The following is a 144,179-nucleotide window of genomic DNA, read 5'->3' as shown; positions in this document are numbered from 1 at the left end:
CTCCATTTGCTCCACCTCCAACTCATTTTGCTCCACCTCCAGCTCATCAATATCCACCACAAGCTTATCAATTTCCACCTCCAGCTAATCCATATGTGCCTGCAGCCCAGCCACAATTTCCAGCTGCACAACAATACCCTCCTGCTGCACCTGCTGGTGCTGCTGCGATGGTTGTACCAGCTTTCCAGCCAGCCCAACTGAACTCAACTTGTCTATGGCTGACATCTACAGGATGTCCTGTAGTGTCAAGAAGTTCAACCCTCGACCAGGTAATTCATACCCGGTTGACACATACCTGAGTGACCTCCGGCATCACTTTCAGCGATGACCGGGAATGACCTTGGAGGACAAGATCTTTTTAATAAGGTTAACCTCTGATGTTGTGGGTTCGTTCATCAATCGCAAGCGTAATGCAATCGCAAATGATTACGACAGGCTGGAAGCTGCAATTCGGAAAGAGTACACTTACGATGCTAAGGAGGCTGGTGTACAGTTAGCTTTGTCAGTCAACCAGGGTCGTGCTGAAGACCCACAAGCCTTCTATCTATGCCTCTTCGACGCATACTTTGGTACGGAATGTAAGGACGGGATGGAAGAGGAAAAAGGTTTCAAGGAGATTTTCCTTGAGAATCTACATGCTCAGTATAGCCATACATGGGTACGGTAGACATTAAAACCACACCCATGGATGAGCTCAGGAGAATGACGAGTTGTGCATTCAGGCGGTTTAAAGACTCAAATAAGAGTTTGCACGCTCCTTCGGCTCTGGCGGTGGGGGCAGACCCTTCCACGCTGCGACTCGTAGGGACTGCATCAGGGACTCGTAAAAATGATAACTGCAACAATGGGTCTAAACAACAGGCCCAGAATTCTAATAGCAACTCCAAGCCAAAAGGCTTTCCAAATAACAAGCCTCAGAATTCAAACAGACCTCGGACGGAGGGGACCCTAAGTCACCACGACTCGGTCGCGATAAACATTGTGTTTCTTGTAAAGAAAAGGGGGGTTCATCATACTCCTCCAGGAGAGATTCGCCTCGCTCAGGTGAGAGCCGCGCTCCTTCTGGCTGAAACTCACCGCGTAGTGCTCGCAAGGACTACAGTCCTGCCCCAAGGCGGAGAACTGATTCTGGGAGCCGATCTCCTGGAAAAATTCACGCTCTGGGTGCCGCACTTCTTGACCAGTTGAAAGATTCAACAGAACGTGAGTCGGTTCTGTGCATCTCTGCGGTAGCACATCCTCAACCTGCTTGTGGCTCAGTTGTGGAAGCAGGTCCTGCAGAGGTGGAGCCTGACACAACGATGCATACACTGACACCTGAGACCTCGGCGAGGTCTGGTGTGGTCGCTTCCATCAGCGCTAGTCCTCTAGCACCCACATAACCTGCCACCAGACCTGGCCAGCCTAACTCACCGAACAGACTTCCACGATGGGTTCTCTGCAGTATCATCCGTAAAGGTCCTACTGATAAACCTTACATTCTGGTGACCCTGGAGGGGGCGCTGGACTGTGAGGGTGTCTTGGACTCCGGTTAAGATTTCACCATCATGTCCAGCTCTCTCTGGGAGCAGGTCTGCATGGCTATAGCTGCACAGGGTCACGTCATAGGACTCCGCGCCTTGAGACAGCTGGGCACGTCTGAACAACGGACTATGCTGGTACTCAACACTCATGGCGACATTTTGCATAAAACAACTTCCGCTGTGAATGAGTTACATTCCTTTGTGAATGTTGACTATGCTCATACACAGATGCTGACCACTTGCCTGTCCAACTATGGTCGGGACGTGAGCACTTCGATCGATACCCTCCTCATGGGGAGGATCCCTCCGTTCCTCATGTCCCTGGCCATGGTCCGGTCTGCGATTTCTCGTGTGAACTCGAGGGACCCGATGGCCCTTCAGACTCACTTGGCTTTCTCATTGGCCAGTGCTATCCCGTTAAGTGTCAATCCAGATGCTAGAGAGCTAGCCTTCATCATCACCTTACCTATTGTGTCTCCAGATGACATCTGTAGATTTAGAGATGTGGTAAATGTAGGTAACTGGGTTGACGACACTCATGTCAGGTTACATACGCCTCCGGTTGTCGCGTACCATGAGGACATGCCGCACGTCCGGTTAATCCCGGACCTGCGCTTGTGTTCTCTCACGCGTGGCCTACACTTCTTGTGTCCAGGTACACCTTTTCTGCGTTGCGGTGCCACTGGTGTGTGTGGCATTGATGAGTTGTCAGGTGATTCAAAATGTCCTATGACTGTAACCCCACGTTCGCATGTTGTTCAAACTACTGCTGCTGTTGTTGGTGACCGTTGGTTAGTTAATACCCCTGCTCGTGAAGCTGATGTTTTCTATGAGCGTCATGGTGTGTCCACACATGTTGTGTTTCCTTCTCAAACTCTCTGGGTAACAGTTCCACATAGTACTACGGTCCATGTAGGTGAGGTCTCTCTATATTACTTGGATCCTGGTGAGAATAAGTCTGTTGTGGAGTTAAGCGCTCGCCCCGTAATCGGAAGGTTGCATGGTCGAGCCCCGCTCAATCTGTCGCTGTCATTGTGTCCTTGGGCAAGACACTTAACCCACGTTGCCTGCTGGTGGTGGTCGGAGGGACTGGTGTTCGTGAAGCACCGGCCGCCCAGGTGCCTCCGCCTGTGCCGGCCGGTCCTGTTCCTCCGCTTGCACCTCCTGCGTCTTCAGTTAGAACTTCGAAAGTGGAGTGATTTCTATTGCCCAGACTCATCGGTTCCATAGTGCTCTATTTCGAGTTACACAAGTTTGTCTATGTTGGTGTGTAAGCATGGTTGTCTTTCCCGTTTATACATGACGTGCAGACTTGGGTGAGTTGAGATGGTCATGCTGTGGGTTCCTGAAGTCAGGTAATCAGTAAGTTAAAAGTTAAAGGGTTTATTCCACATCTTGCTGTTATCCAAATTTGTTTTTATTTTCACTAATCTTAATTCCTCATGGGTACATTCACATATAGGTTGATTACTAACTTCACTGATTTACATTTTTAGTGCTCTTTGACACTCATATATATCTATATTTTTATATTATTTTACTTACAGTTGATTAAGTTTTGAAACTTTATGATTAACTTTGTTAATTTACCATTATGGGCTACAACCATTTTTGCCCTCATTTTGATAAAAGTTTTGCTTAGTAAAGTGATACTATTTCGCCCATACATATAGTATAGGGTTTTGTTACTTTATTCTTTTTTGCACCACTTTTTCCAGTACACGTAGTGTATTGCATTCATTTCTTCACTTGAACTCTGTTCACATAATTTGCTTCACATAGTACATCCAGGTACACATACTGTAGTGCCAGGTTTCTTTTTCTTTATTGATTTACATCAGACACCTTCTTGTTGTGTCTACATTGAAGTGCCGTGTTGTGCTTTCTCTCCTCTGCTGAGTTTCGTCGACGATCCTCGATTCCTGGGTTGGCCTATGATTCGTCTTCGGATTCTACTGCCGCTTGGTGTTCCGGCTCGCTGGGATCTGACCCGTTGCTGCTGTGGCTTACTTCACTACAAGATTACTTAAAGAACATTTAAAACAGTAAAATACATTAAATCTCTAACAGCCACCTAAAACCATCTCACTGTAGCACCTACCTGCACCTCAGCAGGTCTGGCTCTCCCTGTCTCACCATCATTTTCCTGCGGAACTTCCTCTGATCTCTTATATGAAAAAAGTGACATGAATAAGGTTCAAAAATAAAATTTGATGAGAATGTCAAAAACAAGCAACAATCTCTCTTACAAACTCCATTTTTATGTGAGATTCTACTTTTTAATTTATTTTGTGTCAAATAGTTTTTGTCTGTTACTGTAAAATTCACCATTTTTTGTTGACTAGTGATGTTATTTAATGTTTAATGCTGCCTAGTGTAATGTTAATAAATAGTATGTTGGGTTATGTAAATTGCTTGAAGAGCTATATATATTATTAACACCACTTGTGACCAATAAGCTGTGATACTCTTATTTAAATATAGAACATCGCCTTGCCTGGTCTTTATTTGTTTTAGTCAGAAGATTCTAAGATTTTTTTATTCATTAAGGGATTGTACACACTTCGTTTTTATTCAAGAAGCAGTCAGGTTTATAAAAATAACAATTTATTCTACAAACAATTAAGACTTGACAAATTGTTTAAACTATTATTTAATGTGAGTGGATGCAAATTAAAGGATGGTGTCTGGAACATATGTGTGAATATAATGTAATGGAGTCAGAATCTCCGTTTCTCAGAGAGCTGAGTTCTGGACATAAAAGAATTTGGTTTGCGTTAAGCTATAAAGTTGTTATTATCAAAACCACATACAGACGCTATCTCGCATGTGTTCTACCTCACCCGTTCTGGAGACCCCGTTTGGATCCGAGATGTCAAGGAGCCGACGACCACAATGCACGTGGTTCGTAGAGAAACCTCGATGCGACCAAATCAGTCCTGAGATGTTTTCGGGTCACAACGATAGATGAAACCGAGCGTCTTAAAATGAACTCTAAAGGAGTTTTTGCATCAGCTTTGTACTGCAGGTACCATCTTTGTGTTCTCAGCTTCACAAGTGCGAAAAAGGTTTAAAAAGGTTTTGGCAGACATGTCAAAATCCTTGCTGGTTAAAGAGCGGGTCAAGTGTGCCTCAGAGTCCTTCTCCACCCACGTATCAATTTTAAAAACTGCAACATTAGTAGGCGTTGCCTGGCGGACCGAGAGGGCGGAGCCGCGGCAGTGACGAAGACGATGGGTAACGAGACGATGCTAGCTCCCTTCACTCTGAGCAGTTATTAGAAGTGGAGGAGGTTCCACGGCCCTAGAGAGCTAGTATTCAGCATGTTTTAGAGATTTATCTGCTTCAACACACCTGGTTTTAATCAGCAACAAATGGCTGAGCTGCTTAACAGCTAATCTAACCTGTTAAAGCAGGAAAACCACTGAAACGTGCTGATAGCAGCTCTCCAGGAGCCCCTTATTTGTTATATTAATTAAATAAATCTCAATTTATATATTTCCTGTTTTTGTTCATGTCCGTAAATATTTAAACATGCTTGAAATTAAAACGAGCTTTTAACAGTGAGGTGCTAGTTTAATTCATCACAATAGAGCTAGTTAAACATGCAACAATGTGATAATTCAATTAATGTAATTTATAAATATCCATTAAAATATCAAAACTGGAATCTAAATGAGATATTTGGCAGCACAAAAAACTTGTCAAAAAAATTCTATTATAATAATTGTAGGCAGACAGGAGACAGAGCTGATGGAGGTTCTCAGTCATCGAAGGATGGCTGAAGGCTTTCCAGGAACAGGAGATGTGGTGTTGTCTCTTCTCTCTCTATTCTGCCAGATGAGCTGATAGGTTACAGGTGTGTGAGGACATCCTCATGCTGTCATAACCAGATGACATGAGTTATCAGGTGATCAGCCAGGCTAATGATGAGATGCAGAAAGAAAACAAATCCAGGACAGTGTACAATAATAATAATATGTGGTGTTGCTCACCTTATGTGCTCTTATAGAGTATTAACGTGTGCCTGCCTCATGGTGTAGAGTCCATATTTTGCTGAGTGTCCTGCAATAATGCAGGTTATTAGTTAATTTACTTTTGATAGCAAATAACAAAATATTTAATGTAGAAGTTATTTACCAGGTGAATCAGCTCACACGTCACCACCAAGTGTCACAGGGGCAGAATCGGTAGCCTCCTTCATGATGTCATGATGTAATCACATACTTATTTTTAATATCTTAAAAATTCTGAAATGTTTTAATTTTTTTTACCTTGAACAGTTCACTGAGCTTGCACTGTCACTGAGGTGGAAGCTGGAATCAAGAGCAGACACCTCACATCTTGGTCTTTTCAGGGGTGTGGCCGCTGCTCTGAGACTTTCTGGAAGATGAATTTCCATCATGGTCCCCGTGGGTCACCAGACAAACTGTGGCTGTGAGCTATATTCTGGGTGGCTATGTAAAAACAAAGAAGCAGCACATTTATAAATGTTTAAAAGAGCATAAAATCACGTGTAACAATAATCTGTAAAACTAATTAAAACTAGAAGGTGATAATAAAATGTTTACATAGAAGATTATTAAAAATAATTCACCTTTGCTACGCTGGTAAGGCTTCACGTCTGCCTGGACAAGTGCATTCTTGAAGACTACTAAATCAGTCTGACAGCCAGTGTCTTGGGTAGATTTAGCCTGAAAAAAAATTGAAGCACATTGTTGTTGGTTTATAAAGTCAGATAATATACAAAAGAAACTGTCCTATTTAGGCACTTTATAACATTCCTTGTGTGTGATGTTATTATACGTAAAAGTCAGTCACATATGATGTGAAGAGAGCCTGAAATGTGACCTCCTGAACAGAATTCCTCACAGAATCGGGTCACGCTGTGCTGGATTTCACGCTGTAATGCTGTCTGTCAACTAGTGCTGCGTTAGAGTTACTGTTGCAGAATTACCGACTGACACAAAAACAACCCGAATTTTCTCCGAGCCTGACAGTAATAGTCATGTGGGCCATTTCGTCGGCCAGGGCTTCGAGATATGTTCCGATTCGCCGCTGATTCTAACCTTACATCCCGTTCCACATTTTGTGAACTTGACAAATCTGCCCGAAGGCAGTGCAGGCTGATATTAGCTAAATGAAGTGAATCACGTCTCTCAAACTTTGCATTTAGGTAGGGAATTGTCTTTAGAAGATGTTAACATTTTCATTTAGCTCACTCACCTCAGACTGGAGCCCGCCATGGTGGGGGAGCAGAGTCGGTGGGCTGCATCTAAATCGCGGAAGATCCATGGTGGGCACGGCCTCACTCTTAAAACGGAGACGTGCAGAATAACCCAGTTCAAACTCCATCATGTTGGCGAAGGAATCGCGGGTAAAATGCTGGTTGCAAACTACAGCACCAGGCAGGAGCTGACTGTTTTCCAGACACCAATTGCGCGCAATCACTGGCACCTAATTTCTAAGTCCAGCGGAAAGGAGTGCAACCCCACAGAGCCACCGCAACCACACTACTCCACACCTTCTCACCATACTAACACCATACTAGCACTAAACCCGAACTACTTTCCTAATAACACTAACAGCCAAACACTAACTAAATTACAATATCCAACAGCCAAGCTAACACTAAATAAGTATGTATAACACTAAAAGCTATGCTAAAGACTAGGATATGCTAATGCTATATGCTACTGCTGAACTACGGCTAACCTCCTACACTCGCTTGCAAATCCAACTCCCAACTCGCCACAAGGCGTGGCCGAGACTCTCGATGCTTTATAACTTTGACACAGAGCTGCTACGTAGTACTCTACTGGTTTACGTAGTATCTTACTCTTTAGCCATTAGCTAAAATTTATTCAAAATGACTCAAACTCTGTTTTAAGCTGAAGGTGGCGCTATACTGTGGTATTTAGGCAGAATTTTTAATTTTTAAAGAAAATGCACCAAAATGCTAAAATAATGAATACACACATTTTAAAACACTATTAAGACACTCATTTATACAGTTCATCAGCAAAAAAAAAGTTTATTTAGACGTTACTTGCTCTTTAAAGAGGTTTGCTCAGATGGCCGGTCTAAAGCTTTTCCTCTAGAACTGTTGAACTGTTCGAACTGAAGGAAAAACCAGAGTAAACTACTTTTAATAGATTGATGTTATATTGAATAGCCAACCAAAAGTTGACAAGTTTGAAGATATTACCAGGCATCTCAGAAACACACACTCTTTGATCTGGAGACAATGAATCTGGGCAAAAGGTTAACTGTGTCATGCGTTAACTTAACTTTACTCTGTCTTTGTGTGAGTGCAAATGTTATGACCTCATCCAGTAAACATGCTAAACATATCATTAAGCACAGATTAATGAAAGATGTCATTATAATTATTATAAGTAGCAAAAAAAAAGTTCATTCAATGATTATTTTTAATTATAAAATCTGCTTTCTTCTTTCATCTGGGAATAAAGGAGTTTATTTTATGAGTTATTCTGTAAAGGGGACCTTGGTAGGAGAGAATGTTATTGTTTATCTTATAATCTCTCAGAGCTGCAGTCCAGCTTGTGTGAGGAAGCAGGCTCTGATTAAAGGGACTACGTGCAGACTTCCAGTCTCCTGAGTGGAAATTATTGTAGGTTGTGTCATAGCCAGGGCTAAGTTGACCTGGCTGTGAATTTGACCCATGGGATCTCAAAATCATGCCATTTTGTGATGTTACACTAGCAATATGTTTACATTTGTCAGCCAGTCTAACATTTGACCAGAAATACAATTATCCTTATTACCAACTCACATTTCCTTTCTCTTTTTTTTTGCCCATGAGAAACTGGCTGAGCTGCTGCTGTCGTCTCATCTCTGACACCTGTGTCTGCGCCCCGGCTCCGACTACTGCTTCACTCAGCCAGCCTGATTCCCTGTGGATGTGTGGATTTTTGGGCTGATAATTACTATCTTCTGGTTGGAGTGGGAGAATTTCTCATATTCTGGAAAATTGGAAAGATGGGAGCGATTGAAGGGCACCCCGTACCCATGTAAAGTCTCTGTGTGCAAGCTGCTTAGACTTGGACGTTACTCGAGGTGAATCGTAAGCTAGAGGTTCTAGCTGCGATCCCAGTGTAAGTGCGCAAAATGGATGTGATCTTGGCAAAAGTCAATGCATGGTATGGGCAAGTTTAAACCCAAAAATTGGACTCACTGAGGGACTGGAATGATCAGTTAGACTGAAAGGCAGAGAGAAAATTATGTCTGCCAGACCTAAACAATTCTTCTCATCTGAATCTGGCGCTCTGGTAGCCTTGAGCTGCGAGAAGAAAAATCCCCCACAAAGGAATGCAGACAAATGATGTGAAAACCTGACCTACCCTCCCATCTTTGGATTGGTGGACTTAGGCCTGGCGAGGTCATAAACTGAAGGAGTCAATGTACTCTTCACTCTCCCTCAATCTCCCTCCAACCTGTGACTCAACAGTGAACAAGTGCCTCCAAAGATGGCTGCTCTCTCCGGAGAACAGGTTCCCACCGCGTGGGCCATTTAATGGCAGATAAAATCCTTAAGTAAAGATGGAATGAAAATAAATAGCAAAAATAAAATATCAATCAATTTATGGCACAACTACAGTGCACAACACCTGATTCTGATGAATTATAAACAAGAAAATGTTAATAGACATCTTCATTTAAAATTCACGAGGTAATTCACAAGTGTTGTGTTTTTTTATTCACGTGTCACTGTTTTGCTCACCTCAATTGAAATAATTCTGTGTAATTCAATCATTTTTAAGGGGTTTATGCCATCAGTTTGGCCAATATGTAACATTTAAACCATAATACTCTTTTTTTTTAACAAACTCTGAAGGTGATGTACTTAAAGATATAAGTGACTCAGTTCTTTTATTGTTTGTTCAGATTATTCATGTTTTATTTCTGTTCTTTAACTACTTAGTTTAAAGCATTTACTGATAATCATTTGCATTTTTATAGATAAATGCAGAGTTCCAAAGGTGCACTGCTGTTCCTCTACAGTCTACATTCATGTCTTAGCTGGATAAATGTACTCCAAAGCTCCTGGATTTGTTCAGTGCCAAGGGAGGAGCAGTTGGTCAGCGCATCAAGAACTTATTGATGGAACTGATACAGGTGAGTTAAAAAATCATGGTATTACATTAAGTAATCTGTATTCATGTTAGTTTGAAGTTTTAACTTTGGTTTCAAAGCCCTGAACAGTCCACCTGTCTGAGCATCTAACCCCATACATTGCTCTCAACTACTGAGGTCTGCAGATTAGTCGACTAATCACGTCATGCAAAAAAGTATAGCTTTTTCCACAAGGATGTTTAACATAGCCATCATTAGCTAGTAGTTTGAAGTATGATCAGTTATGTGCCATCTAATAATAAAGACAAGATGATAGCTTATCAAACAACTTTAAATAACTTTCTAACCTGTTAATACAAATGCTACACAGTAAAGGGAGGTAGGCACCAAAAACCAAAATAAATTGTATTTTTTTAAAAAGGCGCTCATAGAATAAACGTCGACTATTAAATTTGTAGTCGACTACTTTGTTTAATTTTATTTTGTTGTCATCGTGACGAATTGACTAATCGTGCCAGCAATAGATGTGATCTAAATTGTGTGGGGCAAGGACTTTCTTGTTTGCCAGCCACAATTTTTGGAATGTACACATATGTGCAGCGGACTTGATTGCTTGCTTGGTCTAAATCCATAACGAAGTTATATTTCAACCATTTTGCTTTAGGTCAGTGATCTCTACTTATTTATAACTTTTTGCTTATGTGTGGCTGTTTTTCGATGCTCTGCTTCTTTCTGTGGAAATTTGGTTATTATGATGCTTTTTTTTGTTTGTTTGTTTTTTTACTCGCTGTCATGTTTTTTGTCGTCTACATTTATGTTACTTTTTTGTCTTTCTGTGCAGTACTTTGGTAAGTTGTCATGATGTTTTTTAAACTGATGTATTGTATGGAAGCTTAGTTAATAATGCTAAATCAAAAGTTCCTTTCTTACTTCATAAGATCGCAGGTGCAAAAGAAAGCAATTTGATGTAAACAAAAATTAATAAAAATAATGCTAAGTCTAAATTATGTTAGACCTTTTCTATTGATATCAACCTTTTACTGGGAAATACCACTACACACATTTTGTTTGAATGTGTATATGTATCAAAAAATTGTGGGTAGTGTGTCAAAAATACTTTTTTTCTGTTGTCAGAATTTTAATTAATTTAATGACTTTTTCATTAACTTTAGGACACAAATGTCTCCACTGTGCAGAAGAGAGACGTAACTCTGAGATGCCTCATTGAGTACATGGGAGAGAGTGGACAGGAGCTCATCTCGGACTACTATGTAAGTAAATTATTAGGGCCAAGATTGAATCAATCTGTTGCACAAACTGGATTTGATGAGTAATAAAAATAGGCTACCCTAGTTTTGCATAGTTGTTTTAATAAACATCCACAAAGTATAAACTCCAGGATGATTGAGCACTGAAATTCAGCCTATGTAAGGGAAACACTGATGTGTGCAAAAGCATCTGTGTGTCTGCTCTGATTTGACAAATATCCAGTGAGTTATGGGGAATCACTGTTCACGTTAACAAGCTCACTTTAACGTTGATTGGTCAAATATACGAGCAAGTTAAGTTTACGTTTACAACAAAATAAACAAGTTTACAAATCGTTCAGTGAACTCTTTAGGCACAACAATGCCATGTTGTAATTGTAAACCTTTCCCTTCTCAGTCGTACATTTGCAGGATTTCTCCCAGCACTTTATAAGCCAGGCTTTGCTTGGCCACCTGACACGAACGGCACAACAAAACTACAGCCCTCCATCATCTTATACTGGTGAGAAACAGCTGCGGAACGTGTGCAGGGAACTCCAGCAACAAAGGAAGAACCCAGCACATTACAGTCCTAATAAATATACATATTAGAGAAACATTTAAACCAAAAAACTCATCTATGTTACTGACTGTTGATGTTGAATTACATTTCAAATTCCATAGCCATCATCCCACACTGGTGAAATTTATCTCCGCATTTGACCCATCCCGATGAAGGGGAGTGGTGAGCTGCAGCAGTGGCTGCGCTCGGTAACTATTTGGTAGTTTAACTCCCCAATCCAACCCATTAAAGCTGAGTGTCAAGCAGGGAGCTCGGTACCATTTTTAAAGTCTTTGGTATGACCTGACCAGAAATCAAACCTCTATCTCCAAGTTCCAGGGCAGACACTCTCCCACTAGGCCAGGGGTCGGCAACTCGCGGCTCTGGAGCCGCATGCGTCTCTTTCATCCATCTGATGCGGCTCTCTGCTTGTAAAATAATTAATGAATATTTAATTACAATGTATTTTATTTTACTGCATTCATTTTTTATCTGTAGCCAATTCTAAATGTAAAGATTGTCTATGTAAACCTGAACAGGTCATCTGCTTGTGCGTAATCAAATGTCTCTAGGCGCTTTCTGAGCTGAAGAGGATGTGAGGTTCTGGACTGTTCCTCAGACAGGCTCATGGATGCATCGTAGTGTTGGAGACAGGAACAAGCGCTATTAAGCCAAAGATTCATAATCAGGGAACATTTTCTAAGTGACGAGTCTCTCAGAGACCGGGTTTAGAAAACACTGAATCTTCCTGCATGGTTCTGGTTCTGCGATGCGCTCCAAGCCTCCGATCTACACATCTTCAGCTTGCTGTTCACCATACGCATGCGCTGACAGTGAGCTGCGCTGAGCTCAGTGTCCATCTCAAATGTTCTGATGGGAATCTTTTCCTGATTGATGTAGCTACCTCCACGATGTGCGTAACGATAAAAATGTCAGCGCATCTGTAGGCTTGAGATTTCTCTGTCAAAATAAACAATCAAATACGGGAAATATCCCGTCCGTGCGAACCCTGTCATTTAACTGTTTTGCCTTCTTGTGAAGATAGTTGCAAACAGAAACATTAAACCTGATAAACACCAGAGCCACGCACACTGCGCCGTTATCTCAGTCAGTGCAAATGAGGAAAATAACAGAACTGATTGGATCCTTGGGTGTGAAAGGTTCGGGGGGCCACAAAGAAAGGGCTCGCGGGCCAGATGTGGCCCGTGGGCCACCTATTGAGTACCGCTGATGTAGATGAACACATACAATTTAAAGCTTTTTTAAATTTATTTAATATTAGCTCTTCAAGTCATGCTGCATTTGCATTAAAAATGTCATAGAAATTAATGTTACTGAGACAAAAATAATTCTGGCTAAAAAGTCAGGAACTGATGATTTTGGTATTTGTGTTAATTTTTTTAATTGATGTTTTGCCATTGTCTTTGTTTGTCATTAAGGGAAGCCCAGAGACCAGTGTGCATGAGGACCTAAAACTGCGCAGCATGATGATCTACATTTGCCATGATCCAGATGCTGTAGGAATAATCGAGGGAGTGCCGGTGCTCACTAATCTTGGCAGTCTAGCCAAAGCATGCAGCATGCTTCTTGATCTGACATACGCCCTGAACCTCCAATATCCTACCAAACTTGTCAAAACGTTTGAAGTTTTTCAGAGACTTCTTGTGGGTCTTGATACACTCCGCCCAAAACCAAGCTCCAGGTACATGACTGAAAAACAAACTTCTGACCTAGGCAGCCAACTTGAGTGTGGCCCCTACACTTCTGAACAGCAGGTCTGTTGTGTTCGTTCAATATTAAAATGTGTTTGTCAATGACAAAAGGCAATTGTTCCAGATATTGCTCTGGGTTGTCATGTGACAGTTTTTTTAAGCTGAGACGGGTTCTGTTTAAAAGTAGTTTGGATAACACTTAGAAAATTACTTGTTAAATGACTTGTACTTTAAAGTGAAATGTCAAGTATATATTAACAACAAAACACTATAAATTTTGAGAGGTTCAGCTATACTTTATGCAAATGTGTTCATGTATTTTTCGATCAAAATGCTTCCAGATTTTCTGGTGGAAAATGCTTCATGTTGTCATTGACAGAATGAGTTTTGTGAGCATAGGTCTCACACTGTTCCTGTTTTTACTGTGATGTAAATGTTTTACAGTTATATGTGTATGGCTTGTAAAAATCTTTACAAAAGTTGTAAGATTTAAAATTTACAAATACTTGTTAGTATTTACTTCAATGCCACTGTTTCAATGATTTAGGAAAAATAAATGTTGAAAGTGGACTATTTACAGCTTCACAGTATTTATCATTATTTACTCTTTACATTTTAAAAACTGTTTCAGTATTGAAAAGTTGAATTAAATCTAAATAATTTCAATTTTTGGTTTATTTTTTAGAATAACATCAAAGAAAGGTTTCAGTTCATATAAAATAATGAAATTATTAATTTTTCCATAGTCCAAATAGTAAGTTTAACAAACTTTAAAAATTTGTTTGGGAAATGCTGCCTTAATTATTTTTTGAATAATTTAAAACTCACAGGTTTTAGTGTAGAAAAAAGGTGAAATTATTAAGTTGTACCTACTTAAAATAATAGTTAGTTGACCAAACTCAAAAAAATTGTTTGGAAAATGTTGACTTAATTTTTGGGAGTAATTTGAAAGACACAGGTTTTAGTGTAGAAAAAAGGTGAAATTATTAAGTTGTACCTACTCATATTGCTGGTTAGTTGACCAAACTTACAAAATTTGTTTGGAAAATGTTGACCTTATTTTTTTTTTTTGAGTAATTTTAAAGAAACAGTATTAACAGTGCACCTTTCAGCGAAATTCACTGTTTTGAATCCAAAATGGGTCGCCTCCTTGATTCATGCAGATCCGATGAGCTAATATTTGGGGAGGTCTACAATTTTGCCATCTTCAATATTATCCATTGGGGGAAATATTCAAGAAGATTTTAAGACACCCTTAACACCACCAACATGTGAAAAAAATAAATCAGTCGTACAAGCCGCATCTCGTTAAGAAGGTCTTCTGTCCTGTGTGGACCTCCAGTCGGCTCTTCTCCACTTGTACGATCCGAGCCTGAACAGAGTAAGCCCAAAAGGTCAGATCGGACTTAGGTTGATTAATAATTAGAGAGAGAGAGAGAGAGAGAGAGAGAGAGAGAGAGAGAGAGAGAGAGAGAGAGAGAGAGAGAGAGAGAGAGAGAGAGAGAGAGAGAGAGAGAGAGAGAGAGAGAGAGAGAGAGAGAGAGAGAGAGAGAGAGAGAGAGAGAGAGAGAGAGAGAGAGAGAGAGAGAGAGAGAGAGAGAGAGAGAGAGAGAGAGAGAGAGAGAGAGAGAGAGAGAGAGAGAGAGAGAGTGAGTTGAATTTATGTTCAAAAGCATGTCTCTGTATTTATGTCTTCTCAAAGGCAGAAGGTAAACAAAGGCTTTGCTACTCGGAGTTAAAACAAGAAACTCAACTTCATTTGGAATCTGGTTTGTCTGAGCAGGGGCTCATAGAAAACATGCCACCACAGTAGCCTTCAAGGTACAGGTCTGCTCCCCCCTGTTAATGCCTACAATTACTGGCACTTTCACTTGTAGCAGGTTCACTTGCTGAGGAGTGTGTTTGTGGGCGTACCCCGATGTGGAGTTTCCAATCCTGTGTGCGCGCATGTGTGGGTGGGTATCACATTTTTCATGCTTGACCCATTTTCACGTTTGTGTTTTACAAATTAATTAATTGCTGATGGGATTTACCACTGAGGTGGTAAAAAAATACTCCTCAGTGGCAAGGCTCCAGGGGCAGATAAGATCTGCCCAGAGTCACTTAAGGCTCTGGATGCTGTGAGGCTGTGTTGCTGACGCGGTTCTGCAATATTGCGTGGACATCGGGGGCAGTTCCACTGGATTGGCAGACTAGGGTGGTGGTTCCCCTGTCTAAAAAGGGGGACTGCCGGGTGTGTTCCAACTATAGGGGGGTCACACTTCTGAGCCTCCCTGGTAATGTCTATTCTGGGGTTATGGAGAGGAAGGTCCGTCGGATTGTCAAACCTCAGAATCAAGAGGAACAATGTGGTTTTTCATCCTGGCCGTGGTGATTCAAAGTGATATCAAATGAGACAATGAATGGACGCTTATGAAACATGACCTTATATGTTTTAAGAGCTTCACCTAGTGACTCAGAAAGAGGTGATGTCTGGGTTTACAAAAAAAATGGTTGTTTGTTGGAGGTAATTTAAGAAGTTACCAAATTAATATCAACCACTCTGATGCCATCAACTAGCCTACGCACCAGGATAGTGGAAGTTCTTGGGGATCCGGTCTGCAAGCAAAGCTGTTCTCGGCAGAGCGAGTGAATGGACTTCTGTTTCAAGTCTGATGAGTTGGTGGTGGATTGAGCAAATAATTGATATAATAAAGGATGGTTCTTTAAGCCGCTAACATTATTCCACTGAAAACTTTGGTTGATTTCCCATAGGAACTTTTAAGAAGTGTTTATAAACCTTGACCAATCAATCTGAATATTTTGTATATGCATTCACCAAGACACTCAGACACCAGACATTCCTCAGGTAACCAGAATAAGCTGGGTCCACTTAATGTGAAATAAATCTGTTAAACATTCATTTATTATTTAATGGTAATAATATATGGTGGTAACTGATAATAAATCAAGTCAACTCAGAGTATTTAAGATGTGAAAAATGTCATGAACATTTATGTTGATCATTTATTAAATCACTTTAGACAACACATGATTGTAAACAACCTGTAGAATGAAATAAATAATTTTATGAGACCAAAATAATAATTTTAGTCAGAGTAATGTCTCGTCCTCTGCATGAACCTTGGAGGTGCAGCTCAGATAAGGGAGTCAGGAGAAAGAATTTATTAAGGCTACCTTCTGGTGCAAGGTTACAGACAGCCTGTGTCTTGAGGTGAAAAGCACACAGTTAACGCTTGATGAAATCAAGGTCTGGTGACCTCTGACATTACAGTGGACAAATAATCTTGTTGGACTTTTCCAATGCTACACAGCTGAATAAGGAGCGCTAGTTCATCTGATCTAGCAGGAAAAAAGATGGCAAACCTGTTAAGTTTTACTTGGACTGATGTGATTTTTACACAAAAAGATTAATAGCTCAGAAAACATCTCTTGATATAAAACAATATGAAATCATTAATGCAGTCAGTATGAACTACCACAAAGTGCTTTGGATTCTTCTGAAATCTTGATGAATTCCTCACTTAAATTCAAACATTTATCCATCAATAAAATATTTCCTGGTTTTTATTCCTATTCAAGAATTTAGCAGGTGTGTCCCTCGGAGCATTCTTTCATCAAGGCACTTCTGCAAACTTCTTTCATGTTAATTTATTTATGAAAAATAACACATAAAAGATCAACCTGAAAGCAGCGTCATCTTCCAAGAAAACCCTTAGGACTTACTACTCCTTAGAAACAAGGCACCCAAGAGAAATGCCACAAAATCTAAATCACCCACATGTTGGTCGGATTATTCTTCCCCAAGTCAAGTCCAGATAGGATCACTGGAGGGCTGTCTCTGTCCAGGTGAGCACTTAGTACACCAGATACTTGAGTTCTGAGTAGATGAGTGGAAACATGACGGTGCAGGCCCGGTACAAGATGGCTGCACTTTTAAACACAGCTCTGTGTTTGGTGAACCAGGATTCAGACTTGAAGTTAAAGTAGGTGGCATACAACGCCACGGCAAAGAAGTGTCCAATCAGGGTCATGGGTCTAGGAGTTAGCCTGAAGACACAAAAAAAGTGTTAGTCTTCAAACTGGGGAGAACTTCTTTTTACTACAGTAACCTTACTAGTGGCTTTTACCACTTTCAGACTGAGAATGAACACTTGTTTTTATACATTGTTTTGCAAAATTTAGCAAGATGTGTGTAGGTGGTGGTGGTGTGGGGTGTGGGGGGGTGGGGGGGACAGTTTCTAAAGTATATAAAACTCCAGTTTAAAGTAAAATATTTGGTGTGAGGATCCTTTTCCTTCAAAGCAGCATCAGCTCCTCCATACAACAATAACTATAAAAGAAGGTTGTTGTAACCATTGATCTAATGTCTGAAGCCACTCCCAGGTGAAGAAGGATCTATTATCCCTCCAAAGAGTTCTGGATCTATCCAGGTGTCTCCTTCCAGTTGGAATTAACTGGAAAACTTCCAGAGACAGACAACTGGGAGACATGCCAGACCGACCTCAGCCAATGCTACTCTTCCATCTGTGAAGATGATCCCATCAATCCATGGAAGAAGCTTATTCTATCTGCTTGTATCCATCTTCTCATGGTCATGATTCATGCTCACAAGAGTTGGAATGCAAAAGGACCAGTAGATCAAGATAGTCTCCTTTCTTTACCACAAAAGGCCAGACAAATACCTGATCTGGTGGTCCATCTTTCCGTCACAAAGATCATGGAACCCAGAACTGTTTTAAACACTTTATTTGGTTTGTCACACATCTGAGTTTAATCTCTGACTTTCTGCAGAAGAACTGATGCTGTTTCAAAGGTAAAATCTGATCAAACAGAAGAAGCTCCTGGTGGGTCATTTTACACTTCGATAAAAATTTACTTTATATGTTTTTTTTACTGTATTTTTCAACTCAAGATTTGCACTACATAAAATGTAGGAAACAAAATATTATTTGTTTGTTTCAGCTTTAATATTGCCAGCATTAGAAAACTTGTAACAGGTAACTGTCTGAAAAGACCCTTCAAACTCATGTCTGTACAAATCAAATTAGTTTGTCTCCTGAAGAGCTTCTCAGGGTTTAGTCAACAGGAAACAGGTACCAGTAGCATGTGTTCTAGCTCTAATGAACACTGGTTGTACGTACACAGAGAGGAGTCCAATGGGCCCTGTGATGCACTCTCCACCAAGCTTAAAGTACTGAAAACAGGCCTTTCGTAGTTCATGGAGAGAATCTAATTAAAACAAATGAGAACATGAGTACAAAATGAATGATTTTTGTTCAACAAATATATAAGCCTTTATGTGATTGTATTAATAAATGCAGATGGAAACTCACCGTCAGAGGCTGAAAACAGCTCATACAGGGCCTGGGCCAGCACGTTCACAACAAAAGAATGTGAGGACTTCCGCTTCCAGTAAAAGTTTCTCTTTGCCTGTTGAGATGAGGAGAGAACAATGAGGGTTTTACATTAAAGTGGTGAGATTTGCTCAAAAAAATGACAGCAACACCTTAAACACATAAAATGTCCTCTCATTAATGCCAACATTGATTTGCTAATTGGGACAAAAAGGTTAATGGAACCATGGGAGGTGATCAACAGCAGAGATGTAGGACTATTTGCAGTAGAACCCTCCTGGGTTGGGTTATTAATGGACCTTTATATGGAAACAAGACTGACCAATGTAAGAATGGCTGCATTGTAGTATATGTTAACCACATTGAAATTAATTCACTGGAGCACATGTTAATGAATCAACACAGACATGCCTTCAATTAAAGTTTCTGTAATGAAATGGAGGAAATGTCTGAGGAGGAAAACTGGTTTGCGACCATAAAAGAAAAGTCTGTTCAACTTGATGATGATGGACACAAACTAAACCTGCCTTTCAAGAATGAAAACCCAAACATGCCCAACAACCTTACTTTAGCAAAACCAATGCATGAAACTACTAAGCAAAACATTTCAGAGAAAAAGTTTTCATGAAGAGTTTGCTAAAAGACACGTGAAGGACCCTGAGATGGTGAGAAATATGATTTTCAGGTCTGATGAGACCAAGATAGAACTATTTGGCCTTAATTTTAAGTGGTATGTGGGTATGTAGAGAAAACCAGGCAGTGCTCATTACTTGTCCAATACAGTCCCCACAGTGAAGCATGGCAGTGGCAGCATCATGATGTGGGGTTTATTTTAGCTGCAGGGACAAGGTGACTGTTTGCAATCGAGGCAACGATGAATGCAGACAAGTACAGGCATATCCTGAACAAGAACCTTCTCCAGAGTATTCAGGACCTCAGACTAGGCCGGAGCTGTGTGGTGCCCTGAATATTTTCCGTACACAATGTATTGCTATCATGGAAGATATCCAAGCAATGTTTCACCAAGCTGAGGTGGCAGATGACAACTTGAACTTTTTAAGATTTTTGTGGTGGCAAGATGGAGATTTACATAAACCATGAACTAGTACCTTATAATATATGACTGTGCATATCTTTGTTACATTTGCTCTGCGTTCCTCATCTAATTACATTTTCTGGTTCTGTATGCTTGTACAAAGTGTAAATAGAGCTTGTTACTACTTTTTTGCTGACAAGTTTCAGCAAGCGTTAGTAGTCTTCTTCAATGTTGGTGGCATCACTTTCGTCTCCATTTCTATGCTGGCAGCAGAGGATGATGTCACCCTCTACTGCCCGTGCCCTCCTCACTGATGACCATGTACTATGAACGGTCCAGTGTGTAAAACCATTAATAGAACTAATAGCAAACTCTACATAGTTCAAATATGATGAAACCATTTACAAACAACTGGAAGGCTTTACCATGTAAACCCCACTAACCGCAACTCGGTGAATTTTTCATGAAAGACTTAAGAGAAAAAGGCAACAACTAATATATATGAGCATAGATGGAAATGCTGGCTGGACGATCTAAAATGGACAAAGATTTTACAGTAAGAGGATGTTTCAAACCTGAAACAGCTCAAATGGATAATTATGCTGATATCAGTAAAAATGCATACGGCACAGGCACCCAATGTTACAAAACAACATTAACAGGATCTATACTGTTTTAATTCCTGGAAAATGTCGGGGTTTTCCACTCAAGCAAATTACAAGTTCACGTCTGGAACTGACAACTGTAGTTCTTGCTGTCAAAGTGGACAAAATGCTACACTCAACTGAAACTAGTGTCAACGCAATATTAGACTGGCAGTGCAACAGTAATGAAGAACTTGAAAACTGAAAGACAAAAGATTCCACACCTTTGTAGGCAACAGAATCAACATGATCAAAGAAGCCTCTAATATTGCAAATTGGAGGTACATCCCATCATTACAAAACTTTGCAGATCTGGTCACAAAGGGCCAAAAAATGGATTGTTTGGCTATAAAAACGGCTCACAGGTCAAAGTTTTTTGTACAGGAAAGAAGAGGAATGGCCCATTCGTCATCTTCAACTAACAATTGAAAACAATCTACAGCTCAAAAGAAATGTGGCAGTAAATGCAGTTACTGTAGAATGCTCTGCTACTCATAAACAAATCACATTCTATTTCAGTTGGAAAAGGCTAAAAGCTTTTGTTACATGGATTCTAAGATTAAAAGACATTTTTGAGCCTCTGTAAGAAAAGAAAGGGGTTGCAAACCTTCTACAAAGAAGGGCTACACACTATATTGTGTAAAATAGAAATGGAAGTGGATTTTCAATGACCACCCCATTACAAGACTATCTGATGATCCCAATGATTTGGAACCACTTATTTCAGTTTTTTGCTGAAATAAAAATCAGTTCTTCCACCTGGATCATTTAAGAAACCTGATCAAAATCTAAAGATGAAAGCAGATCTAATATCTTGGCAGTCGCAAACAAATCTAGGTGTCACCGGACTGGCTAACTTTGGGCAACGGCCCACTGGGAAATGCCGGTACTCCAGATGGCCAATCGACCCCTGGTGGAAACAAGTGAATGTTAGAATTTATGGAGAATTCAATTTTTGAATACTGGGGATTGAAACTACATTTAATTCTCTTTTTTGAGGAACAAGTAAAAATAATAATAACCCTTTTATTTCAAAGAAAAGACTGAAGAGCAGTAATTTTATGTGCGTCAAACTATCCATCACCACTGTTCATCACCACTGGTGGATGAGCTTCTACTGGAAAAACTTTGGCTCCACTTGTATTAATTATTTTAATGTAACTTATTTACTTACCTTATGACAATTTCAATTATAACTATAACACATTACATTCCTTTTTAACAAATTCAAGACTTCCTTTTGATGTTTATTTCAGTGAAGTAGGATTTTAAGCTGAATATAAAAATAAAGTAGAACACAAAAGCGTTCCTTTAGTTCACCTGCAGCAAAGCCACATCATCATTCAGATCTGGGATCTTTCTGAGCAAACACCTCCAGATGCAAATGTCATTGAGAGCAACACTCATTCCTCCCCCCGTCAGAGGGTGTCTCATGTTGTAGGCATCACCCAGGAGTAAAACACCTGGAAAATAAAGAAATATTAGTTTTAGATCTAATGTTTACTTATTTTCAAACTACCAAACACTTTCAAAAACATTTCATATTCAAATATTTAAAAAACAAAATACCAGAACCATATATTCATACACAAGTCAACAGCTGGCACTCAACTGACTTGAATAGTGTCAGAAAAGATGTTTTTCTATTTTCAGCTAGAGTAAGTTAAATGAGGTAACCCTGGTTTCACACTGAAAGCATCAGCGGGTCGAAATGGTGGTCCTTTTCACACCAGGAGAGTCTTGGCAGCGGCACGGCTTCCTCGCTGTGCTCTTTGCTGGACTCGCAATATCACAAGATCCCTCGAGACTTCAGGTCACGGTTTATCTATGTAATCTGCCATTAAACCACAAAGAAGGAAATTACGTTGTATGATGTGATTTATGATATTGTTCCTCTCCACTGCCACGATTAAAGCCATGAAAAACACACTGCTGCACTTCTGGAACGATGCTGTGAGTAAATAAGCCATTGGGTCACACGTAAGCTTCATAAATATGAAATTGCATTGCTGCAGTACTTTTATTTTGAAAATTACCGGGGATTTTACACTGAAATTGTGTGTGATTTCCTGTCTAGCCCTATGTTAACTGCTGTTTTCCCTGGAGATAGAAGCAGTGGCGTAGCACCAAATTCTGGGCCCTAGGTACAAGTCATCTAGGTGGGCCCCCATGCTCACTTCTTTAATGTCTTTGTGCATATTTTTTGTCATGCTATCAGAGAAGATAATAAATATGATCTTAGTTTAACCTCTATATTGAGCAAATACAATCACAGTGCTATCTGCATGGGTGTCAGAAGCATAAAAAATATGGAGAGCACAAAAAAATAAAAATGGTGTAGCTATCATTTCCTGCATTCTGGTGTATTTACACAGGTTGTTACACCTATTTTACCTACAGCAGTAAAACCTTAATTCAACAACTATTGTTCAGCACAAACCTCTCGCTGTTTAATGCAGAAAATATGAAAACACAAAAAAGACACCTCTAATAAAATGCTGATTGTGTGTTTATAGTATGTTTATTCTTATTGTTAATAAGAATACCAGCTGGTGGCTATGGACTGAATTTAAATTTAAGTCTCCATTTTAACATTTAATAACAACCCCCCATCTTTGTTATATCTCTGTTTTACAAAGCTACAATTTCATTTATCCCAGTCTTAATAGCCAAATGGAAAATACAGATTTCAACAAGTATTTTAGTAGTAGAAATTGTATGTATCCAACAACTGCACTGATTTGAGACATACTCAAATCCTTAAAAAAAATCTAAGCAACAGATCAATGTTTATTATGCAGTGTTACAGACATCTATGAATCTGTTGTTCCAAGTACATTTTCATATTCCAGATATTCATGATAAAATTTTTACTATCCATAATGAACACTTCATATTTCTTAAATCTAATCATTCTTACGACAAATGATATCACATTTCCCATTCGTGTGTAATGGGTTTGCTGCACAAGACTGAAGTTCTGCTTATCTGAAATGAAAATAGTTCTAGTTTAAATGTAAACTAGAACTATTTTCAATAGTTCTAAAAATAAAAATATTTTATCAACACACACACACACACACACACACACACACACAAACATTATGGGGAGAAGAAAGTTTCAAAAGATCTGTGCATGTGTGTCTAGATTTGTGCGTGTGTATCTAGATTTGTGTGTGTGTGTGTGTGTGTGTGTGTAACTAAAGATGTGTAACTTGTGTTTATATTTTCGCGTGTAACTTCAGCTCCTACACATACAAATAATTGAATACACACACAAAAATCCCCTGGTAAACTACATTACACACAGATCAGTTTACAAGTACAAAAATTCTTTTGAGACTCTTTTCTCACCTGACTGATTTGTGCGTACATGGTGCATTTGAATGCTGGGTGGAAGTTGGGAAATTTGAATTTCCTTTGGAATTAGTATAAATATGTTTTTCTGTGGAAAAATATAGTATCTGTTACGAGCCCTGGGTTTTGCTGTCCCATCCTGAGAAGGTCCAGCGGCCCCATGGTCTCTTAAGGCTCGTTCTGTCTATGCCCAGAGGATCAGCACCCTGGAGAGCAGCGCTCCAGCTCACACTCAGCATGATCAGCACCATGGAGAGCAGCGCTCCAGCTCACACTCAGCATGATCAGCACCATGGAGAGTGACACTCCATGGATCCTACCAGGCCCAGCTGGAGCAAATCAGCTCTTGATGAGCTGCCTTTAAAGACTTGTGTTTGTCACCCATTCGAGAAGGGTGTCAGATTCTGTCTGGTGCTCTCCACAGCCACAGCTACAGGGAGCTTTGTTCAGGAGAGACTTGGTGACTGGGATAAGTTCCCTTTGTGTTATGAGCTTTTATGAGCTGAAATGAACGTTTATGCTCTATATGTGCCTTTTTGAGCTCTTATGAGCTCTATCAGCTTTGGCTGTGTCTGGTTGTTGGCTCACATTGTTTAGTAGTTCCTGCCTTAAGATTTACTCACTTGCTAACCATCTCTTTCTAGTTTAATCTGTGTTGTGTTTTATAGCAACCACCTTTAGTTATATCCAGTATATTTAGTTTAAGAACCCTTTTTGCGTTTGCCCTCTACCTTTTGTAGAGGGGCAATCTAGGTTTAATAAACCTTTTTCAAGCAGAGGCTACGCCTTTTTCATTATTTCCTTTGGTGTGGATCTGTTTTAACTGTGTTACCCCCTTCTAGGATCTCCTAGCCTGGGAAGGGATGTAACATTTAATTTTTAATCATCTAAAACTGTTTATTTAGACGTATGTGTTTGTGAGCCATGAAAACGTAGTCAAAAGTTTAAAAGAAATTACTAATAAATGACAGAGTAACTCTCTGATTGGAAAAAGCAGGCTTCAAACCGGAAGAAGACACAAGAAGATGGTGCAGTGTCCTGGTGATCTTTCCTCTGAAGTAAGTAAAAGTAAATCCAGTATGCTTTGCAGTCAGGTTATAATGAGACAACTATTATTTTAGTCAATTTAAGATGTTTTATAGGTCTGAAAGATTGGCACACTGTCCCCAGACAAGGAAGTGGCTCTTGGGCAAGTTTCTGTGTGTGCACAATAATAAACTATTTAAATGAAAATTAATGATGGGTGTTTCAACCACACCAGTCACAGGTTTATGGTGGTTCTTTCCTCCTGAAGAAAGGATTTGAAGTTCGCTGAACTTACAGCCATTTTCCCTCAGTTTTCTCTGTTTCTGGTTTGATGACGTCACTTCCGTGAAGCACATTTGTACTCCTGGGTTTGTTTTCACACTAAACATAAAATAGTGTTTCCCCTCGTTCAAAAATAAGCAAGTTCTAGGTATCAAAATGTGTCGTTAAAATTCACAGACATCATATGTGAAATCCATGGCACATAACAAGTGGAATTAGAAAAGAGCATTGCATTGACTTGCATTCATTTTTTAATTCTTCCAGGGCCCGAAAGTAGATGTATCACTTAGGCGCCCTATGACTCCGTACCATCTTCTCATGCCTTCTCTGCTTTTGAACCCTGCTTTTTTTCAGTCAGAGAACCACTCTGCCATTTATTAGTCATTTCTTATAACCCTTTCATTATGTGTTCATGGCTCACAAACACATATGTCTAAACAATTTTTGATTATTAAAAATTAAATGTAGGTCTCTTTTATAACTACAGGATCCTGAGATACTATATTTTTCTACAGAAAAACATATTTGTCCCGTCAACACAAGTTTAGACTAAATCCAAAGGAATTTTTAATTTCCCAGCTTCCACCAAGCATTCAAATGCGCCATGTACGCACAAATCAGTCAGGTGTAAAAAGTCTCAAAAGGATTTTTGTACTTGTAAACTGATCTGTGTGTAATGTAGTTTTGTTCGTGTGTACCAGATTATTTGTGTATGCGTATTCAATTATTTGTATGTGTAAGAACTGAAGTTTCACACGAAAATGTAAACAAGTTACAAATCAAGTTACACACACAAATTTAGATACACACACAAATCTAGATACATACACACAAATCTAGATACACACACACACAAATTTAGATACACACACACAGATCTTTTGAAACTTTTTTCTCCCCATATACATACATACAAACATACATGCATTGTTATGAGTTGTTTCTTTTTATTCAGGATTTTGTTTCTGTTACTGGTTTTCTGATCTGTTTCTGTGTTTTGTGCAGGTCAGCTGCAGCTCCTTCCAGGTTCCCCGCCCGCCCGTCGGCTTCTCCGGAGTGTTGCAGCTGACTGCAATTGCCCAATTACCATCCTTACTTAAGCCACTGTTTTCCAGCCCTCACTGTGGCATTGTCTTTTCTGTATTGCTTGATAGAGCCAGTGTGCCTTCGTGTTTGTTACTTCTGATGATTTTTCCCCATGTGTGTGGTGAATTTTGGTTAGTAAAACACCCTGAACCAGAACCAAGGCTTGTTATTCCTGCGATTGGGTTACTGCCTGAACCCCACCATGACATACATACATCCATTATATCATAATTTAATTCATTGTTTCATGGTCTGTTCATCAACATTTTTTTTCTGTCAACCTCACCTATTAAAGTCGGTGGGTGGAGCTAATTCTGATAACAAAGATGGCAGCTCCCTTAATGAAAGATTTACAAGTTGGTAAGATATTTTAAACCTAACAGATAAAACAGAAGTTGCTGACCCAGAATCTGTGGTAAAACAAAGGAATTTAATGAGGAATTTCCACACAGTTTAATCAAGCTCTTGACAGTAGTGCTTCATCAATACAGGGTGTTACATAGAAATGTGCAACACCGCCAAAACTGTGAAAGAAATAAAAAAGAAAAGAATCTTTTATATAGCGCCTCTCAAGATAAAAAATCACCAGGTGCTTCACAGAAAAATAAATATATAAAAAGATTTCAAAAAAAGATTTAACCCTTACCTCACATTAGAGCATTTTTTGTGCTCTAATGACTTTAACGTTAGAAAATTTAAACGTTGGGTAAGGGTTAAATATGTTTTAAATGAGAAAAAAAATTGTGATTAAAAAAAGTAAGGAAAAGGAGAGAGAAAATGAATAGGAGAGAGGGAAATTAGTGAATCCCAGATGACGAAGGTCACGCAAAAGCCAGCTTGAACAAGTGAGTTTTCAGCTGCGTATTGAAGGAGACCACTGAGTCCACCAAGGCTGAAACAATTCCTCGAGTACCTCTAATAATTCGAGTACCAAAAATCCTTGAGTCAAATTCGCTTCCTCGAGGCTTCGTTTAATTGATGTTTAATTCATTCATGGCTTTGCAATTGCCCGGGGTCATGTTTCACCCGGACCAAAATAAGTGACGCACATACACACTGCACTGAATGCACACGCGAGTAGCGAATGTAACTTAACTTTCTCTTAAGCCATGGCGGACAACATGGACCCGGTGGAGTGCAAAAAAGACAAGAAATGTCAAAGACGTGGGACCAAGGCGGAAAATGTAGTCCAGTGTAAATACTGTAAAATGAATTTAGCCAACCAATACACCACATCCTCGATGCTGCAGCACCTGACATTCACATGCAAATGTCACTTCTGCAAGCGAACTCGGAGCCTCTCGAAGATTATGCGTTTTAGTCTGTATTTCTATATATTCTGCAGACACTGCAACTTTTTTCATTTGTAGCACTCAGTTTCAGCTCACACTGTGCGTCTGGTAGCAACACGTCAGACTTAAAATGTGCTAAAAATAGCAGTTTTTTACACAACATGTCGGACTTTTTACTGTGTTGTTATGGATATCTGTTGTCCCTCGGGATTGCTGCAGGAGGACACCCCGACATGCGAAACATCAGCAGGGGGCCGGAATGGGACAGAATGTCATGCGTCAATTATAGGACCAACACAGAAGGCATGATTTCCATCTTTAATTTTTTTGCCATTTCTTTAGGTGTTCCTGAAATTTCAATCAGGAAATCACGTATTCTGTGCAGTTCTTCTCGTACTTCGCTCACCACACTAATCATGTCCCGCTGTGCCTGCAGGACAGCGTCAGTTAGCACACGGCCAATTACAGGTGTGCCCGAGGCACACTAGTGGGACAGACTGACCCTGCAGCCACATCTTCAGTCGCCGCCCGGGATGCCTCGTTGGACACTTTGTCCAGAGTCACTGGGGGAAACTATGAGATTTGGTTTTGTTTTTATATTTTAATGACGGGCACATTTGATGTGTATTAATAAAAGGCTTAAGCGTTACCACTCTCCTCTGCATGGTCAGTGTCTCCCTCATTCTCCAGCACGATGCCATGCATGCTCACCGGTCCGAGCACTGCTGAGATCTTAATGGCGAGCGGTGGGGGGATCAGACCTGCTAGGGCCTCCGCCAGTGGCAGACACATGTTGGCGATGGCAAACCATCTTTTTTTTGGCCTCTTATGTATATGCATGAGATCCACAAGGCACTTTGTACTGACCATTTATGGCAGAAAGTGGGCGTGTTGAGGGTGGGATGTGATCCAGAAACACCTGAGTACATGTCTAGGTAGAGTGTGCATGGTGGAGCAGTGGTTAGCACTGTTGCCTCGCAGCACGAAGGTCGCAGGTTCAAAACTCGCCTTTCTGCGTGGAGTTGCGTGTTCTCCCCATGCATGCGTGGGTTTCCTCCGGGTACTCCGGTTTCCCCCACACATCACAACATGCCCTATAGGTTATAAAAAAAAACAAAAAAACTTGTACGTCGCTTTGGATAAAAGCGTCTGCGAAATGAATAAACATAAACATATACAGCGGAGATTGCGTGAAGCTGTGCGTACTCCATCTTTTAGAGATCACAAACTTACTTGGTGTCAGTAAATTTTTTTGCTGAGCTTAAGTACGGTTTTAGTAAGGATTATTTGCAATGTTTTATAAATGAGACCCCAGATCCAGGATCTTGAAATGAACTCTGGAGTTGACTGGTAGCCTGTGAAGCTGGAGAAGCGGGGTGATGTAGGTGTGTTTGGAGGACTTGGTCAGAAGCCACCTGTCTGAACCACCTGCAGACGGTTAACTCATTCACTGCCATTCACGACAAAAGTCGTCAGTTTAAACGTTGACTGCCAATGACGACTACAGTTGTCATTTGCATTTTTTACTGTATGGGAGTCGGAACGAGCCCCCGTACCGTGAGAACAAACATCCCAGCTCTAAAGCCGATCTTCATCCATGTACGTCACACGTCACGTGCTCAGGAAACAGAAAATCCATGGGTTAGGAGATCGTTTTGGGCCGCTGCTGTAGAAAAAGTGAGGCTCGAACCGGAAAAGCTTCTGCCGATCACAATTCGACAACAGATTATGAAAGAACGGATGACGCTCGAAACGCGTGGATTCTTCCTGATGTAAGAGGTGAGTCTACTCTTTGTTTTGACAGTTTTGGTGTTAAAAAAACAGTGAAAAACAGTAAAAAATAATAAAGAATAAAAATATGAATGAACAATAATAAAAATCTCTTCCAGTGAACACAGGAAAAACTTTTACAGTGATATTGAGCCATCCCGCTACAGTGTACCTAAAACCAAGATCTTCTTTTTAGCGTTTTTCTTAAAACACTATACCTTGAACTACAGAGAAAATAAAAATAATAATGTTTTTTTAATGTCCACTGGGCAACACACCTGTACGTAACACCCCATATCAATGAAGCACATGCAGGAGCGAAGGAGGGAAGGAGCTGAAATATCCACACAGAGCGAACCCGTTTTTATGGCAAGGTCCACAAAATTATTGGCGGCGGCTGTGGTAATAATTCTAATAATACTAATGAATTTATAATTGATCTTGATGGTGAAACTGAAGGTTTTAAACACTGAACATGTCACATGAATGCAGCTTTCAGTCTGAGAGCTAATATCAACACACAGTAAAACGATTTTATGCAAGGCTGTCTCAGGGCCCCCTCTTGCAGTGGGCCCTGGGTAAACGGCGAGGCTAACAGCAATCACCATTCATAATTTTCCTTTATAAATCGGTTGTTACAAAAAATGTTCCATTAAGTAAAAAGAAGACACGCAGTGATATTTGAGAAGTGAAACAAAGTTTATAGGATTTATATAATGTGTGCAATAATTGTTTAAAGAAAATTAGGCAGGTGCATAGATTTTGAGCCCCAAAAAAGAAATGAACTCAATAATTAGTAGATCCTCCTTTTGCAGAAATAACAGCCTCTTAACACTTTCTATAGCTTCCAACGAAAGTCTGGATTCTGGTTGAAGTTATTTTGAACCATTCTTCTTTACAAAACATCTTTAGTTCATTCAGGTGTGATGGCTTCTGAGCATGGACAGCTCTCTTTAACTCACACCACAGATTTTCAGTAATATTCAGGTCTGGGCACTGAGATGGCCATTCCAGAATTTTTTACTTGTTCATCTGCATGAATGCTTTCATAGATTTTGAACAGTGTTTAGAGTCGTTGTCTTGTTGAAAGATCCTACCACGGCGCAGCTTCAGATTTGTCACAGATTCATGGACACTGGTCTCAAGAATCTGCTGATATTGAGTGGAATCCATGCGTCCCTCAACTTTAACAAGATGCCCAGTCCCACTGGCCACACAGCCCCACAGCGTGATGGAACCACCTCCATATTTTACTGTAGGTAGCAGGTGTTTTTCTTGGTATGCTGTATTCTTTTTCCTCCATGCATAAAACAAAATACTAGAACCATACATTCATTTGGACCTTATTGTGCCCACATAACTCCATTTTAGTTTCATCAGTCCACAGCACCTTATTCCAAAATTAAGCTGGCTTATTCAAATGTGCTTTAGCAAACGTCAAGCGGCTCTGTTTGTACTGTGGGCGGAGAATAGGCTTCCTCTGCATCATTCTCACATCCAGCATCTCCTGGGTGTGTCAAATAGTAACAATGCACAGTGACTCCATCTGCAGCTAGATGATGTCTTTGGCACTGCTCTGTGGTGTAGCGTAGTAAAAGGCCATGTAATGCAAAGGTTATGACATTTGTCAACAACCAACAACCCTAACCCTAACACAAACTTACCAGTGGGCAGAGGTCATCAGACATTAAGTGTCCAAACGGTTTCATCTGCCTGGATTATTGTGTGCTTCTTCATACCAAAACAGTCCCCTATTTACCTTCCCTAAGCTTGCCATTTGGATACGCCATCATAAAAATCTCTCTCCTGCTTCATTCTCTGCAGGCAAAAGTCTCCTGCAGAAGACGAGACTCTTTCTAACTTTAAAGAAGATCTTATTTTGGTCTCATAAATGATCTCCCAACTTTACAAGTTAATTACAGTCATGTTCTGTTTTATCTACAATGAATGTTTTATCTAAAGTGATTTAATAGTGTCTTGACTGCTTTACAGTAATGAATGAATCAACATAAACGTTTTTTCTTGAAATGCCTTATTTCAGATCTTAAATACACCAAATGAGTCCACTTGATGATTTAATATTGATTCATCATCAGTTATGGGCTATTATACAGCATGTTTTAGTGATTTCTCTAAAATCAGGTGTGTTCAAAGGGAGTAAAAACTAAAATGTGCTGGATACTGGCCCTCCAGGCCCGGAATTGAATACCCCTGCCCCTAAATGATGGTGAACAATCTTTGTTTTCAGGTAATTTGAGAGTTGTTTTGAGACCCCCATGTGGCTACTCTTCAGAAAATATTCAAAGAAGAGGGAAATTTACAATTAGGCCCCTTAAATACTCTTCATCATAATTTGTTTCACCTGTGTATGTAAATCAATGGTCACTGAGCTTACCAAACCAATTCTGAATTGCAATAATTAATTCTAAAGGTTTTGAAATCAACAAAATCACAACAGTGCCTAAATTGATGTGCCTACCTAATTTTGTTTAAACAATTATTGCACACTTAATGTAAATCTTCTACACTTCATTTCACTTCTCAAATATCCCTGTATGTGTCTCCTATATGACATATTTAACTGAGATTTTTCATTGCAACAACCAACGATTTGTACAGAAAAATCATGAAGATTAACAAGGCTGCCCAAACTTTCGCATCCCACTATAACTGAAAGTAACTGATGCAGCAAAAGATTTATCTTCACAGATTTTATTTGCTACTCCCAGCAAAAAGCCGATGTCCTGTTATGTAAAATTATTTCCTGAAGATATTTTGTATTTAATGTATCTTTTTAGGGTAAAGCCTTGGATGGAGCATCCATTTGCTTCAAGTTTTCTCACAAAATCATAATAATTAGACAAAAATTAAGACAATGTCTTACATTGTTTCATTGAGCATTTTGACAAAAAAATCACTTTTCCAAGTTATTTTTCACAAATCAGTTTTTCAGAGATTTTTTCCTACCTGAAATTAGTCCATATAAATAGCGTACCTGGTTTGTTGACGGGGGATGGAGGGAGGAAGCTAGCAGGCATGGACCTGAGTCGATCATTCTGCAGTGCCACTATGAAAGGCTCCTTTAAATGCTCTAATGAAAGGAAACACAGCATGCCTTTAACTTGAATGAAAACCTACAGGAACACGCTGGTAACAGCCATTTATTATTGTATCAGTTTGACAGACTCCAGCCATCCACTGGGACCTGCATCAGGGTTATTGGAGCTGCTGCTCTGATTCTTTGGCTTTGATATTTCAGCTAAATAGAACTTCATAAATGTCAAATCCTGCATTCAGTACAGTGTAGGTCATCCTGCCTTCCACCACCTCAGAATTAATAATCAATATTTTTCCATCCTACAGCTGTAATCCCTCATCTAGAAAACAACACCAATCACAAACAGAAGGTCTTTTGTCGGCTGCTTACCTGGCAATTGGGGGTAGATTTTCTCAGCCATGTACTGGGAGAGATCCCGAGGCATCTCTCCCCTGATGTCTACCAGCACCCTGGTGTGGGAGGAGGAGATCTGGTAGATAAGAACTGGACTGGGATTGGCCAGCACCAGCTCAGCATGGTTGACCTTAAACTGGGAGCAGTCCTGTGGGGACCAACAGTAGCTTAAATGATATTGAAGCACATTCTAATCTCATTTAGGTTAAATTATCTCAGATCAGATCAGGAGAGCTGTGGCGCAGAAGAAGTGACTGACAGCCCCCCCCAATTCCCTCAATGTCCATCAGAAGCTGGGTCTTGGTACGTGGCATATCACCCCTCTCGTGGGGAAAGAGTGTGACATGGTGTATGAGGTTAAGAGATTCCAACTTGATATAATCGGTCTCACCTTGATTCATGGCTCTGGCTCAGGAACAAATCTCCTTCATAGGGGTTGGACACTCTACCTCTCTGGAGTTTCCCTAACTGAGAGGCGCAATCCAGGGGTGGGCAAACTCCTGCTTGACCCCCATCTTGGTGCCAGTATGTTGGGGTCTACCCCAGTGAGTAAGTCAATAGTCTCCCTCCACCTACATGTGGGAGGATGTCAAGGTGTTCCTTGGCCAGGGAACATACTTGTTCAAGTGTGTCCTGGCTCTTCACTGGGTTCTCCTCCCAGTTGAATGTTCCCAGAAAAACTCACCAAGGACACTCCCAGGAGGCATGCTACTCGGATGCCCAAGTCAAACTGGCTCCTCTCGATGTGAAGGAGCAGTGGATTTACTCTGAGCCCCCTGATGAAGCCAACAGGACCACATCATCTGCAAAAATGACAGGCCAAACAGATGGCCAAAATGGATCCCCTCAACTCCTTGTCTGCGCCTAGAAATCTTGTCCATAAAAGTTATGACATAATCAGTGACCAAGGCCAGCCTTGGTGGAATCTAACAGTCACCGGGAACTAGGATGACCAGATCCCAACTCGCAAAATGTGGGGCAGAGACTTCTCAATGTGGGACAACGTAAAATTCTAATGCAGCACTAAAGAAAATCTATTCTGCCTTTTAGCTATGAAGTCACTGTTAAATATACATACAATTATTACTATCATCATCATAATATGTTTAATGTTCTATACATGTTATTTGAGGTCACTGTGTTCCGGCACTCGCAGAGTACAGACGTTTCTGCTTTTGCTCCCTTATCTTTTTTTTCCCAAGGCTCTTTGTCCTGTCTGCCTACAGAGCGCTTCTCTGCATTTCTTCTGAAAATTCCTATTTTTGGAAATGGACTTAATTAACTGGTCATTCAATGCGATTGATAAGATTTTTTCTACGATGAGAATGGAGGAGGGGGCTCCCACTTGCCCTCAAGGGACACACGCAGTGGGATATATGCTTGATTCCTGGAGGGAGTGGAGGATCGTATGCCTCTCTCAGTTGTCCATTGAGGATGTCGAAGATATGTGGATATTTGGCCTGATGATCACTGGATTTCTTCTGATTGGAGTGGGAGGATATCTGGTTTTCTGGAAATTTGGGAAGACGGGAGCGAATGGAGGGCGACCCGCACCCACGGAAAGCACCGCCCGGGCAGATGCCTCACAGACTGGGACGTTACTCGAGGTGAACCGTAAGCTGGACAATGTCCTAGCTGCGTTACCGTATTAGTGCGCAAAATGGATGTCATCTCGGAGAGGGTTACAGGACGATGTGGAGATGTTTAAAACCTAAATTGGCTTCACTGGAGGATTTGAATGATCGGTTACAGACTGAAGGCAGAGAGGAAAATTATCTCTGCCTGACCCAAAGTCTTGTTATCCAAATCTGACGCCAAAGCAGCCTTCAAGCTGCTAACAACAACCCCCACGAAGGAAGGAATGCAGACAGATGCTGTGAAAACCCGACCCCCCACCCACCCCCCACCCCACCCTCCACCCCCCCGCCTTTGGATTGTGGACTTCTGCCTAGCAAGGTCATCAGCCTGCAGGAATCAACGTGCTCTGCACTCCTACCAAGATCTCCCTCCCACCTGTGGCTACAGTTGGCCTTTTCATCTATTAAGGTAGCGCGACTCATGTTGCGAAGGACCACAGTCACCAATTCTTCTCATGTGTCTTGCCCATGTATGTCTGATCTCTGAATTGTGTGTACTGAAACTCTAATTTCCCTCTGGGATTAATAAAGTTTTGATTGATTGATTGATTGATTGATTGATTGATTGATTGATTGATTGATTCAACTTGAACAGGCTAACAGAAAAGCTTTCAGACTATTTTACCGCTCCTCTCCAGTTACCACAGCTTAACTCAGGCTCTTTGGACTTGTACAGTGGCTCTGAATAACTTTAATTAAAATTACTTTAAACCGTCAGCAGATTCTATAAATATAGACAGGTGTACAATAGAAAATGCAGGTTTAAGCAGCTTTTCAGAGTTTTAATTGAATATTTTCCACAACAGAATGACAGTAAAAGTAACATTTTTAGATCTATTTAAGCTAGATTTTAATAAATTTTACACTACAATAAGCATCCCATTGAAAAAAATATCCATACGTTTTGTTGCTATTTTTTCATTCTTAATTTAGAAACTAAACTGTGTTTATTCAAAAATGACTGCAAATCTATTATAGTAGATATTTAGGGGAGAAAAAAAACTTCACTGACTTGAATCTCTGGGAAAAACAACCCATCTAATCTAGTGATAGTTCCTCTAGTCTTCAAAGTTCTGAGAATAATTAATGAAGGCTTCCATTTAATTCTCTCAGGGTTTCTTCCATGTGCTCTAAAAGAGTTTAACTTGTTTGCATCTGAAACAACAAGCACAGCACCTTGTCTGTGTTAGAATGGACCTGTCTTAATTACTGGGAAACCTGCTTCTGACCAACTTGTTTTATGGGACTCTGATTTTATGCTTCGTATCACATCAGACTCCTCACTCTGTCAGAATCTCCCTGAACACGTTTAGCCCAGGAGTTTATTTTAGCACCATTTTCTCCTCCGTGCTCACCTGTCTTCCAAGCTGAGTGACGCTTCTGCTTTGGTGGATCGGGTGGGCGCTCCAAGCGCTTGGGACCTGCGGTAAAGTCCCGCCTCCTAGTTCGATTGATAGCAGCTTTCTCCGCACAGTTCACGCAAGATTGAAACTAGAATTGGGAGACTGTTAATAATGCGGGACATGAGTCTCAATTTGCGGGACGTGAGAAAAGTGATGAAAATGGGGGACTGTCCCACACAATGCGAGAGAGAGCCATGTCATCCAACACAGCCCCACAATGTCCAGAACCTTAATGAACTTCAGGATGTATCTTTTTCACCCGAGGGTCGTTCCCAAGAGCAGCAGCGATCAGTCTCCTCCAACCTGCTCGGAGTTTGCTAATGATCTATATTCCTGTTTGGATATATGTCCAGCTCAATCCTCCTGCCTGTCGGAGCATTTAACCATTGAACCACTGGCTGTTTAGGTGCTGCTGCTGTCATTGCGGGAACGTGCACAGTGTTGGATAACTCGTCTCTTTTTGTGTCTCCTCTGTCTGTGCTTACAGGGGTGAATGCGCTGTGCGTCTCACGGCAGTGATGCACCTTTAGCGCAAAATGCAGACCTTCATGGAGCGCGTGTCCTATCGGGAGTGGCTGCGCTGGGCAATGGACTGTGTGTGTGTGTATATATATATATATATATATATATATATATATATATATATATATGTATGTATGTTTATATATAGCACATATATTTATATATACATATATATACACATATATATATACATATATAGCATATATATATATATATACATATATATGCTACATATATATATATATATATATATATATATATATATATGCTACATATATATATATATATATATATATATATATATATATATATGCTACATATATATATATATATATATATATATATATGCTACATATATATATATATATATATATATATATATATATATATATATATATATATATATATATATATATGCTACATATATATATATATATATATATATATATATATATATTCACATATATGCTATATATATATGCTATATATATACACACACATATATGCTATATATATACACACACATATATGCTATATATATACACACACATATATGCTATATATATACACACACATATATGCTATATATATATATATATATATATATATATATATATATATATATATATATATATATACACATATATATACACATATATGCTATATATATATACACATATAAGGTCTAATTCACTAGGCATGGGAATTCCACTAATTTGCTCCTTCTGTTGATCTCATCTGTATCTGCCTTTTCTATTTCATTATTCTGTCTGAAATGTCTTTTTAAGTTCCTTTTAGCAAATGCATTCTCACTGAATAGTTACTGCTTATCTTCAAAAGAACACACAATGTCTACATTTGATGTAGGCAAAGCCAACAGCCTTGTTGAACCATGCAAGTTCATGCTGTGCCAGACTGCCACCACAGACAGATACCAGGGCACCATAGTTCCCTCTTTATCAATAGTTTGCGTCTTAACACCAGTATTATCAATATTTTCATATATGCTTCTTATGTGCTGATAAGTAAAACTGGGCTGACTACTTGTTTCTGCCCTGCTTACCGTCATGAGGAATCCAACAAAATGAGAGGAGATGCGAGCTTTCCCAGTGACCAGATTCTTTCTGAATTTGGAGAAGCAGCCGTCAGCCACCACAGTCAGAGCTGCGTGGATCTCCTGTTGTACACAGAGACACCAGCAGGAGTCACCCAGTTACTAGCATTATGAACATTGAAACCCTCCCCCACTCTGTTAGGTGAAACTGACTGCAGACAGAGTCCTCCTCCCACTCACCTTGATGTTTCCAGTGTTTTTATCCAAATACTGGACTCCAGTTACACGGCCATTCTCCTCCTGCAAACTGGTCACAGTGCCTTCTATGAACGTGACACTAGGGGGCGCAATTAGAGCGAAACATCACCTGAACAGGTCTGCTCTTACAGAGGAACTCGTATCTGTCTTATTTTTCACAACATGGTGGTTCTTACTTTGGCTCTGTTTTGGCTGCTTGCCTCAGGCCCATTATGAAGCGACCATGATGGAAGGCACATCCTGTCTGGATGCTGCCCTTCACCTGAGGGTAGGGGATCTCTACCGCTGTGTGGCTTTCTACGTCGTGGATCACATAGCCATTCACCTGATGAGCATCTAGACCCTCCACTGAACCTGGTGCCAAACACAACATCAATGTGTTAGAATAACACAACACACACCCTTCATGAAAACTTTATCACACATTCTGCACAAGCCATGTAAGGCAGTTTCTTATAACGGACTCTGTTTCATGTCTCTCTGTTCTCTTAACTGTATGTTTTATATTCAGTTATTTCCTCTAAGTTTTCCGCTTTTTCATGCGGTTTTTGTGTGACAGTCCGCCAGTCAGAGCCAACCTTCCAATCCCAACTCCCCAAGAGCTTTGACGCCTCCTGGCTGCAGCAGCTCTCCGACTATTCTGTCGGGCTCTTTCAGGTCCCGTTCCACCACCGTCACCCTCCTTCCATCCCGAGCCAGAACAGCAGCCATGGCAGAACCGAGGACCCCGGCCCCAACTATCACCACATCTGGCCCTGGGTCCTTTGAGGGGCCACGGGGAGAGCCATGCTCAGATGCATGGGAATCTGCTGCTCCTCTTCTCTTATTCTGCACATATAGTATAAAGAACACTGAGACTCAAACTTTACAAGAATGAAACACACAAAAAAGTCAAAATTTTCACATTTTCTTCGCTTCTATTTTTGTTCTCACCTTTTTGCTGTTCTCTGCCTTCCTGTTGTTCTGTGTTTCTGTTTGAGGAACTAAATGTTTGACTAGAGGTAAGAAAGTAAAAAACCTTAAAGGTAAACTGACAACACGATACACTGAGCGTTTGTGTCCATGAAAAAACCTCACGTACGAAAGCAGCAGTCCGGCTGCAATAAACAAGATAGCTGACAGGAGCAACTCCTTACGAACCAGAGCCTGAAACAGGTCCAACTTTTTGTAAATAAATGTGAAGGTCGCGACTCCCAGGAACGTCCACATCGTTTAAAGATGACTTTAAAAATAATATGAAAACAGCAGAGGTTCGTTTCTCGACCTTTTAAACTCCGTAATGATGCGATTAATTACTTCGTGTCTAACTTTAGCTTATTTGTAAAAACAGCTGTAGGGACGCAGATGAATGACTTAAACTGACAAGACAGGCTTCATTCCTTCTTCACGCGCCGCCTGCCCCTCCGACCAAACAACCATTCAAAAGTGACGTAACTGTGAGCAGAGCTCACGCTATGCGCTAATTGGTTAGACGCACCGGCACAGGCCCTCCTGTCGGCCGCTGATTGGACAGCCGCGAAACACTATAGTAGTATGATGTGATGTCAATAAAAGAGGCGCTTTTTATACTTTAAATAAAAGCCAGGAATTCAGCAAAGATGGTTCTGACAGGAGGACTCACTACACAAATTGAACATTAAGCTAGATGGGGTGTGTTTTGGAGGAGAGAATAGAGTGAGACATAAATAAGGTTTCCTTTATTTTAAAAAAGCCCGAAAAACGTCAACTGTGAACTTGTTGTATGTCACACTGTTGCACTGACTTTATATCCTTTGGCTCCGTTATATATCCATTAGATTATCTAAAATCAACTTGTTTTGGCTGATAACTAAGTGAGTGCCCATTAATGTTGTATTTGATGCATTACTTAGAAAACTCAAAATTCTCCCTAAAATTTTCCCTAAAACGTCAGCTCAAAACCTAATGCCCGGAACACACCAGCTGAGATGCGCAGAGAAGATTGCTCATTCGTGTACTGTTCGCTCCCCGTTCACAACAGGCGAGAATTTTCAAGGAGCGCTTTTGCTCACGCCTACTGTTTTCAGAACCCCCCACCCCTTGCTGTGTGTGTGTGCGTGTGTGTGCGTGCGTGCGTGTGTGTGTGCGCGCGCGCGTTTGCGTGTGTGTGTGTGTGTGTGTTCATTTTCATCTCTCTAGTCTGTTTAGATACACAAAAATGATCACATATATCAATCGCAGCGTTTTATTCAGACATTGTTCTTTTATTTTGTTACATTTACCAGCCTGCTTTGGTTTGACTTCCTGCCAGAATTGACTCGACTCACTGACAGTTCACGAAAAAATAGAGCTCACGCTGAAACGATCGCTGCACGGCACGAGCCTTCGTGGCACTTCGCGGGGCTTCACAGCTGATGTGACCGAGAGCGTAGGTTAACAAGGGCGCCGATTAGAAGCACTCATCGTTCCATGATGCTTTGCACCGTTTCATTGCGCATCCGCATCTGGCGTGTTCCGGCCGGGCACAAGTCTTGGGCCGGGAAGGGTTATGGGTCCCTGAAGAACGAAAAAATGGGCTTGTTCAAGATGAGCCAGGTATGAAATCCCGCAGCGTTATCACTTGTACTGCTTTGTTTTCACACAGAACAAGACCCCACACACGCGGGCATACACACACACGTGCGCACACACAGCCTGAAGGGCAGAATGCAGAATATCAGCAGGGGGACAGATTGAGACAGAATGTCATGCGTCTGTGACAGTGTGTCCTGTCACTGTGGCCCGATTGATGATGCGTCCTGGCTTACTTCAACAAGGTAGATCTCTGTTTGGGTGACTGGTTAGTGTGCGTGACTTTCACCGGAGAGTATGGGGATCGAATATCAAATGGATATTTTTTTTGTATCCGCCACAGATCTCTCTAAAGAATTCCCAACATTGACGGCTTCAGCAACGCTTTCCCACTCCGTGGATTTTCTCTTGTTTTGCAAAAGCACTTCCTTTCATTTTTCCACCTCACCCACAGGTGATTCTATTTCTGCTTCTGTGAAATTGTGCTTCCTTGAGCTGCCTTGATCTACAGTCGCCATCGTCATTGGTGGAGCGCTGCAACAGCCGGCTTATGTATATGCATGAGATCCACAAGGCACTTTGCATTGACTGTTTATGGCAGTAAGTGGGCGTGGTGAGGGCGGGATGTGACTAAAAAGCAGCCGAGAACATTTCTAGATAGTTTCTGATTTATGAAGCGGAGACTGCGTGCAGCTGTGCGTACTCCATGTTTGATAGTTCACAAACCTTGACGTAAGTACTTTTATTGCTGCGCTTAAGTACGGTTTTAGTAAGGATTCTACACAAGGTTTGATAAATGAGACCCCTGGACTTTTTTTCACTCAAAATCTAAAATAATGGCGGCACAACTTCCTCACTGTGCTTTTCGTTGGATTCGCGAGATCACAAGATCCCTCGAGACTTCAAGTCACAGTTTGTTTATGCAATCGGCCATTAAACCAAAAAGAAAAAAATCATGTTGTCACGAGGTGGTTTTGGAGAGAAGTTAGGACCCAAGATGCAGAACCAGATAAACGAGGCAGGAGGTGGAAGAAATGTGAAAATCCTTTATTAAGGAATAAATTCAGAGAATGCAGGGCGCCAAAAATCTAAATCCAAAAATCCTATTAACTAAACCTAGAGATTCAAAAAGCTAGAGAGGTGGACGAGACGAGGCTGACACAAAACAATGAACCCACAACACACTGAGACGCAGACATGGTTAAATACACTAGGGCAGGATGAGAGGGAGATGAGCTGCAGGTGTGTGGGGAGAGAAACCTAGTGAAATCAATTAACTAATCAGTGAGGGGAGAGTAACTTGACCTAAGAGTTAAAACAAAACCTGAAGACAAGATTAAGATAAACAACTAATGATCTGAGGAGAACTAAAAAACCAGTGGAGAAAGAAACACACTAAAAAGAGACTAGCAAATGAAAAGCCGAACCTATAGGAAAAACTACAGAAAGAAAAACTACAGAGGTGTGACTAAGGGAGACCGCGGGAGCACAGGTCCTGGGGGGATACCTGGGGAGGGGGAACACCTAGAGGGGCTGCAGATCAGGGGACACATGAGGAAGATGCAGACAAGGACACATGTGCACACTAGGAGACACATAAGGAGAACCTAGAGAGAGATGGAGAACACAAGGAGACACATGAGGGAGACGCAGACCATGCCAGTACCCCCACCCCAACACAAAACCCCGCAGATATGGCCACAAAAGGCCAAAGGATAGAAGGCTTGGCTAAAAGTCAATGGCTGCAAGGCCCAAATTTTTTGTACAGGACAGAATAGGAATGGCCTTCTCACAGTCCACAACTAAACATTGAAACCGATCCAGAGCTCAAAAGAAATGTGGCAGTAAATGCAGTCACTATGGAACCTTCTGCTACAAACAAACTGATAACGCACTACTCTTGTTGGAAAAGGCTAAAACAGCCATTGCCTGGATTCTCAGATTAAAGGAACTTCTCTTGAACCTCTGCAAGAAAAGGAAGGAGCTGTGCTTGGCAAATGTCAAGCCTTGCCTCATTCCAATGGAAATGCAGAGAGTCAAAGCATCTTTACAACGACAAGTGTTAAATGTAGATGATGTTTGTAAAGTAGAGAGAGAAATCATTAGTTTCTGTCAGTGGGAAAGGTTTCAAGATGAGGTAACTACACTGACATCTGGTCATTCTCATGTGAAGAAAACCAGTATGGTTTACAAGCTTGACCCAGTGTGTGATGATGGGATGTTAAGGGTTGGAGGATGTCTGAACAAAGCTGCTATGCCAGAGAATGTCAAACATCCTCTCATTTTGGCCAAGGACCAGCATGTAGCCACTCTTATATTGCGTCATATTCATGAATCACTAGGCCATGGAGGGCGTAATCATACGCTTTCCTCTCTACGAAGAACATACTGGATCACAAAGGCTAGCTCTGCTGTAAGAAAAATAATTGGAAGCTGCTACATATGTAGGCGCTACAGAGGAAAAAAGGGAGAGCAAAAGATGGCTGATCTGGCCCCAGAAAGAACCTGTCCTGATCTTCCACCTTTCACAAATGTTGGTGTGGATTTCTTTGGACCATTTGATGTTAAAAGAGGACGCAGTACTGTAAAGCGTTATGGAGTGATTTTCACTTGTTTTGCTAGTCGTGCTTTTCACCTTGAAATGGCGTTCTCACTGGACACAGATTCTTGCATAAATGCGATAAGGAGATTTGTCTGTAGACGAGGACCAGTTTTGACAATGCGATCAGATAATGGAACAAACCTTGTTGCAGCAGAAAGAGAACTTCGCGAAGCATTAGCTTCTATGGACCAAGCCAAACTACAGCAGTTGTTGGGACAGAAAGGAATTAAATGGCTTTTTAACCCTCCCGCTACGTCACATTATGGGGGCATTTGGGAACGGGTCATTCAAATGATAAAGCGAATCTTAAACACAGTGCTTCGCCAACAAGTCATCGATGATGGACTACACACGGTGTTGTGTGAAGTGGAGGCAATCTTGAATGGCCGTCCCATTACCAAGTTATCTGATGACCCCAATGATTTGGAACCACTTACACCAAACCACATAATTTTGCTGAAAGGAAAACCTGTTCTTCCACCTGGACTCTTTAAAAAGACCGACCATTACCTCCGGAGAAGATGGAAGCAAATTCAGTATCTTGCTGATTTATTTAGGAAAAGATGGACAAGGGAGTACCTGCCATTGCTGCTAGAAAGGCAAAAATGGAACAAGGAAAGGAAGGGTTTCTCACCTGGTGACATTGTGGTGATGGTGGATCCCACAGCACCACGAGGATCCTGGGTTCTAGGAAAGGTACTCGAAGTATATCCTGACAAGAAAGGACTTGTAAGGTCCGTGCGACTTCGAACAAAAACAAGTGTTGTAGAAAGACCGGTGACAAAACTTTGCCTTCTTTGTGAAGGAAATGCAAGTTACGGTTAGGTCTGGTGATAAGCATATAGCGTAAGATAATCCTCTTTTTTCGAGTGTGTTTTTATTTGTTTGTTTTTGTTATGGGTTTGCTGTTGTGTCGTACTGGAAGAATGGCTCCTTTCTTTGTATAAAATTGGAATTGTTATTTGCTGCGCCCAAGAACAATTAGGGGCCGGTGTGTGGGAGCCATTTTAACTGAAGGTGTAGTTATTGGTTTTGACACTAGAGGGAGGCAAACCCACTGAACTTTTGAACAAGTCACTGTCTCCACCTCTATTTAATCATGGTGCAAATGGGCACAGGTGTGTTGGATGGAGACAGGGGCAAACAGTTTTGGACCGTGCTGAAGCAGGTTAGATTATGTTGGAGCTTACAGAAAGAATTGATTGACTGTGGGAACAAAAGTCAGATGGATCTGTAAGAAAATAAAAGAACATTTTATTTCACCCCACGCGTCAACTGGTCTGTCCTCTTCCATCACCTGTGGTGGATGGGTTTCGTTTGGAGAAACTTTGGCCCCACACACCCGTTCAACCCAACAGAGGAAACAGCCCACCTCATAGAAGGCAATGCATCAAACTGGACCTATACTACACTCCAAATCTTGGAAGAACACCCATGGAAACTGAAATATAACATTAAATTACCACAAATCTGACTCACACCATGAATCATTGGGCCCTCTTCAAAACGATTCAACCCATTCCCTTCCCTTTACTCTAAACTTAACCATGGCAATTTGGCCTTACCTAGTTTAAGCCCTTTCCTCGCCTTTACTCTAACCTTAAGCAACCTATTTGGATGGGATTTACAAAGAATAAGGAATATGAGGAAAGAAGAGGCATTTTAATACAGATAAAATAAATATGATCCTTGACTGGTATTATGGAAAGAATGTCAATTAAATACCCAAGGTGGAGAAAACAAAGTAACGACAGTGATTGTCCAAACATAAATATAACATCAGAAGTCAAAAGAACAATGATTATATGATGAATATCGCTCTTTCACCAGAGCACGATTCTAACAGTATGATAAAGTACCTTTATGAGACCAACGTGGATCAACACAGAGAACTGGCCTCCACTGTTAAACGGCCGACTTACCAGGAGATGAAGACCGATTACTTGGAGAATCGGTGTAGGAGAAAGAATTTGCTTGTTTGATCTCCGAGAAGGTGCCGAGGGAACACGGCTGCTTATTGATTTCATCTAGGAAATGAAGACTCAATCTATCAATATTATGTCTAGGTTGCTACAATATAAATGGCTGATGCACACATATCTTACACTTAACAGGCTAAACCATATATTCCCTACTATGTCTGTGTAAAATGCAGAATGGATGAAGGTAGTTTAATCCATTGCCTATGAGAATGCATAAAGATACAATACTTTTGGAGGAATGCAACTGGACGTGTAAGTGTTATAGTTGGAAAGACAGTTCCATTGTGTGCTAAGCTTTGTATACTGGGCATATACCTGGAAAACCTTTCTGTAACTCAGACAGTGCTTATCGACTTTGGACTTTTGCAAGCCAGAAGGATAATTGCGTTGTGGACGAATATGGACACACCCTCTACTCAAATGTGGAGGAAATAATATATATAGGATGCATAGGAAATATATATAGGGATTATGGACTATTTTCGGTTAGCTTATGTGTGAAACTCAAGTGACTGTTCCCATTTCAGACATGTACAAAATTGTTTCTCACAAAACTTGGTCTTTATTAGCTAAATTAATTTATTTCTGTTCAAATCACAAAATATGACTTCCTTACAGGTGCAATGTCATAGTCAATTTTTTTTAAGTCGTAAAGTTTTGAATAAGTAATTAAATTTAATTTGAGATCCCTGCAATACCTTGTGCCTGCACATCAGGGTTTGATACAAAGCAAGTCGTTTTCATTCAAATATAAACTCACATGTAAAATGATTTAAATTACATTTATTCAATCAGTGGCTTTTACAATACTCAGATATAGATCTTTTTGACAGCAGAGACAACATTAAACAACATACACTGATAACATTTACAACATCTGCGAGACTTATCCAGTCTCTGAAACACATAGCAGGGTTGGTTACCATGGGAACGGTGCTGAAAGTTCCCACCTGCAACGCAAATATCTGAGCATCAAAACAGGTGATGCTATAAATACACACCAGCACATGTGGAATGACATGGTAAATATACAGATCTGTATTATGTCTTTCTTGACTTCAAAACAAAAAACAGCTAATCACTTATCCTGCTAAATAATTTATATACACTTGAAACAAAATCACAAAGAAAAAATTATTTCTTGTTTCCTGATTGTAAAGGTGGCAGAAGCTTTTCATCACAAGAAATGAACATGCAGCAGCTGGAGAGAGAAGATCCAGGAAAAATGTTATCAACACTCAGCAAGAGGGTGGACAGAGGGAGCATAACTAAACCTTGAAGTCCAACAGGTTGCAGTCAATCTTGTAGTAGACGTAGGGGTAATACTCCTGCTGGCTCAGGTTCAGGCCAGGGATGTCCATCGCAGACTGGACAAGAGAGCCCAACACAGCAGAGTAAGAATGTGTAATCAGTTGCAAATCTAACAAGGAGATTTACACTAAATATTTGAATAATAAAAATCTAACATTTCATCATCTTTACAGATATAAAATAAGACAAGGCTAAGTCAACTGCCCATATTTATGGTGGCCCCAGAGATTAAAAAAACACAAGAATTAAGATTAAGATTTTCCAATGGTACTGCAGATTTGCACAGTTGTTAAATCATGTTTCTTCCAACTGCGCTACCTCATACGCCTCAAACCAGTACTGAAACATCCCTATTTGGCGTCCATGATACACACTTATTTAACTTCTCGCCTGGATTATGCGAACTCACTACTCATTGGTGCTCCTGTGCACAATGCTGCAGATAGGTTTTTACCAAACACAAACAGACGCTGTCACATTACCCCAGTTTTGGAACATTCACACTGGTTTCCTGTGACTTTTAGGGTTTGTTTTAACATTTTATTTGTCCAAAAGGCGTTAAATGGCCTAGCACCCCTGCATCTGTCAGAACTCCTTACACCATATGTGCCAGAGTGGTCTCTAACATCAACTGACCGCTTACTGCTCTGTGTAATGAATCAAAACGGTCAATTTTCACCATCAAATTGACACAGCATAACCTTTCATACAAGCCAGAGCTGTAAAGTCAAGGTTACACCAGCTGGAGGATCAAGATGCACAAATCAACCTTTTGCTCACTTATTGTTCTTCAACACAGACATAAATAAACTGTCAAGGTCTCCCGCAAAAGCCTCATCTCTCTGCTAAAAGTCAGACTGCTGGATTCTTCACTCGGAATAAAAGTGAACCTACACGAATCTTACAAGGCTTTACAACTTATAAGTTAATTAATCATATGGTTGAATGAACAATAGGGTTGGGCATCGTTTGATTTTGGATGATTCCGATTCCAATTCTAATTCCTTGTTTCGATTCCGGTTCCTATCGATTCCCGATTCCGATTCTTTCAAGACATGACATGTTTTACATGAGCCAGCTAACCACAGGTCCTATTTGATGAAATAATCTTAACTTCAACTTTTTAATTTTTATTCTATGAACAACAACATCACCTTCATTTAGACAAAAACATGTTTTGGAGAAAAAAAGAAAAAGACTTGCAGCACAACCAGTTTGTTTCTGACCACAACTAAAGTCTGGAAGAAGCCTCTGGAATGAGAGGCTAAATGTCTCCAACATATCAGCAAAACGTCCAGCTGTTTTCCTATCTGCTGTTGCAGCCGTTCAGTCAGAACAGAAAGTGAAACTTTAACTTAGCTGCTGTCACTAACAATCTAACAGGTTTTAAACATTAAATCTCTCAACAGAACTAGTTTGAAAATAAAAAATTTTATTCATTATTATTATAATTATTTATTGTGGCAGAAGCTGGTGTGGTCCACCACAGAGAAGCTTCTCTAGCATGATGACTATTTATTCTACAGGTTATTGTTCAGCCTTCTGACGCTCACGCGGCTGTGTCTGACTGCTGACGCTCCGTGTGTGTTTTTGTTTCTGCAGTGAGACAAGCTCACCTCACACCATACAGAGTTTGTTCTTTAAAGCTTCTAGTAAATCCACCATGTTGACGTATTATAACAAGTTTCCTCTATGGCGCATTTTTTGCTGCAGGAGTTAAAGTTTACATTACAGAGTAAACGTTCGGCAGACGCGTTTGTTTATATTTGGCTGCTGCGTGCCGGGAGGGGGGACTCGGTGCTGCACACAGACAGCGGGTGTTATCAGCTCTGAAAAGCGTTGATCACAATTTGCAGATCTCATTTATTTTTCACGGAGATCAGCCACGGATTTCTCTTCCGTCGGCATTCTAGGAACTAGGAATCGAAAAAAAAAACTTTGAACGATTCCGGGAAAAACTAACAGTTGGAACCGGTTCCAATCGATGCTCGATGCCCAACCCTAATGAACAAGATGTTTAAATGAAACCTACACATCACATACCATCACCGCATATCCACTCCATCAATCTCATTATTCATATCTTGCCATGTATAATCATTAGTTTAGAAAAGAATAAAGTTCCTTTTTAACTATATACTTGACTGTCTAAATCAATACGAAGTGTGTTTATGGTCCCTGAGCAAGTAAAAGTAACTATAATCTTCTGACTAAACATTCAAAGATCAATCAGATTGACATTTTAAATTTATATGGAATCATCCCATCTTATTGGTCATAATTCATTTGCAGTCGTCACGCTATAAAGTGTGGCCAAAATGATCTAAAGGCAAGAGGGGAGCAGGCTTTTGTGTACGTTGCTCCTCACCTTTTGAATGCACTACCTCTCATCATACAAGAGTCTTCAATGGTCTCATTTTCAAGTCTAGACTGAAGACTCACTTTTATGACTTGGCTTTTAGATAATGATTTATTTTATGCTTGCTTTTACTGGTTTTGAGCTACTGTTTTTATCGTTGTGTTTTAATTAATCTTATAGTTGATTTGATTAATCATATTGAATTGTTTTTTAATCACTTGTTCCTGAATTTTGTTGTCCGATTTTATCTTATTTTATTTAAATGTTATCTTCGGCTTGTTTCCAACCTTGTGTAAGGCACTTTGTTCAGCTCTCATGCTGTATTTTAAATGTGCGGTTTAAAGAAAATAGTATGGCATGGTAAGAAAAACAAAAGTTGGAAAACAAAACATTTCTTATAATTATTCAGGTAGGAGGAAGGGGAACATTAAAGATGCAAAACATACTGGTCTTAAGAGAAAGTTGTTTTAACTTTGAGAATCTAGGAACAGTTATTACTTGTTTACCAAAAACTCCATTGTTCATTATTGCGCGTTGCCCTCAGTGAACTTTGGTCTGACATTGTTAGTTATATTTAAAGTTTTTTCTCCTTTTATATATTTTTTCATTTTTTGCCAGTTAAAGATTTTTGGTAAAAATCACACATCCATTAATTTCTAAAGATGCTTCAGGGATTACACAGATATTGGATGTGTTGTCACAACAATTCTAATAGTTTTATTTCTAATTTTTTTTTACTGTTATGACAACAGATCCAATTAGTTTGTCATTCTGGAAGCATTTTCAGTTTGGGTGTGTTCCTTTTGTGTTTGTTAATTATGCATGTAATGAATACACTCAATGAATACACACGTAATGAACACACGCAAAACTAACACACCCAAAATGAAAATCATGATTTTTCAGGTAACGTTAGGGTGAACACACACTTCCCACCACCAAGCTGGTTGTTTTATGTAGCATTTGTTGGGTTGCATGTTGCGGGTCGAACAGCAACGTGCACCCCTATAAATATTGGCCCTGTAAAGGCTTAATGAACACACGTACCTACTGAACACTTGGACTTCCAAAAATTCTTCCTGGCTAAATATTTATTAATTAGATATTTATGTTTATTTTCTTTTTCCTTCTTGTATTGGATTTGAGGAACAATGATTCCCTCACTTCATTCCTGTGATTAAATTCTGATAATTTAAACAAAGTAAAAATTGCAGTAATCAAATATGGCAACAGGAGAAATGCTAAAGTGTGTTTCTCACGGCTTTTTCGCATTATCACAAAGAACAGAAAGACTAAACGATTGTTTCTCTGTTCTAGTTTTAAAGGTTCATTGACTCTGATGATGCAGAAACTGAATCTGATCCAAAACTAACATTTGTGTAACATCAAGAGTTTCAACTGGGAAATACTCCAGAAACCGATTTTGGCCCCCAGACAAAAGCAAATATGTTTTTATATAATATTTTATATGCAGTAAAAAAATTTTTTTTAACATTTTCATCTGAATAATTTAAGATTGTTTTAAATTGAATATTCATCTGTATTTTTGTTCCCACTGCAAGTAAAAACACCATGATGGGTAGTGGAGGGTGCACCAATCCCTTTACGTTGGAGTACTAATCTGAGTGATAATAAATGCATGTTTCTCACTTTGAAATACATCCACATGACTGCACTCCACCTCATCTGAAGACTGGATTAACATTCTGGTGTGTTGTTTTTTAAGTTAGGGCAAGTATACCTGGCAGAACAAGGGCAAAACAGACAAGATGAGTGGAAAAATATTCTTATTGAAGTTTTGTTAAAGTTTTAACTGAAGAGTTTTTCCCATAACAGTTTAAACAGCTGATTTCAGTATTAATACAATTACTGGGATGACACATATTTTTCTAGAATGAAGCGGCCCTATCTGTATTTATAACAGACATTACCACGTTTGGTATGCCATGGCTCAAGTCTGTCCCAGTGTCAGGTGTGTTGGAGCAGGGAAACTCTAAAACATGCTGGAGGACCAATGTTAGACACATCATAGTGGATCAAGAGGCAGCACTGGAGGGTGCCAGGCCGGAACTGGCACATATCCCTCCTGGTCTATACTAATGACTTACACAATGATTCTCCTCCACCACAGACTCTACTGAGAAGTGAATGTCACGCTGCTATCAGAACTCTATGTTGTTTCATAGTGTTAGCTAAACACTCACATCAATAATGGCTGCTGCGCCGCTGTCCAGATGTTTGTACAGATCATCGAGCACCTCCCTCAGCTTCTTCATGGTCTTCTTGTTTGGCTGCAGCAGCATTGCCTGAAAGTTCACTGGGAGCCCATACCTGAATAAAAAAGAAGAAAAGGCTTTTTATAAATGCTGGTGAAGATTCTCATTCATCCAGGTCATGGTGATACAAAAGGTTTCAAATGAAGGACTGGACTTTTTTTGGTTTCCTAAAAACGTTCCGCTTCTCATCCAAGGAGCTTTGTCACAACTAAGTGGAAGATGGGAGGGTAGAGCTTATTAGGTATAGATGTCTATTGTTGTTTAACGAGCAGAAACTCATGCAGCTTTCTTATGTAGTGCGTCTTATGATGACAAACTCATTGCGGTCATTCTTTTGGTAACTTGTTGTCACTTGGCTTCCCGGGGCTGGAGGATAGGATGGGGATCTGGCGTGGTGAGTCGCTTTGCTGCTCATGAGCAGAAAGGGTCGAAAGATGATTGTACCTTTGTGCAGCAGTACAGGGACCAGAGTGGATAGGGTGTATATGGGGAGCATGAGTGGGTGTCTGGAGTGCAATTTTTATGTCTTAGGTTGTATGTGTATATGTTAGCATGAGGGAGTGTGTGACTGTGTTTGTTTATGACTGTATATGTCAGGTGGGGCCTTTTGACTCCTCCCTCTCCTGAGACTTCTTTTGCTGCTATACATCTTCATCTCCCCTCCCCCTGCCACACTAGGTGTGGAGTGTGTTGTCTTGGTCTGCCTGAGTGTTCGCGGCTCCCGGGTCAGGGTGTTTAAGATTTTTGGCGTCTGCCTGATTAATCCCGGTGGCTGCCTGGTGGGATCTGAGTCCCTGGGCTCTGTTGGGTCCCCGGCAGAGCTGGTCGCCCCTGGGTCCTGGGTCGCTGGGTTCCGGGCTCGGCCGGCTTGGGGGTGGGAGGCTGCGGGCGGGCCTGTGGGCTTGCCGCCGATATCCCCCGGACCTCTGCCGGCTGCTGGTTGTAGCCCACCCGGGGCAATCCTCTGCGCCTCTCGAGGGGGGCAGGGGTTTTTCTGGTCGCAGTCTCCCTGGGATCCCTGCACTCTGGGGCAGCACCTGGATCTCTGAGACTTGGAGCTCCTTCCATCTCCTACGCATCTTTAGGGGGCAGATCTGTAGCCCCTCACACTCTATTGGTCGCTCCTATAGAGAAACCTTACATATACAAGCGTGGGAACGCACACAGTTGCTCACATGGTGCTCTCATAAGTATGGACATAGGCATGTTCAACACGTCTCAAGGCTGTGGTTGGCACTTAATGCACTGTGATTTATTATCGTGATTGTTCAGTAAAACAATATTGATTTTATATTTTCTCATCAGGTTGACGCAGTGATAGTTTGCTCCTGTTGAATTGTGTGTGCCTTTTCTTTCCTTTTTTTCTCCTTCTGCAGGTCTAGAAGCAGACTCTTGTTCATCATTGATTGTATTTTTTGTGGAACCATGTTATGGATAGATTTAAATATTAGTATTAAGATCATGTATTTGATTCTGATTTCTTTTGGTAACCAGAGTAGTTTTTTAAGAATAGGAGTGATGTGATTTCTTGAGGGGGTACCAGTAATGATGCATGTTGCAGAGTTCTGGAGAAGTTCGAGATAATGAAGGGATTTAGCTGGGAGACCAAATAGAAGGGAGTTACAATAGTCGATGCGATAAGTGATGAGGCTATGAACGAGGATTGCAGCAGCATGAGGCGTGAGAAAAGGACGGAATCTGTTGATATTGCGTAGATGGAAATATGCGGCCCAAGTAACCTGGTTAATATGTGATTTGAATAAAAGTGTACCATCTAGTATGACACCAAGACGTTTTACCTGTAGAGATGGGTGAACCGTGCAGTTGTCAATATTGATAGAGAGATTGGGAGCATTGTTTAAAACCAAAGCAGTGCCAATGAGTAGGAGTTCCATTTTATTGCCGTTTAGTTAAATAGATTACGAGATCCAAGATCTAATCTCTAATAGACAGAGAGGGAGATCGGTGGAAGGGGTGAATTTGGATCAGAGGAAATGTACAGCTGGGTGTCGTCAGCATAACAGTGAAAATTATTGTTGTATTTGCGGAAAATGTAACCAAGGGGAAGCAGATAGAAGATGATAAATAAGAGGGGCCCCAAAACAAAGCCTTGGGGAACTCCTGCAGAAATCGGGAATGAAGCAGAAAAATGAGACTGAAGTTGAATGAACTGAGTATGATCAGATAAGTTATAAGGTAAACGAGGCTAGTGGGATGTGACTAGTGCCGATAGATGCTAATCTTTTGAGAAGTATGTTATTAGAGTTCGTATTGAATGCGGCACTGAGATCTACTAGAACAAGAATGGAGAGAAGGCCTGAGTCTGCTGCTATTAGTAGATAATTAGTGATTTTTACCATTGCTGTCTCTGTGCTATGTAGTTGTCTGAAACCAGATTAGAATTGTTCATAGAGGCTATGAAAATTGAGGTAAGAGTGAAGCTGAAAAGCAACAACTTTTTTTCAAGAATTTTGGAGATAAATGGTAATTTAGATATTGGAAGAAGATCATCAAAATTGGTGGGATCCAGACCAGGACTTTTGAGAAATGCCGTGCGTTGTCCATTAGAGTTGTGGATGATGTCATTGTCTACGGAGCGCTTCCTTTCCATGCGTCTGTGTGTGTGTGTCTGTGTGTGTGTGTGTGTGGGGGGGGGGGGGGCAGGGGGTCTCATAGACATGGTGCTGAAATTTCAGCCGTGGCGCAGCGCTACGCCTGAGCCTATGTAAGGAAAACACTGCAGTCGATCGCAACTGGCAGTTCATTGCCAGTCCTAACCTTAACCGTAACCCACTCACACCTAAGTTAAATTTAAACAGACCAATTAACTTGACAGTCAGACTGTTTTTGGACTGTGGGAGGAAGCCAAAGTACTCGGTGAGAACCTACACATGCACAGAGAGAATATGCAAACTCCATGCAAAAAGACCCCAGGCCGGGACGCAAACCCAAAACCTTCTTGCTACATGTTTAGTCACTGTGCCATTGAACGACACCATCTTTTTTTTTTTTTTTTGGTCTTGTTAAGCGCATCGAGATTTTCATCTTTAGAGGCACTATATAAAGATCTGTTTCTTCTTCTTCAGATCTGATTGCTACAAACAGATGGAGAGGACTGTTTTGTCCTTGTAGACACCTTGTCTACGTTTAAGACTAGGCTTAAAACATTTTTATTTGATAGGGCCTATGGTTAAAATCTGATGTTAACCCAGATCTGGACAAGTGGGGAGTAGAGAGAGGTTGAGTGTGCAGTCGGTAAAGACGGCTCTCTCTTGCCCTGCCTCCATCTAAAAGGCTAGGTTATCCAGAGTTATCTCTGTAGTTATGCTGCTATAGGCTTAGACTGCTGGAGGACATACTGACCACGTTCCACACTCGACTACTTTCTTCTACAATCTGCTCTTTAACTGTATTATTTCCTGCTATTTTAGCTGTAAACTTTATTTTTTCTCTTAAGTGTTTTTCTCCGCAGATGAAGCTACAATGATGTTTTGCTGACCTGTGGTGGCCTTATGGAGGGGGCTATCGGCCAGCACACTGCTGCTAACAACTTAAAACATTCTCCCTCTCCTTACAATAACATTTTACTCTCTTTGACATTGAATGTGCTACTACTAGTTTACTAGCTTCACTAGGATAAACACAATAAAGTTTATCTCTCACCAAATAGAATATTTACTAAGAAATCACAATGTAACCATAGAAAAATTACTTGGTGAGTGTGTGTGTGTGTGCGTGTGCGCGCGCGCGAGCTCCGTCTTCTCGATCCCCAGTGAGTCATGGTGGATGGCTGCTTATACTGAGCCAGGATCTTCTGGAGGTTTCTTCCTGTTAAAAGGGAGTTTTACTCTCCATGTCGCTGCATGCTTGCTTAGTATGAGGATTGCTGTAAAGACTCTGACACTAGTCAGTGACTCGATGCAATTTGCTGGGTTCCTTATATAGGAAACTTGTTACTGACTGGCTTAACAAACTGACCTGTATTGGAATGTTTACTATGTGAAGTGCCTTGAGACGACTCTTGTTGTGATTTGGCGCTACATAAATAGACTGGAATTGAATTGAATTTTGTCTAACCAGTACCTTAGAACAGACTCAACAAAGACCCTTAGTGCTTTAATGTGAATCCAGGCGATAAAAGCTTCACTGAAGTTCACCTTCAGCCATCGAACCAGTGGCCCCTGCAGAAAGTAAAGGGACAAGAAATAATTATTTATGATTAAATTATGCTAAATGTAAAGAGACAATTCCTCCGACTAAGGACACTGTTCTGTCCTTGGAAAAGACACTTAACCCGTCTTGAATGCTGATGGTGGTCGTAGGGACTGGTGGCACCAGTGTTCGGCAGGCCTCGCCTCTGTCAGTGCGCCGCAGGGCAGCTGTGGCTAAATCATAGCTTATCCCCACCAGCATGTGAATGTGTGTGTGAATGACTGTGTTGTGAAGTGCCTTGGGGGGTTGTAGAACCATAAGAAGGCGCTATCCAAATACAGGCCATTTACCAAAACTAGGTTTTTATTGTATGATGACCCAAGCCCATTCCTCACTAAACATAATAAATATTAAATTGGTCCTTAAAAGGTGCAGTATGTAAGAATATAGTGAGAATTTTATAATGAGAAAATCCCAAAAGAGTCTCATGTTTCAGTCATTTACAGGGTATATACAGCAATCCTTAAGTAAAATTTACTACTTTTTAATACTTTTTTTACTACCTTCAGAATTTTTTTAAAACCATCACAACACTAAATTGCAAGTGTTAATCAGCGACCTATTTACACATATTTTAACATATACAGGTGCTGGCCAGTAAATTAGAATATCATCAAAAGGTTGAAAATATTTCAGTAATTCCATTCAAAACGTGAAACTTGTACATTATATTCATGCAATGCACACAGACCAATGTATTTCCGATGTTTATTACGTTTAATTTTGATATTTATAGATGACAACCAATGAAAACATCAAATCTGGTATCTCAGAAAATTAGAATATTCTAAAGGCCAATGAAAAAATGTTTGTTTCTCTAATGTTGGCCAACTGAAAAGAATGAACATGAAAAGAATGTGCATGTATAGCACTCAATACTTAGTCGGGGCTCCTTTTGCCTCAATAACTGCAGTAATGCGGCGTGGCATGGACTCGATCAGTCTGTGGCACTGCTCAGGTGTTATGAGAGCCCAGGTTGCTCTGATAGTCGTCTTCAGCTCCTCTGCATTGTTGGGTCTAGCGTATTGCATCCTCCGCTTCACAATACCCCATAGATTTTCTATGGGGTTAAGGTCAGGCGAGTTTGCTGGCCAATCAAGGACAGGGATACCATGGTCCTTGAACCAGGTGCTGGTGGTTTTGGCACTGTGTGCAGGTGCCAAGTCCTGTTGAAAGGTGAAGTCTGCATCCCCATAAAGTTGGTCAGCAGCAGGAAGCATGAAGTGCTCTAAAACTTCCTGGTAGACGGCTGCATTGACCCTGGACCTCAGGAAACAGAGTGGGCCAACACCGGCAGATGACATGGCACCCCACACCATCACTGACGGTGGAAACTTTACACTGGACCTCATGCAACGTGGATTCTGTGCTTCTCCGCTCTTCCTCCAGACTCTGGGTCCTTGATTTCCAAAGGAAATGCAGAACTTGCTTTCATCAGAAAACATAACTTTGGACCACTCAGCATCAGTCCAGTCCTTTTTGTCCTTGGCCCAGGCGAGACGCTTCTTGCGCTGTTTCTTGTTCAGGAGTGGCTTGACACACGGAATGCGACACCTGAATCCCATGTCTTTCATGAGTCTCCTCGTGGTGGTTCTTGAAGCGCTGACTCCAGCTGCAGTCCACTCTTTGTGGATCTCCCCCACATTTTTGAATGGGTTTGTCGTCACAATTCTCTGCAGGGTGCGGTTATCCCTAGAGCTTGTACACTTTTTTCTACCACATTTTTTCCGTCCCTTCGCCTGTCTGTTAATGTGCTTGGACACAGAGCTCTGCGAACAGCCAGCTTCTTTAGCAATCACCTTTTGTGTCTTGCCCTCCTTGTGCAAGGTGTCAATGATTGTCTTTTGGACAGCTGTTAAGTCAGAAGTCTTCCCCATGATTGTGGTGCCTTCAAAACAAGACTGAGGGACCTTTTAAAGGCCTTTGCAGGTGTTTTGGGTAAATCAGCTGATTAGAGTGGCAGCAGGTGTCTTCTATATTCAGCCTTTTCAGAATATTCTAATTTTTTGAGATACCAAATTTGGAGTTTTCATTAGTTGTCACTTATGAATATCAAATTTAAATGTAATGAACATTGGAAATACATTGGTCTGTGTGCATTGCATGAATATAATGTACAAGTTTCACGTTTTGAATGGAATTACTGAAATATTTTCAACCTTTTGATGATATTCTAATTTACTGGCCAGCACCTGTATAACATACAAAAAGAATAGACTTAGAGACTCACTGATGTTGACAACGTATTGCGCATATTTATTTTACTTAGAAAATAAGCCAGGCACTTCTGTTCAGCGGTTCAGACAGTTGACCACGGGGCCTGAAATGATGCAGAACAACCACTGAATATGACGTCATCATAATGTGAAGGGATATGCTAAAGCAGGGCTGCTCGATTACGGCAAAAACAATAATCACGATTATTGTGACTGAAATTGAGATCTCGATTATTTAAGACGATTTTTCAATTTATGTAGATTTTTTTTTATTTTTTTTTTATTCAGTCATAAAACTGCTCAGGGCACAATCAGGGCAAAAATAAACAAGAAACAAGATGATCACTAAAAGAACTGATTCCCAGTATAAAAAGATCAATATACTCATAGCTCATAGTTTATAACCCAAGGGCTATAGACCTTGGTTTAACTCATTTAAGTCTAACCAGTACAGACCCAAATACCAATATCTTGCAAATACTGACAGCAAGAATTATACAGTGGCATTTATAACAAATAAATGCAAATAAATTGATGTTCACAAAATGTTGCATAACATTTATTTAGCCATGTCAATGTGCTGTAGGAGCGTGCACTAGCACCGTGTCCTCAGAGAGATTAGTTATTAGTTATCAGCGTGAGGATTGAGGAACTTATTTCTACCTTATTTATAAACTATTTATTTACAGGTCCATCAGTTAATGTAATAATTGTCCCAACCACAGCTGCACCCCCCACCCCCAACCCGGTCTCACAGCAATCAGGGGCAAGCTGCACGTGTGTTTAGCGCGCCGCACGCGCACATTTAGCTGTTTTTAGTTGCTCAGGAGCCCGCAGGTACGGTGTGTGTCACTCACTCTGGTTACTCCAACAGGGAGCCGACTCTGAGAGCCGTTTCTTTAGCGACCGACACATCACTACATCATTCCCTTTCCTAATGTCCTGAAGAACGGTCCGGAGCGCAGGCGGAGTGTTTAGCTAACCTGCAGCAGGAAATGTCGACGACAGTAATCCAGAAAGTAGCTAAGGGTTACCAGAGATGTTTCTGAGGTGTTCGCTAGGTACTTTTAAGATTTAAAAAGTCAAGAAGGGGGTCTGAAAAGCTGCTAGAAATAGCATCAAAGTCGCTAAGTTGGCAACGGAGCGCTTCATTTGTAACAGGGCAGCTCAAGTGGGAGGAGCAAATAATCGGCTTGTTTTATTTTTATAATCGTTCAAAACATTTCATTCGGAATATATTTCTATGTCGATGTTCAGAATACGACACCTGATAGTCTGAAAAAAATAATACCTAACTTGGAAAAAATAATACCTCTGAGACCAAATTTAACACTTTTAATGGCCTTAAATTTGACTATTTTTATTTATCACTTTTTAATACTTTTTAAAACCCCGCGGACACCCTGCATTTAGGAAGGAGGGTTATACTGAAACATATTTCACATCCTGCTGGCTGCGGGGATTGTCAGTTAATCTCCTTTCAAAACAAAGGAAGGAGGGAAGTAACTACGGTTTACTATCAGTGAGTGTGGGGTTGCCGTGTCTCCTGCAAGCTAATACTGCCGCACTGACAATTGTAATTGTGACGACGGCTGGCAAAAATTTCCAGGGTCGCTTGAAGTGGTTGCAGTAACCACATTTTACCACAGGATGTAATTTTTACTTTTTTTTTCTCTACATAATGCACCTTTAATAATACCAGGAACTGTAATAAAAGGAAAATGCACACCTGCTTTACAATGTTCATTATGTCCTCCTTTTAAATATTAAACGAGGTTCTTTTTGCTTCGGACATTAAGGTGTTTCGAGTTACCTTTTACATGTTTCGACTGTCGTCTGCGGTCTACTTCAGAAGTGTCACAGGTGTTTGTGTGACACGTCTTCATAAGCTGTTCTTCTGGTGTCAGATCCGCCGGGTTGTCACGCCCACCTCCGCTGGCTGGTCTTTGGAGAAGGGAATACCAGGCGCGAGACTGCTGATAGGCCCCCTCGTCACATATTTTCAGTACAAAAATAAAATATGCAGACAAAAAGAAGGTTTTGCCATGGGAGACCCGCTCTCAGCCATAATGAACGAGTTCTTCATGGAGGATTTGGAAGAACAGGCCATTTAACACAGCACCTAACCACATCAGACCCATGTTCTGGAGAAGATACGTGGACTGGACGCCATCTTGTAAATAATAAAAACTGGACACACACAACAACTCACAGACCACCGGAAAACGGTCGACAACACAGGAAACATAAAATTCACACATGATGAGGAAACAAACAAAACAATAGCGTTTTTAGACATGAACATTCACCACATAGACGACGGCAGCATAAAAATCACAATATATAGAAAACCCACACATACAGACCAATATCTGCTTTGGACATCTGAACACCCAACGGCACACAAACTATCAGTAGTCAGAACATCGTACAAATGGACCAGCTTCATTACAGAGGAAACAGATCGCAAACGGGAAGAAAACAAGGACCAGACCACACGCACACCATCACAATTCCATATATCCGGGGAGTCACAGAACGTATACAAAGGGCCATGAAAAAACGGCAAATCAACACAACCGTCAAACCTCACATGAAACTCAGACAGCTATTAGTACACCCCGAGGACAAAATAGAACCGGACAAGAAATGCAATGTAATCTACGAAATACCATGCATGTTGTGCAATAACACATACATAGAGGAAACGGCAGAACATATGACATAAGAAGAAAAGAGCACCAGAAGGAATGCGAGAAGGAAACAACAGAAAGACTCACAAGGACAACAAAGAAAAAAGCAGAGGAGCAAACCCTCAAGTCAGCCATCTCAGATCACTGCAAACGAAATAATCACATCTTGGACTGGGATCAAGGGAAAATTATCAACGCGGAGAACAACCGGTTCAAACGTTGGGTCAAGGAGGCAATAGAAATAAGGAAACGGGAACATTGAAGCACGAAAAGAGACGAGGGGGCCTATCAGCCGTCTTGCACCTGGGATTCCCTTCTCCAAAGACCAGCCAGCAGAGGCGGGCGCGACCAACCCGGCAGATCTGACAGATCCGGGTTGGTTACGCCCGCCAGAAGAACAGCTGATAAAGACGCGTCACACAAACACCTGTGACATTTCTTATGCAGACCGCAGACGACGGTCGAAACATGTAAAAGGTAACTCGAAACACCTTCATGTCCGAAGCAAAAAGAACCTTGTTTAATAATAAAAAATGCACACCTGTTTCAAACCTTCTATGTGGAACAGTTTTTTTAACTCATTCACTGCCAGCCATTTCCTGACCAGAAAAGCCCTTCGCAGCCAGCGTTTTTCAGCATTTTTATTGGGTTTTTTTAGAGTCACAGAATGTTGCGCCCTAGGATGATGTTGACGCCAAAACTAACTAAACAAAGCAGAGACTCACCTCTTACAATCAGGAAGAATCCATGTGTTTTGAGCGTTATCCGTTCTTTCATAACCTGTTGTTAAATTGTGATCGGCAGAAGCTTTTCCGGTTCGTGCCTCACTTTTTTTTTTACAGCAGCGGCCCTAAACGATCTAACACATGGATTTTGTGCTTCCTGATCACATGACATGTGACGTACGCGGATGAAGATCGGCTTTAGAGCTGTGATGTTTGTTCTCACGGTGCGGCGGCTCGTTCCAATGCCCACACAGTATAAAAATGCAAATGACGACTTTGGTCGTCACTGGCAGTGAATGAGTTAAATAGCCTTAAAGGCCGGATTTATACTAAAAAAATTAAATAAAACTAGTGAGCACACACAAAGTGTGACTTTATATCCAAACCCAACACAGAGTAAATAAACATGAACACAAACTTCTTCCAGAAATATGCTGATCTATTGACACAAAACTTAATCCTCTGGAGGCAGGCGTTGCAGATTTGCAATGTTAAAACCTACCTACCTGGTTACTCCACATACGTATTTCATGAGCATTTTTTAACTCAGAAGTACCCCTGAAGGACTTAGTTGTTCGTCCTTTTATCAAAACTTATTCTGAGCCTGAGAGGGTTAAAGAACTTCCTCTGCGTTTGGTTCACTTACAAACTGCTTCTTCTTATCTGTGGACAGCCGGGTCATCTCCTCCTTATCAGCCTTCATCTCCTCTTCATTGTACTGAAACTCTCTCACCGTGAACCTAAAAGAACACAAATCAGCTTCATGGGATCCCAAACACACCTGCATATTTAACTGAAGGTATTTTAATGACTTCTGAGATCCAACAGAAAGTCTTTTTATCCTACTTGCTCTCTCTGGCTTTATGTTTGAAATCATCGATGGCTTTCCTGAACAGAGTGACGCTGAACAGCCCGCTGTCAAGGTCCTCAAACAGCAGACTGCAAGGACAGATGAGCGATAAATCAAAAGTTCAGCTTCATCATTTCCTTTATTTATCCAAGTGTGTAACATACTGTGAAGAGCGAGGAACCACCATCTCGGCCAACGTTTCATAGGTTTTCTGCCAGTCTGTATAATTTGTTCTGAAAGAGCAGAACATCACAGAATTCAGCAGATTGTTAAAGTTGGCATATTTAGTGAGACAGAAGGGATCATTTACACTCACTTTGGTACGACCACCAGCATAGTGATGAGGTACTCTGAATCAAGTACAAAATCATCTTTTTTTACAATGCCAGCCAGACTCCTGGTCAGCAGGCTCCCCCTGGTGGTACACAGCAGTGTTACAATGACACATTCTGAAAATGGCAAGAATAAGCCAGAAACTGGACTATCATGGTACCAACACATGGCATTAAAATAAGCTGTAATCACACAACCTATCCATCACAGACTTCTCCCCCACCCCCACTCCACTTACGCGTTCTTTCTTTCTAAGTTCTGCAGGTTTCCCTTGAGGTTATTATAGGCCGATGCTCTGCCCTTCAGGTCATTATCAATCTGGGTTACTTGCTGAAAAGCCACAAAAACTGGTTATGACATTGTCTGAGAACTGTGATGAACCTCATGAGATAGAAAACAAGAAGATGCTGACAGACAGAAAGGCTGAGTATGTTGCTTTATTAAATTCCCCTGACAGATTTACCTTTGAGATGATTTCAGAGATGTTTTTAAGAGACTGTTTTATTGGGTATTTTGCCATGTCCCACTGAAATCTTGTGATGTAAGTGACAAGATCAACTGGAAAACAGATAATAGAACACGTGTCAGGAAGTTCTCTGATCAGATGATGCTATTCAAAGAGGGGAGAAGCATGGTTCTGGCTCCCTCTGTTAGCAGTTTCAAGTCGGCCCTGAAAACGCACTCCTTTAGCATTGCCTTCCCTCTGTGACACTTTTCATGAACATCTAGCACCGGATTTAATTTTTTTATTCTGTTTTTATGATTCAGTTGCACACTTTTGGCACCTCGTACGTACCATCTGGTAGCTTATTTCGTTTCCTTTGTGCCATTTGAAATGTTTTTATCATTAGTCGCATTATTTTATTTTTTATAGTGCTGTTAACTGTTCTCCTATTTTATTGTTTTAGTAGGAATTTTCATCTCTGACTATTTATTATGCTTTGTTCTTATGTATTTTGCCTGTTCTTATTGTGTTTCTTGTTCAAGCATTTGGCTTTTTTATGTACAGCACTTTGGTTAGCTGCCATGCTATTTTGAAATGGTGCTTTATAAATAAATATGGTATGGTAAGGGTTCTCACGAATCCTGGAAAATCTGGAAAATGATAGACCAATTTTCCAGTCATGGAAAACAAATGGAAAATGGGCAAAAAAGTTACATTTCCTGGAAACAGTTGAGTTGTCCTGGAAAATGTTTTTCGTTCCTTGTGGATAAATGTGGGAATGTCTGTTTTCAGCTGCCTTCAACGGGCAATATTGGGCAGCCTGCTTTCATTTCTGCATCCAGCAGGCACAGCGTGAGACGCTACGAACCAATCAGATTGCATATTCCCTTAGAAAAGTTTTGCTTCCCAGTGTTTCCATCTGTCTTTGTTGCTAGATTTACCAATTTGTTAGACCCAAGTAAGGATTTATTTCTCCAAAGGGCCAAAACTAGCGACTTTTAGTTCAAGAGTGTTGCTGTATCGCAGTATATCGAGTAAGAGGCTTTTCTACTTCTCTCTGTTGAGTGACAGAGAAGCAGAGCAACTGTGGGCGTGTCGTCACTCATGCCTATGTATGAAATACATTTTTGGTTTTAGTGAAGCCGTAGCGATCATGATGACAGCTTTGACATAGCGACGAGTAAGGTTGTCGTATGGGCTCGACCCACAGCAGGCAACATCGACTCTCCTCTATTCATTTTCCATGAGACATGCACGACAAAGTGATAATCGTGGGTATCACTCCTGCTAAGCGACGTGAAAATGTGCATGTGAAAATTTGCGCTTGTGCATGTATCATGCACAGGCAAGTCAGCGACATGATCCCAGAAAGTTGAAAAATTTCTACTTTTCATTGCTGTTGCTCAGACAAGAACCAATCAGCGGAGATTTCATTGACTGACCAATGAGCGGACAGGATGCTTCTCAGTACATCTCAAGGCAAACATAAGGAAAAGTTTAAACTTGCCAAGTCAGATTTCCCAGATCTTTACAACATTTCCTTTTTTTTTTTTTCCTTCTCGTGTTCTGTCTGGCTGTGAAGCAAACAGAATTGATGTCTGAATGCTGGTGACAAGCCTTACAGATTTACTCTCAGGTGGAGCATCAAAGCTTCTGGTTTTAATGTCACGCCTGATACTTAAAACTTTATTGTTATTGTCTTCTGAATGATTTATAATTCTGACCAGACACTGAGACAGAGGTGAAAGAGAAAGGGAGAGACAAAAGGAAGGTTGGGGAGGGTTTCCACAAAAATAAACAATCAATGACAAACAGGGGTCTGCACCTGCAGAAAGAGAAAAAACAAACAAAAAAAAAGGACACACAACAATACAAAAACAGTAAGCTATCCCGCGTCAACCTGATGAGGAAGTATAAAATCAAACATTGTTTTACTGAACAATCACACAACAATAACTCAGTGCATTTAGTGCCAACCACAGCCTTGACATGTGTTGAACATGCCCAAGTCCATACTTATGACAGCACCATGTGAGCACCTGTGTGTGTACACGCGCTTGTACAGTGGTGTGAAACACTATTTGCCCCTTTCCTGATTTCTTATTCTTTTGCATGTTTGTCACACAAAATGTTTCTGATCATCAAACACGTTTAACCATTAGTCAAAGATAACACAAGTAAACACAAAAAGCAGTTTTGAAATTATGGTTTTTATTATTTAGGGAGAGAACAAAATCCAAACCTACATTGCCCTGTGTGAAAAAGTAATTGCCCCCCTTGTTAAAAAATAACCCAACTGTGGTGTTTCACACCTGAGCTCAATTTCTGTTGCCACCCCCAAGCCTGATTACTGCCACACCTGTTTCAGTCAAGAAATCACTTAAATATTAGCTGCCTGACACAGAGAAGTAGACCAAAAGCACCTCAAAAGCTAGACATCATGCCAAGATCCAAAGAAATTCAATTCCCAGGAGTGGGCGGCCGACCAAAATTACCCCAAGAGCGCAGAGACAACTCATCCGAGAAGTCACAAAAGACCCCAGGACAACTTCTAAAGAACTGCAGGCCTCACTTTCCTCAGTTAAGGTCAGTGTTCACGACTCCACCATAAGAAAGAGACTGGGCAAAAATGGCCTGCATGGCAGATTTCCAAGACGCAAACCACTGTTAAGCAAAAAGAACATTAGGGCTCGTCTCAGTTTTGCTAAGAAACATCTCAATGATTGCCAAGACTTTTGGGAAAATACCTTGTGGACTGATGAGACAAAAGTTGAACTTTTTGGAAGGCAAATGTCCCGTTACATCTGGCGTAGAAGTACCACAGCATTTCAGACAAAGAACATCATACCAGCAGTAAAATATGGTGGTGGTAGTGTGATGGTCTGGGGTTGTTTTGCTGCTTCAGGAACTGGAAGGCTTGCTGTGATAAATGGAACCATGAATTCTACTGTCTACCAAAACATCCTGAAGGAGAATGTCCGGCCATCTGTTCGTCAACTAAAGCTGAAGTGATCTTGGGTGCTGCAGCAGGACAATGACCCAAAACACACCAGCAAATCCACCTCTGAATGGCTGAAGAACACCAAATGAAGACTTTGGAGTGGCCTAGTCAAAGTCCTGACCTGAATCCTATTGGGATGCTATGGCATGACCTTAAAAAGGCGGTTCATGCTAGAAAACCCTCAAATAAAGCTGAATTACAACAATTCTGCAAAGATGAGTGGGCCAAAATTCCTCCAGAGCGCTGCAAAAGACTCGTAGCAAGTTATCGCAAACGCTTGATTGCAGTTATCGCTGCTAAGGGAGGCCCAACCAGTTATTAGGTTCAGGGGGCAATTACTTTTTCACACAGGGCAATGTAGGTTTGGATTTTGTTCTCTCCCTAAATAATAAAAACCATCATTTCAAAACTGAATTTTGTGTTTACTTGTGTTATCTTTGAGTAACTGTTAAATGTGTTTGATGATCAGAAACATTTTGTGTGACAAACATGCAAAAGAATAAGAAATCAGGAAGGGGGCAAATAGTTTTTCACACCATTGTATGTAAGGTTTCTCTATGGGAGCATCCAATAAAGAGTGTGAGGGGCCACAGATCTGCCCCCAAAGATGTGCAGGAGACGGAGGGAGCTCCAAGTCCCAGAGATCCAGGAGCTGCCCGAGAGCACAGGGACCCCAGGGAGACTGTAACCAGAAAAGCCCCAGCCCCCTCTCGAGAGGCGCAGAAGATTGCCACGGGGTCTTCCATCAGTTATCTTCGAGTAAGGGTATAACCAATTATAACTTTTACTTAAATAGAAACACATTTCAAATGGTCCAAGTCCACTTTGCACCATTAATCCTCTTAATAAGTATTAATAAGGTCAGAAAGCATGAAAACTCCTACTGTACCTCCATTGGCCAACAGGTTCTCCTGCACTTTATCTCGACTGTCCTCCAGAACATCGGCCATATACTGGGCCACCTTCTTCACCACACTGTCAACAAACAGGAACCATTAATGTGCACTGCTGTGAAAAATGAATGGCCTCTCACAGCCATTTTTTTCTGTTTATTATCTTATAAAATCTTTGTTTTTAATCACACCTAAAAGGTCACATTTCGATATTAGACAACGGTAACCTGACTAAATATACAAAACCTAATTTTCAAGTGATTTCAGGATGATCATCAGATCACCACATCAGAGAGTTTTCAAGCATGAACAGCTGGTTAAGGTCAAGGATCAGATGTTCTCCATGTTCTGCTAGAGAGCAGAGTTGGTTCCATCAGTTACAGTCGGTGGTCCTGGTCCTTGCTGTTTTGGGTCTTTTTGTTCATTTAAGAACAGACAATGTCAGACAGCTCATCCTGAAATTTTTCTTGACTCCAAGTTTCTGGCAGTAATCAGGTCTGGCAGTGACTGGTGGGACAGAATAAGGCTCTCCAAACAATGGAATGAATCACACTTAATTCATGATTTAACAAGCGGAGCAAGGAGTCTAGGCTGTTTTTTCCAATTCATAAATTGATTTTGGATTCACTCAAGGTATCTTTGTCTGGTATTGAAATTGCAGATTCCAGGTCTGAAACTTTTAAGTGAGATTAAAATAAGCAAAAACAGTAAGGGAGAAAATAGTTTTTCACAGCACTGTAAGGTGCCCCCCATGAGCTGCAGGCTGCAGAAGCCCAACCTGCAACTGCAGCCTGATGCCATCAAATATGACACAAACAGGCAAAGGCATAAAACGGGTTCACACATTTCTATGAATGTTAATTCTTGACAAGGCTATTTATAATACGTCTGACTTCAGAGGTCATAGTTTTTAACAACATTGCTCAGAAACATGTCAAAGCATCCGTGAAAACTGAAGCCAGGTCACATTAGATGGCTGAAAGCTTCTTAAGACACTTATGTTTAAATTCAAATTAGTTTTCTAATGAGGCTAATGTTCTTATCTGAAGAAAGTTATCAATTTAATGCATTTAACTTAAAAGTGCATTCTTCCACCTACCTCCATTTCAAACAATGTCGATTGTTATAAATTATGTTATTTACTTTATTTTTTAAATGTTAATGTTTGAAATAAAAAATAAACAAACAAACAAACTTATAAATAATGTAGTATAATCACAAACACGTGTAAGCTAGCATTTTCTCCCACTTATGTACTTACAAAAACATAAAAACAACAGGTTCTCTCATCGTAGTGGACATATTCACAGAGAAAGCTAAGCATAGCTCAGGCAGTTGTCGCTGTGTGTGAGTTTTAGGTGTCAATATTTCCAAAATATTGTACTCACATTGCATAAGTCACGCAGCATAAATAGGACTAAAGAAAGAACTGCTGATGTGTCACCAAACTGACAATTGCTAAGTTTAGCCTGCTGACTGAACTCAAGTCCCTGTGCAATTCCTGAAAGTCAGAAAGGAGGTTAAAGAAAACTAAGCTAGCAGCATCAGAGGGTCAGCGGTGCTGAGATTTCTGATTCATGGTTAACGAAAAAGATTGCGAATGGAAGTCAGTGTACATACCCTTCAACAAAGGAATCTAATTTGGCCAGTTCGTCCGACAGTCCCACCAAGACATCAAGTGTTCCAACCTGGTTTTAGACAGACAAAACAAATTGGTTCTGGGGCTTGGCTCATTTTTAAATGGGGTCTGCAGGGCTGAGTTTGAACACAGACATCTGTGATTTAATCAGTAACAATCAGGTGGCCCTGTGTGTTTTGCATGGTGCCTCATTGAAATATCATCAAGTGTTCCAGGAGGACATCCCAACCCACGTTAAAGCAACATAAACGGCTAACCGGACTTGTCCAACTGAGCTGATTTAAGGTTCAAAGCTTTCAGCATTCAGGTAACCAATGTGTGTGAAGACTGCCTTCCACGTGGACCATCAGTTTATTTTTGACCGTGACCACATGGTGAGTGGTCTTGAAAATACATGTAGTAAGTACAACTGAAAGTGGTCGGGCTATATTCTTGAAATGAGATAGAAATAAAATTGTGTGCTTTTATAAATAAATGATAGGTGGAATGGCTCTTTCATGGAGCACAAAACGTCAACAGCAAAGTGTTGCGATGCTTTCTAACCTTGAGGTCTGGGATGCCAAATTTATGGTTGGTAGAGAGGTTGTTGGTGCGGGTGGTGGCTGCCATCATTTTGTCCCAAGTCTGCTGGCAGGTCTTCTCTCCCGGAGCAGAAATCAACCAAAACTCAGACATGCTGACAGCTTTCAGAAAACAGAAAGGGACATTTTATTAAGACTTGTATTTATGAATTCATTATTAATCACAACTTTTAACAAAACACCAGTCAAAACCGCAATGAAAACACGATACTTTTCTGTAACACTTTGAAACTGTCAGACTGAAGCATAAACTGCAGCATTTAGTACTCTCAGAGATGCTAACTAGGAGTCCATTCACTTTGAAGGTCTTCCCTTTCTGTTTGATCCTCACCAAATAATTTCACCCAAAACAGCTAGCTAATGCAGCTACTCTTTATCCAACGGTGTGGCGAAGAAACGATGGCCAGAATAAAAAGAGGATGTTAAAGGTCAAGCAGCATCCAGCAGGGATTAGCTCCAGCTAGCCACCTAGCTAGCTTTGCTAACAGCAACAACACAAGTGGTAATTCTAACTGGTTCGCAATATCACTCACCTGTGTGATAAAAACGTGGGTGTTACTTGCGAAATAATATCTCCTTGTAATACGTCTATAGCTCAACAATCTTCATGGTTACCGTTCAGAGTAAATCGTGAGGTCTGCTGTCAGCAGCATCAAAGTCACCTGACCTGAGCCGCGGCCGAACCCAACAGCGACACTGGCAGGTGGGTATAGGTAGTGCAGCTGGAATAACCACTCAGGTTCAAGGACTTCTGAGCGGAGTAAAACACCCAGGTATCCTAAAATATACAGAACTCACGTGGGTACTTTGTGAATAACTTACCGTTTCCCTCTAGTTAACTTCAGTGTTACAATTTAGACTTTCATTAGGAACCACATTGTGATTGAGAAGCGTCAGGGTTAGGTTAGGGTTAGGGTTTCACCATTTGCTCATTTTGAATCTCTGTCTGGTGTCATGTCACATTAGTCTTGTGTTCCTACTCATTATATTGTCTCAGTATGAGTTTGTACAGTATAAATCACAATGATGTTCGTTCTTTCAACAAGACCATCAACCTTTGTCCAGCTGGGAGTAACGCAGTACAAATGTAATTAATTACTGTAATGCATTGCTTTTTGCTGTAATGTTGTAATGTAAGGCATTACAGGGAAAGAAAATGGTAATATTTACTCGGTACAATTGTCAGTAACGCGGTAATTACAATGCATTTTTAGACCCAGAATCAAGATGTGGGTTTCCTAAAAATTCAAATTGCGGGAAGCCTGAAAAAAGATCCAGCATCCACATATACGTCATTCATTCACGTCATTTATGGACTCAGCTTTGCGGGCATTCTATGAGCAGAGAGGACGCAGCGGTCTCCAGCTGCGTCCTGCGCGCGGCCTCTGTTACATTCACAAAATCGCTCCACCAAAACAAAGTGATTCATTTGCGATCGTTATATTCTCTGGTACTTCATGTACTTTTCAGCTGAGTTCATAATCTGTGCCCCGGTGATTTCAACTCATTGCTGCTGGATCGCAGCGCGTATTAAGCTTTTTTTTTTTTTTTTTTTTTTTTTTTTTTTGCGTTCGGTAGATCCCTTTGGCTGATTAGTTAGAAAGTAGGAAATCTAGGAAACAGTTTTTCTGGAAGACTGAGAAAACATGCAGCATGCAGGAAGGTTAGAGAGAGAAAGGGCCGGAAATTATTCAAACAAAATCAACAAAAAAAAAAAGTGCTTCAAAAGAATAAAGTAGGTAGATTTATCCCCAATACTCATTTTTACCAGTGAAAAGCAATAATATATAAGCATTTAATATTCATACATGTGATAGAATCAGATCACCCAGTCCCACATCCAGGGCCGTATTAAGGCATTTGGGGACCAAGGCAAATTAGGCTTGGAGCCCCCACCACCTCACTCCCTGCTCAGTTAATATAAGATGGCAGCGTGCTGAGAGTACAGATTGTTGTTGCTTTTATTTAATAAACAATCATTTTAAAGCACTGTTATTTTATCTGACTGTTTTAACAGCAATCCTAGCTCAGATACCACATCACTTTCCACATATATGTCATGAGCTCATGATGAGCTCACTGAGCGTCACATTACCAGATTTATATTGAAGTTGTTTTGGTGAAAGTTACCGTAAATCCTCTAATATTGGCCTGTATTCAATTAACGGCCGGGTATCATATTTTGGCCGGTGTCGGAGTCGGCGGAGGTGAATAATGGCCGGTATTTTATTGTGGCCGAGTGGAATGTGGTAACACGCAAGTACCACGGGGGGGGGGGGTTGTGTCATCGGTCTCACTTTTGATTTGCCAGTGACAGACCGCGATTTGGCAGGTGCGGAGACGAAGAGGAAGCGAAAATTTGATATCAAGTTCAAAGAGAACGTGCTGATTATGCTGCAGAAGACTGGGGAGCAATAGCAGGGGTTGTATGAACTAGTCGACTCCACTATAGGGACTTTTTATGCCTGTCATCGACTAGTCGCTGTCACGTGATAATGACCGGCAAGATGCAGCCCTCGGAAAAGACAGCAGCCTGCTGTCAGCAGGTGACAAGCTCCTGCGCGTCGGGAGGCAACGAGCTGTGCCAGCGCGTCGGTACTGACACCCGCCATAAAACGGACATTTAACCAAATTCTGACGTTTACCCTCTTGCAATTTAACATTCCCCTCACCCCCATCCTAACTTTAACCAGCTTGCGCATGCAAAGCTCTGATTGTTGACGCGCTCCAGACATCTGCATCCTGAGCACGGCCACAGTAACATTATCAAATCAGGTGTCGCCACCTCAAAAACTAATTTAACACGCGATCGTTCATGCCGGCTCATTTCCTTTAATGTTTTCTGTCTTTTATTTGCGCCTGATGCGTTTCACTGCTGTGGATCGGGGCGCATCACCTGTTTTGTTCTCGGTGACGCACCGATCACTGATGCGGCCGGCAAGCAGCGCGCACTCCGCTGTTTTTGCGGTCGGTAGATTTTTTAGAACTGCAGTTCAAAGGTAACTCATAAGGTGAATATATATGAAGCCAGGTAGCAGTTTTTCTTTAGGATTGAGAGGAGATGCTGGAAGATGATAAACAGACAGGACAGAAAAATAGTCAAATAAAAACAAGTTAGTTTTTGTGCCTGGTGGTTGCAACAAACAGACACCATTGAAGGTAATCAGAAGTGAGGAACAGAAAATGAAATAATTATTTTAATGTTTAGAACAGCAGGAACTCCGAGAGGCTGCAGGCGCATCAGTGAGTTTGCAGCCGCTGCGCAGGGGGAGGGGGGAGAGGGCTGAAACAGAAACTACCGTTGTCAAAAGAAATGTGTTTAACTTTGAAAATGTGGGCGCAATTTTAATAGTCAAAAACTCCAGCGAACCATTAGTTCATTTTGCTCAAATAGAAATTGAGGTCTGCCTCTAATTCTGGTCCTCCTTCCAATAAAGGCCTGGAGCTTGATGAGCTTGAGTAAAATACAGGCCCGGGCCTGTATTAGAGGATTTACGGTACAACATTTAAATGTAGAATAACTTTAAAAATGTTTGATTTTGACCATCTGACCCAATTTTATTTAAAAAAAGTAAATAATCTTTAATATTTCAATTTTCTCTTAAGTCCCTCCCCTGCCCTGTAGAGCTCAGCCAATATTTCTGCAAGCCTAACGCGTTGACCAATAGCGCTGCGTTTCCACCAGGGGGCAGCTGTCAATCATCGAGCACGAGCAGATCTCAGCGTGCATAATAGTGTCACGCGCCTCACTCGGCTTACTGCAGAAACTTGGAGCAACAAAACCCCAAATTACCGATTCCTCGACTACCTTCCACATCTCAAAAAACATTTAAAAAGTTTAAAAGCCCTTCTTCAAAAGTGGCTGTAAGACGTTTAAGACAGTCGAGTAGAATTTACATTGGAGATTGTTTTACACACGATGGAGAGATTTTCGTGATCTACACGGCCTGAAAACGGATGAAGAGTTGGCAAAGTATCTTTTAGACAGGTAAGTTATTTATTGTTTTTCGGATAAATTTACTTATAATCTTTCTTTCACTGAAAGAAGTAATAGAGCAAACAAGCTTTGTATGCTTGGTGTCCTATTGGCTAATGTAGTGTTAGCTTGAATGCTAAGTCGACATGAATCGATGCTAGTCGAACTATTTATGCTATATTTGGAAGAAGTTTGAGTAACGAAAGGGGATTTTAGTTTTTTGTTTATATGGGAGCTAATGATTAGTGTGGCGTTTAACTATAGGCCACATCAGTATATTGTTTTAAGCTCTTGTTTATAACTTCCCTGTTAGCGGGGTTCAGTTAGCATCTTGAAAGCTGAATTAGGTGTTTACACTTGCCTGAGCTGCGTGTTTGATTAAAATGAGTAATCAGCAGCTCATGTAGCACTTGTAGAAGTCTGAGGAGATGATTCAGCAGTTAGAATTAGGTGTGATTGATCAGGAACGTATCCAAAACCTTACGTTTCCATTAGCACTGAAAGACATATTGTGCTAACCTGGGTGGGCCACGTGTACAGATTACTGTCTGTTTGTGGTCTTACCTACGTGAAAACTCCATATTAAAATAAAAGTAATTATAATCAGCTCGTGCACAAATCTGTGAAGGCTGGGGAGACTTGTTTAGCTTGTGATCACTAATTTTTGGGCTTTGTTTTTTACAGTCATCAGTCCAAATATGAAGCATCAACATCTACACCATTGAAAAGCCAACTGTGTATTTCTCCAACACCAGTGCCAGCTCTGTCTAGCATTCATGGAGAATCATCTGAAAGGTAAATAGCTGCGTAAAAACCTCTACCAGGAATATTATAATTTTGCCTCTGTTTGTTTTAAGTTAGTGGTGGATTATTTTGAAAAAATTCTAGAAATGGGATAATGAATGACTATAAAAAATGTGTAGAAATAAATAGCAAAACTACATTTTATATAGCGCCTCTCAAGATAAAACTCTTGAGACACTTCACAACAACAAAATTAAACATATTTTAAAAAATTATATTTTTATTTCAAAGTTTATGAGAAAAAAATAACACAATTGTGTTTTTAAAATGTAAAGAGAGAGACAGGAAATTATTTGTAAAGAAGGAATTCAGTGGATACAGAGAAATGCGTAATAAGTGAGAAAAATAAGGAGAGGGTGATGATGACGGCCAATAGACGAGGTCTATTACCTTCAAAATGACAAAATATGTATTGATTCTAATCATTCTTGTGCTTGTATTTTATTTTCATAGGGATGATAATTTGGAGGAGGTGATGGAACAAGGTGAAACTAAAAAAGAAGGATCTTCACAAATGTAAGTACAAGGTTGTATCTGTATTTGGCTGTCATATTTGTCAGGAAAAGTAAACGATAATTACTTTTTTAGGTTATCTTGTGTGGGAATTGAAGCAAACATTGACGAGGAAGAGTTCAACAATATTCAAAACTCTGTGTAAGTATTCAGATGTTAATAAAATGTGTCTAATTTTCCATACTAAAAACTTTATATTGTGTATATTCAGGATAGTCATCAGATGACACATCGTCACCAAACAGAGAAACAGAAGTTGATTCGTCTTCAGAGGAGGACGAAACCATCGAGATGGACAGCGTTACTGATGACAGCGGTGATGAGGACTACACACCTTATATACACATAAGGTAATTCCTTTCGTTTAACACAGGGATTCCCAAAGTGTGGTGCGCGCACCCCTGGGGGTGCGCGAGCTGCTGCTAGGGGGTGCGCGAGGTGAAAAGTGTAATGGTTGCGGAGCTCAGAGAAGTCTGTCATATGTCACCATTAGCGTAAGTGGGCACAATAAATATAATTGAAAACAAGTATATTTTTGCGCGCACGTGTGTGTGTCCTCCACATGTGCCCTAGCTTCATAATAACAATGCGCCGAGCTTCAGCACTCTGGCCTGCGCACGCCGATATGTTCCGTATTTGATCATTTTTAACGGTGTTGGAGAAATCTGAAGGTGGCGAGTCATTCTGGCAGATTGTAATTAACACCCTGTCTCGTGCACGTGTTCTGATATTGTAAACCTCACACACAGAACATTGTGGATGTAACTAAATAAATAAGAAATGTTTCCCATTCAGGCTATTGACAGCGTGCCGGAGATCTGAAGTTCAGAGTGCGTCTGTCAGAGGTCAGACGCGTGCCAGCGGAACCACGGCTCACGGGTGCACAAGTGAGCACATCTGGGCTGGGCAGAAGTCATTTTACAACATTGGTTTAAATAGCGCCAAATAACGAGGCGCGGTGACTGGAGCGACTCATGGAGCCGCGCACACACACACGCAGATTCAATAACCCCCAAATTCCACTACCTCCGCTCCGACACGAACGCCGGAGCAAAATCGGTCCCGTTGTAGTCAATCAAAGCAATTCCACTACTGCGGCCGTGCTTCGGCAGTGCGGCGCCGTGCGCCGCCCTCTGTTCCGGCATCCGGCAAAAATAGAATCGATCCTATTTTCGCTGGACGCCGGAGCACCTCCTCGGTAAATGGACAGAAATCACAACCGTCCTACAGGAAAAGGAGCAAGCACACTTTCCGTTTTTCACAATAAATCGATAAACAAAAGGCGTTTTTTTTGTTTCATATGCACAGGTTTAACAACTTTTAACAACTATCAATGGCGGCTGAAGTTTAAATGCACAAAAGTAAGCCATAAATACAGTTTCCACTATCAAAGTAGTCACACTTTGTTGATCCAAACACTGCTGATCTCTCAACACAAATGATGGGCAGATTAAACAGCTCATGCCAATGCTTCTCCCACACAACGGGTGTTTGGATCTAACTTCCGCGTTTACTGCTCGGACTGTATCGCAAGATCTCGAAAATCCCGCGCATGCTTGTTTGCCCACCTCAGGTCTCCGCACAGGAGCGGAGCCGTTGTAGAGCGGGTACCAAGAAAAATTGAGTTCGGAAGCGAGCGGCTGCGGAGGGCGGGGGCGGAGCGGAGCGGAGGTAGTGGAATTTGGGGGTAAGAGCGCACGCTGCGCAAACTCCGGCGCCCCAGAAATCAGCGCTGCCTCCTCTGTGATAAAAACTTTTAAGAGGTTTTATAACATTTTTCATTCCAGGTCAAATTAAGATATTAGCTTCTATTTTGGGATGACGTATTAAAGTCGGGTCCGCTCCAGCCAGCGACTCCTCATGAACCTGACTACAGCTCCTGTTACTGCAGCATTTGTTATTCCTGTCCGCGTGGCAGCAGATCGCAGATTCAGTCACACCATAAAACAGCAATAAGTCGGTCTGAGGCAAAAGTGAACCTCATGGCTTTTCCATATTTCCCCCTATAGACATTTGATTACGCACAATCAAAGGTAAGAAAGTTGTATTTAACCAGCACATTAAACACTTATATATATATAGCCATGCCCTGATGTGGGGGCTGGGGGGTGCGTCGACATGGTCGGGACATAGAAGGGGGTGCGCGGCTAAATAAGTTTGGGAACCACTGGTTTAACATTCTATAAAACTGTAATAGCGCATAGTTAATAAAAAGCTTTTGTTCACAGGACTGGAGCAGCATTACAAAAAACATTACAACTTGAGACTCTGCAAGAAATTAACATTGAGGATACAGTTCATGACTGTAATATCCCAGAAGCAACTGACCGACGTTTGACAAGCAAGAAAGGTCTTCCTCGACGCTACAAGCTAAGGCCTGAGGATCCAAGGCGTTATGGTTTGCCTTCCGGAGTTCCTGCACCATCAACAGAGGAACTTCTACAACACCTACGGACTTGCGGTGATGGTAAAATAAAACATTATCTGCCTTCCATCTTCCACACAATAGTCCATTGCTAATTGAGTTTATTTTTTATTTACAGGTAAAACTTTGCCACAGACATTGGTGTTGGGGGAGGCAAGAGAAAACCCAAAAACTTCTTTATTTTTGTTTCCTGTTTTTTTTTTTTTTTTTTTTTTTGAAAATAAAGATATATTTTGGGGAAATAAGGACTAATAATTTAAAAATTTATGTAAAATGTTGGAGGTAGACATAATTTTTTGTTGTTGTGCAGGAGTTTTAAAATTTGTGGTATTTTTAGAAATGCAACACAGAGTTGTGCTTTAGAACACTTTATTAGAGCATCAAACAAAAATATATAAAAACAAACTTATGTAAGATATCAAATATATACATTTATTTACAATCGTCTTGGAATAAAACCAGTGTAGTTACCATTGGGGTCAGGGAATTTTGCAGAATAAACTCCATGTGTGGTCCAGTTGAAATACATGCCTGGGGAGGCTGTTGGCAGCATTTCTTTTCCAAATCAGTTGGTATATCTCTGCAGTGGGAGCATACACACCATGAAGGTTGATTGGGTGTTGGAGGTGTTGTGGCAGGTGGACCAGAGAGGGGGTAAGTACATCAAAGAGAACACCAGTGTCTGTCCAGCACCATGGTAAGGATGTCAATAGCCTGCTGAGGGTTCAGGTTCTGTATGTGTTGCTACAAAAGTGGAAAGAGATGCTACAGCAACAGTTATGCTTACACGTTCAAAGTCTATTCGCTCGGAACAAAGATTCCGAACTCTCGAATAGATATTCTTTATAAAATGCCTTTTGTAAACAGTTAGTGTTTAATGTGCTGGTTAAATACAACTTTCTTACCTCAGATAACTCCATTGCTAACACTAGCTCAGCTCTATTACAAGAAGCAATGCTCCGATGTTGAGGCCGGGGACACACTGGCCGCGGAAGCGCCGCGAAAATGGGACCGCCTTCATTCGGCGCCCTTGTTAAGCTATTCTATAGACCACATGGGCCGCCGAAGCGCCGCGAATCGCCTCGCGCCGGCGCGCGCCGGCGCTCCAGCCCGCGCCGTGCAGCGATCATTTCGGCGTTGGCTCTATTTTTTTCGCGAGCCGCGGGTGAATCGCGTCAATTCTGGCAGGAAGTCAAACGTAGACATAAGAGGCAGGCCGGTAAAGTTAACAAAATAAAGCATTTCAAAATAAAATTCCGCAATAGTCAAATGTGTTCGTAAACAGACACTGCAGAAAAACCACACGAACACGCACACACATACACACACATCGAACTTGTGTGCGTGTGTGACCACGTGAAGGGGGGAGTGGTTTTGGGTGTCTTTTCACCGGAGCAAACAGGACAGAGAGGCAGAAAGTCTGAGGCAAGCAGTTAGGATGGATGACTTTAAATTAATTATGGAAGTTGAGAAACACAAGGAGCTGTACGACCCCCGAAAAACATGATTGTTTACGTACCCATGTCGGAAGAAACTGCTAGGATACAGCTGCAGAATTGGAGAGGGTTCCAAGAGATTCAACTGGCAGAAACAACTCATACCATAGGTTCACACACACGCGCGCGCGCACGCGCACAAACACTCAAACGTAGGAAAAGAGCTGAGAAAAGGCAGAGAGGAAATGGAGGACACCAAGTGTTTAAAAGAAAAACTACAGCTAAGCCGAGGCGCGCCTCGACTGGGGCGCGTCTGATCTGAACTGAGGAGCGGCGAGCAGCGGCCGAATTTCGTGAGCGATTCGCTTCTCGGCGCTTCCGCGGCCGGTGTGTCCCCGGCGTGACTCTGCTTTTCCTGCGCGTGCACATTGGGAGGTGTGGCTTTCGGCTCTTTCAGGAAGGGCGGGGGAGTGAGCAACAGCCGTTCGAATTTAAAAAATCTCCTCACCCTGACGTCGTCATCCTGCGGACTGTGCCTTTAAAGTAACGCAAAAGTAGTGTAATGTGTTACATTTTTAAATCAGTAATATTGTAATGTAATGAATTACTTTAAAATGAGGGTAACAAGTAATAAATAATGCATCACAGTTTTGAAGTAACTTGCCTTTGTCACACTTCTGTCTGATTTAGATTTTTTGGTTTCTGGTTACAGCCATGTGCCCTGAATTTGCCTCTTATCCATTACTGGTTTTGGTCACACTGTACCAGTTTATAGCTGTTATTCGTCTTCCTAGGTACTTTATGAATCAGGTAAAAAAGGGAAAAAATAAATTCTTTCTGATGCCTGTAGCTTCTCAAATCATAGGTCTTACTGGTAATCTGTCTATGTCAGTATCAAATCTGAATTGCAGAAGGGAGGAAATTATATTTACATTACATCACATTCGGGTGAAGCAAATTTTTTCTTTTTTTTATCTTAAATTAAAAAACCTCCACCCCTGATTTGGTCCTCAGTCAGCATTCCAAATGCTTGTTAGAGAGGTAGACACTGATGAATGCCATGCCGGTAGCCTCTGAGGCTCCTGAAACACTAAATTTAGAAAAGTCAAGTCAGGTTTCCTGACTCTGGGTGTCTCCTGCACAGAAACTTAGGAACATGTACCCAAAGGGACATGTTTATGGTTCAGTTGGTCTGAGGTTTATTGTTTGAGACACAATGCTTGGTCTGTCCAGACCCAACCCTCTTCATCAAACGGTAGGGTTGAGTTTGCTCGTGGATGGCAAGGGGCCAGTCTGCTGGGATATCAAATCAAACATGGCCCAGTCAAGCAGCGAGCAGACGGCAGGCTGCTGCTGAGGATCCGGAGCAGAGTCTGGTCAGAATCAGGAGGAGAGCAACAACACAACAGGCCTGCATGGATTTTCACAACTTCACTCTATACAAGTATTTACACTTCATAAAAACTAAAAATAATAATAATGATTATTTTAATAGTAGTTTAGATTTATATAGCGCTTTTCAAGGCACTCAAAGCACTTTCCATTATTCACACACTCAATTTCACACACTGCTGGTAATAATCTAGTTCAATTCAGATAAACTTCTTGGTTTTTTTTGTTTCCGGTTTCCACACAGACAAGGTTGTGTTATATAATCATAGTTTTAGGCTCTTTGTCTCTAAAGGAAACAAGGGTGAAATGTGCATCATTTTTAGGCTCTGTTATTGTTTGACCATCAATGTGTTTCTCTCCACCTCTTTGATATGATTGTTTTACATGACAAGTCAAAGAGAGCTCCACGATAAGGCTTGAGTCTTAGTTGTCACATTTTAGAGTACAAAAGGAACCTTTTAGTTCATTTTTTGGGTAAATTAAAAGCTTGTATAGGCACAATCCAAAGATCGTGCCTTTTAATGCCTTCAGCTCCCCAAGACCTTTGTGTTGCCTTAGTAACATTCAGGTCAGAGTGAGGAAAAGTCTGTTTGAACTTCCTTTCTACTTAGCAACATTCTCTGGCATGGAGATGAGAAACCACATCTGAGTGACTTGACAGGTTAGATAAGAACAGCTAATTACAGGTTTAGCGTGCGTAGTTATGTTAATCTAATAGATTAATAACTTTTTAAGTAGGATATTGATGGACACAGAACACACAAAGCTTTAGTGAATAGTTATGTATTCACCCACCAACAGCATCTTATTAAAGAAATTAATTGTTAAAGTTTCATTTCTCCTGCCTGGCTGGAGATCCTTGGTAAGCCAAGGCGGATCCAGGGTTTGTCTAATTCTGTGCATTGATGTAATCTGTTTGCAATGCATTAAGAATTCCTGCAGCACAATGCAGCCACCAGGGTATTTGCCCTCTCAGTGGGTGGTACACATGTCGCTCTGTCGCATACCCAATGGTTGGGATGTCTATTATGACCCAAACAATAGAATTTGAGCGCCACACTTTACTGGAAGTCACTCTAGATGCTATGAATGATTAGCCTTATTTATACATAGTCTCAGTTTGTGTTGGAGACTTCAAGCACAAAACACGGAACAGCTTTTGTGTTCCCCTCCGAGGAAAAGACTGCCTCTCCAGCCTTACAATGGACTCTCAGCAATGGTTTTATTAGTGAAACAAACAGCCATTGTTTATTTACCCAGAGGAGCATTCAAAGATGTCAAACATTTTCAGTCATGTTAAAAAAAATCTGAATATAATCAAGACTTAAGGAATGTGGAGTCTACATAAAACACTATAGCGTACTTTTAGTAGTTTATTGGACTCTGATGCCTGCTGACATGTGTTGATTTGGAAAATGTTTTCTGATTTAAAAAAATGTTAAAAACAAAAGGTGAGAAAAATTAAGCTGTCTAGAGATAGAAATGTACACAAACAACAAAGAAACCACTGCATCACTGGTAAAGTCACACAGGTTTTCTTGCATGAGCACATTCAGAGTTCTTTGTTGTGAACTAAAATAACACCGAGGAACAAGATGTGTACGGATTTCAAGTGTTTTCCCGCTTAGTAAACAATGCTTTTTGCCAGGATGAACGAGCACTAAAACATGCTCAGGAGAAAACTCTTCTGTTCTGTTTGGCAAACAGCAGCTGAGCTTCCCTTGGCACCCACCTCCTTCAGGGCTGAGGAGGGAGATGTGCATTTTTTTCTGCTTGTGTAAAAAAATTAAAGAAAGAGGTATGTGATTTCTCAAAGTCACAACAACAGAGGCTGAGGGACAGGAAAGTCCTGTTTGAGCTCAAACTTAATGAGAGGGAAGTTTCTTAATAAAACACTTCTGATTATAGCTGGAAGCAAAAAAGGAGACTTCTGTTGACTTTATTGGACAGCATTTTGTTGTCACCACAAAACCATGGCAGATGCAAAGAAGACATAGCACAGGTAAGTACTGAGAAAACACTGAACCAGATGCTGATGTTATAACATCTAAGTAAGTATAATCAATTGAAATAGGGATTTGTCTTTAAAATGTTTCTGTAACAATTCTGCAACCTGCGGAAAATATAACTTCTAGATTGTAAGTGAATGCTCTTCTGACTGCATTGTTGCCTTAATTTGAAGCAAAGGTGGATCCTTAGACATGCGCATTTCTGATGTAATCGTTCCAAATGGCAGAAGTCCTTTGATCCTTGTTCGTATTTGTCTTTAAACATCTTTGGCATGTTCTTACTGTGTTGCTTTTCTAACTGCATTTTAGAAAATCAACACAGTATGAACATACCAAAGAATGGTCTTATGCCTGCTCAAAACTTTGATGTGGAAATAATGAAATTTACTCCATGCTGAACGCAATAGTTCAGATTTTTTTAAATCTTTTTGTGTCAGAAATTTTACAATCAATTCAAGCTTAATCTGTTATTTGGCCTCAGATTTGAGAAAAATAGCTTAGGTCTGACCGAACAAATAAACTAGTCACATTGGAGTCCATTACAAAGTGTCTTAAAACAATTCCTATCTCAAAAATTTCATAGCAATTTCATTGCAGAATTTAAAAAAATAGACTGAACTTATTAAAAGCATTCCCTAACCTGTTTCTAGTACTCATGACCACATAATTCTTTGTAAATTATCATGTGATGTGAATATCTTTTTTCCAGTCTTTTTGGATTCAGCATGTGAATATTAATGAGAATGATTGTTCTCACTTAGAAAAGTGCCAAACGTGCATTATTATTATTATTATTATTATTATTATCTAAGACAACTGAACCTATTTTTCTCCTGATTGTACCGTCTGTCTGGTCAGAATAAATGTTTCTCCAAAATGGTTAAATCTATTTTCAAAAGGACTGCCTATAGCAAATAAAATATTAAATATTTACAAGCACTTACCTGAAATTAAGAGAACAACAGAAAAAAATACTAAAGTGTCTGATTTTTAAGACAGAATTTAAGTCAGAGACTCTTGTTTCTAATCTGATATGATTTCCGAAAGAGCTCTGTACACCATTTTAACACAACTAGAAATCTGTTTTGAATGTTTAATGCTCAATAATATATTTTGAAAAAAATTATTACATTTTGCATACTTACTTTCTTCGTAGCCATTAAAACCTAACGTAACCCCGTCAGGTTTGTGACTGATGCTTTTATTTTGAAACTAACCCGGATATATATTTCTTTTGTTGTTCGTAACCAACGCGCATGTCCGAGTTTTCCGTCCGTATTCCCTTTGTTGTGGTTAATGACCTCTGCTTTTAGCTTTAATTATCAATACCTAGAAAGGTAGTAACCTTAACCAATTTATGATATACAGTTTTCCCTCTCTGCAACCCCACCAAGTTTTAAAAATTCCGTCTAAAGAGAAAAAGTGTTCTGTTTGCCGTTTTCGGCCTTCGGTCGAGGTAAGTATCGTTAGCACCCTTGTTAGCCTTAGCATAATATTAGCTTCATTAACCGGCTGAACTGGCGTTTTTGTCGCCTTATTTACCTGCTACAGGATATTACGACACAAGTAGCTACCGTGACTTCACTAAATAAAAATCTATTTACTAACAATAATAAAGATGCTGCTTAATCATGTCAACAAACGTTATTTCATTGTTGTTTGCTGTTTTTTTACGTTCAAAAGACAATATAACACTTCTGAATTTAGCCCTCGAGTAGTTTTTAATATTGATAAGATAAGAACAACTTTATTTATCCCGAGGGAAATTCTTGTGTCATGTACATGCTCAAAGCAGTCGGAGAGACAAAGGAACGGGTGAAGTAGAAATATGATATACAATATATACATTAAAAAAATGATCTACAGTAGTACCATGTAGGATAGTGCAAAACAAACAATCGCATATCTCAATAATTAAATACATGACTGCATCCTTGTGAATAAGTAATTAAGCCGTCGGTGCAGGCGATTCACAAAAGTGATTAAAGTATTGTGTAATAGAAAAGGGGTTTGTAGCAGCATATGATATGATGGGGGGATAAAAACATATTTACAATCAGAACTCTGGTAATATTGCACAGTCGGTGAGGGCACAGAGTAACCTAGGTAACAGTATTAGGAGAATCACCTACAGGGTGAGGAAGAGTTAAACAATCCTATTGCCACCGGTACAAAGGATTTCTTGTGGCGGTCAGTTCTGCATTTCGGGGCAATGAGTCTTTTGCTGCGTGTGCTTCGATGGTCCATCATGTGGGCGTGCATGGGGTGGGAGGGGTTGTCCATGATAGAGAGAAGCTTTTTTAGCATTCTCCTCTCAGACACCTCCTCCAGGTTCTCCAGTCTAACACCCAGGACAGACTCAGCCCTTCTAATCAGCTTGTTCAGCCGGTTGGCATCAGCTATCTTCACCCCACTGCCCCAGCACACAGCTGCAAAGAACACAACGCTCTCCAACACCGAGTGATAGAACATTGTCAGCAATTTCCTCCCAACATTGAAGGACCTGAGCCGCCTCAGAAGAAAAAGCCGACTCTGCCCTTTTTTGAAGATAGCATTGGTGTTCTTAGTCCATTCCAGTTTACAGTCCAAGTGTACACCCAGGTACCGGTAGTCCTCAACGATCTCAACGTCAGCCCCTCTTATGGTGACAGGAGTAGGAGGTGGGGCCTGCTTCCTAAAGTCCATAATCAGTTCCTTAGTCTTTGTGATGTTAAGTTGTAGGTGGTTTAGCTCACACCACTCAACAAAGCTGTCCACCACACTCCTGTACTCCACCTCCTGACCATCCCTGATACAGCCCACAATGGCAGAGTCATCAGAGAATTTCTGCAGATGGCAAGACTGAGACTTGTACCTGAAGTCAGACGTGTAAAGGGTGAAGAGGAAGGGTGATAGAACTGTCCCCTGCGGCACCCCCGTGCTGCTCAGGATGTTATCTGAGCGGCAGCTCATCAGTCGGACATGCTGTGGTCTACTTGTTAAATAGTTCGTAATCCAACCTACAAGTGGGGCGTCCACAAGTGATGGGATTTAATTTATTATATCTGTGTTATGCAAGTATGTGAGTTTGTTACGCTCTTTATTTTCTTCAGTGACAGTTTCCTCTGTGTTACCTTTTTGCAGGTGTGCAACAACTACCCAGAGGATTTAGGAGCAGCTCTTTACCGAGAGCCGTTTGACTTCAACGCCGAGCCACCTTGGGACCCCAGCTGATAGGGGACGAGTTCATCCCAGGACTCGTCCAGGTGCGTGAGACAGCAGAAGGTGTAATAATTGACATGTCTATTCTTCACTGACTGTGAGGCTGATGATGCCCACAGCGTTAGTTCACTATGTTAATTGAATTGTGTTAATGTCTGTAAAGGGTTTTCTAATGAAAACAGTGAAATACTTAGTTTTTTATATTTTATTAATTGGGCCTTTATTTTTGTGTTGTCAATGAACGGGTTCAACTTAAAAACAATTCCTGAACTGTGTAAGAATAATCAACTAGAGGCCGACCAATATAATACATTTTTTCTATATCAGCCGAAATGGTTTTTTAAAGGCGATTAAAAATAAAAGGGGGGGGGGGGGATACTAGGCTCCTGTTTCATTGTTTACACCTAAAGGAATATTTCACCCCTATGTAAAAATGTGTCTGTCTGTGCTAGAACCTTCCTTCTACTGGCATTGTTTTATGCTAAGCTAAAGTAAAACGTACTGCTTCCAGATCAGGAGAATGACTGAGCTTGTTAGCTAGAAAATCCCTTTTCTCACTTATCCAACTCAGGGAAAACTAACAACAGACACAGTTTTACTTCTGAGTGGAATATCCCTTTAAGTTTGGTGCTTAATGTTTGCACTAATTTTTATGTATAGTTTAGATTTTATTTTTACTACAGTGTGTTAGTGTGCTTTACTTTGATTTATTTATTTTTCACTTGAAGATTCAACCTCGACCAGCTACTATTTTGCAACTATATTCTGGGTACTGTATGACTCTCTTTATTTTAAAACCTTAAGAAATTTTATTTCCTATTGTTATCTATTCTGTTGTTTGCACATTGCTATTGTTTTGAGTTTGTTTCATATTTGAAGTTCAATAAATATTAGGAGATTTATTGGCTTATTAAATTTAGATTGCACACAGTGAGTGTTCAGATGTCTTGCACAATCAATGGGCTGCTAAAACGTGTGTGTGTGTATATATATATATATATATATATATATATATATATATATATATATATATATATATATATATATATATATATATATATATATATATATATATATTAGCCTTAATTATCGGTTTTAGATATCAACCATCTGCAACAAAATTCTTTAAAAATCTGTATCTGCCTTAAAAAAACATATTGGTCGGCCTCTGAAATCAACCCTTGGTAGAAATTTAAAGTAGACATTTTTCTTTAAAAAAAATTCATGCTTTTAAATTGTTTTGTTTTGCTGTAGCACAGTGGTTCCCAAACTTATTTAGCCGCGCACCCCTTCTATGTCCCGACCATGTCGAAGCACCCCCCAGCCCCCACATCAGGGCATGGATATATATATATAGATATATATATCTATATATATATATATATATATATATATATATATATATATATATATATATATATCAGGCGTCAAGCTAAACAGACAGGGTTAAAAAAGTATGATTGACCTTTTTCCCCATCACTTTCATTTTTTAAATAGTAATTAAAAAGCATTTGATACCATTCCAATTTCCTTTGATTTAATTTTAAATAAATATTTAGAGTGCCCAGGTAGCACATAAACAATGCAATTTAACGGTTTTCTTAAAGTAGGAACGTTTAACCTGTGGCCAGAGCGCTCTCCTTCCTTCTGCTCTGCGTAAACCTGAGCTGATCACCTACTTGTGCGTAATCAAATGTCTATAGGGGAAAAGATGGAAAAGATATTTAGCTTCAGACAGACTTATTGCTGTTTTATGGTGTGGCTGAATCTGCGATCCGCTGCCACGCGGACTGGAATAACAAATGCTGCAGTAACATGAGTTGTGGTCAGGTTCGGAGTCACTGGCTGGAGCGGACCCGACTTCAATACGTCATCCCAAAATAGAAGCTAATATCTTAATTTGACCTTGAATGAAAAATGTTGTTATAAAATATGGGATTAGATTTGTGCCAATAGGATCAAGAAAAACACTTTGGAGAGCAAACAAATTTTAAGACATTGAGAGAAAAAACATTGGTTTCAAAAGAAAATCTTACGATCTGAATCAGATTCTTAAAATGATCAAGAAAAACACTTTGACGGTCAAACAAAAATTAAGAAATTGACAGAACAAAAATATTGACTAAAGGAAAAAAACATGTTTCAAAAATAAAACTTACTATCTGAATCAACTTCTTAAAATGAGTAACAAAGTATGTTTCCTTTTTCCGTTTGCCTCTATGTGTTTTTGTTATCAATTTCCTTAGTTTTGTTCTTGCTGCTCAGAGCTTTGCTCTCACTACCAGATTTGCACTTACACTGTCTGGCTTTCTCCTTTGCAATCCCTGAGTTTTTGGTTGCAATTCTGACACAACCGTTTCGGGTGGGCGGGACTTCTGAGAAGTCCTCTCCCATAGGACAGCGGTTTCTCTTGAGTGACAGTTCAGTGACCTGGAAGTGATGTAGCCTCCAAGACATTTTTTTCCCACCTGGTCAACAACATGAATTTTGAGCTCCAAACAGGTTATTTCTGCTGTCTGTGGTGAACTGAGGATCTAAAGTGAGTATTGATGATATATTTTATCTTTTCTTAGTTCATCTGTAAGTTAAGCCACTTTTTAAGTTGGTTTTAACCAGACGCTAGCTCACTAGCTAGCTGCTAAGCAAGCCATTGTGCTAGCCTCAGGACAATGGTCTATTGTTCCAGAGAGACGTATTAAAAACTCATCTTAACATATTCATTACTGGTTTCATGGAATAAATTATTGCAGTTTATGTTAATAAGTTTGCTAATTATTCAGGAACCTGTGGAACATCAGAGACTTTGCAGCTACTGGTGCTAACCTGTGTACAGCTAACTCGCTACAGAGGAAGCAGCAGAAAGCTGAGCTAACAGGCTGTTTTGCAGGTAAATACTCTTTTAGTGGAACTGCAGGACTTTTATGGTATAACTCAGACAGAATCTACATGAGCTATTGTGGGAAGACTGTTAAACTACATTTACATACAGATACATGTATTTTTTATTCCATGTTACTTGGACGGGCTAAACAAGTTCATAGTTCTGCCTGCTCCTTTTTCAGTGAAACGAATGGATTATATGATGTAACTCTCTAGTAAATCTATAGTAGCCATAGTCTGGTGACTAGTGTCTAGTTTAGCTACATTTAGCTTAGCTGGAGTAATATAGTCTAACTCTGCCTCAACTGGTGACTTTTCTACTTCACTGTCAGCCAGACAAAATGTTGCTACGGAGAAACGCCCAAGGTACTGACCCCACAATAGAAAATCATAATGTCCACATTTATTTCCCACAATCTCAAACGTCACACTAAAATTAAACTTTTAGCTCTGATTTAATTATTTCCTTATTGATATCAGTTTTCCCTTTGTTGTAGGTAATCCTCGGGTGTCAGCAGGAGGAGGTGACCACCTGCATTACAGAGCACCCTGGTTCTGAGCCAGTTGCACCTTTGTGCTGCTCTTTGGGGAGGCAATGCTCAGCAGGTTAAACAACTGTAAAATTGATTTTGTTCGTAGTTTTTGTTTAATCTCTTACATCACCAGTTTTTCTTTCTTACAGACACATGCCTCCATGTGGTCAGGTGGTGTTGGTGTGATCTGGGAGGGCACACTCATGTCGTCATCTCCTTGTGCCGTCTCCAGGATCCCGATGGGAGTTCTCTGTGCTTATAAAGCAGGGGTATTTACGTCTGGGCCTGGAGGGCCGGTATCCAGCACGTTTTAGTTTGAACTCTGTTTCAACACACCTGATTTCAGTCAGCAGATAATTAACGAGCTTCTGCAGAGCTGCTGCACAGGTAATTCAACCACTGATTCAAGTGTGTTGGAGCAGGGAAACAACTAAAACGTGCTGGATACCAGCCATCCAGGACTAGAATTGAATACCCTTGCTATAAAGCCTTCCTCCCTCCTCTGGACTTTAAACATTAGTATTTTATTATGGTTTACCTGATTTAGTAAATAAATCTCAATTTATAAATTTCCTGTTTTGGTGCCTGTCCATAAAATCCTGCATTAGACACCGAAAGCTGAATGGATGCCTTTCATTCACTTTGACATTCAATGTATTTTTAAAGATACACTTGAAATTAATATCAGCTGTTTAACAGAGTGGTGCAAAGTAATTGCTGATGTCATGATTTTTTGCAACAACCTGACCTTCATGCAGAGAAACTCAGGAGACAAATGAGCTAAAAACAGTTTATTACAATGTTTGATGAATGACTGAAGAGGTAACAGCTGGAGATCAGGAACCAGAAGCTTCTGCGAGGAAGAGCAGAGGTTAGTAAGAGGCAACAGGTCAGGTTTTTCTTTGACTGTGCAGGTAGCTTACAGAGACTGAGAAACGCCACAGAGATGGAGCCACAGGTTTTAGTGTTTAAAGATCAGAAGGCCCTGAGGTAAAATTGAGTGTTAGTAATGACTAAAGAATGACTTACAAAAGGAAAAGTTTAGGTACTTACGGTCTGAAGTTGTAGCGCAGACGGGAGACAGCAGAATGGTGGAGAAACAACCAGAAGTCTGGGAGAATGACAGCATTAGTTGCAAGCGGGTGAGCAGAAGGTAGTGGATAAGCCGACTGCCAGTATGGTTGTGTGATCAGGAGCTTCAAGGAAAGAATTCCCATAGATCTGCATAGAACATGAGAATGTAAGTTTGAAAAACGGCAGAGTCATGGGCTAGATATGGGTTAAACATTCTGATGAGTGACCAGCTACCAGCTTTTATTCAAGGATGGGGTTACAGGTGTGTGAGGATGTGCCTGCCCCATGAGAAGAGTTTTCAGGTAAGCCTCTCCATGGTGCTCTGCAATGGTGACTAGCAAGGCTAAGGAAGAGATTAAAGGGAACACAAACCCAGGACTCCGACCCAAACTCCTAATAGCAACACAACGACTCCTCCCACAGGCGGTTGTTCCACGGAGCACGCAGCTGCCCGAAGTTCAGCATCAGGCAACCTGTAGGTGATGTAATCATACGTGGCTTCTGAGAATGCAAGTTTATTCTAACTGTACAGTGTACAATAATAATAAAGATTTATATTGTGTTTTGTTGCTCACCTTACAGTAGGGCTGCTCAATTAATCGAATTTTAATCACGATTACGATCTGAGTTTTGAACGATTATAAAAAACAAAACAAGCCGATTATTTGCTCCTCCCGCTTGCGCTGCCCTGAGTTGCAAATGAAGCGCTCCTCCACAGTGTTGCCAACTTGGCGACTTTGACGCTATTTCTAGCAGCTTTTCAGACCCCCTGCTTGACTTATGAATCTTAAAAGTACCTAGCGAACACCTCAGAAACATCTCTGGTAACCCTTAGCTACTTTCTGGATAACTGCGTTGACATTTCCTGCAGGTTAGCTAAACACTCCGCCTGCTCTCCGGACCGTTCTCCAGGACATTAGGAAAGGGAATGATGTAGTGATGTGTCAGTCGCTAAAGACAGCTCTCAGAGCCGGCTCCCTGTTGGATTAACCAGAGTGAGTGACACACACCGCACCTGCGGACTCCTGAGCAGCTAAAAACGGCTAAATGTGCGCGTGCGGCGTGCTAAACACACGTGCAGCTTACCCCTGATTGCTGTGAGACCGGGTTGGGGGGTGCAGCTGTGGTCGGGACAATTATTACATTAACTGATGGACTTGTAAATAAATAGTTTATAAATAAGGTAGAAATAAGTTCCTCACGCTGGTAATTAATAACTAATCTCTCTGAGGACACGGTGCTAGTGCACTCTTCTACAGCACCTTGACACGACTCAATAAATGTTATGCAACATTTTGTGAACATCAATTTATTTGCATTTATTTGTTATAAATGCCACTGTATAATTCTTGCTGTCAGTATTTGCAAGATATTGGTATTTGGGTCTGTACTGGTTAGACTTAAATGAGTTAAACCAAGGTCTATAGCCCTTGGGTCATAAACTATGAGCTATAAGTATATTGGTCTTTTTATACTGGGAATCAGGAGTTATTTTAGTGATCATCTTGTTTCTTATTTATTTTTTGTCCTGATTGTGCCCTGAGCAATTTTATGACTGAATAAAAACAAATAAAATCAACATAAATTGAAAAATCGTCCTAAATAATCGTGATCTCAATTTCAGTCACCATAATCGTGATTATTATTTTTGCCATAATCGAGCAGCCCTACCTTACAGGTTCTTTTAAAATCTTAACCTGTGCCTGCTTACAGCAGATCTTTCAGGTCTTTTGAACTAGACACAGAGAGGTTCAGGCACAGGTACTTAGTCAGACTCCTGATATGATAGAGCATCCACCACCACCGACTCCTGATATGATACAGCATCCACCACCACAGACTCCTGATATGATAGAGCATCCACCACCACAGACTCCTGATATGATAGAGCATCCACCACCACGGACTCGAACAATAGGTCCATATGCTTGTCAACTGGAAACAATGGAAAAAGATTACCATTAGTACAGATATTTATCCATAACCAACACTGTGGGTTTATTATACAGCATATGAACTACATGAGGTGGGATTGGTCTGCAGTAGGGATGTGTATTTTTGACTGAATTTATTGTTGGAATATTCAATAAACAGTCCAAACTGATACTTAACATATATAACATGAGTTATCTGAACCATAATAGCGAGATTTAAATTTCAGTGGTGGAAACAAAACCCAATGCACACTGCTGCCAACTAGCGGGCGACATTTAAAGTGCACCAAAAACAAAGAAAATACACAAATGTTTGCATGTAAATTCTTCCAAAAATTAGATACACTGCTTTTGAAAATGGATGTAATATCTCAGGAAAAAATATCACGATATATTGCCATATCGATATTTTAGAGACAGAGTTCGAGAATATCGATACAATATTACTGGGAAAATATATCGCGATATATTGTCATATTGATATTTTCTTACATCCCTTGTCTGCAGTGTACTTTGTGTACACTATGGTGTGTCTTAAGCCGGGCGTACACTGTGCGACTTTTTCACTTTTTTGAGCCGATTTTCCAGTCGTGCGAGAAGCCACGACATCGGGGCGAGTTTTGCGCCGAGCGGTCGTGTAGTGTACAGGGGGTTACGAGAGGCGATTAACACCACGTGACCAGCCGCCGATCAGCAGTCGTGAGGTCGCAGGGACTTCTGGTGTGTTTAATATTTCGCTCGTCCCTCGTGAGGGTATCGCACTGTTGAAGCGGCGCTGCGAGCAGCTGCGAGCAGCTACGATCCAAAAAGTATCAGAACCGCTCACGGCGCATGCGCGCGCAATCCTGCATCAACGCCGGCCGGTCGCTCGCTATTTCCCTAATTACACACGCTGTTCGTTTTTGTTTCTACACGTTTTTTTTACTCACAAAGATTGTCAAGAAAGCGTGTTTGTCGTGTTCGTGTCAAATTAAACTGATCACAAAACACAGATTTACTTTATTTCGTTTTCCTCATCCAACCCCCATAAATCCCCGTGTGTCCTCCTGCAGCACTCCCGAAGGACAACAGGCAAGACAAAAAAGTCTGACGTGTTGAGTAAAAACTGCTATTTTTAGCACATTTTTAGGGCCGACGTGTTGCTACCAGACGTACAGTGTGAGCAGTCAGGTCGCGTGCGAGAACTGGGTCGTACAGTGTGAGCACACGACTCGTGAGACCTGCCCTGTGAGGAAGTCGTACAGTCTGAGCTGAAGCTGAACGCTGCGAGTGAAAAAGTCGCACAGTGTACGCCCGGCTTTAGCTCACCAGCTGCAGTTGATGCATGTGGCTGTGTAGCACTTCCATTGTAATGCAATGCAGTAGTTTTCAATCTAAAAAGAAAGAATAAATTAAAAAACAGCTTTTAGACAAAAATATAGATTTTATGTAAAAATTAATTAAAAGCATGTATTTAACTCATTATTGATTATCTGTCCTGGATAACATTCTTTTGATGGAGAATACAGAGCACGTGACAGAAAGCACATTGAATCTGATTTGTCTTGTTCTGACAAACAAATGTCAGATCTGTATACTGGAAAGAAATTTATTATCAAACACACTCACTTAGATAATTATTCAGTCAGAGTTACATCATAAAATCCATTCGTTTCACTGAAAAAGGAGCAGGCAGAACTATGAACTTGTTTAGCCCGTCCAAGTAACATGGAATAAAAAATACATGTATCTGTATGTAAATGTAGTTTAACAGTCTTCCCACAATAGCTCGTGTAGATTCTGTCTGAGTTATACCATAAAAATCCTGCAGTTCCACTAAAAGAGTATTTACCTGCAAAACAGCCTGTTAGCTCAGCTTTCTGCTGCTTCCTCTGTAGCGAGTTAGCTGTACACAGGTTAGCACCAGTAGCTGCAAAGTCTCTGATGTTCCACAGGTTCCTGAATAATTAGCAAACTTATTAACATAAACTGCAATCATTAATTCCATGAAACCAGTAATGAATATGTTAAGATGAGTTTTTAATACGTCTCTCTGGAACAATAGACCATTGTCCTGAGGCTAGCACAATGGCTTGCTTAGCAGCTAGCTAGTGAGCTAGCGTCTGGTTAAAACCAACTTAAAAAGTGGCTTAACTTACAGATGAACTAAGAAAAGATAAAATATATTATCAATACTCACTTTAGATCCTCAGTTCACCACAGACAGCAGAAATAACCTGTTTGGAGCTTAAAATTCATGTTGTTGACCAGGTGGGAAAAAAATGTCTTGGAGGCTACATCACTTCCAGGTCACTGAACTGTCACTCAAGAGAAACCACTGTCCTATGGGAGAGGACTTCTCAGAAGTCCCGCCCACCCAAAAGGGTTGTGTCAGAATTGCAACCAAAAACTCAGGGATTGCAAAGGAGAAAGCCAGACAGTGTAAGTGCAAATCTGGTAGTGAGAGCAAAGCTCTGAGCAGCAAGAACAAAACTAAGGAAATTGATAACAAAAACACATAGAGGCAAACAGAAAAAGGAAACATACTTTGTTACTCATTTTAAGAAGTTGATTCAGATAGTAAGTTTTATTTTTGAAACATGTTTTTTTCCTTTAGTCAATATTTTTGTTCTGTCAATTTCTTAATTTTTGTTTGACCGTCAAAGTGATTTTCTTGATCATTTTAAGAATCTGATTCAGATCGTAAGTTTTTCTTTTGAAACCAATGTTTTTTCTCTCAATGTCTTAAAATTTGTTTGCTCTCCAAAGTGTTTTTCTTGATCCTATTGGCACAAATCTAATCCCATAATAAAACCTCTTAAAAGTTTTTATCACAGAGGAGGCAGCGCTCATTTCTGCCTTCAGTCTGACGGCGCGCCGGAGTTTGCGCAGCATGCGCGCTTATTGAATCTGTGTGTGTGTGTGTGTGTGCGCGCGCGCACGGCACAGCTCCGTGAGCCGCTCTCGTTATTGGCGCTATTTAAACCAATGTTGTAAAATTACTTCTGCCCAGCACTGATGTGCTCACTTGTGCACCCGTGAAGCGTGGTTCCGCTGGAACGCGTCTGAACTCTGACAGACGCACTCTAAACTTCAGATCTTCAGCGCGCTGTTAATAGCCTGAATGGGAATCATTTCTTGATTTATTTAGTTACATCCACAATGTTCTGTGTGTGAGGTTTACAATGTCAGAACACCTGCACGAGACAGGGTGTTAATTACAATCTGCCAGAATGACTCGCCACCTTCAGATTCCTCCAACATCATTAAAAATGATCAAATACGAAACATATCGGCGTGCGCAGGCCAGAGTGCTGAAGCTCGGCGCATTATTATGAAGCTAGGGCACATGCGGAGGACACACACATGCACATAAGCAAAATATACTTGTTTTCAATTGCATTTATTGGGCCCACTTACTTTTTCTTAGGCCCACCCACAAATGAGTTTCTGGCTATGCTAATGGTGACATATGACAGACTTCTCTGAGCTCCGCAGCCATTACACTTTTCACCTCGCGCACCCCCTGGCGGCAGCTCGCGCACCCCCAGGGGTGCGCGCACCACACTTTGGGAATCCCTGCTGTAGCACATAGAAATGTGGTTCCTCTGTCTTAACGTTTGATACAGAATTACAGTCCTGACCACATCAATCTGACCTGATCAAAAGTTGTGACACATACTCTGCCAGAATTGTACCTTAGTCCATACCACCAAAACAAACATTAACGGGTCACAAGTGAGGGGATTAATGATGAACTTTAGGAGTAACTATCGGTAAACGTAAATGACCCATGTGACCCAGAATCTTTGTTTTCGTAGTGGCTTTTTAGAAGAATAATCCTGATGTACCAGCATCCCAATTATATGGAATCTGCTTTCTGCTCTGATTGGATGCTGTTTAAAGGCCGATCTTGTGTTGCTTTTCATGTAAAGTTTTGTTGCATTGATCTAGGTCTCTAGGCGCTCAAGAGGAAGCAAGCAGGATAGCTTTGGACTGGTTTCATTCTCATGCCTGACAGAGCTGAAGATAACAGTTGAGAGGATGAAAGGAATCTCTGATGAACCACAGTATTCTGTTGGCCTGCTGGATGGGGACACAGCTATTTGTGATGTGATTGGCAATCACATCACTGAGCAAACTCTGGTAAGGACAGTTACAATGCCTAAAGTGTATTTCTGCATATTGGAAGATGACATGTAGGGCTGTGTGATCTAACAATATACACTCGTTAAGGATTATAATGTGATGACAATCTTAGAACCGTCTATTTGCATTCTATCACCCGTCTGTTCCATGGTTTCTGGACACGTCGTTGGGCACTAGGGCTGCAGCCATTCGTCGACAAATAGTCAACAATGGAATTCATTGTAGACGTTGTCGCCAGACGTGTTTTTTCCGACCGAGTGAGGCATCTCACTTCATTACAATCTCTGCCGAGAGTCGCACATGCGCAATAGTTTCTCTGCTGAGTGCCAACTAACAGAAATGGCGGTGTCCAATACAGCGGCTACGCGTACAAAAACATCAAAAGTTTGGGAGCATTCTAGCCTGGATTCGGCAAATTAAAAGATTACTTGCATTATTTGCAAAGCTGTCCTTGCGTATCATGGCAGCACCTTGGCGATGCATGAACAGCTAAAAAGAAAGCCCGTTGGACAGTTAAATGAAACGGAGCCTGACTCACCTCGGTAAGATTTAAATAACACGAAAGCCAATACATTTTCTTTTGGATGTACATTGTATATTTTTTTGAATGTGTTTTCGCTTTTAAAAAAGAGAGATTTAATGTTATGCCCGACTGTGCCTGACAAAAGTATTTTAAAGTAAATGCATGCAGTCTGAAGAAGAGAGCCACCATGGACCCCTTTCTGCAAAACCACAAACCCAGTTTGAGACAAGCTCAGGTAAAGCCTTTCAAGCCATTACAGGAAAATGAATAAGTGAGAGATGGGAGAATCGTAACACAGTGTCTGCAGAGAGAGACAACCCACTTGTTCTTGCAGCTGCCATCGACCCAAGATTCAGAAAGCTGAAGTTTATCTCACTTGAAGATGGCACAAGGGTGCAAAGTACAGTTGAAATTTGTGCTATCAAAGATGCAAAGGCCAAGACTGAGCTACATGATGACCCCGAGGAGCTACAGCAGAAGAAGGGTAATATCCTAGTGGGAAAGTCAGAGCTGGATAATCTGCTTCAGTCTGACACTGACAGTCTGAGTGAAGAAGAGGAGGAAACTCAGGAGGATGAAAAAATCCAAATGGTGAGGAGGGAAGTTCAGATGTTCTTCACAGAGCCACCAATCGGGACATAAGAAGACCCTCTCAGCTGGTCTAGAGAAAATGAGGGGCGTTTTCCCACACTGTCAAACCTAGCAAGATCTCTTCTGTGCATTCCTGCAACATCCACCCCTGCAGAGCGAATCTTCGCAGCAGCAGGAAATATCTGCTCCCAGAAGAGGCAAGCCTCACACGAGACCATGTGGACATGCTGACTTTCCTTAATATGAATAAACTGAACAACATAGCCTGAGCTTCATGTTGATTTTACACTTGAACTGTCCAGTGTCCAGTCCACCATGGCAGGTTTGTGTCCAGGTAGTATCGCACAGTCCATTGTTTACAAATTAAATTCAGACAACGTTGAAAACTTATTTTAAAACCGTTAGATTTCATAATGTTGAGAGTTATAAAGTTATTTTGCAACAGACTGACTACTGAATGTATCTCACAAAATGCACTTAATATTTTTGTTTACTGTTTTATTGCTGCTAATGTGCCTGCCCCTGGTTTACAGGAAGAAAATGTTTACTTGATTTTAAATTATTTTTTTCTTCTAAAACACATGTGCCTTTCCTTTAAAGAATGTATAGAGGTTTCTTTATTTATGCATTTATGTCTATACTGACTGAGCACTGTGCCCAATTGGTGTTAGACAGGGCATTTTTGTTTACTTTTGGTATGAATTGGCCTATCAGCAGCAAAGTTCAATAAAATATGCATTTTCCATTGAAGTACCCATCTTTTTTGTGTTTATTATGATTTTTCATATAATTAAAGCAATCTCATGCTAAATTTAAGAAAAATTTAATAATTATCAGATTAGTCGACTAATCGTTTCAATAGTCGGTGACTAGTCGACTATTAAAATAGTCGCAGCTCAACCAAAAGTTAACTTAAATTCCACTGGAAAAGAAGAGAGGGTACCTTTTAAAAATGTTGGGTCGCGGCTCCAGGACTCTGTCCATCTTAAAGCCTTTCCCCTAAGGAGTCCGACGATGAAGGATATCTTTGCTGAATCAGAGGAAAAAGAGTCTGGTGAACGCTCAAAAGCGAGGTTGCATTGTAGCAACATAGGGACTTAGCAACATGGTGACCTGGCTGACCACAGTAAATACACAGACCTGACCTCATGCGGCCTTGTCTTTCCTCGGGAGAGAGTCGGGCCCGGCCGATTGGTTGTCCCTCAGACGTCCCTCAAAAGTTTCTGACAGGCGAATTCACAACGCAGAAGAGTTGTGACGTCATTGATGTTGCCGCCGCTGTTCTGGGTGGAGTCACAGGACTCGGGTCCTAAGGTTCCAGGGGTGAAACTTTCTCATGGATCTGTCTGACAATAGCCTCCAACTCATACAGTCTCTGATTGGTACTTGCCAGTTTCTCCAGTAACGTCTGTAAAGCGCAATACAATACAATGAATTAGAAAAAAAATTTATCAGCAATTTGCTCTTTAAGTTCATTAAGCCAATGAGTAAATTGTTTCCTATATAAGGAACCCAGCAGGTTGCATCGAGTCACTGACTAGTGTCAGAGTCTTTACAGCAATCCTCATACTAAGCAAGCATGCAGCGAGAGTGGAGAGGAAAACTCCCTTTTAACAGGAAGAAACCTCCAGAGGATCCTGGCTCAGTATAAACAGCCATCCACCATGACTCACTGGGGATGGAGAAGACCGAGCAGACACACAAACACACACACACACACACACCAAGTAGTGTTTCTATGGTTACATCGTGATTTCTTGGTAAATATTCTGTTTGGTGAGAGATACATTTTATTGTATTTATCTTTGTGAATCTATAATTAAACGAGTAAACTAGTAGTAGCACATTCTATGTCAAAGAAAGTAAAATGTTATTATCAGGAGAGGGAGAATGTTTAAGTGGTTAGCAGCAGTGTGCTAGCTGATGGCCCCCTCCATGAGGCTAACACAGCTCAGCAGAACATCATTGTAGCCTCTTCTGGGGACAAAAACACTTAGAAAAAAAATAAAGTTAACGATTGATTTTTTTGTATGTTATACAGCGTGAAATGCTGTCAAGTGTCTGTGGGTCATTTTAGACACATCTCTAGCTTCTAACTATAAAAGATAGGTAGATAGTTAAAAGTTTAGGATTTTTATTTTAGGATTCTAAAAATTTTTTATTCTGTTTTCTGTGAAGGGGCATGCTTTTAAAATAATGTATTTTACTGGTAGAGAACTTCCAAAATGTTTGAATTGTTGAAATGGAAAAAAATTGTGATCTTGAGTTTGCAATAAATAAATATTGTGATTAATTTTTATTTCCATGTCGCCCATCCCTACTGACATGGAGAATCACTGTTATGTTTATAAGTGGTGTTAGTGAAGTCTTTGTTTTTGTTTTATATTTCTTTCTATGGAACCCCAGGCTGAGAAGAATGCATTCTTTGTTGCTGACCTGGGAGTCTTAATGAGGCAGCATGTTCACTGGCAAACGTTCATGGCCCAAGTTCGACCCTACTATTCTGTCAGATGCAACAGCAGTCCGCCTGTGATTGAAGTTCTTGCCGCCCTTGGCTCTGGCTTCACTTGCACCAACAAGGTATTCTCTCACTAGTGTGAGCACCATGGCCATTTAGTTAGTGGAAAGGCTCTATATGAAGCAGAGCACAAATTTGCATGTTTTATAAGTATTGTGGTTTTTTCTGTCTCATCAGTAGAACATTAATTATGTTTGACGCTAAAAGGTTTTGGCTCACATGCTGTTGAACAGAGAGGGCGGGTCAGTTTGTAGATGAAGGATGGAATGTTTCTCTGCTTTTTCAGACGATATGACTTGAACTGAAAATATTATTTCTGTATTTCAGTTTGAGCTTGAGCTGGTGCAGAGCCATGGGATTCCCTCTGAAGATATCATCTACAGTGGTGTTTGTAAACAGGTTTCCCAAATAAAATATGCTGCAAAAAAAGGCATTGACCTCTTGGTGTGTGATAACGAAGCAGAGCTACGCAAGATTTCCCGCTGCCATCCTTGTGCCAAGTAAGTGCTTAATTTGGGTTCCCTCACGTCAAAAGTGTTGCTGTATTGCAGTATATCGAGTGTATTACGTCCTCCAGCTCGCTAAGAGTGATGTAGAGGGAGTAATGAAATAGCGTGTGGCTGAAAGTAATAAAAAAGTTGTGTGTCGCTATAAACAAGGATTTTAATAAAGAACTCCGGTTTGACTCCGCGTATTTACAAAAGGGTTAAACTGAAAAAGCCAGCCCAGAAGGGGCTGGCAACACCAATGAAAAATAGTTCACAAAAAATCCAAAAGCCCAAATGGAGCAGTCCTGTTAGCAGAGACTTACAAATCCACAAGCATTGTCAAAGATCGAGTTTACAAACAAGCTAATCAATTAATTGAGCACGCGAGAAGTGAGGAGTGAAAACACTTCCATGCCAACACTTCCCTGTAGCCTTCTTCCCGATCTCAGCCCGTGTAACTTCCTTTTACCAGCTGTGGCGTGATTAGAATCACCCACAGCTGGGCAACTAGAGGAAGGAGCCGGGTGAAGACGGTGCTACTGAGGCCATCTGGTGGCCGGAAAGGGGAGCGTCTGTAACAAGTGACAGGTGATTTTTCTTCCTCTCTCTGTTGAGTGACAGAGAAGCAGTGGAGAGCTGTGGGCATGTCATCACTCATGCCTTTGCGAGAAATACATTTTCGGTTTTAGTGAAGCCGTAGCAAACACGATGACAGCTCAAGATAGCAATGGGTAACGGGTAGTCTTACCGTGCCACGTTCCACGTCGCTGGAGTTTTTGACAAGTAATTAAAAATTGCGCCCACATTTTCTAAGTTAACACACAATTCTTTTAACAAAGGTAGTTTTTGCATCTTTACTGTTCCCCTGCTTCAGCCCTCTCCCTGCGCAGGGGCCGCAAACTCACTGGTGCGCCTGCAGCCTCTGAGAGGCGAAATATGCCTTATGGTCCTGTGAGGGATTGAGATTTGAAGGAGATCTCAATTGTATCAAATATATAAATTTTACATGCTTATAAATTATTGCCTTAGAAAGTTAAAAACGTGTAGTGGGATAAATCTCAAATTTTTCCTTTTCAAACACTATTTTTCTGTCCTGTCACTGTTATCTTCCTGCATCTCCTCTAAATCCTTAAGAAAAACTGCTACCTGGCTTCATATATTTTCCCTTCATGAATTACCTTTGAACTGCAGTTCAAAAAGATCTACCGACCACAAAAATAGCGGAGTGCGCGCCGGCTGCACCAGTGAGGGGAAGTCACCGGAGGACAAAACAAGTGATGTGCTCCGTTCCGCAGCAGCAAAACGCATCAAGCACATATAAAGACAGAAAGCATAAAAGTATACGAGCTGACATAAACGATCGCTTGTTATATGTTTTTTGAGGTGGCGACACTTTGATAATGTTACTGTGGTCGTGTGCTTAGGACGCAGCTGGAGCTCATCAACAATCAGAGCTCTGTGCCTCTCAGCTCAAAATAATCCCCAGAGAGTCCACATATATAATGTAATATAAGTAGAACCAGGATTGTTTTCAGGCTCCCCCTGGGTGTGTAAGTTGAAGGCTTCCAGGGGAGCATGTCATCCTTTCAGGAGAGCTGGGCTCCCTTTAGTTCACCTGTAATTCGAACCCTGCATGTAGCACAAGTTGGTCAAGTGAGTTGCCGGAATGGTCCTTTCGAAAAAAGACAGTTCCTGGATCTTGTTCCAATAAGAATTGGCTCAAATTAACCCCTGGTGATGCATGTAATATTCCCAACGTTCATATTGGTGATTGAAATGAATCTCACATGTCGCTAATATGTTAGACAAGTACACAGGCTGAAGTGGAGAGGCAGGGCAAGGAGCAGCATGCATAAGTGAGCATGATGAGGGAGAGAGCAGCAGGGAAGCGCGCCCACCCCCCGAAAGCCCACCACCACAGTTCCTAGAGGAAGCCCTGAGAGAGGTAAAGAGAAGGACAAGATGTGGTAGAAAAACGTGTACAAGCAATGGGAATAACCACACCCTGGATAGGATTGTGAAACAAAGCCCTTTCAAAAAGTTGGAGGAGACTCATAAACAGTGGACTGCAGCTGGAGTCTGCTTTAACCCTTTAAGACTGGCGGGAGCGCCGGCGCTCTCATTTGCATATCTGTGTTCAAATGCTTGTAGAACTGAAACTATATAAGATAGAACAACATTTTTTTGCATATTAAACCGGAGGAGTTACATTTGTATCTCACACACTAAACATGTCCCAGAGCGCTGCGTATTTCCGCTAATGAGTTTCCTGACAACTCCCTCTATTGCGCCATGGCCATCACCTTTCACACCTTTTCTGATGGAAGGGGAATTGAAATTCAGGTTGAAAAGTGGTTTTACTGCTGGTTTTGTAATCCCTGAACACGGATTGTTTTTGTTCCCATCAAAACAGCAACAGCAGTGCTTTGTCTCTCATACTTTATCTCAGGCTGCTGCTACAGGTGTCAACAGAGGCCTCCTGCCCTGACGACGAGTTGGGTATGACATTCGGATGTTCCCTCAAGGACTGCAGACATCTGCTGGAGAGAGCAAAAGAACTGGGTGTGCAGGTTGTGGGTGTCAGGTAAGACGTGTAGAACAGCTTAGAGGACACTGGGTTTTGCATTTGGACCACCATAACTAGATTATGTTCTCTGTGTGCAACATATTAATATTTAACAATATTTATTTCCACAGGTCTCACATTTCCAACTCCTGTAAAGATGACCAGGTGTATGTCCGCACCATCTCTGATGCCCGCTGCATCTTTGATATGGCTGTAAGAACTTTGTTATAGTTTCACATCGATCTTAAAGGGCCTGTATAATGATGTTTTACACCTTAAATATTACTGTTGGTACTATTCAGATGTCATTGTTCTATTTAAATTATTCCCGTCAGCCATTAACTCTACCTTGAAAAAAAACACTTGGATTTGAATAACCATGTGAACTCAACCAATTTTTGAATATAACCCTAAATCCCCAGCGTATCAAGTACCAGCTACTGGGCTGAACACAACAAACACACCCTGAGTCGATGTCAATCTTTCTTTTTTAAAACACTGCCTATGGCCTCTGTAATCGGTGATTTTTTATTTATTTATTTTGTAGTCTTAATGATTCTCCTCAGTCCTGAATCGGTTCCTATAAATGGAGCTCTGGCTGCATCCTCCTCCACACCTGTCGCTGGTTGTGCGGATCCTCCTCTTTCTCTCTCTTCCACAGCTGCACCCTGACCCACTGCTACACCCAGCAAGATGGGTGGTGACCATGGTGGCCATTTTGAAGTCGGCTATCTTGGATCCAACTTTTCTTTTTTACAATAGAAAGAGGGTCATGTGACACATCAAACTTATTGGAAATTCTACAAGAAAAACAATGGTGTGCTTGATTTGAACGTAACTTTATTTTTTCATGAATTATTTACAAGTTTCTTTTTGTTCACAGCCATTGATATGTCGAAGAGGTTAACACATGAGGAGCGGATCAAAATTGGGTTGATATCTGGTGAATGCAGTAATCGGGTCATTGCAGCAGATTTCAGTGCAAGATACCCTAGGAGACCACCCATCTCCCATGCTTCAGTTAGAAAACTGCTTGCTAAGTTTTGTGAAATTGGTTCAGTGTTGGATTTGCTAAAATGTGAACGCATGAAAACTCACTAATGAAGAAACATCAGTGGCTGTCCTAGCTTAATTCAGCAAGAGCCCACAGGGTAGCACTCGCCGCGTGTCACTGGAGAGTGGCATTAGTCGAACATCCCTTCGGCGGATATTAGCTACTCACAAATGGCACCCTTACAACTCCATCTACTGCAGCATCTCTAGGAGGTTGACCTAGATTTGCACAAAGAACAAAAATTGAAACAGGACCCTCACTTCACGCAGAAGATTTTGTTCAGTGATGAAGGAAACTTTTATGTGAATGGTGAAGTTAACAAACAAAACCACCGCTAGTGGTCTGACACTAGCCCACATTGGATAGATCCCTCCAAGACTGTTGGAGCAAAACAAGTGATGGTATGGTGTGGTATATGGGGTACAAAGATAGTGGGGCCATTCTTCATCAATGGAAACCTCAAGGCCACTGGATATTTAAAATTGCTACATGATGATGTGTCTCCCCTCTTTATGCACTGAAGCTGGCACATTCTCTGAGTCTTTCCAGCAAGATGGTGCACCACCACATTATGAGTGTCAGGTCCGAGCATTCCTAGATGAACACTTTTCTGGAAAGGTCATCGTGGGCCAGTTGAATGGCCCCAAGGTTTATCGATCTGACCCCCTTAGACTTTGGGGTCATCTGAAGGCAGTTGTCTATGGTGTGAAGATACGAGATGTGCAGCACCTGAAACTACGGATACTGGAAGCCTGTGCTGCCATTTTTCCTGCGGTGTTGCTATCAGTGTGTGGAGAGGGGGAGAATAGAGTTGCGTTGACAATCCAACACAATGGGCAGCACATTGAACACATTTTATAGGTGGTCAGAAACTTGTAAATAACTCATGAAAGAATAAAGTTACATTCAAACCAAGCACAGCATTGTTTTTCTTGTGAAATTCCCAATTACTTTGATGTCACATGACCCTCTTCCTATTGAAAAAACAAAAGTTGGATCAAAATGGCCGACTTCAAAATGGCCACCATGGTCACCACCCATCTTGAAAATGTTGCCCCCCTCACATATACTAATGTGCCACAAACAGGGCGTTAATATCACCAACCATTCCCATTTTATTAAGGTGTATCCATATAAATGGCCCACCCTGTAGTTAGTTTACTTATTCAGGGATCATAAATACACTTTGTATTAATTCAGACAGAGTCAAGTATATAGTTTATAAAAATGAATTTATTCCTTTTCCCTAAACTAATGATTATACTTGACAAGGTATGAAGTGGATTAATGTTATGGATGTGATGCAATGGAAGCTAGATGTTTTAGCAAAAGCTTTCTTAAGTATCTGAGAGAATTTGTGGATTCTGGGTTGTAAAAGAATTTGGCTGTGTGTTTGTTAAACTACAGATTTGTTTATAAAAGCATCCGACACCAGTGTGCAGGCTACAATACCCTTTTGTATGTGTTGTTCCCGGTGGTCTAGAGGAAGGGCGGCCCGAGTGGTGAGTCACCGGACGTCGAGACCACGAGACTCAAAGAAGTAGTAGCGTCCTTTAAGTTCAGCTTCACCAGCCACGAGATGCAACCAGGGCCTGCAGGTTAGATGTCTGAGGTGTGGAGTAGCTCTTAAAAGAGCTGTTATGTCTGTAATCACTCGCAGCGTGGCAGAGAGCCTTTTGACTTGAGGTCAAAGAGAAGATGGTTTCTAAAATACTTTTTCCTCGATTTGGCCGAATCGGGAGTCAGCTGGAAACCGAATTAATCGGGAAGTAATTCCTGTTTTATTAAAATTACATTGTTGATAAATTTGGCAAATCAGAATTTGACGTGTTTGAGGGATTTACCAAAAACATTCATCAGAAATCCTCCTTCGGTCAGATAAAAAAGATTTTGTGAGAATGTTTTATAGATGTTTAAAACACGCAGTGTGCAGTGAATATTAACATTAATAAGTATCTTATAATGTGTATGAGTGTAGATATTAACTTGTTAAATCAAACACATAGTGATCTGTTGTAGATGAGGTCTGAAATGGATCATTGCAGGAACATTATTCAATTTAAAGCCATCATTGCTTAAAGCACAGATCACCCAAACATTTGATTTAACATCTTGTTCATTCAACACATTGGATTATTTCAATTTATAAGTTGTAAAGTCACGTAGGAACTTTGAGGTGGGTGACTTTTATTTAGAGTGAGTTTGCAGCAGTCTGGCTCCTGCATGAAACCTTTGGTGAGAACGTTTTGTCTTCTTGTACGGTAACAAGAACTGGGCAGAACTTTCTGGATTTGGAGGCCAGATAAATGGTGGGTTTATGTCAGCAAATGAAAGGTTACTTTCTGGTCAATTTGTTGGTGAAAATTTGACCACTTGATACGTTACAGTGTCCTGGGTCTCCCTTTAGGTCTCCTCCCATTTGGAGGTGTCCGGAAAACATCACCAGGGAGGCATTGTAATCAGATGCCTGAGCCACCTCAACTGGGTCCTCTCGATGTGGAGGAGCAGCAGATCTACTCCGAGCCTCTTCTGGATGACCAAGCTTCTCACCCTCTGCCTACCTTCTCTAAGGGAGAGCCCAGGCACCCTGCGGAGAAAACTTATTTCAGCCACTTGTATCCATGATCTTGTTCTTTCAGTCACTACCCAAAGCTCGTGATCATAGGTGAGGGTAGGAACGTAGATTGACCAGTAAATCAAGAGCTTTGCCTTCTGGCTCAAGTTCTCTTTTCACCACGACAGACCAGTACAATGCCCGCATCACTGCAGACACAGTACCAATCTGCCTATCGATCTCGCGCTCCAGCTTTCCCTCACTCATGAACAAGACCCCGAGATACTTAAACTGCTCCACTTGGGGCAGGACCTCATCCCTGACTTGGAGGCATTCCACTCTTTTCCAACTTAAGACCATGGTCTTGGCTTTAGACCTGATTGTCATTCCAGCTGCTTCACACTCTGCTGCGAACCGCTCCAGCGAAAGCATGAGATCACTTCCTATTAAGCCAACAGGACCACATAATCTGCAGAAAAGCAGAGACCCGATCCTCAGGCCACCTAACAGATCCCCCAAACACTAGAGGGCCTGGTACACCATACTCCCGGAATATCCCCGTTGAGGGGCGCTGTCGAAGGCTTTCTCCAAATTCACAAAACACATGTAGATTGGTTGAGCAAGCTCCTACACACCCTCCTGTGTGCTTCATGAGAGTAAACAAGGTGTCCACACATGATCCAAAGCTTCTTTCACTGTATTCAGGACATGGTGGGTGTAGAAAAGATGGTAAAAACATTGATAATAGTGACAGATGTAGCAGAAATGTAAAAAAAAAAAAAAAAAGCAAATTTTTTTTTTAAGCTGGGCAGACACGTTACATGTGAAACTTAAAGGGGCATTATGGAAGTTTGACAGCCAAAACATGTATAGAAATAATAAATTTCTTCTTCATCCATTCTCCTGCAATGCCCTGGTCCTGTAGAATGAGCCCTGGCATTTTTACTGTGATTGCCTGTTTTTCTGTAAAATCACAGAAAAAGAGAGCTGCTCGGGTCAAGCAGGCTGCTTCATGCGCGTTCACGCTCACGCATAGGCCCTAGCATTTGCTATCCATAGCTTTAGCAGCAGAGAGTGAGGTAGTGCCACTTTGTCGCTGTTCCTAACGCCTGGTGACAAACCTAGCTACATTTCTGAGGACCCTTAGCTACTTTCTGTAGAACTTTCTTTTAGATATTTCCTGCAAATTAGCAACAAAATAGCCATTTTCGCTCTGAACCGTTCTTTGGTTTGATGTTGTTTCAGGTGTCATCAAGGATATAAAAGTTACAGATGCTATGCATGTTACTGGTGTGTAGCTCACCTTGTAAGATGTCTGACTCTCATGCAGAAGACCTTTGATTCGATTCTGGATGTGAACATAGTTCATTTAGAGTTTCGTTTTTACATTGATGATATATTTTTTTACAGTAAGATGCCCAAATTTTTATTTGAGACTCGCCGAACGAAATTGAATTCACAGATGAAAAAGATGTGGGTTCAACTTTCATTTTGGAACTATTTTTCAAGCAATTGAAGGGAATGATCTGAGCATGCAGGAGGACTGACCCATCATAAACCTTTGTCGGCTGTGCTGAAGAGAACGAAATGAATTTCGTACAACCCCAAATTATTTAATTAATTAGCTGCGTGTTCTCATGTCCTCTGTCCTCCAGGCAACACACACACAAGGGACTGTCTCAGCTGTTATTTTCGTTAAGGAGTGTGCACGTACAGCATGCGCGCCTCGTGCACGAGCCTACTATTGAAGCTGCCGTTACGCTTGTGGCCTCAGGGGGCAATCACGAGCATAAAAATTCAAAAGTCCGTAAAGTCCCTTTAAAGTAAAAGTGCATCACGTAATTGATATGAAAATTCCAGCAATCATAATGAAACAGCATTATTAAAAGAGGAAATCTTTACTTTTGAAATCTACACAAGTGTATGGTTTTGATGAAGCAAAGAGCAAGTTGCAAGATGAAACAAAAACAGGGTTCACCTGACAGCCTTTTCCAACTGTGTTGTTTCTGTGATTTAAGTGTTTTGGCCGAACACCAAAAATGCACTTTGGGTAATTTTTGGTCCAAACTTTTCGGCTGCCACATTTCCAGTGCATCCCTAGTGTTAACAGTCCAGGGGAAGAGGGATTCGGGTTTAACACTACCTGGATAGAGAGGAGCTGGGAAGGGATGATGCAACCATGCCCCATTCAGCTGCCTACAATAGCTTAGCTGAGTTTAGTTGAGCTGAAGGGATGAAAAAGCTGAGACAGGAAAATGCATGCATGAATCAAAGAACCACTTTGGAGATGATTTTCGTGAGGAAATGATAGCTAAGTTTATTTATAAAGCACCTTCCATAACATTTTCTTCAGACCAAAGTGCTGCACACAACTACAAACACGATATGAACAAATATGGCTGTTGTTGTTATTGTTGTTGTTAGCCTCAAGGGCAACATGCTGATTACCACTTGTAAGTCGCTTTGGACAAAAGCATCTGCTAAATACATAAACATAAATACTATGTTGTGGATCATTATTAATTGCCAGCTATTTTCTGATCAGAAAACCTCTTGACTGCCAGCGTTTTTGAGAATTTTAACAGTTTTTTTTAAGTGTCACAGTGCTCTATCACCAAGTAAAGAACAAACTGCCAAAAGGAAGAGTAGACACATCAGGAAGAATCTGTGTTTCTAGCCTATTCCATTCTTTCACAATCCATTGTCGACGTGTGAGCTGCAGAAGCCTTTCCGGTTAGCACCTCGCTTTTTTAATAGCAACGTCCCAAAACTACAAGTCCTCAAAAAATTAGCATATTGTGATCAAGTTCATTATTTTCTGTAATGTATTGATAAATGTAATGTACTGTGCAGTAATGCTGAAAAGAGGGAGCAATGACTTGAAGTGCCTGTATACAGTTAGAATCTTAAATTTAGGTCTGTACTGAAATGGGAGCCAGTATAGAGCCACCAGCATGGGAGTGATGTGTTCCTGGCATCTAGTGTGTGTCAGAGATATTGCAGTTGAGTTTTGGACAAGCTGGATCCTTGCGACCATGCCCTGACATAGACTGGCGTACAAGGCATTGCAGTAGTCCAGTCGAGATAGGCAAAATGCATGGAAAACATTGTTACAACTCCAAAAAGCAGATTTTGCATGATAGTGTTTTTTCAAACATTTTAAGCTGCACAAACATTCAGTACTTTATTTTATATGCATTTATTTTTTTCTGCTGCAGGAAGAAATTGGCTTCAACATGAACATTTTGGACCTTGGAGGTGGATTCAGCAGCTCTGAGACTCCGCTGGAAGTGGTCAGAATGCTTGTTTTGTTTTATACTAATTAGGAACTTGCTGAGTACTAAAGGATTTATTTTTATTTTGAAGTGTGTTTCTGTGTAGAAGTTATAAATAATTACTATCTTAATGTTTTTGATTGCTTACCTGGTAGCCTCATGGGCGTCGCACCCGTGGGGGTTTCAACATCCACACTTTTCTTATTGAGATTGTTCAACACCCACACTTTTCCAGCCGTTTTGCTCACCTCCACACCAGTCTGGTTTCTCACACTCACTCTGTTTGCCTCATCTCCTTCTTCCCCTCCCTCTTCTGTTTCTCCTTGAAACCCGACAGCCGATGTCGGGTTTCAAGGAGAAACAGGAGAGGGAGGGAGGGAAGAGCTCGACTGAATTCATAATTTTTCATCTTGACATTAGCTGTACATTTTTGGGTGAGTCACGGTAATTTTGGACGGGCCTTAATAAGCAGTGACTTAAGTGATGCAGGCAGGTTGCGCTAGAAAATTTTGTTTAAAAAGACATCATAAATGTGTTCCCCCGTCATTTTTATTTCTAAAATATGAAGTAAAAACTCACAATTTAATTTTAATTCATTTTTCATAAATAGGCACCAGAATGCATTACCTGCACTTCTAATATTTACCTCTCAACGTAGGACTCTATCATAAGGGTACATACACACCGGTAGTTTTTACTGTTATTCATGGGGCAAAATCTTCGACATTTTTGGGGAAAAAAAATTCATCTTCCTGTAAAAGCAAAGCATCCAGCCCACCTCTCCAAATGCGTAAAATGTGCATCACAGCCACTAGGCGCGCCACGCGCACCATCAGCTACGTCAGCCCCATCGACATATAAATATTGGACAATGGGTTTCCATAGACTCCAATAACACGTTTTTGAAGATAAATGGGAGGTGGCCACCACCGCCATTTTGACCGTGTCACAGGTTCCGTCAAGCCCAGACAATTCCACAAAAGGGAAGAGAGGTGGAGCTGAGGGTGTGGCTGTAAGGCTGGGATCAACTGACGACACCCGGTCGAACTAGCTACAAGCTAACCTGAAGCTAACCCAAAGCCAGCGCGGAGGTGGGAGCTAAGCTAACAGAGGTAGCAACCTAGCTACAACCGGAGTTAACTGTGCACAACACCAGAGCTTCTGAGTCAGAGATACGCCGGGCTGACCGCTGGGTAAAACCGGGTGGAACACAGAGGTCTCCGAGAGCTCCACAAGCCGGCAGCCGCACAGCAGACAAGCGCCGCTGCGATCTGAGATGCGCAGAGCTGCCGCTGGGGAGAACCGGGTGGAAAGGTTTCCTTCCCAGAGCTCCACAAGCTGGCAGCCCGCACAGCAGACAGAAGCCGCGATCAGACAGAGATGCACCGAGCTGCGGGGAGGGGAGAACGGGTGGAAAACCGAGGTCTCCCGAGAGCTCCACAAGCTGATAGTCGGAACCCAGCTACACCAACATGTTATATTTCAACCCATTTTCTAAGGTGCAGCATTATGTTAAATGCACTGGGTTTGATCCTATTACATTTAAATTTCATGGTTAAACAGTACATGTTAAAATCTAAGCTCAGCTCGGCAGTGACCTAAAATACATAAATATAATTTTACTTACCGAAAAAAATGAAGTAGATCAGTCAAAACCGCCAACAACGAAAAGACGATAGATCCTCCAGCCCTAGTTTGAAGTGTGTAGCGTTATGGATTTATGCTCTTTTATGAAAGAGAAACCATGCTACGTATTAATTCGGAATATTAATTTTAATAAATCAATAACCAAATTTTATATTGTTCAGAAGACTCAAAGGTTGTTTTCATCCATAAACTGCCGATAATATCTGAGTGTCTGTGTTTCAGTTCAATGAGGAAACAAGTTTGAAGGATTAAAAGTTTTAATTCTTCAAATTAAACTAATGATTTTGAAAATTGACAAACAGGAAATAACAATCACATTGGCAACTTTGTGGGACAATCTTTTAACAGTTTATATGCTGTTCTTGCTCAAATAGACCTTCTGGTGAATTTATGAAGATTGAGAATGTTGTGACATGAATGCGTGTGTGAGTCTGATTTTGCTTCAGGAAGAAACAGGTGTCTGAGTGAAGTGATGGTTTGGATAAACTTAGGTCTTATCAGAGAACTGCATCAAACGCTAAAACCGTGCTCTGTCTCACCGAACTCTTGTGGACCCTCTTTCGGATCCGGGCCGTGGAGGATGTTGTGGTTCATCCAGATGACACCGGCGGCTGACAGGAGACGTAGGTGTCGAACGGAACCGGTCCAGAGTTGCCCTCGGTACACGTGGATGGTAGAGCGTTTTATCGATGCGCTTTCTTAAGTTAATTCACTCAGAAATCAAAAGACTCGGTAATGAGTCTTCGTTAGAAGTCGCGATTCAGCTATTCTGCCTGGCTTGGCAGAAACAGCGTGAAAGGGGGGAAGAACGAGCCAACAGGCTCTGCCCCCCCTTTCGGTTTTCAGGTCTGTTCTCTCCCGTTGTCCAACACGAACTGCCACATAATACTGAAAAATTACCAAAAACCTCTCTTCTCAAAGCAAAACATGTGCGTCATCAAATGTGTCTGGAGTTTACTGTGGGCAGATGTGTGTGGGTGTGTGTGAATGTTTGTGTGCTTGAGTGTGAAGGTCAGTACCACACATTCAACATTATCTACTTAAGTGTGGATTCATTAATCCATTATAATTACCCCAAAGCATACTAGTCATTCATTTGATTAAACACATTTATAATGAGCAAAATGATAATGGTTATTTTAACATTAAAATCACGAAAAAGAAGTTTAAACTTTATGTTTTGACTTGGTCTGGGTACAACTCATGTAAACACATCTTCTGGTAGACTGCAGGTGGCAGATGTTATGGTTTCCTCCCAGACTCGCTGGCGTTCAGGTCTTAATCTGTGGGTGAAAGTTCTCAGCGACCCAGCTATGACCCAGCTGCGTCCAACACCACCATTGTGACAGAAAACCCATATTTCCTCACGTTACATTCCCCCCTTTTTGTGACGACATGGAGGTCAAGCAGAGGCCACCTGACGTCACTACCACAATAACGTGATGTACTCGTGAAGGTAGACATCCCAGATGAAGGCAGGAACGATGAAGCGTCACCACAGGTCTCGTGTAGAAGGGAGTCTATCCTGATCAGATGATTAAGGCCAAAACTGTTGCAATCATTGTAAAGTAATCCACTTAGGGAATCTTGAAAGCAGAGCTATTTCAATAGCAGTTAATTTTCATCAGCAATAATGCAAAGGTATTCAAAGGATAAGCAGCTCGTGTGTCACACGGAGCTGGGCAGGTGATGTGTTCCTCAGGCGTAGTCCAGGCGAAGTCCAGTGACGACCTCGACACCGCTCGAACCACGACCGAAGCCCCATGCGACAGGAAACCAGTTGAAGGATGGTGAAGACGACCCCTCTGATGGGATGTAGTCCATACGAGCTCGGAGAAGGAGACAAAGTGAGACAGCCCACACGATAGATAGCATTTGATGCAAAACAAAGAAATCAATCAAAACCTATCTATGGGTGCCTCTGGGAAAATGTGGATGCCTTTTGTGAATTATCTAAAGAAGAAATGTACTGCACCCTGTTCTACGTGTCATGTAAAAACGTGATGCAGAGAAAACACAAATAAAAGAAAGTAAATCCTAACTGATATGTGAGACTCAGCAGGCTGCATTAATTAAAGGCATATATATAAAAGAAATAATCATGAAAATGAAGGGCAAATTGGCTTGTGGCCCTTTAAGGGAAATAGTAACAAAATAAAACCAAATTTGTAATCAAATATAATCATGCTACACAAAGCACTAATAAAAAGATAGAGATGTAAATCAGTTCTAAAAATGTAAATCAGTAGGTTAGTAATCCCTAAAGATGTGAGTTAGTAACAGGACCCTGGCTGGAGGCAGGTATCCTGAAAAAAAAACCAAAGGATATCACATTTGTTAAAAATTCATCCCACAAACGAGAGAATTTGTAACGGTCCACCAGTCAGTGGAAAAGAATCCGGTCAGAATAGAGTCGGTCAGAATAGAGTTTTGAATCTGGTATTGCGGACCCACAGAGACACGAGTTTGGACGTATCTGTGGGAGCAGGCTCATAAGCGATTTGGTTATCAAACTGTTTGTATCTTGTGTTACGAACCCACAGGGAAACTTGTTTGAATTTACCTGAGGGTCCCGTTTGGAACTGGAGCGAAGCTGATGGTTTAGCTGTTAGATCAGAACCTGATTTTACCTGCTCAAAGTTGTGTTGCAGCTTTACGGAGGCGACTTTGTTGTGATCAGAAATAGTAGTGAACTGGAAATGCGAAAATGATGCTCGCAAAGCAGGAGGAGGCTCCCCACCCCCCTTTTGTTTCTCAAACTTATGCCGTGTCTGTGAGACAGGTGAAGCATAACAAAGAACAGTTCTTAAGCTCTTAAAAGCCCTAATACCAAGAAGATGCACATTGTCACCTGAATCGTGCTGAAAGAGTAGGTGTTCAGATGTCCAAAGACCTGGAGGTGTTGGGCTTGGAGGTTCTGAAAAGGAGTGATCCAAGGATGGTTGTGTCACGGGTGTCAAAGCAAACCTAGCTATGTTTAGAATCAGATACAGACATGACAATAGCTTTAGGAACATGGTCTGTCCTGAAAACTGAAGCCAAGAATACTTTATTCCCAAGAATGATGGAGGTTCCCACACTGAATCAGAAAAACCCGGTTTAACCAGAGTATTTACAGACTGACTAGAACTCCGCCCCGTAGAAGGTGCAGCACCTAACTCCGGGTCGGAGGTCAATGTTGTCAGCCGAATTGGTGGAAGGTCAGTGTCGATTTCTGCAATGACCCGCCCGCTCGGAGGAGGCGTTCCCCCGAACCGGTTGATGTCCGCAACGGAAAACTCAGAGCCACTCAGCACCCCCCCTTTGTCAGGAGGGGCCCCGAGCATAGCATCACTGCACGCACCTACACCTCCCGGGCCGGGTTGCCTTCCCGAGCCCGTGAGAGAGGTGTGCGCAGCAACCACCGAGCCACCTTTAATATCGCCACTGACCACAGGACTGCTGGAAACCGCAGGGTTTTCTGTGTCGTCGTGGTCACCTGTAAGAGAAATCACAGGAAAGAGAGCACAGAGGCCCGAAACTAAGTCACACCCCTGTGAAAGGAGAAAAGAATTGGCCACCGTGTTAGCAGAGGTCACAAACTGAAAAGTGACAAGGTCATTCACATAAAGGTCAAGATGTCCGGGCACAAACCCCTTAAATGGCATGGTAGCTCCGTCCAGAGACCACAAGTGTTTCACGGCGGCTGACGTTTCCATCACGCCCCGATAAAGAAGCTGGTTTGTGCATGAGGCGGACTGACGAGTAAAGCAGACCTCTGACTGAAGCGGTGGGTCACAGCCTGAAGATTTCACACCCATGCTGGAGAGATGTTCAGCCTTTAACATGGATGACAGAGGAGAAGCATTAGGAAACAAAGGGTTAAGCACAACCTGTTTGTCAGAGAGGTTAACCATAGGCTCAAGAGATTTATTCAGCTTAAACGCAGCAGAGAAAGTGTTGTTTTTTTTAAACCTTGATGTTGATGGTGGGTTTTTGACCCCCTGGAAGAAATAAAAGTAAAGAAAAAGCGTTATGACTGTAAACAGCATGTTGCATGAATTCACGTCGTGAATTGCAGACCAGAACCACCTCTGACCCAGTGCAGCTGGCACCGAACCGCAGCCACTAGTCCCCACTGCTCCCGACCGGCGGCACCCGCCTAAAACGGGCCCGTTCGGGCGGGCGGAGGGACCAGCGATGCTCGGCCGGTGAACAGTCTCCTGCGTCTTGGCATGTTCTGGAAGCAGAACGTCAGAGAACCCTACACCAGGTGTAACAGTGCAAGAAAGATTTTGTCGTGTCTCGTCCATCTCCCATTAAGTTCAGAGCAACTCGCGTTTTTACCTTCTGAGCCGACGTAAAACTCCGGGCAGATTCCTTAATATGTCTCACACAAACAAGGACTGTCCGTAGCCTACTTAACTTTATGACACAGGGTAAAACAAGGAATTGTTGATAGAGAAATGAATACACACCACTTCACAAGATGGAAGAAAAAGGCATGGATCCGAGCGATGGAGGCTGTGAAAGCCGACCCGATCACCGGTCCAAAATAAAAATAATAAAAAAAATAAATAAATAAACCCTACGCTGCCGAGATGCTATCAGACGGACAAACGTAGCAAAATGTAGATTCTACACACCGTAGCGATTTACAAGAACCACCGCCAATGCGGGTTTTGTGAGGACACAGACTAACTGTGTCAGAAATGGTATGACAATCTAACGGGACGCGTTCCCTTTTTGTCTAACTGTGGTGCTAGCTTAGCTCTCCGGCCAGGTCTAGCATTCTTTGTCTGTAGCGACCAGACTTAAATTTTCCCGATTAACAAGTAGGCATCTCGCCCCGCTTGTAATACGGACTTCAAAAAGCGTACGCAATCTGAATGCAGTAACGCGTGACGGCCATAACCCGGCTTACGACGTTTACCGTGCAATCAAGCAACAGTAGGTGCCTACGGGCATTCCGTTCAGATTCCGTTTCTATAAGTCGCCCATGCAATGGAGATATTTTCCACAATAACTCGCCCACAGTGTCAACACACTGAGACGAAAGGTGTCCGAGAATGTAGTCTCGGTTCGGAGGTTCGGAGAATTTAGTGTTAATTTTAGGAACTGAGGATAAGCTGCTCACGGTAGCTCACCCAGCAATGGTCAGAGCGGAAACGTAGCTTTCCGACCTGAGGGTAGATTAGAGACGCGGCGGCGCGTCAAAATGGACAGAATTTAGTCAAAAGCACAACTCACACGTTCGCTCCGAAGGCGAAGATGGGATAAATCAAAGTTAGGTCTGTAATTTGCGGTCAATTTGAGATCGGAGATCTTCCCCGTCAAGTTATCACCCGGACGTCTCCCGAAAGAGTGACTTCAGCGGAACAATTTCCGGTTTTTCAAAATAAGACATCAAAGTGAAACACAGAGAAAAGCGTTGTTTGTAGCTTTTAGATGTAAGAAATCAGACATATCGCAGATATAGAAGACTGGATACGCTCGCCATTAAATGTAGCGTTATGGATTTATGCTCTTTTATGAAAGAGAAACCATGCTACGTATTAATTCGGAATATTAATTTTAATAAATCAATAACCAAATTTTATATTGTTCAGAAGACTCAAAGGTTGTTTTCATCCATAAACTGCCGATAATATCTGAGTGTCTGTGTTTCAGTTCAATGAGGAAACAAGTTTGAAGGATTAAAAGTTTTAATTCTTCAAATTAAACTAATGATTTTGAAAATTGACAAACAGGAAATAACAATCACATTGGCAACTTTGTGGGACAATCTTTTAACAGTTTATATGCTGTTCTTGCTCAAATAGAACTTCTGGTGAATTTATGAAGATTGAGAATGTTGTGACATGAATGCGTGTGTGAGTCTGATTTTGCTTCAGGAAGAAACAGGTGTCTGAGTGAAGTGATGGTTTGGATAAACTTAGGTCTTATCAGAGAACTGCATCAAACGCTAAAACCGTGCTCTGTCTCACCGAACTCTTGTGGACCCTCTTTCGGATCCGGGCCGTGGAGGATGTTGTGGTTCATCCAGATGACACCGGCGGCTGACAGGAGACGTAGGTGTCGAACGGAACCGGTCCAGAGTTGCCCTCGGTACACGTGGATGGTAGAGCGTTTTATCGATGCGCTTTCTTAAGTTAATTCACTCAGAAATCAAAAGACTCGGTAATGAGTCTTCGTTAGAAGTCGCGATTCAGCTATTCTGCCTGGCTTGGCAGAAACAGCGTGAAAGGGGGGAAGAACGAGCCAACAGGCTCTGCCCCCCCTTTCGGTTTTTAGGTCTGTTCTCTCCCGTTGTCCAACACGAACTGCCACATAATACTGAAAACTTACCAAAAACCTCTCTTCTCAAAGCAAAACATGTGCGTCATCAAATGTGTCTGGAGTTTACTGTGGGCAGATGTGTGTGGGTGTGTGTGAATGTTTGTGTGCTTGAGTGTGAAGGTCAGTACCACACATTCAACATTATCTACTTAAGTGTGGATTCATTAATCCATTATAATTACCCCAAAGCATACTAGTCATTCATTTGATTAAACACATTTATAATGAGCAAAATGATAATGGTTATTTTAACATTAAAATCACGAAAAAGAAGTTTAAACTTTATGTTTTGACTTGGTCTAGGTACAACTCATGTAAACACATCTTCTGGTAGACTGCAGGTGGCAGATGCTATGGTTTCCTCCCAGACTCGCTGGCGTTCAGGTCTTAATCTGTGGGTGAAAGTTCTCAGCGACCCAGCTATGACCCAGCTGCGTCCAACACCACCATTGTGACAGAAAACCCATATTTCCTCACGTTACAAGTGTGATCCGCTTTGTGCCATTCTAAAGAAGAGATGAAAGCTTATCAGACAACTTTTAATTTACTTTGCAACCTGTTAATTAAAATGCTACACAGTCAAATAGAAGTAGGCACGTAAATCCAAAAATAAATTGTACACAAAAATGACTTGTGTTCACAAATGCATCCAGCTAAAATAGTCTTTTTTTCCTACACAAGGCTCTTGTTCACAGTCAGGTAAGTCAGCATTTCGAAATGTTCTGGAGAAAGATTTGCTCTCTTGTGAGAGCAGATGTTCCCAGCTGCAGAGAAGTTCCGATGGTGTGGAAGTGGCAGGGATGCACAGAAAAGATTTAGCCAGCCTAGTGTGGCTAAATCTTTTTTGGGCAAGTGTGGGGAAATGATCCTCATTTTCACTCCACCATCTTCACTCAGGAAATGCCGTGACATACCTAGGTATGCCTCTGTTGGTCAGGGAGCAGTTGACAGCTCCGAGGGTCTGCTTTACCTTAACTCATTAACTGCCAGCCGTTTTCTGCTCGGTTTACAAGTAGCTGCCGGCTTTGCAGCAGACACTTACTCAAGAAAAGAGGATTTGTGTATTTTAATGTTAGGTTTATATTTATTTATGTGCAGTTCTGTTTTTTATTCAAAATTTTAGATTTTTATTTTACTTATTTCTTCTTTCACCCGCATTGCACTACTGGCATCTGTCTACCTATGCATCTTATTCCTTTTCTGATTTGTTTATGCTTCCATAGCATATTATTTTTGGGAACTATAAGTATTTCCATTTGGATAAACTTCTCTGCTAGTAACAACTAAGTTTATTCTCCAATCAAAATCAAACAATTCTTCCCTGGAAAATTAGAATATAGTTGTTAAAAACTTCTTCTAGCAATAACCTGAAATGAATTTCACCAAATAGCATGCCAAACTTCAGCTTACCTGTCGAGCAAGAGGTGTCTGTGGGGAGCCCAACCTTCACTTTCAGCGCATGCCATCATTGAAAAGACTTCTAAAAGCCTTTGGTCTTGCATTATTTGGTTCTTTTTTTAACACAGGAAAAGGTTGTTTTACCTTTTTCACTGACAATTTCGACCACTCCTGCGGACTTCTTCAAAGCTAACCGCTGTTAACATCTGTTTATCCGCAGGCAACAAAGAACGATGTTGTCCTCTGCTGCCTGCGCTCTCCTCTCCGAAGTCCCATTCTTGATCCAATGTGTAGACCCCATTATCTCTGTTCATGGTTGTGTGTCCATTTCTCCTTATTTCTGTGGCTTCCTTAGTCCATCATATTTTTGTTGCTCTGTATTTATGATCCTTGTTCTGTCCGAGTCCATTATATGATTCTCTTTTGTGTAGTGGTCTGTTACGGCTGATTTCTTTATTGTACTTTCTGCTTCTTGTTTCGCTGCTCTTGTGTGCCTTTGACTTGTTTCTTTCTCACCCTCTTTTCTATGTTCTATTGAGGAAGCTATTCAGTGTTTAAACTCTGTTCCTGAGGATTGATATGGAACTCTTGCTCCGAGTGCTGACCTGAGTAAACCTTTCCTGCCTTTTTCAGATCAACAATGCCATTATGATGATGGTGGATGTGTATTTCCCATCTTCCACTGGAGTTTCTATCATCGCTGAGCCTGGAGGCTTCTTTGTATCTTCTGCTTTCACCCTTGCTGTTAATGTTGTCTCTAAGGAGGTGGTGGCCCGGGACCTGCAGGGCCCGGAACACGGTCAGTAGCTTGAATCTTTGAGATCATATTAAGCAATATATTTCGATTTCTTCAGAAGTTTCAAAACTGATTATTGCCGCTCCAGACTTTTTGCAATCATTTAACCCTCAGGCGTCACCAGGGCCATTTTTGTCCATTTGAAGGTTATTTTGCTTTTCTTTTGGACGCCACTTCACCCTTGTTTGTGCATATGGTATAAAATGTTGTTGCAAAACCTCTCTCTGGACAAATTTCGAAATTCTATTTGGAATTTTGAAAATAGACTAAGGGAGCACTATGGAAAAAAAACACTATACACTTGTGACCTTAAAGGACAACAATGTCCACTTGTAAACACACACCTGCTTCCTGTTTCCCTAATTGCTCCTCCCTGTCTATATAAGCCCTGTCTTGTCTCTGTGTTGTGTCGGTCCCAATGTTTGCTGTCAGTGTGTTTGTATTCTGTCAGTCTTGTCTTGTCTCCAGTGTTTCTTTGATCTCAGCCTTATCCAGCCTCCTGTGTTTTTGGCCTCTAGTTTTTGAACTGCCTTTTGGATTTGCAGGCTCCCAGCCTTTTGGATTTATTTTAGTTTTTGGCTCCTCCAATAAAAGGATTTTTCTTTATCTACTCCTGCCTCGTGTCTTCCTGGGTATCTGCATTTTGGGTCCAAACTTTCCCTCCAAACCGTGACAGAATGGACCGACCAACCAGGACCCAGCGGATTGCCCGGATGTATGATTTTTATGGTGACCTGGACTCCTGTCGGACTTTTGTCTTGGACTTGGTGGGGTGTTGTGGCCCGAACATGTTGGACACCAAACAGATTATTAAGACGGTGCCCCATCTAAGGGGAAGAGCCCTGCAATGGGCCAGCCGTTACCTCAAGCAATATCCCTTAGAGGAGTTGGGTTTTTGGGATTTCGCAGACGATCTGCGGGACGCTTGCAGCAGCCCACAAGCTCCCTCCTTTGCAGTGGATCACAAGCTGTCAGCAAGCGCCATTGTAAGAGCCGTCCTCTCAGCATCTTCCAAGCGCCACACCTCCCCGCCTCTGACCATCAGAACCGGCTTTGTCTCCTTCTCCCCTGAACCAGTTGGCGCCGTCTCAGCACCTCTGATGGGCCAAATCACCACACCCTCACCTGATCCCGACAACGCTGCCTCTTCATCCCTGGTGGGTTGTTATTCCTCCTCATCTTTTGTTTCTGCCGTCTCCACACCTCCGTTGACCCAGGACCCCCCACGTCGACGACGCCGCAGCCGCCGTCAGAGGTCTTCTGGGGTCAGCGCATCGCTTCATGCTCCAGCGGTGGTCCCGAAGGTCGCATTGCATCCTGCTCCAGCGGTGGTCCCGAAGGTCGCATTGCATCCTGCTCCATCGGTGGTCCCGAAGGTCGCATCGCATCCGGCTCCAGCGGTGGTCCCGAAGGTCGCATTGTATCCTGCTCCAGCGGTGGTCCCGAAGGTCGCATCGCATCCGGCTCCGGCGGTGGTCCCGAAGGTCGCATCGCGTCCTGCTCCGGCGGTGGTCCCGAGGGTCGCATCGCGTCCTGCTCCGGCGGTGGTCCTGAGGGTCGCATCGCATCCTGCTTTGGCGGTGGTCCCGAGGGTCGCATTGCATCCTGCTTCGGCGGTGGTCCCGAGGGTCGCATCGCATCCTGTTCCGGCGGTGGTCCCGAGGGTCGCATCGCATCCTGCTTCGGCGGTGGTCCCGAGGGACGCATCGCATCCTGTCTCGGCGGTGGTCCCGGAGGACGCATCGCATCCTGCCTCAGCGGTGGAGGACCCTCAGGCTCCGGTCCAGCCCGTCCACGAGGCTCCGTTCCAAGGGTCGACGGCTCCGGTCCAAGGGTCAAAGCCTCCTAGCTCTGAAACAGATGTTCCCGTCTCCAGCTCTGAAGCAGACGTTCCCGTCTCCGGCTCTGAAGCAGACGTTCCCGTCTCCGGCTCTGAAGCAGACGTTCCCGTCTCCGACTCTGAAGCAGACGTTCCCGTCTCCGACTCTGAAGCAGACGTTCCCGTCTCCGACTCTGAAGCAGACGTTCCCGTCTCCGGCTCTGAAGCAGACGTCCCCGTCTCCGGCTCTGAAGCAGATGTTCCCGTCCCCGGCTCTGAAGCAGACGTTCCCAGCTCTGAAGTGGAAGCCTCCCCGTTTCCTGTCTCAAGTCCCCCAGTCCCAAGTGTTCCTGTCTCAAGTCCCCCAGTCCCAAGTGTTCCTGTCTCAAGTCCCCCAGTCCCATGTGTTCCTGTCTCAAGTCCCCCAGTCCCAAGTGATCCTGTCTCAAGTCCCCCAGTCACAAGTGTTCCTGTCTCAAGTCCCCCAGTCCCAAGTGATCCTGTCTCAAGTCCCCCAGTCCCAAGTGATCCTGTCTCAAGTCCCCCAGTCACAAGTGTTCCTGTCTCAAGTCCCCCAGTCCCAAGTGATCCTGTCTCAAGTCCCCCAGTCCCAAGTGATCCTGTCTCAAGTCCCCCAGTCACAAGTGTTCCTGTCTCAAGTCCCCCAGTCACAAGTGTTCCTGTCTCAAGTCCCCCAGTCACAAATGTTCCTGTCTCAAGTCCCCCAGTCACAAGTGTTCCTGTCTCAAGTCCCCCAGTCACAAGTGGTCCTGTCTCAAGCCTCCCAGTCACAAGTGGTCCTGTCTCAAGCCTTCCAGTCTCAAGCGTTCCTGTCTCAAGCCTCCCAGTCTCAAGCGTTCCTGTCTCAAGCCTTCCAGTCTCAAGCGTTCCTGTCTCAAGCCTCCCAGTCTCAAGCGTTCCTGTCTCAAGCCTCCCAGTCTCAAGCGTTCCTATCTCAAGCCTCCCAGTCTCAAGCCTCCCAGTCTCAAGCGTGTCTCCCGGTCTCAAGTGTTCCAGTCTCAGTCCCCGTCTCCAGAGTCCCAGCCCCTGTCTCCAGAGATCTTTCCTCGTCCTCCTCCTCCAAAAGCCTCTATCCCCAGGGTTTCCTGGTCCCGCCTCCTGGTCCCCCTTCGCCGACCCCCTAGACTTCTCTGGTCCCGGCTCCTGGTTCCCTGTCGCCGGCCTCCCGGGGTCTCCTGTTCCCCCCCTCGCCCGCCCTTTTTGGTTTGTGTTTTGTTGGTTCCCTCCTCTCCCTCCCTCTGGTTTTTTCGTGTCCTGTGTTGTCTTGTCTTGTGCTTGTTGTTGTTTGTTCTTGTTTGGGCGTCTGGTATCCGCCCCTTGGGGGGGGGGGGGGGGTACTGTCATGTTCTGTGTCCCTTTGTTCTCCAGCTCCTCCAGTTCCCACTCCAGTTTCTCCTTTTGTGTTCTCTTGGTGCCCTCATGTCTCCTTTGTCTGCATCTCTGTTGTGTGTCAAGTTGTAGCTCCAGCCTCTTGTTCCCCAGTTCATTGTATGTGTGTGTCAGTATGTGTATGTGTTTGTGTGAGTCCTTCCCTTAGTCTTTAGGTTTAGTTTTGTGTTTAATATAGTTTTAGTTTTATCTGCCCTCCACTGGTTCTCTTCCCCATCCAGATAATTGGTGTCACCTGCCTTCCCTCCAGCCTCACTCCACACACCTGCTTCCTGTTTCCCTAATTGCTCCTCCCTGTCTATATAAGCCCTGTCTTGTCTCTGCGTTGTGTCGGTCCATTGTTTGCTGTCAGTGTGTTTGTATTCTGTCTGTCTTGTCTTGTCTCCAGTGTTTCTTTGATCTCAGCCTTATCCAGCCTCCTGTTTTTTTGGCCTCTTGTTTTTGAACTGCCTTTTGGATTTGCAGGCTCCCAGCCTTTTGGATTTATTTTAGTTTTTGGCTCCTCCAATAAAAGGATTTTTCTTTATCTACTCCTGCCTCGTGTCATCCTGGGTATCTGCATTTTGGGTCCGAACTTTCCCTCCAAACCATGACACCCACCCCCTTCCCCCCTCTCTCCCCACCTTTTGTCTTTCCCTTTCTCTTTCACCTCTGTCTCCGTGTGTGGTCGGAATTACAAGCATTCAAAAACAATAACAATAAAGTTTTAAGTATCAGGCGTGACATTAAAAGCAGACGCTTTGATGCTCCACCTGAGAATAAATCTGTAAGGCTTGTTACCAGCATTCAGACATCAATTCTGTTTGCTTCACAGCCAGACAGGACACGGTAAAAAAAAAAGTTAATTAGGTGATTCAGATGATTAGGTTAATAGTTCGTTTAGAGAACTTTTTCATGATATGCTGATTTTTTGAGATGGGAATTTAGGGTTTTGATGAGCTGTATGCCAAAATCATCAATATTAGAAACAATATAAGGCTTGAACTACTTCAGTTGTGTGTAATGAATCTAATATATATGAAAGTCTAATGTTTATCAGTACATTACAGAGAATAATGAACTATCACAATTTGCAAATTTTTGAGAAGGACCAGTGGATTATTTTATTGTTTACATCAGATAGTAAAATGAAAAATTTTCCACCACTAACAGATGGGTTGTCCCCCAATGAGGAGCCAGAATTCCAATACCACATGAGTGAGGGGGTGTATGGATCCTTTTCTAGCAAACTCTCTGAAGCACAGATTCTAACTCCATCCATGTACAAGGTGAGTCTCAAACATTTGCTCTTCTTTTGAAGAGATAGCCACTATTCAACTTGTCTTTTCCTTTATATTAATCATAAATTTGACGTTGTCTTGCCGTGATTCAATGGTGATCTTTCAGAAGACGTCCCTGGATGCTCCAGTGTTCAGCAGCAGCCTCTGGGGTCCCTCTGGAGATGCGCTGGACCAGGTGGTGGAGCACTGTCTCTTACCTGAGCTTGATGTAGGAGACTGGCTAGTGTTCACACAAGCTGGGGCCTATGGTCTGGGTCAGCTGCTCCTCCCCTCCACTGATTCAACACCACCTCCTGTCTATTATGTCATTTCTTCTAGAGACTGGCAAGTTTTTCTCACTTTTATGTAATTTTTTTTATTTTGTTCCTCTCTTTTTGCTGACTTGTGTTTTTCCTCTTTCAGGTTTGACATGCAGGACACTGGTGTCACTCAAGCAGCTACACTCAAGAACTTCTCAGTGGTCCCTTATTTTCTCAGCTCCTGCCAGACAGAGGCTGAGCTGTCTGTTCCTGCTTAGCATCTACCTGACCTACAAGTCTTCAGCTTCCAATGCTGCTACCATCACACGATGTATACTTCACTAACGGGACCAGCCTGAACAGACCTCAGTATATAATGTATGATTACACCTAGAAAAGCACAGAACATGTTGGTTAGTATTCAATAAAACAGATGAATCCAAATGATATTCATGCATTATTCTTTGTGATTCAGTATAGTAAGTAAGTAAGTAAATATTATTTATATAACACGAATCACAGACATAGAATCACAAAGTGCTTCACATAGATCAAAACAAAACAATGATCTCAAAAATGAAATAGATTACTGCGCATTTGGAGATTTTCGTCGTTTAACAACCAGACGACATCCTTTTCAAAATAAGAGCACCTGCTGACGCGCCGCCGAACGGTACCGGGGTCGACCCTCCAGACGGGCTTTGAAACGTTGTGACCGCTGCACCGACAGCTCCAGCGTACACCCGAGGTTCTTGGACCTGGCATTTCCTGATCTACCTGGGAGACCCCCCACTGGGTACGTACACGGCAAAATAGCGGCTCATGTCATCACTTTATAAGCCTCGTGATATCTAGTCAAAGACTACCAGATTCAATTACGTCATCCTAAAGAGTCTGAACCAACCACACACACGCACCAACATAACATCCATATCCATTTTCATCCATCACAGAGTTAGTCCTGGTAGATTGTTTAGAATTTATAATTAAGATATTAAAGATTCTCAAACGATCCCATCTCTCTCTCTTTTCTTGTCTCAAAGTCAATACAGAGTGTTTAATTAAACTCCCTGATGATAAAAACAGCCTATTCTTCTGTTTATAAGAAGTGAACTACTTACAGTGTATTAAAATACAACTCTAGATAGTTACATCACTTCAATTCCGTTACATATATGGCGAGCCTAGCTTGATATCTGCACAGTTTATTACACTTTGTGCCGATTTTGAGACATTTTGGGATTTATTTTTGTTCAGTGTGTGTGTTAGAGAAAGAAAAAGGCGAGCGCTTCCTCATTCAGCTCTCAGAAAGGGGGGTGCACATTCATTATCCTCCAACAGGAGGCGCTGTTTCATCAAAACACCTTAAGTGCTGACGTGTGCTCACGGCCATTTTGAGGCCTACATCTAAGGGTAAACATTTCTCCTCTTTTATTGCATTGGAACCGTCTGTTTATTGTTTGTCACGGTGCTTGTGACACTGTGTGCATCCATTTGTGTAATCGGAGACAGAAGACTCCGTCGGAAATTTGTTTCCGTTCGATAAGCGCAGGATCCGCGCTGTTCTTTGTCGGAATTCTCGTTAGCACCTACCGTAGCTTAACTTGCTCGGTAAACGCTGTCAGTCGGGAACTACCGCAGAGCGATACTGCATCCAGATTGCGTACGCTGTTGAAACCCTTTCAATCACGGAGCGAGATGCCCGTTGGTTGATCGAGGCAATTTTGAGACCCTGGTCGCTACAGGGCGTTCGCTAGCATTAGCCGACGAGCTAACTAGCCACTCTCGGTGAGAAGGCTCGGGAACGCGTCCCGCGCAGCTTTCTAGCCGTTCCGACGCAGCGGAACTGCGTCCTTTAATCCGCTAAACCTTCCGGTACGGAGTACTTTAAGGTAACGTTAGCGGCGGTTCTGAAAAACGCTACGGTGTTTAGAATCGTGAGATTGCTACGGGGATCATAGCCGGGTGTCGGACGACGCATGCGCGGCGGTCCGCCATCTTAGGTGCCCGACACGTAGCTCGACCCGCCATCTTGGGCAGGTCAAATGACAATGATATTTTTGGCATTATTGAACAATTTTGCCCAAAATATTCATTCCACAGCCAAGCTTCCCTGTAACTAGTTCTTTAATAAGTCTACAGGTAAGGTAGTTTCTAAATAAACATCTAATTACAAAGCAAAAACGACGAGTGAATTAGTAATTAAAACAAGAAAAAACTGATTACTATTTTGGAAAATGGACTCAGAGGTAACGATGCACTTAACATCCCAAATTCAGGCGGCGATGCAAAGCGCTCTCCTGCCAATGGTGCAAAGCGCTTTCCTCCCAATGATGACTGAGATGAAGAACATGATGAACATGATTTGCGCTCTTCAGAAAGATGGCGAGGACGTCAAACAATTCATGCGTGATTCTCAGGCGACACGGGCAGCAGCTCCGTGTTTGCCTGAGAAGCCACAAAATGAGACTGAAATGCTGCAGGCTGATGTTTTCACAGGTTCTGATTCACAGGAAAACAACAACACTTCAAAGGAAGGCGACAACACCTCTCCGGTCGTTCCATCCGTGGCGATGTTAGGCGATGAACCCGCAGATGACGACTGCAGTACCACTACTGCTACCGCCGTGACTGAGAAAATTTTGCTTGCACCTCTGGTCGTGAGAAAGGGATCTAATAGGCCCACAGTGGAGGTCACTGTAAATCAGAGACATCGCTGTGTCGCATTATTAGACACAGGAGCGGACATCTCGCTCATCAGCGGAGCTCTTTACAGCAGCATGTGCGAACAAAGGGGGGAGGACAGCTCACCCCCCACACTCATTTCGGGCCCAAAGGATTTTGGCGAGTTCTATGGCGCTCCCTCGTCCGCGGCTGCGACGACTGAGGTCAACATCTCGATAGGAGGCATGTCCTTTAAACACCTCATGTACATCAGCGAGGAGATGACGATGCCCATGCTCATAGGGTTGGACTGTCTCCAACGCCTTGACGCTAGAATCAGCTGTGCGTCCGGACAACTGTTTGCACGTGTGAGGAAGCCAAAGCCGTACAAACCGTGGCCTGACACAGGCGGACGCCCTTCTGTGGCAAGTCTTTCGTGGGGGGACGCGATTTCGACCTCACCGCCACTCTCGAAGCCACCGGGTAGACCCCCGGAACTTCTGTTACAGATTGAGAAGGTCATAGACCAAGCGGATTCTCTCACCAACGATGTCGAGCGAGACCGGCTAAGACAACTTTTGCTAAAGTACCAGGATTTTCTTTCACTTGACTCCTTGGACTGTGGTCTGACCACTATCCATGAAGTCCGGATTCCTACCAGGCCAGATGCACCGCCGTCCTTTGTGCGGCAATACAAGATTCCCCTGGCGTCCATAGAACCGGTCCAGGAAATCATTGACAGCCTCTTGGCTAACGGGGTCATTCGACCCTGCAACAGCACCTACTCGGCTCCGTTGTGGCCGGTACTGAAGCCTAATGGTAAGTGGCGACTGACCATTGACTACCGGCAACTCAACAAACAGGTCCCCTTGTCTAGGTGGCCTATGTCACGCCTGGAGCAGGAGCTTCCAAAAGTGAAAGATGCTAAGTACTTTTCCACCCTTGACATTGCGTCCGGATTTTGGACGATTCCCGTCCACGAATCGGATCAACACAAACTTGCTTTCTCCTTTGCCAACCGGCAGTACACCTTCACCCGGTGTCCTTTTGGTTATTCCAACTCGCCAGCTGAGTTCAACATCTTCTTGAACAAGGCCTGCCCCGATGCTCGAGAGCGAGGGACCCTCATTTATGTCGACGACATTCTTATTCGTCGGCGTACATTGGATGACCACCTGGCTGAGCTGGACCATGTCATGGGTCAGCTCGCGGCGGCGGGTGCTAAGATCTCTCTCGCCAAGGGACAGTGGTGCAGGTCGCGAGTTCAGTACGTTGGCCTCCTTGTGGGACCACAGGGAGTGCAGCCTCAGCTTGGCAGGATTCAGGGTGTTGCCACCATCACACCTCCGACGAACGTCTCCGAACTTCGCAGCTTCTTGGGGGTCTACAACTACTCGCGTCAGTTCGTGGAACATTACGCTGAGTTGGCACGACCTCTGACTAATCTGTTGAAGAAGGATGTGGCGTTCGAGTGGGCGGAGCAGCACCAGCAGGCCATGGATGACCTGAAGGCCGCCATGTGCTCGGCTCCGTGCTTGGCGCTTCCCGACTGTGACAAGGAGTTCCATCTTGAGGTTGGTTTCTCAGCTCACTGTTTGAGTGCTGGTCTCTACCAGATTCATGACTGCGACAGGCGTGTCGTGGCCTATGCTAGTAAGCTCTTGACTGGACCTGAGTTGAAATACTCGGACTGTGAAAAGGCTTTGCTTTCCACCATGTGGGCAGTTAAGTACTTTGCGAACTACATTGGCGGACAGAAAATCATCATTGAGACACAGCACCAGCCGGTGACCTTCCTTAACAGTCAGCGCATCAGAGATGGTGTGGTGACCAATTCACGAATCGCTTCGTGGCTGCTGGCTCTTCAAAGTTTCGACATCGAGGTGCGCTACGCCCAGAACCGACATAGCCCTCTTGGCATGGGTTTGGCTGTGTGCCAACATTGCTCGGACGACGCCATCGCGTCAGTCCCGCCAGCCAGGCCCCCTCAGGCTCTTCTAAACCGCAACCACCACTATTACGACCAGTCATACTGTGCGGGTTTACCGACCGTATACGTGGATGGCAGTGCTTTTCGGCACGGTTCTGCGCCTAGTGCGGGCGTGGGTGTCGTCTGGGTTGACGGTGACCGCAGGGAGTCCCGATGTTACACTCTGGGTGAGCAGACTTCACAGTATGCTGAAGTAGCGGGGATCGTGATAGCGCTAAGTAGCGCTAGGGACCGTGGCTTCCGTGAACTGGTGATTTGCACTGACTCGGACTACGCGCGTCTCAGTTTCTTGTGTCATCTACCAACATGGAAGAGTAACGGGTTCCAGACCGCTAGTCGGAAGCCCGTCAAAAATCAGTTCCTCTTCAGGGCGTGTGACATTCTGGTGACTGCACTTGACATGCACATTTACTGGCGTAAAGTCAAAGGTCACTCTCGCGCACCCGGTCCTGAAAAGGAGTTGAACGATCTTGCAGACTCTTTGGCCAAACAGGGCGCGACCGATGGTCCCCTGTGGGTTTTCGAACCCGGGTGGCTTGAGGGACATGTGTGGTCTTTCCCTGATGAAAACCAGGTGTGTGTAGTTACTCGAGCTCGGGCTGCTAAAGCGTCCGACTCGGAACCACCCAAAGGTGCGGTGGCCGTTCAACCTGCCTATTCGGATACCGATCTTGTCAGTCTTCAATCCCGGGACCCTGCTATCAGCAGGATGATCAAGTACATTTCTGATCCTAAAACCCAGCTACCGACTTCCGTCGAGCTTTATTCCGTTCCAGAGCTTCGCTCTCTCTTTCGTGTGCGGTCCACGCTGAGGGTCGTCGAAGGGCTGCTGATGCACGCCGCCAAGCCTCCTTCGCCGCCTGTCCTTGTTACTCCAAAACCGCTGAGGAGGGGCATGATCTCGCAGGCTCATGACTCTCCATCCGCCGGTCACAAAGGCGTCAAGGCCACGTTCGGTGCCCTGTGCCAGGTTGCTTATTGGCCGGGGATGCGTCGTGATATCTCGAACCACGTCGAGCGTTGCTTGGTTTGTTGTCAGTTTCAGCCGTCCAACCCTACGCACAGAGCTCCCCTACAAGAAAAAGGGCTGACCACTCCATGGTCGGACTTGCAATTCGATTGGGTGAGGCCTCTGACCAAATCCACCAGAGGGAGTAAGTACATACTGACTGTCACCTGCGCATTCACCAAATGGGTTGAATGTTTGCCAGCACCTGATGACACGGCTAAGACTACAGCGATCCTCTTGCTAAATCACGTTTTTGCCCGCTTTGGTTTGCCCACAAGGGTCGACTCGGACAGGGGTACCCATTTCACCTCTGACGTGATGAAACATCTTTGGGAACTGTTGGGTGTCAAGGCTAAGTTCCACATTAGCCACCGGCCCCAGTCCTCTGGACAGGTCGAAAGGGTGAACCGCACGGTTATTAGCATGCTAAAAAAGTACGTGAAAGCTAACCACCGAGATTGGGATGTGAAACCTCCGTTGGTCCTTATGGCCATATGCGCTACCCCTCACGAGTCTACAGGTGTCTCCCCGTTTGAAATGATGACGGGCAGACAGATGACCCTACCGCTTCACCTGCTGTATCAACGACAGGTTCGGTCCGACACAGCCCCGGCGTGTACGAGCGGCCAATACTTGCAGGACCTGAGAACTCATCTGCTTGCAGCATTCTCGTTCGCACAGGCATCTCTGGAAAAGTCAGCTGAAGGCAGAAAAACTTATTACGATAAGAAAGCCTCACATTCCGAACTCGATGTAGGTGACCAGGCCTGGTACTACATTTTCGCTCCCAAAACGGGTAACAACAATGCGACCTCGGGGAAGCTGGCTAAGAAACTTTTGCCCAGATGGTCGGGTCCATACCTGATTACAGATAAGATCTCTCCGGTCGTGTATCAGATCAAGATCGCCGACAAAAACAAGGCGCCCGTCTACAAATGGGTACACAGGGACCATATCAAACTGCACAAGGGTCCCACAGATTTGGCCGATGCCAACAACAACGATCCACCGACTTCAAAAGGGGGGTGATAAATACGTCCCGTTGGTTCCACAGATTTCTATCTCTGATTACACAAATTTGTCTGTTTGTGAGTGTACATGGTTGTCTTTCCTGTTATACGTCACGTGCAGACTTAAGGTGTGTTGAGATGGACGTGCTGTGGGCTCCTGGAGTCAGGTAACAGGCCAGGTAACAGTGAGTGGGTTAGGCCACATAGTACTGTTGTCCAAAATTTTGTTTTTTTTAATCTTTACTAATCACAATTCCTTAGGGGTACATTAACATGAACATGATTACTAACCACTGATTTACATTTTAGTACTGATTTACATTTCAGTTTTTTTATAGTACCTTTGACCAGTTGATTTTTACAGTGAAGATTATGTTTGTGATTATCAATTCTTTGATTTATCCTACGGGGCTATAACCGATTTTGCCCCTGTCCTGACACAAGTATTTACAGTGAGGATTCACTGATACCAGTTAGGGTTTCTTTCATTTTTCTGCTTCTCGCATCATTCCTTTTTGCATCTTACACAGTCAGGGCTGCATCCATTTCTTCACTTCATGGGTAATTACACATAAAACTAACACATAGTACAAAAGGCACTCATAGAGTTAGGTTTTTAATATTTTTTATTTCTTTGATGACATGAAATGCACTTTTGTCGTGTCTACATTGAAGTGCCTACACTGTGCTCTCTCTCCTCTGCTGAGCTTGTGAGGATCCTGCTTCCTGGGGGTGGATCCGTGACTCGTCATCTGCATCGACTGCTCCTGGGTGGTGCTCCGGCTCGTTGGCCTTGGACGACTGTGGTTCCGGCATGGCTGCTGGGACACCTCATTCCTTGGGATTACTGTCAACTGCTCTTCCCTTTTTCTGGATTACGATAAGTACTCTTTCAAAGTTCAATTTTTTATTTGGAATATTACCTTGCCTGCGGATGCGACAATCGATTTTTAATTGGAATACTACCCTGTTCGTGGATACGTTCAAGATTTGCTCCTGCTTTGCTTTATTGCCCGTGGGGATATGAAGTTGCTGTTGCTTCGTTTATGGCTTCCATGGGGAATAATTAATAACCTGCTGACTTGTGTTCTTCCTGAGTAGTATGCGAGACTGTTCTCCGGCGTGGGGTTCGTACCTCATCACAGATGGCTGTTCCCTTGGGATCGCATCCGGTTCTGTTGTCAAGATTCTTCATAACTTGGGTTTGTTCAACGACCAAGTGGTCTCTTGAAGGACCACATTGACCTTGAAAAGGGGGGATATGTAAGGTTATGAAGTTCATTGTTTTCAACTCCACACAGCTGTCCCCTGTGCACAATAACACCCGTGTAGAAAAACCAAGGTCGGGTGTTCCTCAGACTGTTTACATTCCAGGAGAAGAGTCCGAAGGAGAAGAAGAAGCTTTACTTAATCAAAGTACTTTATTTGTGATTAAAATTATTAAGCAAAACAGATGTTGATCAACAATAATCAAGTGAATGATCTGTGAAATAAATATGTCATGAGTTATGTTTAAAGAGCAAGTCACCCCCAAATAAACAATTTTTTTCTGATAAACTATATAAATGCGTGTCTAATCATGCTGCAGACACATGTAGTCAATAGTTTTGCACTTTAGTGCATTTTAGTTAAAATTTAAATTTTCTGCCTGAAACTGTCAGTGTTGTACCGTTGTCAGGTAAAAACTCTTGACTGCATTTGAATTTAAATCTGCCACCGCTATTGGCTAAGAGGTATGCTATGATGTAAACTGGTAGATTATGATGTCACAATGTCGTGAGTGTGTGTATTTGTAGTGGCTCCACCCTCTCCGTCTGCTAGGCAACAGCATTTGTTGCATTTTTCAAACATGAAGTGGGAGTGAAGTACGCTTCTTGTAAGGGGTGACTTGCTCTTTAATGAAAACAGGACAACTGCACAGACATACCGACTCATCTCCATAGAAACGCATGACACATTGTTCCAACCAATCAGAGCTTTCGGCTGCCGCAGGAGAATCTGGTGTTGACTTCAAGTGTCCAATCCACTTTACTACAACTTATCAACAATTCAGAGATATAAAACAAGGCAACGCCATTTTAAGATCAGTTACATTTTGACTTCAGTTCTATTCACCATCATCCTAAAGATAAGCACAGACTGGCCAGATGTGTTTTCTTCTTTAAACTAAGAACTGTGAAGCTGGAGCTTTTCGTCGTTTAACAACCAGACGACATCCTTTTCAAAATAAGAGCACCTGCTGATGCGCCGCCGAACGGTACCGGGGTCGACCCTCCAGACGTGCTTTGAAACGTGACCGCTGCACCGACAGCTCCAGCGTACACCCGAGGTTCTTGGACCTGGCATTTCCTGATCTACCTGGGAGACCCCCCACTGGGTACGTACACGGCAAAATAGCGGCTCATGTCATCACTTTATAAGCCTCGTGATATCTAGTCAAAGACTACCAGATTCAATTACGTCATCCTAAAGAGTCTGAACCAACCACACACACACGCACCAACATAACATCCATATCCATTTTCATCCATCACAGAGTTAGTCCTGGTAGATTGTTTAGAATTTATAATTAAGATATTAAAGATTCTCAAACGATCCCATCTCTCTCTCTTTTCTTGTCTCAAAGTCAATACAGAGTGTTTAATTAAACTCCCTGATGATAAAAACAGCCTATTCTTCTGTTTATAAAAAGTGAACTGCGTATTCAGTGTCATTACTGACAACCTACCATTCTTAAAATATACCGTATGTGGGGGACAGAGCAAAATGTTGTTCTCCAGTTAGCAGGTGTAAAGAGACCAGTTGAAGACCAGCAGGTTACTGCTGGGCCTCCAGAGAGCAAAGCAGGAATAATAAACAGGAAATGCTACAGGAGGAACCAGGAAGTGTGGATGGATACTGGACTAGCTGACATAATGGGAGCTTTCATTGAAAGTGAATTTGTAATGCTATTATGTTAGCTTTTTCTCTGATTTCTTTTGATATTATACTCTACTTCACAATAACCAAGCTGATGGTGTTTTACATGCTTTCCTGATTACATTCTTGCATAGTGTGTCTGTCCTCAGAATTATAAGTGATCATTAAGTCATAGCTGTGCTTGTTAAAGTGAACAGAAATAAACAACATTGACTTGTGTCGTGTGTGAATAACTGCCTTTTATTTTACAACTCGTGTTTTATGAGGATGAAAACTGCTTGAGATGGGGCATCTTGTTTTTAACGGGTCCTCATGCAACATACAACAAATTAATATGGTCAACAGAGGACCAGAACTGGACTAATGAGCTTAACCTGTTTTTTAACAGATTTCACTCCACACCCCACCACTGCAACAGGTACCAACTCCACTCAGCGAGCCAACCACCTCCAAATTTCACACCATTCATCATGCTCTCCCCCCTCCACCAACCCTCCTCAGCACCACACTTTCCATCACCTACCCCTCTCAGTTACATCAGACCAGGTGAGGAGAGAACACACTCATCTACCTGCAGCATCGGGCTCTTACTCACCTCGAGATGCAAAAAAGCACTGTGAAAATCATGTTCTTCAACTTCTCAAATGCACCATGCAGCTGTGTCTACTGCAGCAGAAGATGAGAGGGGCAGGGGTGAACAAACATCTGACTGCATGGACCATCTACCTCACTAATAGGTGTACTTGAGGCTGCACAATTGTACGTCACAGGTGGTTGCGTGCTGTACTGAAGCTCCACAGGGTACAGTGCTCTCACCCTTTCTCTTCACCTTCTACACCTTGGACTTCACTTTAAACACCAGCAGCTGTCACCTCCAGAAGTTCTCTGATGACTCGACCATTGCCAGCTGTGTGTCTGAGGGGAATGGCCAGGAGTACAAGTCAGTCATCATGGACTTAGTGAACTGGTGTAACCACCTTCGCTTGAACACCAGTAAGACAAAGGAAATGGTGATTGACTTCCTGAGAAACACTCCTCCCTCACCAGTGGGTGACAGTGGCACAAGAGCTAAGTGCTCGCCCGATAATTGGAAGGTTGCTGGTTCGAGCCCCACTCAGTCTGTCGCAGTTGTTGTGTCCTTGGGCAAGACACTTAACCCACGTTGCCTGCTGGTGATGGTCGGAGGGACTGGTGGTGCCAGTGCTCGGAAGCCACGCCTCTGTCAGTGCGCCCCAGGGCAGCTGTGGCTACATCGTAGCTCATCCCCACCAGTGTGTGAATGTGTGTGTGAATGGGTGAATGACTGATTATGTTGTAACCCCATGGGGGGTTCCAGGACTCTAGAAGGTGCTATATAAAATACAGGCCATTTACCAGTAAACATCTACGGAGCAGACATTGAGGTGGTGGATACCTTTTTAGCATCCAAAAATGGTCATTTTTCATCTACAGTTGACCTCTTAAGTATCCGGTCAGCTACAGACATAATTCTGTATCTGTGCGCCTCCTAATCTTCCGAGCGCCAAGAAAGATTCTACATTGCGTGTTGACAGTTTGTCAACATTATGCTCTTTCCTCAAGGACTCTCTCCCGAACTGCTGCTTATCATACGCTTCACAGAACAAAAGAAATTAACTTTTATAACAATGAACCATTATAAATAATGAAATGGTAAAATAATCATATTGTCATGCTGCGGGCACAGGAGGATTGGAACCAAAACGCAGGCCACAACTCAAGGCCGGAGAGGTTGTATAAATAAAGAATCCTTTTATTTAGGGCGAGAACTAACAAGCAAAAACTGCAGGACTCTAAGCCAAAGTTCTAAGTTCCAAAAGTCAAAAACAAAAGCTCACTCATGAGCCAGGATCTATAGTTACTAGAGGGGGACAAAAACAGCGCTGACAAAAGACAATGAACCGACAAACACTGGAGACACAGACAGGGTTATATACACAGGGCTGGGGTGATAAGAGACGAGGAGCAGGTGCGTGCGGAATTGGGTACAGGTGAAACTAATAACAGAGAGGAGGAGCAGAATGGAGCAGGGGAGGAAACCAGACCTAACTGGGGAAGGGAAAACACACACACACTAAAGGAGACTAAGGAACTGAAATAATAAACCTATAGAAACTACAGTGGGGAGACTAAGAGAACATGAGGAAATCCTGGAGAGAGCTGGGGGCAAAAAGGGCTGGGGGCCGCAAGGACACAGAACATGAGGGGACACCTGGAGGGGGCTAGGGACCAAAGTGACACAGAACACGACACATATAATGAAATGAAAAATATGGTTAATGAAATCAGGTAATGAATGGACAAGGTGTTAAATGAAATGTTTTGATTAATCTGTGCTTAAGTTAATAAGGTTGATTAATCTCTGCGTATATTAATAAGGATGAAATGACATATATGACCCATATATTTAATCAGTGTACGTGACTGGACAAGCACACACTCACCATATCTCCATGACGCAAAGTTAAAGAAATTGCATGCACATAGATATTTTCTTATCCACAAATCAGAGCATCTTTTATCTGAGGAAGGTGTGGTTTCTGAGGTTTGTTGGCAAAACCTCCTTAACATGTCAAATTCTGACTCGTCAGTAAATCATAACATAGGATTTAATAAAACCAGAATCACTTCTCGAGTTGATTCAGTTTGAGCACAGCTTCGGACTGGCCAACCCGGAGTAAAACTCGATGAACCACTGCTTCTTTTGACAAGCCGTCAAAGCCTGTTGCACGCTGAAGCTGACACAACAAACTGCTCCTTCAGAGCAAAGCTGACACCGCTTCGACTCCTTGAGAGTCTTTCCTTAGACGCAAACAACTACCTGTTGTGACCTGGAGACAACTCGAAACCGGACTAGTGGTGCTGCGGTTTCTCCTACGGACTTCGGCACCTTGGGGTCCACCGGACTTCCTGACATTCCGGATCTACAACGGGGGGATCCAAAAAAGGGTACGTAGGCTCGACAGATTGTGTCTGATGCTGTTTTACAAACCATCACTTCTAATTTATAGCAGACCAAATTCAGTCACACTCAGAACTCAGTTTCTTCCAGATACAAGGGTTTTGATAAACATCACATTCACACATCACATTACACTACAACATACACTCCAACACACATCATTGTTTCATAGTTGTCATGTCTTATAATTTGTTTAAAAAATAAATGTCTTGCTTTTTATAAACTTGACTTTGTCTGAATTAATACGAAGTGTACTTAAGGTCCCTGAATAAACAAATAATCCTAATTCTTCTGGTTAAATATTCAAGGATCAATCAGGTTGATATTCTATAGTTATATAGAATCATCAAATCTTATTGATCATAATTAAAACCCCAAAATACATACATAGGCAAAACCTACACCTTTAAGTACCTGGGTGTTCAGCTCAACAGCAAATTGAACTGGTCCAACAACACACAAAGCTAGCTCGGTTCTGAGCTGCCCACTGGATTCAGTTGAGACGTGTGAAAGGAGGATGCTGGGGAAGATGACCACCTTAAAAAACCCTCCCACCCACTGCATTCCACTGTGGAGACCATGGAGAGCTCCTTCAGAGGCAGACTGAGACATCCCAGATGTAAAACGCTACCGTAGGTCATTCATCCCCTCTGCAGTGAGTGTAGAAAGTTTAACTGGTACTGGCATTATCCTGGTGCACTTTCAATTTCAATTCAATTCAATTCAAGTTTATTTATATAGCGCCAAAATCACGACAAGAGTCGTCTCAAGGCACTTCACATAATAAACATTCCAATACAGGTCAGTTCATTATCCAATCAGAAAAAAAGTTTCCTATATAAGGAACCCAGCAAATTGCATCAAGGCTTTACATCAATCCTCATACTAAGCAAGCATGCAGCAACAGTGGAGAGGAAAACTCCCTTTTAACAGGAAGAAACCTCCAGGGGATCCTGGCTCAGTATCAGCAGCCATCCACCATGACTCACTGGGGATCGAGAAGACAGAGCAGACAGACAGACACACACACACACACACACGCACACGTTTAGTTTTAGCGTTCTAAAACTGGGTTAGGCCATGACAGGGTTGGGGTTGGTTGGGTTCGTAATAAAGTAAATAAAAAAAATAAAAAAAATTATCCTCTACTATTAATCGCCACCTTATCGTGTAGGGGTTTGCGTGCCCTGATGACCCCAGAAGGTATGTTGCCTGGGACTGTTTGTCCCTGTTAGGTTCTGCCATGGCAACTGGGCTCTGGGTCAGGGGCCAGACTAAGAGCGATTATTCATTAATTCTTATTAGGACTACAAAAGCAGTGGAGAAAAACTCTCTCCCAAGACTTTTTAAATGATTGAGTTTTAGTAGGTATGTAGTTGGTATAAAAGAAAAGTTTTCACAGAAAATATTTTCCGTTATCTAGATCAGTGGTTCCCAACATGGGATTCGTGACCCTCCAAAGGGGTCCCCACAACTGTGTCTGTGCTAAGGTTGTTGGGTTACAAAGATTATTTATTATTTGTAAAAAATTACTCTTCTAAAATCCCAATTACACGCCCAACAGTGTAATCAAAAATCTGTATAGGAGTTACAACACCGCATGTCTGTGCAGTTTGTAACTAACCACTTGTGATGTGTGTTTGTAGATGGGGTTGGGAGGGTCCTGGCTTGTTTTCAACACTGTTACGGGGGTCTTCATGGTAAACAGTTGGGAACAACTGATCTAGATGAAATATGGTGTTTACTAATTAAAAAACTATAGAAATTTTAAAGTAGTATATTTTATTCTGAAAGTATTTACAGGAAGTGCCAATCGTCTTGTTTAGCTTGACATAAACGCTGTGGTAACAGCTTCTGTCCGCAAGAGGGCGAAAAAATCCTTCATCGTGAAAGTCAGACAATGAAGGGTTTGCTTGTTTCAACCATCGACATATGGTTTCTACCCAGTTGATCTGAAAAATTACGTATAAATCCCTTCAATCAAATGCTGATTACAAATAAATCAATTAAAAATCAATTTAGACAGAAACATGTATACAAAAGTATTTCTATTTGGTAATGCTTATTTTTGTGCATTTGGATTAGAGTTTTATTTCTGAATTTCAGAGGTTATTTTTAAAGTTATTGATGAAACAAGGACCAATAAGTAGACTGGATGCGGTCAAAACTCCAGAAGATGGAAGTAATGCAGCTCTGCTGCTAAACAGCTCTTTAATACCAGGACCGTCAGCTTTAAAACAGGTGTTTATAATAAAATACTCACCTGTGTCAGTATGTTTTTAAACTACTGAGTGTGACTTTGATGTTGTGGTTTATTAACAAAAGATTAATGGTTAATACGTTTATTATAAGATTAAACTCAGACACATACAGGATTATTGATGTTTCACAGATAATTTCAACTACTGTGAATATTTGATTACAGTTTCATTCTGATCGTGATTCCTTTCAGCCACAAACATTCCGAGGACGAGGACGTTCTGCAACGTGCTACCTGATGATGACCTGCAGTCGAGAGGACAATAGAAGCTCCGGGTGTTTGTGGAACGTCAGAGCTTGTGTGTGTGACAGAGCGTGTGTGTGTGAGTGGTAGGTGAGTCTGTAACAGTAACTGGTCTGGCTCAGGTCAGGATGTGAGAACGTGTCCATGAGTTGAACCTGCTCCAACGTCCCTAAGCTGGCCTCTCGGATTGTTGCGTAGAATTTCTTCTCCTCCCACGATGGTCCAGTCCAGAAACTGATATTGAAGCTGAAAGGCTCTGGGTGCAGAGAAAAAGGACAGAAAGGCGTCCCGGGAGGTGGGCCATGTGAAAACTGTCTTATGAAACGTGGCTCGTGAGCAGAGGTGGAAAGTAACGAATTACATTTACTTGCGTTACTGTAATTGAGTAGATTTTTTGCGCATTTATACTTTTTAAGTAGTTTTTAAAATCTGTAATTTTACTTTTACTTAAGTACTGTTTTTTGTAAGTATTGTATTTCGCTACATTTTTATCTTATCCGTTACCGAGTAAAAAAAACAACATTGCATAATACTGTGTCGGCAAGGTTCGCACTGGATTCAGACATAACCACAGAGAAGAGAGACGAGAGTATAAACACTCATAGGCGGAGATCCCAGGGGGGGCGGGGGGACGCGTCCCCCCCTCACACAAAGTTGTCCCCCCCACAAAAGTTATTGTAAACACATAAATGCTATCAGTAAACCTGTATTTTCTTCTAAAACCACAATGTAAAAGTTAGTCTGCAAATACAAAACAATGTGTTTTTAATTGTTGAGAAATTGTAGTGTCCCCCCCCCAAATCCCTCACGTCGGTACGGTCGTTCCACACACTCGGTTTCCAACGGGCAGGGCTGCCGGCTCTGCCTCGCTCACAGCTTCACAGAAGCCTGAAGGCTCACGAGAGGCGGGAATCAAAAAGCCAGCGGTTTCCAGCAGTAAGTCATTTATCACACGCTTGTTCTACAAACTTAAATATGTATGTCAAATGCGGTCATAAATGTCAAACATAGACACCGATTATCTTTAGACTTTGATCAACGGTCGGAGATCCCTTTATGACAGACCACCACCACCACAGTAAAAAAAAGTTGTCACTTCATGTTCTCTGGTCATTCCAGGATTATTCCGCTATTATTATTCCATTCACTAAGGTGATCAAAAGTGCCTTTTTCCGGACACGTACGCTTTCACAATCTGCCCCTGGAATCTGCGGAGCATTTATAGATCGATGAAAATGTTCGTGTTTCATCCTATTTAGCTGATGAATATGGTAGAATCAAAACTAACTGGTCCGATGTATGGAAAACCACAGTGTTTAACCGCTCTTATCCCGTCTTCCCCAGGCTCTGCAGTTGTTTACAATATGTCAAAGTGCAGGTGCACCGTGCAGCTTAGGGATGAACTGGTTGCAGCAAATGTGTGGTGGAGGCACGTTGCTCAAAGCTCTCAGTGTAAAACATAGAGCCAAAGATCCCGTTGGCCACACAGACCCAAAAACACTATGAAAACTGAGAAAAGTGAGAGATCGATTAAACTGAAAGATAAACTATAGAGTATGTATATGTTTAGTGTATTTGTAAAGTAAATGTTTTTAATTTTTATTATTAAAATGAAACAAATATTTCAAGAACATATTTTTAGATTTTGTGTATCTTTTTGTTCAGTAGGACTTAGATAAAGTTATTAAATATTACAGAGTTATTCTCTAACAGCCTACAAACATTTCTATGATTTATTAAAGAGATTTCAGTCATTATGATACTTGACTTGTGAAAGCTGATTTGAAGTTTGTTATTTTTTTCTAGACATATTTAGAAGGAAAATTTCAAATATATTAAAATCAATATGGAACTATTTGGATTTTAGTAGCTGTCATGTTATGTGATTTAATAAACTTTTAATTTGACATTTATGTTCTCTCTCTTTGTTGTGAAAAAGTTAGATATGTTTTAGTACTTAAAATTAATGCTTTGCATCCGTCCACACGTGTAGCTGTTGGTCAGCTAATAGCCATGTCATTTCAGGACATTTTACTTCAACTATTAACAATCTACTTTTAAATCTTTATTCTTAATTGCTTATTCCGTTTTAGGCCACAGTCTTGTTAATGAAATGAAAACAAAAAGAAAGGATGCTTATGGAGATGTACAAAATTGGCAAGATATTATTGTTGATCAATATCCTCCAGCTCCGTTCAACTGACAATATCCCGTCTGTGTGTATGTTGCTGTCCAACTGTCAGCAGACCAGTTCAGTTGAAATGGCAGAGAACCGAAAAACGGCAGACATCAGGTCGTTTTTTAATGCTCCAGAACGTCAAGTAAGTAGAAACTTGCATTTTGATAAAGACATCTATAAGAAAGAAATGAAATAACTATGAAATTGTTTCTAAATGGTTTCATTAGGCAATGTCCAATTATGGGGAATTATGACATGTCTCTAAATAACAACCCATAGAAGCACTGATTTGATCTCATTTCAGAGAAAAATAGAACAGGTTAGATGTACCTAATAAATAAAATGACTAACAAACTCAGGAATCTGTTTCTTTGCTTCACTGTTCTGGTGCTGAAAATATCACTAATGCGGATCGAAGGAGATACACAGATGAATGCACCTCTTACTTATTATTTGGAAACTACATTTACTGCAGCTGGTGGAAGCAGAGATTTTTTCTATTGATACACGGAATTCACAGAATCATTTTAAATTTTAATAGGGGAAGACTGCAGGAGGGGGCGGTAAAATACAGGGGCTCCCCAGCAAAAACAAGAAACTTTACGAGTCTGATGAAACCTGCTGGTTTTCCATCAGGCAGTCACGGGGCAGCTCCAACGACCCAGTGGCTGTGCTGGGTCAATGTTATCGAGCTCAGTCCGGCTCGGCCGTGAACGAGCCGAGGCGACGTCGTGCTCTGCTTAAGAAGAAGTGTTATTTTCCCGCTTCAGAAGAAGCGTCCAACGTGTCTTTACGCTTTCTCCGATGGGTTCCGATTGATGATGGTAGAGTCTGACCGCTGCACAAAGCCTTCACCAGCACATCCCAGAGATTCTCAATGGGGTTAAGGTTTGGACTCTGTGGTGGCCAATCCATGTGTGAAAATGATGTATCATGCTCCCTGAACCACTCTTTCACTATGTGAGCCCAATGAATCCTGACATTGTCATCTTGGAATATGCCTGTGCCATCATGGAACATGGAATAACGTGGTCATTCAGTAGATTCAGGTAGTCAGCTGACCTTATTCATGGAGCACATCCTGTTGCTGAACCTAGAACTGACCAACTGCAGCAACCCCAGATCAAAGCACTGCCCCCACAGGCTTGTACAGTAGGCGCTAGGCATGATGGGTGCATCACCTCATCTGCCTCTCTTCTTACCCTGATGCACCATCACCCTGGTACAGGGTCCATCTGGACTCAGACCATTTTTAATAATGCGTCGGACAGTTTTTAACCCAGTTTTAGTCGTTTCTACAATCTCCTTAGATGTTTTTTTCTGCTTGATGCCAATGATCTGACCCTTCTCACACATCTTTCCATGACAACCAGATGTGTTTTTCCACACGGTTAAGAAGTGAGAAGCAACTCATTGCACCAGCTGGGGTTAAGTGACAAAAAATAATCACTGGGTCAATGTTATCAAGCTCAGTCCGGCTCGGCAGAGGGTGAACGAGCCGAGGCGACGTCGTGCTCTGCTTAAGAAGAAGTGTTATTTTCCCGCTTCAGAAGAAGCGTCCAACATGTTTTTACGCTTTCTCCGAGACATGTCACGTCGCTAAGTTGTTAGCGCCGCGCGCTAGAACGTCAATAGTGCAACGTAGCCTGCTGGAGGTTTTAAGGGTTCAGATGAAACACCCGACCTCTGACGCTGCTCACACATCGATCTTAAGTTGTCGCTGTTGCGCTCACGCCGTAATACAGTATTAGATGTTGTTAAAGTCAGACATGAAAAAATAAATAAATTTTACATGAATGAGTGATGCTTAGCCTGGTGGGGGGAGGAAACCCTGTCAAGATCGTCAACACTCGTTTATCTTAACGCTATTGAAACATGTAAATCAAAATGCATTATATCCACTGCTACCTTTATAATTTTAAACTCAGTAACTTATGCTGTAACTTCACCTTGCCCTGCCTGCTCCTCCTTGCTGCCTGGCGGCTGTGATCACAAGCAGCAACAAAGTAGTTCCCGCTGCTTCTTCGGGAAACAGCGCAAAATAAATAAATAAAACTTGGGATCTTGTAGGCGTGGCGGTGGGATTTCAGCCGTGGCAGCCCGCCACGGCTACGCCTATGAAAGGGAAACCCTGAGTGTTGTATTTTGAGAGCATTTTTTTTTCATGTCCCCCCAAAAATTACTCTGAAGTTTTACTGTTTATTGCCCCCCCCCCCCCCCAAAAATTGAAATGTGATTTCCGCCCTTGTAAACACATACATATGTAGAAGCGTCTTAACGCACTCGAGAGTGATCCAGGGCTTAATGAAGTGTCTATGTATAGATATGTCTATACTGGTAAGACCCAAACACAGAAGTGCTGCCGACGCTGAAGGCGCGCACCAGAAGAACTGAGTGCTTAAGTTACGAGAGTGTTACGGGGTACGAAGGAAAGGATAAGAAACACTGACTGACTACTCAGATGACTCACCTAAGAAGATCAAAGCTTGTGAGAAGGAATGAAGGGAGCGGTCAACAGGTGAGTTGAACTTCTTAGTGTGAAGCATGTGTTCAGTGACCTTACAGTGCAATGAATGATGGGTAGGAGAAGAAAATAGGCACTAATGGTACGAGAAAGATAGCCTGGCCTGCCAGACTCCTCCTGTTTAATTCACGTCATACACGGCGATGCTCAATTTCTCATAAACAACGAAGACCGCGGCGGAGTTCGCTGCGGCTCTTTCCTCTGTTCTAACACAGATGTCTTTAAAACCACACATAGAAGTGCTAAAAGCATTTCTTCTAAAAAATAAAAGATGTTTGCACCATTGCCAGATGCTTTTTTTTTTACTACAACTAGAAATGTACCGTGTCATGTGGTACAGTCGGGATTTCCTTCTTTTTTCTGATTGGTCATTTTTGAGCTTCCTAGTCCCGCCCCTCAAGTGATCTTCCAGCTAAAAGAAAAACTCAGCAGACTGGAGACTGTCTCCAATATGTGTCAGCCACTCTTCAGAGCCATTCAGGATGGTGTCCAAAAGCACTTTGGTGAGATGATGGAAGACCCTGAGCTGACTGCTGCTGCAATCCTTCTTCCAAAGTTCAAGACCACCTGGACTGAGAGGCACGATATCATTGAAGCAGGTAATTTTTTGTAATTTAATATCATACCTTAATCTGTTTCTTATTCATTTCAATCCTGTCAACATACTTAAAGTTCAATTATACGAGTCTGTCGACACAAATTATAGTATTTGTAAGGCATGTATTACTAAAAACAATTCTTGTTGCATCTTCTTAATCAAAACTTAATTGCCAGATATATTAAATATGTGTTATGTATTTGTCATTCAACAGGTTTGATCAATGAGAAGACACCTTGACCAGATGGCAGAGGCTGGGGCGGAGCAAGTCAAGCAACAGTCATCACATCCTACACTCATCTTTGTTTAAAAGTGCTTTTTAGTCCATCGGTCCCAGCGTGCTCTCTATAATTAATGCTTCTCTGGTCTCTGGTCAGGTCCCTGCTTACTTTAATAATGCTGTAATCCACCCGCTTCTTAAAAAACCGAGTCTTGACGCCACTTTCCATAACAGCTTCAGACCCATCTCCAAACTTCCGTTCATCTCCAAGATCTTGGAAAAGGTTGTGGCTAAACAACTCACAGCTGCTCTTGATGAACATAACATCTATGATAGCTTCCAGTCAGGTTTTCGTAGAGCTCATTCTACTGAAACAGCTCTTCTTAGGGCAGTGGTTCTTAACCTGGGTTCGATCGAACCCTAGGGGTTCGGTGAGTCGGTCTCAGGGGTTCGGTGGAGCCTCTGCCGCAGAGGTCCACCCCTCAGTCTAGTCTGCAGTTAGTGGGCACAGTCATTGAATGCGTCCTGCTCGGATATTTCCTACCGGTCCGCTTTGAGGTCGCTGGTTTATGCAGCAGAGTGCGACCTCTGTATATGGGCTGTATATGTGTCTGAGTGAGACTCCCTACAGGTACGCTTTGAGAGCGCTGGATAAGCAGCAGAGTGAGACCTCCTTCTCAGTCGGGACCAGCGGTGTGCGTCAGTGACGTTGGGTTAGCGTGACGCCGACCCCACGTCCACCTCCAACCGCCAAAACGTGTGACTGTCGGTTTGTCGTGTGATTTCTTACGGAATATTTTAATCCATGCTAACTATGTCGGGCAAAAAAAGAAAGTGGT

General features: G+C 42.0%; 3 protein-coding genes and 1 long non-coding RNA gene across 7 annotated transcripts; 1 reads left to right on the top strand and 3 right to left on the bottom strand.

Moving 5' to 3' along the window:
- Positions 1 to 16,129: 16,129 nt before the first annotated feature.
- Positions 16,130 to 38,724, bottom strand: sqlea (squalene epoxidase a). The gene is made up of 11 exons (XM_015949301.3): positions 38,250 to 38,724; positions 37,895 to 38,144; positions 37,493 to 37,670; positions 37,299 to 37,395; positions 37,068 to 37,181; positions 32,419 to 32,590; positions 31,987 to 32,082; positions 21,499 to 21,641; positions 18,478 to 18,574; positions 18,286 to 18,373; positions 16,130 to 17,191 (listed from the first exon to the last, which is right to left on the bottom strand). The coding sequence occupies exons 1-11, from the start codon at positions 38,523 to 38,525 to the stop codon at positions 16,999 to 17,001; spliced, it is 1,704 nt and encodes a 567-aa protein (XP_015804787.1). The 5' UTR covers positions 38,526 to 38,724; the 3' UTR covers positions 16,130 to 16,998.
- A 6,468-nt stretch (positions 38,725 to 45,192) lies between these two features.
- atp6v1c1a (ATPase H+ transporting V1 subunit C1a) lies at positions 45,193 to 68,641 on the bottom strand. Its single transcript, XM_015949302.3, has 13 exons — positions 68,497 to 68,641; positions 67,926 to 68,065; positions 67,364 to 67,431; positions 65,740 to 65,825; positions 61,868 to 61,962; positions 61,643 to 61,734; positions 61,388 to 61,486; positions 61,236 to 61,304; positions 61,068 to 61,160; positions 60,868 to 60,961; positions 54,459 to 54,556; positions 50,304 to 50,430; positions 45,193 to 45,796 (listed from the first exon to the last, which is right to left on the bottom strand). The coding sequence occupies exons 2-13, from the start codon at positions 68,055 to 68,057 to the stop codon at positions 45,698 to 45,700; spliced, it is 1,152 nt and encodes a 383-aa protein (XP_015804788.1). The 5' UTR covers positions 68,058 to 68,065; positions 68,497 to 68,641; the 3' UTR covers positions 45,193 to 45,697.
- An 11,172-nt stretch (positions 68,642 to 79,813) lies between these two features.
- LOC107378855 (antizyme inhibitor 1) lies at positions 79,814 to 123,193 on the top strand. Of its 3 annotated transcripts, none has more exons than XM_054740515.2 (12): positions 79,814 to 80,511; positions 83,642 to 83,763; positions 94,074 to 94,265; positions 97,789 to 97,962; positions 98,228 to 98,400; positions 100,838 to 100,972; positions 101,086 to 101,167; positions 107,781 to 107,855; positions 117,834 to 117,999; positions 122,378 to 122,493; positions 122,615 to 122,829; positions 122,908 to 123,193. In XM_054740515.2, exons 3-12 carry the CDS (start codon positions 94,164 to 94,166, stop codon positions 123,020 to 123,022), a joined length of 1,353 nt encoding a protein of 450 aa, XP_054596490.2. In that variant the 5' UTR covers positions 79,814 to 80,511; positions 83,642 to 83,763; positions 94,074 to 94,163; the 3' UTR covers positions 123,023 to 123,193. The 3 variants fall into 3 exon arrangements, with proteins under 3 accessions (XP_054596490.2, XP_015804790.3, XP_015804789.3); XM_015949304.3 differs by having other exon boundaries at positions 122,612 to 122,829; XM_015949303.3 differs by lacking the exon at positions 79,814 to 80,511 and adding an exon at positions 81,648 to 81,974 and having other exon boundaries at positions 122,612 to 122,829.
- Positions 87,631 to 92,990, bottom strand: LOC139069840 (uncharacterized). 2 transcript variants are annotated; one of them, XR_011520506.1, is made up of 4 exons: positions 92,320 to 92,990; positions 91,972 to 92,078; positions 88,056 to 90,141; positions 87,631 to 87,985 (listed from the first exon to the last, which is right to left on the bottom strand). It is a non-coding gene; the product is annotated as an uncharacterized lncRNA (long non-coding RNA). The 2 variants fall into 2 exon arrangements; XR_011520505.1 differs by having other exon boundaries at positions 87,631 to 90,141.
- Positions 123,194 to 144,179: the final 20,986 nt, after the last annotated feature.

The sequence above is a fragment of the Nothobranchius furzeri genome, chromosome 5, assembly GCF_043380555.1.
Source record: "Nothobranchius furzeri strain GRZ-AD chromosome 5, NfurGRZ-RIMD1, whole genome shotgun sequence".
In the NCBI taxonomy this organism is placed as follows: Eukaryota; Metazoa; Chordata; class Actinopteri; order Cyprinodontiformes; family Nothobranchiidae; genus Nothobranchius; species Nothobranchius furzeri.
Note: the sequence above shows the minus strand (reverse complement) of the source record. Positions and strands in the feature narration are given on the sequence as shown.

Bases quoted from the DNA above. Each gene is read 5' to 3' on its own strand.
- LOC107378855 (XM_015949304.3), top strand. From the start codon at position 94,164: ATGAAAGGAATCTCTGATGAACCACAGTATTCTGTTGGCCTGCTGGAT. The intron at 94,266-97,788 runs GTAAGGACAGTT...ATGGAACCCCAG, and splicing joins ACATCACTGAGCAAACTCTG to GCTGAGAAGAATGCATTCTT. The intron at 122,494-122,611 runs GTGAGTCTCAAA...GTGATCTTTCAG, and splicing joins TAACTCCATCCATGTACAAG to AAGACGTCCCTGGATGCTCC.
- atp6v1c1a (XM_015949302.3), bottom strand. From the start codon at position 68,057: ATGTCTGAGTTTTGGTTGATTTCTGCTCCGGGAGAGAAGACCTGCCAG. The intron at 61,487-61,642 runs GTAAGTGGAGTG...GTGTACCACCAG, and splicing joins AACTTAGAAAGAAAGAACGC to GGGGAGCCTGCTGACCAGGA. The intron at 54,557-60,867 runs GTAAGTGAACCA...TACTTTCTGCAG, and splicing joins CAGATAAGAAGAAGCAGTTT to GGGCCACTGGTTCGATGGCT.
- sqlea (XM_015949301.3), bottom strand. From the start codon at position 38,525: ATGTGGACGTTCCTGGGAGTCGCGACCTTCACATTTATTTACAAAAAG. The intron at 18,575-21,498 runs GTGAACTAAAGG...TCATCTCAACAG, and splicing joins ATGATGTGGCTTTGCTGCAG to GCAAAGAGAAACTTTTACTG. The intron at 18,374-18,477 runs GTGAGTTTCCAT...TGTTTTAATTAG, and splicing joins GCTGTTTTCAGCCTCTGACG to ATTCTCTCCATGAACTACGA.